This window comes from Diadema setosum, chromosome 14, assembly GCF_964275005.1.
Source record: "Diadema setosum chromosome 14, eeDiaSeto1, whole genome shotgun sequence".
Taxonomy (NCBI): Eukaryota; Metazoa; Echinodermata; class Echinoidea; order Diadematoida; family Diadematidae; genus Diadema; species Diadema setosum.
The window spans coordinates 25,067,130-25,211,308 of record NC_092698.1 but is presented as its reverse complement, the minus strand read 5'-3'; the positions used below and the strand labels follow the sequence as shown (position 1 = coordinate 25,211,308).

At 38.9% G+C, this 144,179-nt stretch overlaps 2 protein-coding genes across 4 annotated transcripts; both read left to right on the top strand.

The window, feature by feature from the left end:
* The first annotated feature begins 10,085 nt into the window (after positions 1-10,085).
* On the top strand, positions 10,086-14,267 carry LOC140238241 (uncharacterized). Its single transcript, XM_072318176.1, has one exon. The coding sequence runs from the start codon at positions 10,086-10,088 to the stop codon at positions 14,265-14,267; it is 4,182 nt and encodes a 1,393-aa protein (XP_072174277.1).
* A 37,830-nt stretch (positions 14,268-52,097) lies between these two features.
* LOC140237719 (proline-serine-threonine phosphatase-interacting protein 1-like) lies at positions 52,098-143,119 on the top strand. 3 transcript variants are annotated; one of them, XM_072317645.1, is made up of 13 exons: positions 52,098-52,231; positions 78,390-78,490; positions 86,467-86,541; positions 88,647-88,851; positions 97,997-98,095; positions 102,265-102,310; positions 114,449-114,528; positions 119,251-119,349; positions 120,233-120,329; positions 123,575-123,772; positions 125,503-125,541; positions 128,724-128,818; positions 142,887-143,119. In XM_072317645.1, exons 1-13 carry the CDS (start codon positions 52,205-52,207, stop codon positions 143,049-143,051), a joined length of 1,326 nt encoding a protein of 441 aa, XP_072173746.1. In that variant the 5' UTR covers positions 52,098-52,204; the 3' UTR covers positions 143,052-143,119. The 3 variants fall into 3 exon arrangements, with proteins under 3 accessions (XP_072173746.1, XP_072173747.1, XP_072173748.1); XM_072317646.1 differs by lacking the exon at positions 125,503-125,541; XM_072317647.1 differs by lacking the exon at positions 128,724-128,818 and having other exon boundaries at positions 142,887-143,066.
* The last annotated feature ends 1,060 nt before the right edge of the window (positions 143,120-144,179 follow it).

Below are 144,179 nucleotides of genomic sequence, written 5' to 3'. Positions count from 1 at the left end.
ACACAAGGTGATAATGCATTACGAATTGATCGGTTTTTGGCACCTAAATGAAAGAAAAAAAAGTTTGTGAAAGACAGAGTGAAAAGAAATCTGCTGACTCAACAACAACAAAAACAAAAAGAGAATCAGACGTGACCAGATGAAGTAAAAAAAAACAAAAAAAAAACAAAAAAAAAACAAAAAAAAAACCCCTGCTGAAATCAATAGATTTGGCCTTGTTTGTTAAAGGGACTAATCAATGTAAATAAATGTTGACTTGTATGGATACTCCTACAAAGGCTAACCCATTATCCGTTTTCTTTCTTTATGATATTCCAGACATGGTTTTGTCGCTGCGAGCTTTGCGTTGAATACGAAAATGATGAACAGAGAAAAATGGACTGTGTGCGTTGGCCTTAGTGGAAGTGACCACGTTATCGGTCAGGTGGCCATGTTAAAGCTTATGGACCATAAAATGTTGGAAAAACAATAAACAGAAACCTGCATTCGTACAGGCTGGCCTGTTTATTCGGTCACTTTCATTGACAGATCTCATCCATTCATTGAGACTTCATTGTTCCTTCACGTGACATTCAAACTTGGAAAAAGTGCAATTTGCCATTGTCTTTAAAGTTCATGTGCTCAGGCATGCATGACATTTGTCAACATAATTGGGTATCAATGGACAGAGGAAGAGTTCTTCTTTCCTTACAACTAACACTGTGCTCTCCACAGCCGACAAGTAGCCCTCCAAAGTTGGGTTTTATTTATACGCATTGTATGATAAGCATCTTATTTTTCACAATTATATGAAGCTTTTTTTAATGTGTAAGTTCGTCGGCGGGCACTGTGGACATTCGGAATAAGGCATTGAGAACAACATGACTGTCTGCTCAGTCCGCATATCCAGTCTGCATGACAGTAAATTAAAATTGACAAGGTTCTTGACCCGCGGAAAAGATATACTTGGGTAGAATCCTGGAATCGTAACATTCCCTGACCCTATATATTACACGCACGTATCACATGGCAGTTCTGTAATGATGCCAGAACTCTTTTGAGGAGAAAATTTATACACAGACAAAAATACCTGAACAAAAAACAACGGGGCGCCATTGTAACGTGTAAGACAAATTCAAATGTAAACAAGTTATCATGGTTAAAAAGCCGTTTCAGAAATATAACATACCTGTGAAATGAACAGGATTAACACCTATTAAATGCAAAAGGGATGGGCGGGTGTTCAATGCATCAAAAAGATTTGATACGCGCGCGCACGCACACACACACACACACACACACACACACACACACACACACACAATCTGTTCTTTCATTCTCTACAAAGAAATGCTCAAAGGGATCACGAATCCATGCCTTGCACGTGACCGGAAAGCAGGACGCTCAGCCTGGCATGATATTGCTTCTAAGCGGGGACTTCAGCCCCGTTTTGTGGCACAAGGGGCATGTACACCAGGCGCTCAGCCGTAACAGTCCCTGGATTCGTAATGGCGCTGTCTCTGATTTCAGCTTGCGCATCGTAGCGAAAGAAAAGAAAAAAAAAAAAGCATAGGCAAGTGTTCGTACCTACAGATCTTTTTTTTTTTTCCTCTCTCTCTTTCACTGTCTTTTTTTTTTTGGGGGGGGGGGAGGGACTCGGTGGCGAACTTCCATCATTGAGCGATGTTTTCCTGACACCTTTCCCTGCCACATATCAACTTTCCTACGTGATGCTTCTCATTCTCCCGTTTTTGTTTTGTTTTGTTTTATTTTTTTCATTTTGAGACGACGAGAAATATACACCTATAGTTGCTGTTGGGCATGCTGCATGTCACGTGACACCACGCGGTCCTCAGCAAGGATTCGTCTGTTCATAGTCCCATTTAGTTTTCTCTTAGTGTTCAACAGTCGTGACAGTAATCACTGTGAGCATCTTGTAGCATGCTGACGATGCTACAATGTCAATTCTGTGTGTTTGCGTGTGTTTTCTCTTTTATCACACTAATAAGATTAATCATGACCAATTGACGGATTTATTTGCAGTAAGTTGATCAGTCACAGTTTATACAAACTGCCATTTCTGCTCATAGCAACAACAACAAAAAAAAAAAGGAAGTGAACGGTAACTTTGTGTGAATGTCAGTTTAAGATTATCTAAAAAATGAATCTTGAAAATCCCATGACTCTGTTCATTGTCCAAAGCACTGGTTTTTAGTGGACCCCTCATTTTGTTTTTCCTTTAGATAGATTATGCGACAAGTTTGGTTTGAAACAATATTGACATCGGGATAAATGCTTTCAATTTCTATTTAAACATATTTATTTTTCACTTTTCCTTGTGTACTCGAGATTATTGCAATTCTGTTATATTATGTTTTGTTTAATACATCTATAGTATGCTTTCAGAAAAATAAAAAATAAATCTAAATCAAAAAAAAAATCGAAGTTGACTTTGAGATGCTTTAATGTTCCCCACTGACTATGGTGTTGCAGAAATGATAATTTTGAAAGGAAACACCACTCAGGTTCTCCGATTTCAGTTATGTACACGCGTTATATCCCGTGAATTTCTAATGCGCATATTCATGACCTCAGTCTTATATGACGTCTTCAAACACGAACATAAGTTGCCCATCTCTGTTCCCCTTCCGAATTGCTTCCCACCCTTTGTTTCTATTTTGATCATCCTTCATTTTTTCTTTTCTTTTCTTTTTTCTATGGACTGGTCGATTTTTGAGAATGTTACGCGAAACCTGAGTGCCTTCGAGCAATTGTATAAGCTCGTGTCTCTGATAACTGAAACGTATTCTCCGAGGGCAGTCTCGGTAGGACTCGAACTGCCATCATTTACAAGTCCAAGTGAAGCGAAATACATAAAAGCAAACGTGCAATTCAGTTATTCACTTCCGCTGCTCTTTGGCATTGTTGACTTTGGGTATTCTATAGTCCATTCCTATCCATAATTACCCCCCCCCCCTTCCCCATTACGTGGCACTCATGACTTCATGTACTCAACTTTGGCTAAAGTCACCCTAATAAAACGTAAACATACACATATCAGTAGCAGCTCCTCCCCCTTAAAAAATGACGATAAAAAATCGGGGGTGGAAAGTAGTTGGAAAGCTTTAAAGCCTTATTTACTATAGAGGCGCAAGTCTATTTTCCTCTGAGGCCACATTTTTCGCCCAGAAGAGATTTTCGTAAATCTGAGCTTGATGTTAAAGTCTTCTGATTTTAAGGTGTTCTCAAAACAGGGACTTTGCGGCAGGAGTTGTGCTTCGAGAGCAAAGCAGTTGCTACAATCAGCGCAAGAAGGAAAAATTTCAAGTCGTTCTAGTCTGACCAATTTCAGATTAGCTTTGGCCAAGGATTTGACATTTCTCAATCTCTTCTATTTCTATATCAGTTTATCAGAGGGCAGTGTAATGATGTATGTGTGGATGTTAATTACAATGAAGCCGCGTTTTTAATAGACCGACCATAAAATCAGTTTTTGTGAAAAAAGTTTCTCTTTATTCATGAATTGTTCATTTGCATTTCATTTCATTTTATTTCATACTTTTCGCATATTCAAAAAATGTAAAATTATTACAAAGTAAACAATTAATATGTACAACCAGATGAAAATCCATATTCGGACAGCACAATGAAGTAAATTCAAATTTTTTACATGAAATAAATACCTAAAAGCCACATGTGAATAGATATACGCATTTATTAATACACCCCGCTAACTGCACATGCATACACGCAATACATACATATATATATATATATACATACTTATATATATATATATATATATATATATATATATACATAACTATACAAAAAAATGATTTTCGAAATATTGATGTAAATTGAAATAACAGTAAATAAATTGTGAGGAATGTGGAAGGAAGTTGCAAATAATGCAAAGCTCGTACAATAAGCAAGTTCCTGTGTAAAAAAAAAAAAAAAAAAAAAAAAAAAAAAAAAAACGGAGAAACTTCCACGCTTTTATTATTTTTATAATAATGCGTTTAAAACAATGAAATGAAACAATATTTGCTTATGTAAATAGCTATCCTTTAAAAAATCTAAGTAAAAAAACGACAAATTCTTCATACAGAAGAAAGAAGAGGGAGGGTTCCGAATGAAGCCAAGAGAGAGAGAGAGAGAGAGAAAAAAAAGAAATTACACACGCACACACACACGCACACACAGAGACAAGAATACAGATACAGGAAATTCATAAATAAATCACAAAGAATGCTTTGTCACATTTATTTATTTATTCATTTCGATATTCTTTTAGCAGGGTAGCCCTTTCAGTTGGTTAACTGCTCTACCAAGGGGCCTTGCTCACATCATGTATACAGATAAAAACGTCTTGAACATCAAAACAAAGTACAAACAATAAAATAACTTATACTACAAATCAACCACTACTCCAAAACTAAAATACAAACGAACTCAAACATTAATACGATTACTAAGTTGATAACGTACAAGCAGGACTGCTCGCTTGAGGTGTTTAATCCCAATGATTTTCGGTTTCAGTGTTAATTTGTGAGATGTAACTGAGGCAAGAAGATGGTTGCTTGCTCGTCTTATCTTGCAACTACACGCTTGTTCTCGGATTACGAAATCATGGTTCTTATGAATCACTGTTGTTTTTTTTTCTTTTTTTTTTCTTTTTTTGTTTCAACCGAACGGAGGTTTGAAAACCGATCAAGATCAGGGTTGGATATTCGGACAAGGCGCAGCATATTGGTGAAATACCCTGCAGTGTTGCAGGAAATTAAAACACTCTCAAGCTGAAACTAAAATCCCCTAAAAATATTTTCCTCCTTGACCTACTGCAATAATAACTTTTGTGATCTTACAGGTTGTCGGTTTCCTTCAGCAGGCTGACCTTTGTTGTTGTGGTTGTTGTTGATTTAAAAAAAAATGCCACAAATCTTGACTTCTTGTTCTACATCTTGTTTGATCTAAAGCGGATTTATGAGCTCACTTCAGCTTACCTGTATAATTTTGGCAACCAAATGACAACTCTCTGAAATGTTGAATCGCAGAGGTAAACACTTGTAAATATTTCTTGACAACATTTCACGCATGAAACCAGCGTTTTTGGTTTTTTTTTTAATGTTAAGAGAACGTAATGTGAGAGGAAACAGATGATATCGTGCAGAAAGTGGCATACAGTGATAAATTTTGATAACGTAATTTTTACTACATTCTTCGGCAAAAGTATTCCCCGTACACCACGTGTGCCATGCTACCATGCAAGTATTATATACTTTGACGTAAAGAAGCTGGTATCAATAATGATGCAGTTTTACTTTATTTTTTCTTTTATCTACAAAATTAGTTGGATGATTACTTGAAAACAGATCGTTTTTTTTTTATAGTGAGCAGTATCATTCACGGTGGTTTTCAATGGTCTATTCTTTTTCATCCTTTAGTAGATATTGGTATGTTTCCCATATTTTCATGGAGCTTTTCTTGATTCCAGCTAAACACTCGTTGGATCTCGATAATATGTCGTATATTCATGGGTCTCCATCCAAAGTCCCCCCCCCCCCCCCTTCACACGAAGACACGCCAGCGGGGCCTGTCACGAGCCGCCTTCCAGAAAATAACGGCTAGCAGGCAGCGTTTGGGCGGGAACAAGCTTCGCCCTTTTTTCTGTATCGTTAAACACAATTCCATCCCCGTGGCAGTAAACATTAATTTCAGGCATCTCCCTCCGCCGCAGTGCTTGTAAAAATTTAATCATCTTCGGTGCTGATGGTGCATTTAGGGCTAACAGCTTGGCGCCGAGGAGCGAAAAACGAGGCGGGCGCTGTTCCAGTGAGGGGACTCGGGTTTTTGTTTGTTTTTGTTTGGTTGAATTCATTTCATATTTCTTTTATAATTATTAGTAAATTCATTTCTCTTTCTTGCAGAGAATACTGTGCGTACGCATGCATGAATGTCCCATTTATGTTCAGATGACATAAACTTGCTGTCGACCGAAAACATTATGGTGCAGTTGTTGTGTCATCTCCCCTCTTGGCCAGCGATAAGTACTGCAAAGAAAATACATTCATTTCAATGCATTGGATTAAACATTTTGAAGGGTAAATATTATGCGAGCAATAATGTCGTTGATGCAACGCAAACCAAACTAAGAATATCAAATCTCTTGCATGAGATTATGAGAAAGTTATATATTGAAAGCTTTTGACATTCAGAAAGGGACGGGTGTCCGAATCTAAATGGAAACAGATTTTGTGAAGGTGCAAGTGCACAGAATGTATTACTCTATGGACACCATCACTGTGATGAAATGAAATTAGTATACTATGTATTTGTATAGCTGAGGGTAAAACAAACAAAAATGTTGCGTAACTTTTAGGTGGCAGCATTGTGTACAGAGCTATATATCATCAGGAAGAAAGGGATGTAAGCCAAAAAGACGTTGGTTTCTTCATGCAGTCTTACAATCAGCATCATTATGAACATTTGAGTGTGTCTTTGCTATTATAAACAAACATTGACATAGTTTTGCTATATACACTAACATTTATTTCAAATTATATACAGATTAAAGAAAATTGACAAATGTGGTGATGTCAGCAATCCTTCGTACTTTATTTTTTTTTTCATCGCTAATTTAGTACATGTACATTCATACACAACATACTGTGTAATGTAGGCAGTACACAATGCACCTATTTTAATTCCTGTAGGCCTTTATACGATTGATGTACACACCCAACAGACAGACACTTACACGATGTCTTTTATCTCTCTCTCCTCTCTTAAAGCCACTTTTTATCATTTCTATCATTAAAAAAAAAAACATTTTTAGTGCTTCAAAATAATTCTTAAATGTACGTCAAGGATGGAAACAACCAACATAAAAATATTACTGAGTAAAATCAATGTTGATTATTGTTAAATTAAATGTGAACAATAGTTCTGCTAGAATTGTTTCTAAAATTAAACATCTATAAGATTATGGTTAATTGAGAAAATCACTGATATCTATATATCTTCTTATATTTGCGGTTTTTTTTTGCCAAATGTGTATATTAAATGGGTTAGTCAAATACCGGTTAGTGATTGGCTAAACACAGTCACGTGATGGAGGAACATTCGTTATGTTCGCCCATGGGAGAACATTCTTTGTAATGTTCTCCCATGGAAAAACATTCTCATGTAACAAATGACAGACGACAACTGGCGCGCACAGTGAATTTGGCTCTGCGCGAGCGATCGAGTGCGTTGTCAAATGGTTGTGCTGGTGGTTGACGTTGACGTATTTGACTATAACCCATATAATATAACAGGTGATGACTTTTGTTGTCGGGAACATGTACCAACGTTCCACCCTCAGAGTTTGAAATGCTACTTCGGGAGGCAATAAGTCCCTCGACTTCGTCTCGGGACTTATAACCTCCCTCAATAGCATTTCAAACCCTTCGGGTGGAACATTCGGTACATATGTTCCCTCCCCCGCCAGTCATCATCTATATAATATGGTAGGATGTTTTGTGATACAACTGAACTATACGAATATCGAGTATTTTTTTATTCACTACTCCTAATGGTAAACAGTGTCTTTAAGCTATGTAAAAATATGTACACGTACAAAGCAGAATCATAAACTTCTGATATATTGGTCCTATTCATATCATGGGCAAAACAATTTATCTTTCAAAGTGTATAAAATATTGGAAATGCTTTTTGATGGAAGTGTTTACCAATCTATGTGGAGAGAAAAAGAAAAATTTATCCTGGAATCCAAGCAGGCATAAGTAGTTTGTGAGTCACATGCAACATTACCCAGTCGTGAATGGGTCAAAGATATGTTGAATGTCTGCCCTTAGATAAACACACCCAAAATGTCTTTTACTATATTTGAAAATTCACAACCCACAACTTGACGAATGTTTAAACAACGCCTCCGTTTTGATGAATGTTTGACTGACCGACAACAAAAGGATTTTTTTTTTCAGGTGTAGATGCTGTAACCGTCACTTACCAATTACCTAATAGAAGATATTTGAATATACTGCGGAAATGAGATTAAGTGATATCTTTGAATTGCAGTCATTAGATAACGAATATCAATACTTATTCAAATGTCCATTTTTTTTTTCAAAGGAAAGTTATTCATTTTCAGGTATATTTTGTCAGAAGACATAAGACTTACAAAATGGATCAGCTCTCTAACTCCAGCGGTCATGAAACTCGAGTAAATCTTGTTACTCTTTGTCATGAAATAAGAAAGCATTTTAGGTAGCACGCATATCGCCTATTTTCTGGAAAAAAAATTTGAATTAATCTAATTCTTTTTTAAGTGATGTTGTTATTTGAGCTCTCCTTTCAGTAATGCAAATGAACTAAAGTGCGCTTTACATAGTCATAGTAAATGTCCCTATTATTCTACTGGCGCTATCGATTTTCTGCCTTCGTACATGTTGCTTCAGGTCTGCTTCATTTGCTTCACTGTATACTTGGTTGGTTAACAGTTTATTTGGTATTGGGTGGATTATGGTCGAATTTTATAATAATGTAAATAATAATCATGTTATACACTTAATGTACAGGAGTTTTGGTCATCCCTAATACCAGACACGGGTTTAGTATAAATTGTCATTGTCTATAAATGTATTACACACACACACACTTACACACACACACATACACACACACACACATACACACACGCATGGATATAATCAAAATCATGTGCGTGTGTGTGTATGTGTGTGTCTGTCTGTCTGTCTGTTTGGGTGTTTTTCTTGTACGTATTTGCATTGTGAAAGAACGATGATCCCAGTATTATTGGCAGAGTGCATTTAATTGTCATCCTGCCTTTCCTTGTCACAAGAGCGTTGCCCACGGAAGAATACCATAAACTACGACACAATGCACGGTGACTCCCTTGAATACTTTTCAACTAAATCAATTTAATTTTGTAATTTATCTTGTCAATCAGAAAACAAAGCAAGTGAAAAAAACAAAAAATAACAAAACAAGTATTTCCGAATATCGGAGGTTTCTTACACTACTGAAGCCCGCACACACTACAAAAGCTATACAATTATCCCAGCCCAAAACCCAGTAATTAATTGGCAAAATACTTCAAACCGCGCGCGGAACGTTCCTGCAGTACAGCTGGGGTAGAGCTCTACGACGGCTGAGTGCGAGGTCGGCGAGGTTGGCGAGGTTGGCGAGGTCGTCGTGGACGCGGTGCGTCCGGCGAGATGCAGTACTCTGCAGAGTCCCCCTGTGAGGGTACCAGTCCAACGTCCCGGACGTCACTGACCCCGCTTCCCATAAGGCCGGTGTGACGCACTCCGGTAGACGCCGTGGTTGGACTGGTACCCTCACAGGGGGACTCTGCAGAGTAGTGCATCTCGCCGGACGCACCGCGTCCACGACGACCTCGCCAACCTCGCCAACGTCGCCGACCTCGCACTCAGCCGTCGTAGGGCTCTACCCCAGCTGTACTACAGGAACGTTCCGCGCGCGGTTTGAAGTATTGTGCTAATTAATTACTGGGTTTTGGGCTGGGTTAACTGTATAGCTTTTGTAGTGTGTGCGGGCTTCAGTAGTGTAAGAGACCTCCGATATTTGGAAATACTTGTTTTGTCTTTTTTGTCTTTTTCACTTGCTTTGTTTTCTGATTGACAAGATAAATTACAAAATTAAATTGATTTAGGGGAAAAGTATTCAAGAGAGTCACCGTGCATTGTGTCGTAGTTCATGGTATTCTTCCGTGGGCAACGCCCTTGTGACATTAAATGGCGACCACGAAGGGACTCGTGTTAAATTCATTAATGTTGTAGAAGTGTACAAGAAGGCGTTGTATAAGAAGGAATTTTGGTAGTGAGGTTGCTAGGCTTGGTTAACAGGTTATTTCCTTTTGTGTGCATGTAATTTTTCATGTAGTTGTGCAATTATTTCATTAGCCAGATCTAGGTATTTTTTTGTCTTAGGTAAACAATCGTTGCTGACAACTATAAGTGAGTCTGTATAGGTCAACGTGTTGGACCGGCGCCGTGACACAGTTGGAAGTCGGGGTAAGTTTACGCTTGGTTAATGTTTTGGGTCTGAATGATCTCGCAATGGAGATCGAAAAATTGCACCGTATTGGGGAGTCCTTAGGCCTGAGCGGGAGCGAGCTGAGGGAGTTCATACAAGAAGAACAGACTAGGGCAAGAGAGGTGAGAGTGGAAGAACGAGATAGAGTAAAGAGAGAGTTGGAGCTGACTGAACTTAATTTGCAGTTAGAGCGAGAAAGGCAGCGTGGCGAACGAGATACAGGAGCATCGCGAGCCCACGTTAGGCCCCCGAAACTGCCCACTTTCGAGGAAGGGAAGGATAATTTAGACACCTATCTCAATCGGTTTGAAAGATATGCCACGGCAAATGAATGGCCGCCCGCCACCTGGGCTACTAACTTAAGTGCGCTGCTAAGCGGGAAAGCGCTAGATACGTATGCGCGACTTAGTGAAGAGGAAGCAGTTGATTATGAGGCATTGAAAGAAGCCCTACTGAAGCGCTATGATCTAACTAGCGAGGGGTTTAGAAGGAAACTAAGGGCGGCAAAACCAGAGTCAGGCGAGACTGCCTCGCAGTTTGTTCATAGGATGCGGGGATATATTGACAAATGGTTGACTCTAGGAGGATTTCAAAAGAGTTACGATGACGTAGTTGAGATTATGCTCATCGAGCAGTTCCACAGGAGTTGCTCGAAAGAACTCTCCATGTTTGTTAGGGAACATAAGCCTACCACTCTGAAGGAACTAGCAAGGGTGGCGGACAGGTTCCTTGAAGCCCACTCGGGGTGGAACCAGCCACAAGGGGGGAAGACCCCAGTGAGGGAGAAGTCACTGGCTCCCAACCCTAACTCTAACATCCGTCCCAAGACTTTTAACACAGGTTCACGCCCGCCAAGTGCGCCGAGAACAGGACCAGAGAGTGCGAACCGCCTAGGATGCCGCATTTGTGGGAGAATCGGGCACTTCGCACGAGACTGCAACCGGAGGAACAGGCCCACGGAGAAACTGGGCGCGGGCGTCGTAAAGGAGGAACGTCACCAAGAGAGGAGTCGGGACCGGCGGACGGACACAATGACGTCAGACGACCAGCCACCGTCGAGCCAGGGACCGGGTGAGTTACGTTCCGACGTAACAGTGCGAGTCCCACGGCGAGGCGACGGGCAGGTCAGTAATCCTACAGGTAGTCGAAATGAGTATGGATGTTTACTGATCGACTCTTGTTTTTCTTGTGATAAGGGTAGACAGATGAGGGACGAGAGAGACGATCTCCCTCTGATGAGTGCAGCATGTGGCGCCCAGCCAATTCGAGCGATGCCAGTAGCAGAAGGACGCGTGAATGGAGCCTCAGTGAGAGTCCTCCGTGACAGTGGGTGTTCGACCGCAGTCATCCGATCAGAACTGGTCAGGCCGGAGCAGATGACAGATGAATGGCGCACCTGCGTTCTCATTGATGGTACAACTCGCAGATTTCCAGTGGCAAGAGTAAGTGTTGATACACCTTACTTTGTTGGGACTTTGGATGTAATGTGTATGAATAACCCAGTGTACCCCTTGATTCTGGGGAACGTGCCAGGTGTGCGTAATCCAGCAGACCCGGATGAGGAATGGATGCCGGTAGAGCTGCTGGAAGCTGTTGAGACGAGGCAGCAACGGAGGGAGGCTGCCAGGCCACTGAGGGCACTTAAGGTACCGGGCCAGGTCGCCACCGTGACTCCAGACGAGTTCAGACAGGAACAAGAGACTGACCCCACTCTCGACATCATACGACGACACGTGACGTCGGGTGAGGTAAAGGAGAGTAGAAATGGGAATACGTCTAAGTTCAAGGTAAAGAATGGTCTCATGTACCGAGAATTTCATTGCATTTCACGTGGTGCAAATGACATTAGTGACCAGTTGATCGTGCCGGAAAAATTTCGGAGACAAATTTTGAAATTGGCACATGAATCTATCATGGGAGGCCATCTTGGCGCAAATAAGACAGCTGATAAGATTCTTATCAATTTCTTTTGGCCAGGCCTACAGGCCGATGTACAGAGATTTTGCAGGTCCTGCGACGCCTGTCAACGTGCGATACCCAAGGGGCGAGTCACCAAAGTTCCGCTTGGTTCCACGCCAGTCATCGATGAGCCGTTTCATCGGGTCGCAGTGGACCTAGTTGGCCCCATCAAGCCAGCCACGACGCGAGGACATCGCTATATTTTGACGTTGGTGGACTACGCGACGCGTTATCCGGAGGCCGTCCCGTTACGCAACATCGACACACCGACGGTTGCCGAAGCGTTGCTGAGCATCTACTCGCGGGTAGGCTTTCCCAAGGAGATGCTAACCGACAGAGGCGCACAGTTTACATCAGACATCATGCGTGAGGTGAGCAGGTTACTGTCCATACGCCATGTGACGACCACTCCATACCACCCGCAGTGTAATGGATTGGTAGAAAGGTTTAACGGGACGCTCAAGCAAATGCTTAACAAAATGTGTGAGGAGCGCCCAACCGACTGGGACAGATACATCGACCCATTGTTGTTCGCGTATCGCGAAACCCCACAGGACAGCACCGGCTTTGCTCCGTTCGAGCTGCTTTATGGCCGAGTTGTGAGGGGACCTCTCATGCTCGTGAAGGAGCTGTGGACAGAGGAGAACACTGAACCAGAGACGAAATCGACGTACCAGTTTGTGTTGGATTTGAAAGAGAAGATGGAAAAAACATGCGACATTGCACGCAACGAGCTACTCAAGTCCCACGAGAGATACCGACAGAACTACAACCGAAAGGCCAGACAGCGTTCATTCAAGGTGGGTGATGAGGTTCTGGTGCTGCTTCCCACTGATCACAATAAGCTACTAATGCACTGGAAGGGGCCATTTCGAGTAGTTGGGACAGTGGGGAAACTAGATTATCGCGTGGATCTCGGGAGTAGGGTCACGACTTTCCACGCGAACCTACTGAGAAAGTACATCCGCAGGGAGGAACAGCAGGAGGTTGGTGCACCCTTTGAAGTCGCCTCTACTTCAGTGGTGGAGGATGAGGACGTCAACGACGACGACGACGAGGAAAGGCGGAAGATTTCGAACAGGATGAGCAACGAGAATCTGCTCCACATCCCTGCAGTGAAACGGACACAGAGCGTGGATGACGTCAACATTGACCTCACTCTAACCGAGGAGCAACATCATCAAGCACGGGAACTCCTACAGGTGTTCGACGACGTACTGACTGATGTGCCAGGTATAACTCGTGCAGGTCACCACGACATTCAACTTACACACAATGAGCCTATTCGGAGTAAACCATACCCGTTACCACACTCGATGCGACAGGTAGTGAAAGACGAAGTACAGGAGATGATGACTCTCGGAGTCATCGAGCATTCGACATCTCCGTACGCATCACCAATCGTGCTCGTCAAGAAAAAGGACGGGACTAACAGGTTTTGTTGTGACTTCAGAAAGCTGAATGCTGCCACCATCATCGATTCGGAACCGATCCCAGATCAGGAAGAAATTTTTGCCAAGCTTGCCGGAGATCGATACTTCACGAAGATCGATCTAACTAAGGGGTATTGGCAGGTGCCACTCACGGAGCGAGCCAAACCTCTGACTGCCTTCATCACTCCAGACGGCCTATATCAGTTCATGACTATGCCGTTCGGTTTGGTGAATGCCCCCGCGACGTTCAGCCGGGTGATGAGGACCGTGCTACGAGGATTGCCGCACGTCGACAACTTCATTGACGACATCCTCATTCACACTCCGACTTGGGAAGGACACGTGGAAGCTGTCACCTCTGTACTACTGCGGCTGAGAGCTGCCAATCTGAAGGCGAAGCCATCCAAGTGCTTGGTGGGATATGCCGAGCTCGAGTTCCTAGGTCATCGACTAAGCAGAGGAATGGTGCAGCCAAACCACGACAAGATTGCAGAGATCCAGAATGCCAAGCAGCCCACAACAAAGAAGCAACTCAGATCGTTTCTCGGTTTGGCGGGCTACTACCGCAAATTTGTGCCCAACTACGCAGCGATTGCGGTACCGTTGACAGACCTCACAAAGAAAGGTGAACCCAATCAGATACGATGGGGAGAAGCCCAAGAGAGGGCGTTCATGACGTTGAAGGCAAAGCTATCATATCAGCCCATCCTCCGTCTGCCTGACGTCAGCCGAACGTTCATCCTGCGCACGGAGAGAAAGGGCGTACTCAACAATCGAGAAAGAATGCCTCGCAGTAGTATGGGCCATTCTTAAGTTTGAGACCTACCTGTATGGTAAGGAATTTGTGTTGGAGGTCGACCACCATCCCCTGTTGGCCATACGACGATCGAAGGTCGCGAATGCCAGAATACTCCGCTGGGCTCTGGCACTCCAACCGTATAGATTCCGGATCGAAGCTATCAAAGGTAGAGATAACGTAGGAGCAGACTATTTGAGTCGCGTGACGTGAATTAGGAGGGAGAAAAGCGTCCTAGGAGGGTGATAAATTTCCTCGCAGTATGGTGTAAGTCAGGTAAAGTTATTAATGTTATTAGTTAGCATATATGTTGGCGCAGCCGCGCGAATCAGGCAATTTGCTCGCATCTAATTTTTGTGTATACGTTCACGTTTCCGTGCAGTTGGAAACGAACCCCCAATACCATAATATATATGTATGTGCATATAATAACAATTAACCTTGTTTTTGTCAGAATTGTGGCACCAGGGAAGTTAGTGCACATCCGTCCGTTTCCAGCTCAGTTCCCTGCAGAATTATACGCGCAGGCATAATTTTGGTGGGGATTTGGTTATTAGAAAATTTTTGGTAAAAATTATCTTAAAGAGGGGGTGAAATGTCACTCGTGTTTTGACTCCACGGGATTGGTATTTTGTTTGTGCGAGCAGCACACCTGTGTCGAGCAGGCTGGAATGGCTTGCACCGGGGAAGCAGTAGGTGCGAGGTAAAATGCTAAGGCACTGATTTAAATGTTATTGGGTTGCTAGGATATGGGAGAATTTGGTCTGGGGATTGGACGAAATTTTGGCGCTGTAAGCTGACCGAGGTGTTGTGGAAGGTCCAAACACTAAATCTGGGCAGTCTACATCAGATAATTTGAAAAGAGTGGTGGAGCTAGTAGCGCTCTTCCGTGTGGACGGGGCAGAGCTGTGCACGAGAGAGAGAGAGGGAGAGAGACATAGAGAGGAGCCGAGGACTTCCCACTGGCAAGCAATTCAGGCTGGCAGGCTAGTCTCATCACAAGGCTTCCCACTGTGCACCCCCGGACCAACACGAACAAGCTTCAATATATCCCCGCACAGGAGACGCCAGTTCCGGACGCATCTGACGTGAAAGGTGACGCCGCCGGACCGGCAGCCCATGTCTCCGCTGGTATATGACCTCCGAACGCCACATCAACGTCCCGGACGTCACTGACCCCGCTTCCCATAAGGCCGGTGTGACGCACTCCGGTAGACGCCGTGGTTGGACTGGTACCCTCACAGGGGGACTCTGCAGAGTAGTGCATCTCGCCGGACGCACCGCGTCCACGACGACCTCGCCAACCTCGCCAACCTCGCCAACCTCGCCGACCTCGCACTCAGCCGTCGTAGAGCTCTACCCCAGCTGTACTGCAGGAACGTTCCGCGCGCGGTTTGAAGTATTTTGCCAATTAATTACTGGGTTTTGGGCTGGGATAATTGTATAGCTTTTGTAGTGTGTGCGGGCTTCAGTAGTGTAAGAAACCTCCGATATTCGGAAATACTTGTTTTGTTATTTTTTGTTTTTTTCACTTGCTTTGTTTTCTGATTGACAAGATAAATTACAAAATTAAATTGATTTAGTTGAAAAGTATTCAAGGGAGTCACCGTGCATTGTGTCGTAGTTTATGGTATTCTTCCGTGGGCAACGCCCTTGTGACATGCGTGTGTGTGTATGTGTGTGTGTGTCTGTCTGTCTGTTTGGGTGTTTTTCTTGTACGTATTTGCATTGTGAAAGAACGATGATCCCTGTATTATTGGCAGAGTGCATTTAATTGTCATCCTGCCTTTCCTTACCAATAAAGAATGCATCACGCTTTTACATGATGGCGTGTTTTCCTCGAATTCAGTAATGACATAGAGTGCAGAATGTGTGGCCTTGTGTACAGTACAGTTACTGTTGTCCACTCATCACGAAATTCATTAAACTAAACAAGGATCATTGGGTACGCATTCATGCAAGCAGTAAACGAGAAAATTTGCATCGATAGCACATTCTGTAGTTAGTCAGTCCATCGGCCACCAGAAAGACGTGTCGGCATTCGCAAAGTAGACATCAATGGCGATAATGAGGTTATTGCCATTAGTGTGTACCTTTTGCCATGAATGTGTAGTACATGGCAACGTGACTAGGCAAGGATATCAAATTAAGGTCATTGCACCTCTAGAGAGAGAGAGAGAGAGAGAGGGGACATTCACATCTTGGTATATGGATTGGTATATAACTTTCTTTTATGATCTCATCAGCTGGTACCCACTTGTCTCAGAGATTATTGTCTCGTCGTTGTGTCGTCTCGGAGGTTCGTCAATTTGATATAATAAAAAAAAAAAAAAAGTTCGTCAAACCAAAAACGAAATAAGGTTCGTAATTACGAAATTTCGTTAACACGTACTTCTGTTTTATTTTTTGGGATTATTTAAGAGTCTACAAACAACCAGAATTAAGTAAGATGATCATTAATGAGTATAGAGTTTGCTGTTCACTCGCACTATTCTTGAAATGCTGTATTCTAATAGTCGGTAATGAAAGTCCTTTGCATGTTTTTCCTGTCAACGAGCATATGAGTTGAGCGTTGATAATAGCATCACGTTTACGACATTGCCAGCATGGTGCATTGATATACCGCAGAGCGCGAATCAGACGCTTCAGAGATATGTCTTTGTCATTCATTTATAAGGATCTATTTTGACAAGTTAACCATTTCAGTTGAAAAAAAAAAATGATTGACAAATCCTTCCTGCACAAGGACGTCAGGAATACATAGGGCTACAAAGTTTTATACAAAATACTGTAATATTGTATAATTATTTCAAACTGATTACAAAATTATGATAAGGATTACAATAAATATATTGGTATTTATATCTCACGTTTAATTCGTATTCTTTTTCTATTTAAAGTTCTGTTCTTTACAGCGTACTTTCTTGGATTTCTATGTGGCCCTAAAAAGAGTCTATGGTTATACCCACTCCCTATGTTTCGGTAAGCATGTTCTTACCATTTCAACAGAACGTCTTTGATAGCTATATACAAATTCTTTTTCGCTGGTAATATATTATACAAAATTTTGAAATATTAAATTTCGTTTGTTTGTTTTCTTTACAGTAAAATGATTTTTTTTAATGTTATAGTCTATAGAATAATTCAATTATGACATCATGTAAAGAGCTTTTCAGATTTCTTATTTCTGTTCTTAAGACTTTTTTTTTCATATGATCTACTACAGTGCACTCCCGATATAACGAACACGGTTAAAACGAAATTCCGGGTCCAACGAAGTAAAAATTTAGATCGCAACACTATCCGCTCTGTGTTCTTTTATTGTTTATTGGTTCGGTTATAACGAAATTTCGATATAACGAATGAAAACTGCCGGTCCCTAAGACTTCGTTATAACGGGAGTCCACTGTACTATATTTGAGTACATGACACCGTACAGTTGCCCTTCCGTGATTTTGGACTAGCCTGAAAATAATAATATATAATTAAAAAAAAAACATTGTTTGCGTTTGTTTCCGACTTCTCAGTTGAGCAAACATTTCTTTTGTGGTTTAAAATTGCCCGTTTTGAAAATATCTTTGAAAAATCAATTTAACTTTGACACTACCCCTCATTTTTTCATTATGCATATATATTGAATTTCATATTGTAGTTCATGGATGTACCATCAGTTGATATTTCAAACAATCTTATCTATCTTTAACAAGGCTTCTGGTATTTCAATGTAAGTTGATTCTTACATATCAGTTTCATATTCCGAATATCAAAATTTGAGTTTAATAGTAATTCTAATCCACCAAAAGGGTTATACCAATGAAAACACGTTTACTCCACATTCCTTTTGTTGCATATATAGGTCTCAGTCGAAAGCCGAGTTTAAATTGAGGTTCAATCATGTTCGTACCTCCTTTCTCAAACTGTTTGGACATTATAATTTGTTTCAATTCCATTCGTAAACAAGGGGATGATTCAAAGGCGAGAGATGGAACCTGGGCCGGGAAAGGGAGGGTGGGGGGGGGGGGGGAGGGGTTACAAGCTGGTGCAACCATTCTGATCTCATATCAGTTTATGTAAATCTATCAAAACTCCTTACGCTGTCAAGTTGACTGTTGTAATTTATGTTTTCCGATCACATCTCGGAAATCTAAGTCACACACACACACACACACGCACACACACACACACACACACACAGGTCTGTGCCCAACTTATGAGTATGAAACAAAAAAGTTTAAAAGTAACCTGTAATGTACAAACATACAGGTCAGTTTCGCGTCTTTTCATGACATTGTGGCGCTGTATAAAACGTGCGTTGTTATGACCATCGTGGCAGTGTTTAGATGCTGGCGTAACGCCTTTGAGGATCGCATCAGTTAAGCTCCTCGCTCTGACGCGCATCTCATGATTTAGAGCCGCCATCGGGGTAATATCCTTATCTATACGATATCCCGTAAAACCCTGCCATGTTATTTCATCCGCCATTCCCTCCACTTCTCCGCCGTGACGCGTCATTCAGTGCAAGAACAGAATTCACCTTCGGGTTTCATATCGAGTGATTTGTGACAGCGATGAAGAATTTTACAGCATGAATGGTCAAGCTACTCATTGCTACTGTGTGCAGTCGCAAGATTTACAGCAGTCCTCAAACCATGGCGTAATATCCTTGGGTGCAGTTGTCAATTTCTTTGTGCCGGAGGAGGGGGTGTAGGCCATACTTATGGTTTCCTTACCAAGAATATTGTCCAGGAAGTTCATTTACACTAACTTCAGTAAACAAGCATATTCTGTAAGTTATCATAGACATCATTTTCATCACTGACCTGTTATGGCTGCGAACAAAGTACACTTTTCAGGGAAAAGATAGTGACAACAACAATTGTTACTCATGATGTGTAAAACTTCTTTGGTAACGGCCTGCCGTGCTAACTTATTATTGCACGATGTCTTATGCAGCTCAATTATTTTAAGTTTGGGCGTTACAGCTGGCCAAGCCGTTCTGTGAAAATGTGTTTATTGTATACGTGACATTGGTGGAACAGAACTCAGATGCTTGCCGGGATTTGTATCTGACAAATATCTAAGTTCTACAGACACAAGAAAGACACGAGTCAACAGATTATTACTTTTCCTCTCCTGCACACATATTTTTTTTTTCTCGATTCGAGTGTTAAGAAGGAGAGGGGGTGGGGGGGGGGAGAAATGCTTAGGTTAGAACAGTCTTCCATTTGGATCTGATCACATGTACTCACACCATCTAAACACCTACTCCCTCTAAAGACGTATACTTTTTATTACTACAACATACCATACAATCAACGACAGATTCCAAATACTCCATATCTTACTTCAGTCAGAATGTGAAAGATGTTGTTAGGTAGGTTTATTTCATTTTTTGTTTGTTTGTTTGTTTGTTTGTTTGATGTCAGTTTAGAGGTCCTTATACGGAACTGCGTTTTTCTATTTCGGTCGTCCAGAAGGTTTTGCTCAGATGTACTAGAGCAAATGTCCCTGCCGAATGTAATAAACGAGTAATAAATGAATAAGTGCCTAACTAAATAAATACATGAATGAATGAATGAATGAATAGATAGGTAGATAAATAAATGAATAAATGAATAAATAAATAAATAAACAAGAACTAAATAAACAAACATGAAATGAAGCTCTGTCCTCGCTCCAGGAGTCTGTTTTATAGTGGATGGAATTCCCATCTTTGACCACAACTTTAAAGTGCAGATCAGGCTCTAAGTCTCGATATTAAAGGAGGTTTCGCACAATCTGCCTGCCTCTGCAAATACATCTTTCGAAACCACAGTGCGATATATAGGGCCCGGACGAGTCCATTTTCTTCCCAGGTGTGAGCAACCCCAAACACACCCAACCAGCTACAGCTGTAGTTAAAAATCCGAGCAGCGCATGAGTTTGTCCTATGACGTCCCCACGCTTTACTACAGGTAGAGTAGATGAAATTTATATTCCTCTCCGCCTTTCTCTGCAACACATTTCCAATTCCCCAAGACGGATTGACTCGTTTCACGCTGACAAATCAATCAATCAATCTTCAAGTGAGAAATGCTTGCGAAACCCCATTTTCCTGAGCGACGAGAAATAATGACACTAAGTGTTTCACATTAGAGACAGGAGGAGTTGCCATGGAGAGGGAAGGTATAGGCCTCACTATGCATTAATGTAGAGTCAATCTAGTATGTGGATATTCACCAAGTCTGAAATATGCCGTGACTACACGGAATGCATTTTTTTTTCTTTTTTTTTTACAATCTGAGGATTTTTTTTTTCAGTTCTGGGCTGTTCAGTTTTGTGTCAGCATCCCATTTTAATGTAGTAGGACAAAATTTGACAAAGTGTTGCGTCAATACACAATACGACTTTTCACATGCAATCACAGGAAAACATGTAATGTAAATGGATATCTAAAGCAATGTCATATTGGAGGTACGCTAGCAAAGCAAACGCTTTAAACCAAAAATGGGAGGAAAAATGAGAGAAAAACATTTGGATCTTCGAATACCTATAGTTCTTAGAACGTTTCGTTAATCCGAAAACGAAATAAGGTTCGCTATTCCGAAGGTTCGTTATTCCGTGGGTTCTTTAATCCGAAAATGTAAAAGCGTCGTTTATTCCAAATGTTCGTCAATCAAAAAACGAAATAAGGTCATTTATTTCCGAGTGGTCGTTAATATACGCACCTTTTTATCGTTTCGGATCAACAAACCCTCAGAATAACGTCAACTATGGAATTACAGATAGAGCGAATATTTCTATAGACATTGGAGACGAGTTGAAAAAAAATCTGAAGGGTAAAACGGGAGGAGAGTGTGACTCATGGATGGTATTCCTTCAATCCTTACAGCTAAGAAATATTCCTCGTCTTTCCCTTTTCTTCTTGTAAGAGAGAGAGAGAAAAAAAATCCCGAATTTCTGTAGGTTGGGGAAGCACTTAAATAGCTTAATGAGAATTGTGTCTGTTCTCGAGTAACAAACCGCACTAAGATGGATAGGGGAGGATAACAGGAATAACAAACTGATTCAATAGTTTCACAAGATCTTCCTGACTGTCAATCATTCAAGGGACAAATAATACTTGCGGTCATCTCTACACACACACACACACACACACACACACACACACACACACACACACACACAACAAACAAGCAAATGCACACAAATGCACACGCACACACACAAACCACAAACACACCAGATAAAAGATTTTACTAATGTCTTTAATGGAGGAATTCACTTCGATCCAATTACAATATAGTGTATGGCCTACACGAGAGAAGACACACAGGAGAAGACAACAGGACTTACACTGTATACAAAAACTGATGTTTGCATATCATCGACCCCGTTTCTAACAGAAATTTGAACGAGACTCGCCGTGCTTTATGCATTACTAAGAGGCACCGACGGAACATTTCTCCTTAGCTCATCGCTGGAGATTGCGCATGTCGTTACAATCCAACCGGCAAAAATAATGTATGAGTTTGACAAATGTTTAAAGTGCTTATGAAAAGGAGGTCTGGTATTTCATGTTCGGACGCAACATGCCAGGCACGGACATTTCAACTAACAAGGGGACACATTGTCTTGCATGGAACAGTTACTAAAGTGTCACAGGGATTACAATCATGGTGAAGTCCAACTCCCACGTTCTGGTTTCAGTTACAGTTCGTTATTTCGAAGTTCGTTATTCCGAAAGCTCGTTAATGAAAAAGTGTAATAAGGTTCATTATTCCTAGATTGAAATAAAGTTATTTATTACTGAGGTTCGTCAATCCGAAAATGAAATGAAGTTCATGGTTCCGAGTTTCGTAAATCCGAAAATGAAATAAGGTTTGTTAATCTAAACACTTGTGGCGTTATTCCGAAAGTTTATTTGTCCGAAAATGAAATAAGGTTTGTTATTTTAAAGGTTCGTTGATAATAATAATAATAATAATAAAAAAGATTTGTAATTCAAAGGGTTCGTTCGTATGCACGTTCATTCTATTTTCGGATTTCGAAACTTCGGATCAACAAACCCTATTTCATTTTCGGATAAACGAACCATCGGAATAACGCCACAAATGTTCGAATTATCGATCCCTATTTCATTTTCAGATTAGTTAGCATCTAGGTTAAGTGAATTTGTGTGTTTCAGAATAAGGAACCTTCGAAATAACAAACCTCATTTCATTTTCGGATTAGCGAACCTTCGGAATAACGCACATCACTCGCTGTTTCAATTCTATGTGTAATGTTACAACGCTTTTAAGGTACATAAGGGCTTGCTGAATCAGTACCCCGTCGCACGCATTTTTGACAATTTAACCATCACTATGCTCCTTGGTATATGCAGCTGATGCATACAGAGTAAACCATTATTTTGGCTCTTCGAAATCGCTTTCCCCGCTGTTCCTCTCTTGGGTATAGCTATTCCTACCATGATCAGCATAACAAGTGTCGTTAATCACTGGATGTTAAAGCATTCACCTAATTCACGACACAGTGAGATAATGGCATTTCAACCGCCCCCTCCGTGCTTTGAAGTACATTCGGAGGCGCATGGCACTATATGCCTCCTCATTGAACCTCCTCCCCGCGAGTTCTGTCATCTGGGCATCACAACGTTGCCATGACGTCGCATCTTCTGATGCCATTCGGCGGGCACCCTCCCCACTTTTCTAGTTAATCAGATCAGTGGAATTAGCTTAGAGCCTAATGAATGATTTCGGGAGCATGTGGAAGTGATGATTAGGGTACTTACATTTGTACCGTGGTTTCTTCTTCTTGTTTATTTTTTCTCAGTCTTCAACATCATACTATCCTCTGTGACACGTTCGAATATGTTTACGGGGACAGGGGATATACCTGAGAGAAATGTATCCGAACAAGAATAGTGACGAAAACGACGGAGATAGGAAGGATGAAGACACTTTGCCCAGATGTGCTCCAGATATCTCTTTTCTCTCTCTCTCTCTCTCTCTCTCTCTCTCTCTTTTTTTTTTTCTTTTTGTCGGTTCCATCCTGACTGAATTTTCAGTCATACATGCACTTTGCGGGTCATCGGCGACAGTGGATAAGTAAGGTAAACGACAACTGCAAAACGTCTTGAAGTTAAGTCATTATGAGCCAACCAGGCGCGGTAGAGTATACAGCGAGAGAAAAACAGCCGTATTTTCAGATATGCATATTTCGGGAAGATGAAAGAGAGTGTGGAAGCCACCTTCCACGGAATTGTCGTTACCACGTATTTTTCTCCTTGAGCTGGTGAGATTACATTTGGCAATGTTGGCTGCGGAATCGACTATGAAAACAAGCGCAAACGCACACGCACGTGCTGGCGCTTGTCAACAAAATTCATTCATACCAGTGTTTACTACATACCCTCCCCCCCCCCCCCCAGTCGGTGTATGGGGATTGTACTTATGCATGTCACTTTCATAAAGTTCAAAATTCGGATTTGATAAAAAAAATATGACAAAGAAATAAACATATTGCTCCTACTTGAGTTGTTTATGCGTGTGTGGGGGTGAGGGTTTGGGGAAGGCGATATCGCTTTGGTCAAGCTTCTTTAATTGTTGCAGAGTCAGAACGCTTTAGAGTATGATAAAGGCAATTGATATAAAATAGGTCAAAAACAAGTAAACAATTATAATCATTTGAAACGAAAGTGTAGATTGTGAGGAACGTATATACATTATCGCGTGCAGCCATCTTTGACAAAGGACATTTTATGGGAAAATATCAGCGTTGTCAAATGCTTGTATAAAATACATGCCTGGCATAAATTGATTTTAGACATGATGAATAATGCGCATTGAATTTTCGGATTTTAGAATTTGCTCATTATAACGCTGAAATCTACCTCCATATTTCAAGAAGAAAGAAAAAAAAAAGGGACGACGTCTTCACTTCATGAATAAATGAATTGGCCACGAGCGAAACTCACGTACACACCCTCACGCTCACACACACACACACACACAAAAAAAAAAACACACACACCCACCCCCCCACAACACACAACTGTATTAATGTCTACACTCTCCGTAAAGAAGTAGAACTTTAAGACGGTAATCATCGTCGACAAGTTTAAATTACAATGAGATAAAAACTTCACCATGTCTTAGTAATTTTTTTTTCTTGTTGTTACAGAATAATAGTAAGAGATTGAAGAAAAGGAGGAGCAAAAAAGGAGCAAGAAAAATGGGGGAGGATGTACCAATAATAAGAATGATGTAAGTACTCACCTTTTAAAGCGAATGTTTCCCCCTCCGACTCAAATTTGAACAACAACAAAAAAAAATCTTGTTGGGGTATAAATTGTTGTGTTGACAGGCCGCAAGTTGAGGCGCACTGTGGCAAAAGGAGGATCACAGAAGTCGACTGTATAAGTCCCATATAAAGCCAGCATCATCTTGCCCAGCACACAACACGTTTGATTCAACACCTCCTTATACTAGACCGTATATAAAAGCCGCTGTGAAATAGGGTTTTAATTCTACAGCGCCTGGGTGGACAACAACACACACATCAAAAAAAAACAAAAAAAACAAAAACAAAACAGAGATATTGAGACTGCTGTTTGAAGAGGACGATTTTTGCGGTAACATGAGCGACAGAGAGAAAGAGAAAGAGAGAAGGAGGGAGGTATAGAGGTGGTAGAGGAAGAGAAAGAGAAGGAGGTATGAGGGAGAATTTCAGATGTCCAACTAATGAGATCGATCTTGACACGAAAGCCCAGCTTTGACCCTGGTCTTCTCTTTACCGCCTTTTTGGTGCGACCCGCGCGGGCTGATAATTTGACTTCTTCAAGACACGAGGACAATCGACGCTCGGCTAAGACGAGAATAGCCGAGCCGCGGTATGGTATCGACTCCTCCGTTCAGCTGCGTCGTCTTTTGAGAGGACGACCCGTCGACTGTGTGATGCGAGACTCACCTGCGTGGCCTTGGCCAGGTTGACACATACTCTCTGCGTTATCGTCATCATCAAAGCACCTTTTCTTTCGATTTGCTATATTTCCATATACTACTTTCTCTCCTACAGCTGACAAAAGCTGGTAGGCCTAGATAGTCGATAGATATTTGAAGAGGCTCTTTGCTTTGTATACAAAGAAAAATTTGGGGCAGAAATGGTAAGATCTACAGAACTACTAATGAATAATTTGTGCCACTTACACCGTAAAGAAAATGGTTTGAGAAAATCGGCTTATGAAATGAAGATGCAGTCAAAGGTAGAACAACGCATTTTTGAAGCATCATGCATTTGAACTAAAAGGGTCATTCTTCACGAAAATAGGAAGTTTACATTTTCAAATCATTCCTAGATTGACACTATATATAATTGTCATGAAATCGTCATGAAAACAAGTTTTGTACTTTGGGAACAATGTGAGTTTGTTTTCCCAGATGCTTCTCATCTCACACTTGGGTTTGATTATCTTTTTCCTTACTATTTCACAACATTCGGAGAACAAAATTTAGAATTGAGACTTTCTCACTTATGATTTATCGTGGGACGTCAATAAACAAACGGGAGTTATGTCAAATAAGTTTCTGTAAAACCTGCTTTTTCAGTTTCCCGTTCTTTTTTTTTTCAATACTGTTATTCTTTCATCCCCCACCTTCTCTATCTCTCTTCTATCACTTTCGGGCAATATCAGTTTTGGCATTTTCCTTCAGATACTTTGAAAGCTCAGTAAGGAAATGCTATGAATGCCACGAAATTAATTGCGACATTTTGATATAAACGCTCTCTGTAATTGGTAATGAGTACCAGAAACTAAATCGACGATCGGTGATAAATTCCTTTACGTGCACACATGCAGGCTTAAATAGAAATAGCAAACCAACAACCGAAGAAGAAATGCTTTCTTGTAAATGCCACTCATTCACCGCATATTCAGTTTTTTTTTTCACTTCTGAATCTTTTGCGATGTTTTACAAGGGAATAAATTTGCTTAAAGAAAAAAAAAGAAGATGATGATTGGCGAAGAGAGCACAGCGTCACAACCGCTCGATTCATCCAGCGATTTGTGACTACAGTATTTCCATCACTGAAAGCAAAACGTGGCAGCATGGATACGAACGTTGATAAGGAGGGCAGGCGCCTTTAAAGCGGTACAAGGGTCTCGTATCATCTGGCAGCTCTGAGCTGGTGTTTGCTGGTTAGTTGTTGGGTATATACGTAACCTAGACGGGGCAATATTAGCTCCGTGAAAACACGTCAAGTGAAAGCTCGATTTCGTCCCTCTTAATCCAGACTTTTTGGGTCTCTGCCCCCCCCCCCCCCCGTCATCTTCGATGAGCAATGCATAAAGTGTGGATATTTCCTGTCAGAGTGAAGTTTAAACCCGCTCTGTATTTACGAGGTAATGATGTGGTCCATATCCTTTTGCGTGAGAACCACCAGATTATTGTAGACTATGTTTTCTTTTTTTCTTTTTAATTCCGTGTCACTTTGGAGGTTCACGTGGCACAATGTCACTCACGGATTTCGAGTTTATGAGAAAGTTTTCATAAATTGTTTTTATGAACGAAAGCTATTGCAAGTCAGCAAAGTTATCCTACATGTCTGTGCGTGCTATTCTGTGTTTACATCGGGTCTAGGGCAATTACCCCCTGGGCGAATACCCCGGGCCCTTCCCCTGACCCTAACCCTAACCCTAATCCTAATCCTGAACCTAATCCTAAACCAAACTCTATACCCTAAACCTAACCCTAACCCTAATCTTTACTCTAACCTTATCACTAACCAGTATCTAGCCGGGGGGAGGGGGGGGGGGGTTATTGCTCTCGGGGGTAATTGCCCTGATACGGTTTACATCATGTGTAAGCAATCATTTCATTTTCCTTTAACTGTCTATCCAACACAGCAAGAATAACCATGGTGTAATTCCATCATTCATGTGGATACAGTTCCCCCTCCCCCTCCCCAAGTTAGACAGAGTGTTCACCTGATCAAGGTAATCAATGTCGAAAATACACATGTCGTTACTTTTGATGATTTGCAGACTATCTTTGTTTCTTTACAGCTGTCTGATTCGCCGAAATGTTGCCATAGCAGTTATTTCCACATTTCCTATTTCGATGAAAATACTTTTGCCCGTGGATGATTTAATCTCCTTTTAATATCAGATTTTTTCTCTCCTTTTTTGTTAACCACTTTCTAAACAAATAACTGTATAAACAGACGTCTTTTCTACTTTTTTCTCTGTCTCCTTTGTTTCAGCCTTTATATTACAATATTTTCAACCACAATATAACATAATATAATATAATATAGTATGATATAATGTAATATATGATATACTATAATATAATATAATATAATATAATATAATATGATATAATATAATATAATATAATATAATACAATGTAATATATTATAATATCATACAATATAACATAATAATATTTGTCTGACCGCTTTATTCATCCTTCATGGGACGGCCTAAGGACTTCAACACGCGTACTGGATAAAATCGTAACTATCGTCTTCAGATAGTATGTAATTTTGTCATCGCCGTGAGTCGGTCGGGTACTTTAAGTAGGTTTCAAGTTTCAAAAATCTACGTGGGTATAATATCAGACTTGGAGCAGAAGAAGAGAAAACTGACCTCCTTAATTGTGGTCAGGAAATAACTAAAAGAGAGAGAAATTTCTATTCCATTGTCACTGTCTTCGCAAGGCTCAACTAGAATAACTTCCTGTCTAAATAACTTAAAGGTCACACATCACTTCGGGATAAGTAACCTAAACTCTTGTTTATGTTCTCTCTTTTTTTTTAACATCAGTCGCACCCCACTGTTTTAACGCCTTCCTCATTACGCGGAGCCCTATTCCGCTGTCTTCATAATGAGTAACCAATCAGGCGGACTGACTTAAGGCCAGCATCGGACCCGGATGTTGGGAGTTTTTGTCTTCCCTCCTCCCCATCCGACTCCCGCAGCAATGACGGACGAGAATTGAGAATGAGTGACAAGTTGACACTGTATAATTCAATGTGTGTGTGTGTGTATGTATGTATGTGTGTGTGTGTGTGTGTGTGTGTATTTGTCGGAGGAGAGGGAGTAATTGAGGGAAGTGCGTTTGACGATACAGCCAGCTTGACAGACAGACATAAATTACCTTTGATAATCCATATCTTATTTTTCTCTTATTAATACCATTTTTTCTCCTTATTCCCTAACAGTGGTCGGAACTGTATGCGAAAAGCGCTGCTTGTGCTGGGACTTTAGAAGGGATATAGCATTGCTTTTCAATCACTGTTATACATAAGGCGTCCGAATGACTTCTCTTATAATCTTTTTCTTTATACACTCAGTAATATCAAAGGCCACAAAGTCATTACGTATATGAACGAAAATGTTAAATCCAAAGTCTTCTATCGCCTGACTCCATTACATGTTATCTTCCGCTGATGTGAAGAGATTGGAAAAATGAATAAATTCTGTAACTCTTATCAAAATGTGTTTCACGGACATTAAGTCAAATCATCTTTCTTATTTTTCACCTCTATACGTCTTTGAGCTAGTGAATATTCTTATGACACTGTGCATATATACCGTTAGGTATTTTGCTTTATAATATTCGGGTGATATTCGTTTATATTCCGAATGTTCGTTAATCTGAAATTGAAAAAAAAAAAGGGTTTGCTATTTGAAGGTTCTTATTCCGAAACACACGAATTCCCTACGCTTAGATGTTTACTAGTGTAATTCGAAAATGATATGGGGTTCGTTCATCCGAAAATAAAATAAGGTTCGTCGATCTGTAGTCTGTAGCTTAGCTTTTAACGGAACTACTCCTACCATGCATTCTGTTCCTCTAAGCTACGTAAAATATACGTATCTGATTAAAACAAAAGAGTTTTGGGAGTTTTACCAAGATAGTATGGTATTCCACTGTACGCATTTATAACTTTACAATCTAGAGCTCTTAACACATGAACTTATGATTCCTATGAAATGGGTAAATCATATTTTTTTTTTTTGGGGGGGGGGGTGGTCAATTTCAGATACATAGAGAGATTATATTTACTACTTAGCAATTCAACGAAAACAGAATCTTCACTTGAAGTCGGATGGTCCAATGTAAAAGTCGGAAGACGGAAATGCATGACTTATCACGTCGGGGTCAATATTAAATGAATCTTACAATCGGCTATACGTTAAGAGTAATGCGAAGTCTGCTCGCATTCTGTTTGATAATTCCGAATCAGAATCTCTGCGCTAGATTCAGCTGTGTATGATGTGTTTCTATGCATCATTAGTCGATTATAATATTTACTATCGTATTGATCCAACGATGACGAGTCTCCACATTGATCAGCCTAGATGTGCTAGATACGACGTGCGATGAAGGCGAAACATTTCAAAATTTATGCCTACTGGCATATGATGAAGCAGCAATAATGTTCCATTTTTTTTTGGGGGGGGGGGTGGGGCGGTGAGGGACTTTGCTCGGTAGGTCTACAGGTGAAAAGTATTGTCGTCATTGCCACAACGAATGCTGATTAGAAGTGCTGTCTTACTTTGATGCATTCGAGTGGAAGTATGTTGATCGATGCATTCTTAATGGTCATGCGCGGTGTACAATGCGCATATTGTCAACTACTATTATACATGCACACGAATGTGTGTGTGTGTGTGTGTGTTTGAGAGAATATATATATATATATATATATATATATATATATATATATATATATATATATATGGTGGAAAACGTTTTATGTCTACGGTATTTAGCTCTAAGGCATCAACGCACATCTTCGAGAGATAAATATTAAGCGCTTATTTCAATAAATGTAACTATGATGTGTGTTTCCTTTTATGTTGGAGCACCACATTTCTTTTTCGCATCACCAAAATTTCAAATTTAAAGATTTTAGCAACGGCCAGAAAGGGGCAACAAGAGAAAAAAAAAATAGTGTCGAGCCCTTCATCATGTGTATGCAATTATACTCTCAGCTCCTTCTATCTTTTCTGTTGTGGTATAGCTGGCGTGAGTAATTTGCTTCCTGAATCTCAGCTTAATTTACGTTCTTCCATGCACAGTATCCTCAATCCAAGAAACCTTAACCCAGTCAGCTTTCCAAACAAATCTCTTTCAATTTCACTGGAGATATTAGAAATAAACGCTGCTTTTAGATCCACCGAAAATAAGCAACCAAATCGAAAACATAGAATAATATCTAACAGTCAAAATCCGTTGATGACACTATTTATCAATTTTGACAAAGGTTACTCCAACTTTCACACTTCAGGGTACGGTATAGTGAAAAGGCAACCGGAACTAAACGGGATTAAAATATAAAAGCTTATGCCGGTTTAAATCTGACACATTAAGGAAAGGAGGTGCTTAGAAGAGTTGTCATCTTCCCTTCTACAACAAAATCAAGAGTTGAATACATGGCCGGCGCCACGTTTTCAAAAGGGGGGGGGGGACTTCCGGGTTTCATCAGCTAACAAGCCTCCCCCCCCCCAAAAAAAAAACACAAAACAAAACAAAACAAAATAAAACAAAAAACAAAAAGGTCTTCAGTGCATCTTTCTCATTCCACCAAAAAAAAAAAAAACGAAAACAAAAACAAAAACAAAAACAAAACAAAAACAATTATTCCTATGTATGGTGCAAAAAAAAGTAGGGGCCCTCCAACCCCTCCCCCGGTTCCGCCGGCCCTGGAATACAAGGATTTGAGATGAGAGATGCAAAGGCCGTTTCGCGATAGACGAAACGTTATCGTCAAGTTAGTGTCTGGCGAGCACACTTTTCAACATTTCAAACGCTACTTGGGCATAAGATGTGTCTTCGCTGGCAGTGGATTCATGTTACCGATGCACTGTGCACGTGTGAACAGATGAGTACTGGATGAAACCAAATCTAAATCGAGCCAATTAGCCTACCGTCTTTTGCTACACTACTCTGGCTGAAATTTCCCATTAGGCATTAGGTGATCTTATCGTCAGCAGACAAAAAAAAAAAGAAGAAATCGAATGGCGACTAATTTCATTTTCAGATTGGTGCGTCGTTTGCAGGTCTTTAAAATTCCTCCACCGATTATTAATATTGCTCCCGTCTAGGGAAATGATAGTTATTCGGTTGAGTTGAGGAGTCAAAAGTATAGGGTTTCTTTCTCTGGTTTTGTTTAAATTCGTTTTTCTTCTGAAGCTTTGTTTCGAAACAACTTATGACGTCATGTACCTGTAAACATTATTTCTAGTCTCTCTCAAGGATATGATTATATATATATATATATATATATATATATATATATATATATATATATATATGTGTGTGTGTGTGTGTGTGTGTGTGTGTGTGCGTGTGTGTGTGTGTGTGTGTGTGTGTGTGTGTGTGTGTGTGTGTGTGTGTGTGTGTGTGTGTGTGTTCATTCATGTTTTTCCCCGCGGGGACTGCAATGGGAGATAAATATTTTACCCAGAAACATACACATTGACAAAAATCACATTCGTTCATTGCCTATATAGAAATCTAACGAGCCTTTCCTACACACACGCCTACATGTAAATCTTTTTCACTGTGCATTTGTGTATAGAAATGAATGCACGCTCCGGGTTTTATTGTCTCCGTATAGAGTCTGAGGTGTCTCGTTGCAAAGTCATCGATTAAAACCATACTTTCAATTACGTCATTCTGCCTTCTTGCTACTTGATCGAGGTGTCTGGTGTTGAAAAACCACAGGCGTTTATAGGGCGACGACATTCGCAGCTCTCCCCTCACTACTGCTTTCAGCTGTCACCTGCCAGTGCCTGTAAAGTTTGAAAAGAGCTAATAAACTTACTAAACTCACATAGCCTTCACACTTTCTTTGGCATGTACATGTATGATGTATCGTAAGTCGCAAAGGCAAGGAAATATCCCTGTGGAAAACTCGGCAGCATTTAGTTTACTATCACATCTGTAAACTTAGGAAGAAACCTACAGCTAAACTGAGGCATAAGTTTACTCTCCACACGTGACGACTGTAACTATAATGTAGGAGGCTGGCATTGGATTGCATTCTTTTAGCCCTTTTTATAGCCCTAATCCAAGAAGTGCTTAGACTTCCTGATCTCTTGGCATAGTTATGGAAACCTTTCGCAAAGTGAAAATTACACCAACAAAGAATTAAAAAGTCCGCTGTTATTTCACAACCTTTCAACAACAAAAACACAGATGGGCATTCGAGGGAATCAGGTCTACTATTTGACATTCACAAGCTGAGAGTGTTTGTGAATATATATGTATATATATATATATATATATATATATATATATATATATATAATCTATAATATATATATATATAATTTATATATATATATATATATATATATATATATATATATATATATAGAGAGAGAGAGAGAGAGAGAGAGAGAGAGAGAGAGAGAGAGAGAGAGAGGGAGATATAGATATATATATCCATCACCTTGTGAACAGTGAAAATCTTAACACTAGAAACCTACATCTCCTTATTTGTCCTTGCGAGTGACAATTTGGCACGTTTTTGTAGTCAACAGAAACAATATCGCAAATATATCATTATAATCCTGAATATTCCGGATTCTGCACATTGCCTTTTACGATTATCATATATTGTACTAATGTGGAAAAGCATTCTTATATTATCATTATCATTATTATTATTATTTTGGTATATGCTAGTGCGTGTCATCAGGACTTCAGGAATAAGAAATTTGATATGAGCCACTCTATGATTAGAATTATCACCTGACTATCACCAGCTTGAGGTCCAGGAAGAAATAAAGAGACTTTTAGTGGCGTAATGAAATACATACGTACAAGGGCATCAAGATCATTCAGTAGATGATAGCTTTAAACAAAGTCGGAGAGTCCACAGTAACGGGGACAGCCGTGAGGTTGGTGTATGACTAGAAAAGGCTATAATCTTTCACGAGGGTTCGTTATGGGATACGAGGGGTGGTTTTCATTGGCCCTTTAACCCCTAGCTGCCTGCCTTCGAGAGGCGGCTAAGATGTCGTCCAGGCTTTTGCCGGAGCAGGTGAAAATTAAACTCTTGTTTTTTTCGAGCAGGTGATGTAATAACAGAGTCTTGAGAGCAATTCGGCGGCAATAAAAGGGCAAGGTTTTGGGCGCGAAAGGTGCAAGCATCGAGTCGGGCGTCATGCCAGCCGATGCCGATCCAGGTTTATGAGGCATTGAGATTTATTGAAAAGGGGGTTAGAGGTGGAAAGAGAGATGAATTAAAGCTGGTAATGTGGTGATTTCAGGACTGCAAACGATCATGATAAGATGGCATATAGCGTTTTTCTTTTTATTCTCGCGAGTTACGAGTATAATGTCACAGTGCTGTAAGATGTTTGATAATCCATTATGATTTTTTCTTTCTTTCTCTGTCTCGGGGGGGGGGGGTGGGAGTTACAGTAGCGAGTGCATCGAAAGTAATGCAATATACAAATTATCAAGAGAAATATTTAAAAAAGTATGTTATCAAATGCTAAAAGATCCCTCACCACACCATGGTTGCCTGGCGTATATAAGATGTCTTATGATTCTCCTTAAAAAAAAAACAAAATGTCAAGGAAAGATATCCGAAGCAATGAAAATGTAAAGCTATTTACGTTGTGCCACTCTAAAAATTTGTTGACAAACGAATGATACGATCGTGACAATTTCAATATCACCAAGGCAAAGGGCTGTTATAGAGAAGGGCTATTTGAACAATGGTGTGTATCTGATATTGCCAATGTCTTTACGATGTGTTGTAATTTGGAACGCCCATTTTTTCTTCTTTTTGTTTTCTTCTCCGAAGTCGCCTGCGGACATGAGCTCGACAGGGTCGTCACTCTTGCTCATGGGCGTCACGACTGATGCTCTGCACTGCATCTCTTCTCTTTCTCTCTCTCTCTCTAGCATAGTAATATCTCTGCACTCCCATCATGGGTAAGTGTGCGCAAGTAGCTACATACATACACACACACATGCACACACACACGCACACACACACACACATACACACATTTTTATAATCATTATATGCTTATTCTGTATAGTGTAATATGATATGATATAAATAACATCATGCGATATAATATGGTTTAATATAATGTTACATTATATTATATTATATTATATTATATTATATTATATATTATATTATATCATATTATATTATATTATATTATATTATATTATATTATATTATATCATATTATATTATATTATATTACATTATATTGTATTATATTATATTATATCATATCATATCATATCATATTATATTATATTATATTATATCACATTATATTATATTATACTATATCATATTATATTATATTATGTTATATTACATTAGAGTATAGTATGATACAGTTTATTATATCATAAAATAACATCATACCGTTTTTTTCTTTTAAGGTATGCTTAATATGGAGACCACCTGCACTTTCTATACCTCATACTGCGTCATATGAAAGTTTTATGTTCAAACGTCATTAGAAATGAAATGTATATGGCTACATAGATAGACGTACTCATGACTTGAATATAATATAAGTGTATGCATAAATATTAAAACACATATCCCTCTCCATCTCTAGACGACTATGATACTCTGAGTACTCTTTGACTCTCACCCAGCCAATGCACCGCCACTTCCTTAGTTCTTGCACAGTGACAAAGATGGATGAATGGGGATGGAACGTTTATAATTCTCTCCTCTCGACCAGGGATGCCGACAAAAGAAGACGATGCCATGCACAGTGTGGAAACTCACTGGGGATTACCTCCATGTTCTGATTTTCATGCATACTGCAGAGAAGAAAGGGTAAGAGAATATAAAAAAAAAAAAAATCAATGAATGGAGTTCCCGGGAGATGGCGGGGTCAGGGTGTCGACAATTAATTTGTGGGCTAATGGAAATGAAGCACGATCCCATAAGCATGACGCAGAACATTACAGATGGCTATTGACTTTTTGAGGTCGACTTTAAGGGGCGAATACCCACAATTCTCACAGAGAAGTCCGGTATCTATGGTAAAGCTTTCCGCTGAATCGTGTGTTCTCCTTCAAAGGGTAGATATAAGCAAACATAACTTATCAGAGTCTAGCAATCATGGTCATGGTTGTCGTCATTTTCGTCATAGACATCTTGGAATGAAAATTTGATCTTAAGTTCAGTAAGATGATCTAGTAGTGTCGTGTTGACACAATTATGATAACGTCTAATAGACTGTGTTACGCAGGGTGTCTTGTTTCTTTTATTATTTATTACTATGTATTTATCACGTAATTTGATTTTATCTTATTTGATGTATTGGTTTTTGTATTATCATTGTACATACACGTGCATATTATATACATACATTGTTTGTGCCATACACATACATAAACATTTTTTTTTTCTACATTACCTTAACACAATGTATTTGTAATGTAATTGTACGGCAACGACAATGTAACAAAGATAGAGTATATACCACTGTCATGATCCTCTTCTTGTCAAAATTGTTTTGCTGATGAAATGGAAGCAAATGCATACTTTTTTTTTCAATGTTTCTATTGGGTATAACGCAGCAAAAAAAAAATACATTGCGTAAAAGAACTATATGAATCAAGCATACTATAAATTCATACGATGAAACATATCAACAAACTTTGAATCCATACTCCTAGAATATGACAGTGTGAGCTCTTCTCAAATTGGTTCGGAAAGGGGCGTGGCATGTGTACGTGTGAGTGACGGGGTGAGGGGGAGAGTCGTATCGATTGCCATTCCCCCGCCCATTCTCGGTCCGCTCTCAGCCCGGTGGAGGTAGAGTGCGCAATCGATCTACTTCTCACCGCCTGTCCCCCTCTCGTCAAGCTTTCGTCCTTTGCACTATTTTCGTTTTGTTTTATTCCTGCTTTTTGTCTGTTTACCAATGGTAAATGAAAAAAGAAGAGGACGAAATGATAAAACCTCCTACTCTAGACAGCACAAATAAGATGGATCAAAACGGTATAGTTAAAGAGAATAACCCAAAGAGATTTTCGTGTACAATCTCGTTGGAATATACATCCATCAAATGCATGCTGACTTGTGTTGATCTATGATACTCTCAAAGTCACATACGTTGCCAAATGAATGTCTAGATACGTGTCATACATAATGAAGATAATTTCCTGTTATTTTTCTTCAGACTACTTGGATACCGTATTACGGCCACGAAATATCTTCACCAAGATTCTGTCATTGACATCATCTGTCAATCATTGCTAGAGAAATAATGTGATGAACAATAGACATTCATGATTGGAATGCACTTTTCCTTATTGCGTTTAGACTGCGCATAATTTGCATGTTTTCATGTTTGTGACTAAGAAAAGAAATTACTGCTTGTTGTTAAAGCCAAAACACAGTTCTCGTGTGCTTACAGAGGTGTCGCTTTTGCTCTAATCTGTAGGGCCTATGTAATGTATAATTAAAGACATTTGTGAAAGAACGTCATGATAACACGATTACCATTGGGTATGATGAAAATGCGAAATGTTAACCAAAACGGTTCACCGGAATTACTACAGTTTCTGAGCGTACCCGATCGTGGTTGCTACAAAATGTTTTACTTTCGATAACATCGATTACAATATATCGGGTCATAGCGGTATCCATCGCTCGCGAAAGTGAATTGCACGCAGTTTGTTCTGAATGTGATTCCTAGTATGGACACAAGTCGATCATCACGTATTGTACACCTCCACTTCTGAACGGGGGAGGGCGCTTACGAAATAAAAGTTGGTATTATTTCACGCTATAATCTCAAAATAGTACAAGATAACTCGATATCCTGGCAAATTGCGCCGGTCAGACAAGTTTCTTGTTAGATCTTCCCGATACATAGCACGCAAATTCCAACAATGGTGGAGGATTGGAAGATGAATATTAAGATCCTGCCAATCGAGTACCATGGTTTAGCTTTAAAGCCACATGTCTGTGACTGGCAAGCAAGTTAAAAAAGTATCCCATTTTCGTCAAAGAATAATGACAATAAAGAGCAGGTACTAGCATTTATACGAACATCCTATCTTTGAATAAAGGCAGAAATCATGGCAACAAATAAAAAGGAGTTTGACTTTTTTAGGTCCTGTCAGAGTGATTGACTCGGTCATGCTGTTTTTCGTGTGTAATGCACAAATCTAAAAACATATCTGTCATCAAAATGTCATGTTTAACAACTTTGGTTTATGTCTTTCATGGGTTTTAACCCGGAAAATCACTGAAACCGTCATTCTATGGTTTGATCTTGCATTTTTTAATGATTTTTTTTTATTAAAAAAATCATTCGTTGCTGGTGCTTCATGAGATAGAATAAAAATTTGTGCTTTATATTGTATAACCTATGTTTCTGTCATATGCCGTTGTTTATCTCCATTGTTAAATAAGATGATCAAAAGCATCTAAATTGCTAAAAACTGTACGTGATCCTTAGACTAGCATTAATACTTTCATTAATACTGTCAAAGCGGCGAATACATGTATGTGTAATTTATTTGTTCTGTGGGTCCTATTACATTAAAAAAAAAGGAATGCAAGCAAAAATAAGTAAGAAAATATGACATAAGCCAGGTATCAGCCAATCTGAATTGAGTCTTTGAAGACTTATATTTTCTGACTTGAGTTTGATCTCAACTTTGACATGCAACACGGTCCTGTTCATGTGCAGATCTAATGAATTTAATCAGGTCCATCTGGGGCCCGTTTCATAAAACTTGTCATCAGTGACAAATTGTTATAGATGTGACAAACTACTGAAATCTTTGCATCTGATTGGCTGAGAGCAAATTTGTCATAGAAAATAATGTGGCAGTTGTCACTGATGACAAGTTTTATGAAACGGGCCCCTGATCCTTCTCCAACATATAGGGAGAGCGCAGCGAAGTTCAGAGTTCCCAACTCAATGAAGACGACAAGATGATACTACTGTAGGACCTCGATTATCCGGCCATCGATTCTCCGGATTTTCTGTTATCCGGACGTAGACGGGCTGATTTATATTTCTTTCATGTATTTTCATTGCCAAATCTCACTCAAAATAACCATTATCGTGCGAATACACGACGGGACATAGTCCTATCATCGCAGCTTTTAAGCAACTTACAACTTTTTAGGTCAGTTCCTGAGACGTTGTCAATGACTGGTGCCGCGCTTGTCACTGGTACTGGGTGCACAGCAGTGGTTACAGTACAATGCAGCGGCAGTATTCGACGAGTTGCAATGTCGATCTCATTGTCCGTATCCACTTATGAAGTAGGGAACATGACAATGCCATGCAGATAATCATCATATTATACCCCGTTTACAGTGCGAGGCTCGGCCGCGGCTCGGCCGCGGCCGAACCCACCTTCATTTCAGTGTAAACGCGCAAAAGGCCAAATGCGAGGCCAAAATTGGCCTCGCAAATGGCCACGCTCTGGAGGTGGTCTCGGCCGCGGCCGAGCCGCGGCCGAGCCCGGCCGTTTCTCAGCGTAAACGCAAACTGGACCAAATGCGCGGCCAATTTTAGTCTGGCTTCCAAACCCTCTGCCTGTACTACTCGCTATTCAGGGTATTAACCCCTAAACGTCGAAAACTAGTATAGTTTAAGATAATTTTGTCCTGCAAAGGATTTTTTCCTTCGGCAAAGGCCTTTGCCCTAACGGCGACTTCGTCGCCACAGAATTCAGTTGGCAAAGGGTCTGAAAACCAGACAATACCAAATTGCGTTTGTTTACAAGCAGAGCGCCACTACGACAAAATATTGAAAGGTTTGAATTAAAAGCGCGGCCGAGCCCAGCAGTGTAAACGGACAAAATTGCGAGGCTCGGCCGCGCAATTGAGGCCGGACTCGGCCGCGGCCGAGCCGCGGCCGAGCCCGGCCCCGCACTGTAAACGGGGTCTTAGTGCATTGGTAATAATATACCCTAGCATGATATGCTGGAAAGTATTTGAGCATATCTCTCTTATCCGGCCAGATCGATTATTCGGACGCCTGCCGGTCGCGACGTGGCCGGATAATCGAGGTCCTACTGTATTTGCAAGAAAACCGGCCAGAGACTTGATCGGTCAGCAAAGACCGATCGTCGACGAGATAAGCTCTGTGGACAGTCATTCAGAACTATACGAACGAACGCGTGATTGTTAGTTTATAAAACAGCAGCATTACAGAATGAACGTTTGGACGCCAAAAGCAATCATAAGTCCCCAATATCTGGGCAAGGTGTTATTTACATCCTGCTGCTTGTATCAAAGATTTCTTGTCGTGAGGGAAAAGTCTGATGGGATTTCCAAGATGTGCTACATCTCACTGCCTGGGGGCGCATCAACTCAGCTGCTACTTTAATGCTCGATAATGGATTTTTGCTCGTCTGAATTAGCCTTATAAAGCCATACGATAAAGATGAAAAATAATAAAAGCAATCTTACAACTATAGCTGGCTACCCTGGACCAAAATAAGAATTGAAAATAAAAGCTAGGGAAGAGTTTTTAAGTACTATATGCAAGGGCGGATTGCACAAAGAAAATGATTATCTTCTAGAAATAGAGCGGTTCATAGATATACGTTGTTGAGGCTTTTACAGTGACAGTGCGTGACAGGTGGACAAATTCCTTTTCTTTGTCCCTCTCCATAAATGTATGTGGATGTGTATGTGTATGTATGCGTGCTTGTACACTTACTATAAGACTGCAGTGCGTACCGTGAAATACAAGTATACATCAACACATTTGAAATGTGACTTACTATAATTGATATTATGTAAACTGAATTTCTTCACAAGGTTAATTGACAGGAAGACTCATTCCAGGATGATAATATTGAGCGTAGGATAATTCGAATCTACGTAATAACTCTTGCTTCTCGAACATGCTGTTTGAATACAATAAGTGTCGTCAGTAAAAACTTCCTGGAACACAGATAAATGTCTTACATTGAGACAATTAAACAAACCTAGGGTTGTTGAAAAAAATACATGACAAATCAAATTAGATTTTATATAAATTCCTTGCATTATATACATTCGCAAATAAATAATGCTTAAATCTATTAAAATATTGAGCGAGATTTATAATAATTAAGAGATCACGTTCTTTGACACTAGAGATAGATATGTGCATGTTTGTTTGTTTGTTGTTGTTTCTTCAGGCTCCCTTTCAAGTAACCTGCTTATAGGACAGCAACTCCACCATTTTCTCATAATATGGAAATAAATGTATCTCTGACTATTTTTTTAATATTCCTTTGTATTTGTTCAAATACTGTAAAAATTATCGTAATTATTATAGACCTGTTGTTAATTTATCAGGCAGACATTTGTTCAAATACATGTACTGTCAATTCATGTTTTATTTTCAGAGAAAATGCAGAAATAAAGTCAAACTTCACTGAAATGAACTGATGCAATCGAATTGAATTGAAACATGTACCGGACGAATACTCAAGCAATTGCCATACAGACTTATCAAAGCTGCTAGATTATAACACTCTACTGGACAGAAATAGCATCTCCCATGAGTTGAGTGTCTGTTCGTGGCCTCTTGTGCCAAGGTGAATGAACCGCAGACATTTTGGTTTGTCTTCCACGCTATATGACATGAATATATGTTGGATCACAAACTGAATGACAAATGAGTGAGAGAATCTAGGGATGATGGCATATTACAATATTTCGTGAGCGTAGGCTACTTACTTACAGGAAATGTAAAGCTCTGTGACAAGAATGTGGCGGAAGAGAAAGATTACTCCCTAACTCTCATTACTTTTTTATTAGTGTGATTTGCCGTGATTTTTTTTTTTTTTTTTTTTTTACTGTACCTTGGGAGTTGATCATTTTTGGCTAAATTTGTGCCTGATGCCAGAAAAACCGTCAACGATCAAAATTTTACATGACGAATTCGATTTCATGAGTATCTACATGACATGAATAACAAAATCCAGAGCTGTAACCCTTCTGCGTTATTCATTGCATCACTGATATGTTCTGTTGTACATTGTAAAGGCAATGAAGAAACTGTATTGCTGTACATTCTAAAGGTAATGAAGAAACTTGCCTTGTTAGCACTTAATGTTTATGTATATCCATTTATATGTATGGTACCAACAATGTATATGATATATGTGTATGTATCTGCATAAGCAATGATATAATGCAGGAACCAATAAATCAAATCAAATCAAATCAAATCAAATCACATGCGTTGACATTTTGGGCTTACAGCCAAGTAAATTTTTTTTTAAGTGCAAAATTTTGTTATATTAATTAGTTTTAGTTATATTAGTATATACGTTAGTTTTAGTTATATTAATATAAACGTATATGCAAGGCTCGACATTAACCTTTTGCATATTTGCATTTTTTTTTTGTGGGGGGGGGGGGGTGGGTGGTCCGACAATGAACTTTGGTGGCCCGAAAAATAAGAAAAGCATGAATTAGAATGCGATAACTTGATAAAACGTCAAAATAACGGTTTACGACAAACCATAATTATATAAAAATGCGTCTGAAGATGCGTCAAATATCACGCACAATAATTGTAACTGTGACTAAGAAGTTAGGAAGTTATATTTAAAGAGCTCTGAAATGCCACGTTTTTCCTAACTAAGTCTAACAAATTTAGTACTAAATGGAAGCATGAACACGAATCCATGGCACCACATATTCATGGAGTTATCTAACATAGGCTATACCAACTTCTATTGTTAATTAGATAAGATATAGAGGAAATATAGATGGTGTACATCTTATGACGCGGTATTGAATCGTACCTGTTTCGTATATAAGCTCGTTATGTATGTAATTTTACCACTTTTTAAATATAGATAAAAAACTGTGTCATACATCCTTTGTAATTCAGCCTCGAGGTGCAATGAATGATTTTATTGGAAGAAATGAAAATACCCTTAAAAAAAGAGTTTGTAAATTAGACTGAGTTCAGCCGTGAAGACTATTTTGCTACACTGTTCGCTGCAGCAGCTATTGGTGGAATTTCACCTAGCTGCTTTAATGCATGCATGCAGACATAAAGCACTTCGCTGCGAGTTATAAATTCTCCCCTTTTCTGGATGAGGAAAAGGCAAAACGGATGTATACACTTGCAAAATTTCGGGTTATTCTCCTCTTTTCTTGATGAGAAAAGTACATAAAAAGGAGAGAAAGAGGGGGAGGGAGCGAGGAAGAGAGTCGTGCAAGGCGTAATGTTAAAGTTCAACTCAAACAAAAATAAAAGTTTGATTGAGTTTAATAGTTTCATTTACATCAGACATCAGACATCTGACATGAAACGTCAAAGTTCTGGAATCATTCACAGATTTCCATACTTAAAATAAACTACTTTCATAAAGGCAGGATACAAATCTAATGATACACTGGCGTCATTGCCCCTAGCAATACTCCTATTGATCTGCAAAAAAAAAAAAAGAAGAATATATATATATATATATATATATATATATATATATATATATATATATTCTGTATATTTTCTCTCTCAAAATGATGACAATTGGAAAAGTCCCACTAATTAAATTGTCGTTGAGTTACAATGGATACGAAAATAATCATGACTTTAAAGAAGAAATTTCTGTAGATCATGAATCAATAACGAATGAATAGTACATTGTGAAGCTATGATTTCATACACTTGGCATTATGTAGGCCTATAATAGTTACTACTGATTTGATACATCTATGGAAAGCTTCCAAAGTCCATCTTGAATGTAATTTTCCACGTTCAATTGCAATAAAGCTTAAAATTTACCTTCTTTTATGCTATTTGATCACGGCATGAGTGTCTATGTGTGTGTGTGTGTAGGGGGGGGGGGGGTATTACGGCATATTGGATAGGATTCTTGACTCTCATTCGGAGGTTCCGAGCTCGAATCCCGTCAGTTTTTCGTCACTTCTTTTTTTTTTTCTTAACCCAACATGTTTCTTTCAACCCAGGTGAATAAATAGTTACCTGGCAACTCTAGGGTATTATAACGATAATAATTATGGCATGCTGGGTCCTCTGTAGTAGAGCAGTGGCAACACTGAAGAGGCTACACAGGGAAATGATAAAGAGACCATGCTTTTATACGGTATATCTCTCTTCTGTATAAAGCAATAAACCATCCCGTAACGAAGAAAGAACCGTGGCCTCGTCCTCATTCGATCATCTTTCTCTCTCCTCATCATCCGGCTCATCTTCCTCCTCCGGCTACTTTTGACCTCTCCCTCCTCCCCCTCATTCTCCTCCTGTGCTTCCTCCCTTTCCTCCCATCCTCGCTCTCACCCCCCCCCCCCCCCACCTCCAGTAATCTTCCTTTCCTTCGCCTCCTCCTCCGGCTCCTCCTCTCCCTTGTCCCCTCCTCCTCCCCTCCTCCTCTTCCTCATCCCCTCCTACTTCCCTTCTCCTCCTCTCATCCCCTCCTCTTACTCCCCTTCCTTCTTCCCTCTTCCTTTCCCCTCCTCCTTCTCTCTTTCTTTCCCCTCCTCCCTCCTCCTCTCCTCCTCTCCCTCTCCTCTCCCTCATCCCTCCTCTTCCCCTTCTCCTCCTCCGTCTCCCTTCTCTTACTCCCCTCCTCATCCCCTCCTTCTCCTTCTCCTCCCCTCCTCCTCTCCTCCCCTCCTCCTCCCCTTCCCCTCCTCCTCTCTCCCTCTCCTCTCCTCTCCCTCATCCCCTCCTCCCTTCTCCTCCTTCTCCTCCTTCTCCCCTCCTCCTCCTCCTCCTCCTCTTCCACATCCCCTCCTCCTTCTCTCTTTCTTTCCCCTCCTCCCTCCTCTTCTATTTCCTCCCCTCTTCCTCCCCTTCCCCTCCTCCTCTCCTCCTCTCCCTCCTCCTCTCCCTCATCCCCTCCTCTTCCCCTTCTCCTCCTCAGTCTCCCTTCTCTTACTCCCCCTCTTCATCCCCTCCTTCTCCTTCTCCTCCCCTCCTCTTCTCCTTCCCTCCTCCTCCTCTCCCTTATCCCCTCATCTTCCCCTTCTCCTTCTCTGCCTCCCCTTCTCCTACTTCCCCCTCCTCCCCTCCTCCTCTCCTCCTCCTTTCATCCTTCTCCCCTCCTCCTCCTCCTCTCCGTCATCCTCTCCTCTCCCCTTCTCCTCCTCCGTCTGCCTTCCTCCTGCTCCCCCTACTCCACCACTCCTCCCCTCCTCTTACTCCCCCTCCCCTCCTCCTCCCCTCCCTCCTCCTCATCTCTCTTCTCCTGACATCCATAATGAGCAAGCCTTTCCATCTTGCCCGTCCACCACCTCCTATATACTCGCGGAAGAGAGAACCTCCTCCTCCTCTTCCTTCATTCCACATCCAGTCTCCACATATCCATCATTGTGTACAAAATAAAAACCGAAACATACAGCAACGTCATTCTTGAGGAAGATATCATTAGCTATCTGACTTTCAATGCCCTTCTTATAGTGTTCTAGGATAGCAGGTTCACGTCATCTTTTCAAAGCGAACTGAACTAGTTTATTCTACAGTGATTGGGAGATAATGTTGAATGTAAGTTTCTGGAAATGATCATGATGCATTTCAAATACTAATTTTCTTGAATATCGTTTTAATTCAAGTGAGAGACTGGGACTTTTAATTGTTTTAACATCGAATACTTGTACGTGAACACGTGACCGAGGTAAGCTTCGCATAAAATATGCCTAAAAAAGCAAAACAACAATTCCTCCACAGGTTCGTTGTAAAGAATATGAAAGAAAGTGCGTACTAACCAACCTATATTATACGAGCATCATTTCAGTTTTGGTAACCATGGTGACCGTTCGTACCCACTTATTCATTTCTTTTTGTGTGTTCTTTTTAAAAACCGTCTTGGCATCACTCTTCAGTGGTCAATTCGTCCACATTCTTCATAAAAACCAATTCTAAATGACAACATCAGAGAGCATCTTCAGCGAGGAAGCTCTCTCTTTGTGTGTGTGTGTGTGTGTGTGTGTGTGTGTGTGTTACGTGTGTAAACGGTAATGCATGCAAAAATTGCAGGGATAGACAATGTCCACTATGCATGCAAGTTAAGACTATGTGATGAATGCATTCAAGACATCGAATAATGATAATGTTAATTCATCTATAAAATTCAAGATTCCACGAAATAAGTCAGCCATTATGATTTCAGTTTGTGTCAACTGATTGCAAAGAAAAGCAAGGAATCTGTGTATTTTCTATAACTATTCATACCTTTATATGCGATGTTTTGAATGGAATACAATGACAGGAGTTGTGATGAGAACCACTCCGTGCGTAGGTCCTATACATTTTTTTTCAGATTACACGTAATTTAATATGACCGCTATCCGTTTGTCTATATGCTATTGCATGGTTGAAACACCACTTTGCAAGCCCTGTTCATGTCCTTATCATCTTTCTCAAAACAGTGCACTATTTTGAATGCTCCCTCTCTCCCTTTGGTAGGTTGTACGACATTGGAAAAGTAGTTGCAGTGATGTCATATCAACAGGAATTGTGCGAGGAAGAAGAGGAGGACTGCAATCAACAAAAACTGAATGAAACCAAACAGATTGTCATGATTGAGATAACATTTAACATTCAAGCCAAGCTTTTAATGTGTCTGATTTATAAGTATGAAATATGTTACATCATTATGTAGTATAATTTACAGTATCTAAATATAAAATGATGTTCATTAAATTTTGAAGCTCGATCTAAATTCCAAAATTTATTGCATACATGTCGTACAAACACTTGGACAGATATCAGTACTTCTGAAGTACAAATTGATGTATGACGCTTTTGGAGTGGCGATGGATTGTTGGTGTTGTTCATGCTTGTTGGTATTTCAGTATGATGACCGATAAAAAGTTCACTCAAGTCAAATAGAATCGATCACCCCGTAGACCAGTTGTCTGGGTCACTCATATAGTTCACGCGCTACGTTGGCAGTTGGAGCATCAGCTGCAACTGGCAACCGTGAAGAGACAAGCTGCATCGCTGGTTACGCTCAGCTGTCACTATAGCAAATGGTAGATTCGGCGCTCAATCGAAGTGGTCAGGAAAACATAACGGAGCTATGATACGTGTAGCCTGACGGCTAATTTCTCCATTTGCTCAAATTGAAAATGTTAATTGACACAATTAGATGAGGTGCCCAGCGGTTGCGCATATCGCGCGGGGGGAAAATCGATGGGAGCGCGCTGCATGGCTGGAATGAAATAAGTCAGCCAAAGAGTTCATTTTCAATCTTGTCGAAAAGGTCTCTGTTTTGGGGCTGCGTATCTCTCCGTACCTGATGTCATTGTGAATGTTGCTTCTGAATGTGATTCAGCTGTAACTGTGAACATCTTCTCAATTTACAAAATGCTTAAAATATCAATTAAATTACTCTTTTGCCAGTAAGTCTTACAAAACGGTTTTGTAAGAAACATTCTTGAGAACAAATAATATTTTGTTTTTAGAGTTTCGTATCAGGATGTTATGATTATACTCATAATTACACCAGCTCGATACATTGAAAAGATGAAAAAAAAGAATACATTGATTGAGCACTGATAGAGGTGACTCCCATATTTCCATGCGTAAGCTGACTAGACAGCAGATAATAATGATAATGATCTGGTTAAGTTTCGGACTCTTTTAATCTTGATATGATAATTAGGATGGGTAGCTATTTCGGAGAGCCGAAGATGGGTATCTATTTACTAGATTAGCGATGACTATAAGATTAAATGTTACGAGCATTAAGGAAATTCATTCAAATTTGTGAAGGAGCCTAGCGTCTTTTCGTTGTATCAAGTAAACTGGTCGCACTTTCTACACAAATGTAAATATCTTTTTAAAATGATTGTTATTAAGCAAGTCACTTGTTACAATAATTACATCTTGAAGGCAGTTGCAAACATACTGTTATATCTCGAGCAAATAATATGAGGCAGATTATTTTACATATTTTCATTCTGAACAGGAAAGGTGAACTCGGTGATATTTAACGCGCACACACACACACACACACACACACACAGAAATACACACAAAGCAACAAAGCAAAGCGAACAAGAGAGGAGTGCTACAAATTCTTCAGTGTCTGAAAGTGGTGTAAGCACAACCAGTCAAAAGCCCTATACGTACGTAAATACAAGCGCATAAAAATAATATACAGAAACGACAGGCTGGCACATTTTATTTTGTTTTGTTTTGTTTTGTCTCCTTCGTGACAACTCGTACATTTTATATTTTCCATAGGATAGGAAAATTTTTGTTGTTGAAGACGACAGGAAACTTTCTTTCCAACACTTCCCTTTCGGCGAATCATCATCAATATATCACGAAACAAGTCTAGTGGTTTAGACTAATCAACGCTGTAAGAAGTAGTTATAAAGTCGGGCGCCCTCTCTCTTTCTATACTCTATTCCGCGGACGGTTTCGGCTGGTGCTCCAACCCTACGTGAAAACAACATGACAACTTTTTGCCTAAATCCTGTATATAGTTGATGGTGACGGAACCGTTGGGTGTGGAAGACCTGGGGTTGCCTTTGGTTTAGTTTATATCTTTTTATGTACTTTTTTCAGTTCCAGTTTTAGTTTCAGTTGTTGTATCTGTCCACTTGTTTTTTACAGATGAAATCATTACGAAAAAAAATCAGCAACATTGTTCTTATTAAAATATATAAGATAAGTGCACTTAAAGCGTACTTAAAAAAAGAATATTATCAAAAACATTACGCGTATACCACAGCACATTTCATATTTTAAAATACGGGTGGAGGAGACCATCATCAATAAGCAGTTCACTTGACTGGGATAACGACCTCAGGGCTGTTTTGTGAATTCATTAAGAATTCACTCATAACTATGTACACTTGTAGCTGTACAATACTTGTCAAGTTCAAAGGAAGCTCTTTTTTTTTTCTTCATTATAGCCCAAGCACATATATCTTACCCCTTTTCTCCGTTTTAACTGGTTAGTTTCTTGAACTTTAATAGGCAGTCTATATAAATGTCACTACAGTTCATTGAATGAATAGAACTGGTCCCTCTAACGTTTTATGATAGCCATGTATACCGTTCAAGAATGCATTCCTCGTTATTTTTAGCTGTTACGTCAAATAATGAAAAAATTAAAAAGTGTTTGCATAGATGTACCCGTGCACACGTCAAATAAGGGGGAAAAAAGAGTGTTTGTATAGATGTATCCGTGCACAGGCTAATGTTTGGCCATCAACTTTTTGAAAGGAAAAAAGTGGATTTAAGTCATTAATAACTGTTAACCTGAAATGAAATGAAATTAAGTGAAATTCAACGGAAAATTCGACTTCTTCCTGTGATTTTGATGTCCGTCTTTGTGGTGATGGGACAGTCGGGTTCTCTATTTTTTTTAATTCTCTCTCTCCATTGTGTAATATATTTCTCATACTATATGACATAACATTGGTGTCCGATTACAAGAGTGACAATTATTGTTAATTCATTATTACCTAGATAATCGACATAACAGATTGTAGACTGCATGCTATGCCTGATGGCTAAATGATGCATTGCAACTCAACTGTAAGTTTATAGCTCCACAACCAATCAAATAATAATTATGAAATCAGTTCATTGATAACTGATACGAATGCTACTCATGTTGCCTCTTGTATAATTAAGTACACATTGGAAATAATCTTTATTATTCCGTATTAACTTTCCAATCCAATAATATGGAACTCGACATCCGCTGAAAGAGCACGTGGCTTGAAATAGACTGATTCTGTGATATCTATTTAGATTTAATGCATGATTTGTTCACAAAAGTTGCCCTGAACAATTAAAAAGCTTGCTAGAGGTTTGCCCAACCTAGCAATTTCTTAGTCTTAATTTCCTATATGAACGTATATTATGTGGGAGAAAGCAGGTGAGTTAAAGGCTTCGTTACTATAGCAATCATAGGCTAGCTGTGTAGGAAAAGAAACATTCACATTGTAATGATTACAGAAAGGGTGTATTCACTGTTCCGTAACCGGCTCAACCCCTGATTCAGTGAACAATAATTCTATTTTGCATAGTGCATGGCATTAATGGCCTATAAGCACAAGGGGAGTATTACTTAGTATCAACGGATCAATCAGTATCAATGCGGATTATAAACTTCATGACAACGCAGCTCACTTCTTCTTCTTGTTCTTTTTTGTTCATCTTAATTCATCTTATAATTATTATTTTTCTCCTTTATTGTTATTGCTTTTCTCCTCTCCTGTTCTTGTTCATCATCATCATCATCATCTTCCTCTTCTTCTTCTTCTTCTTCTTCTTCTTCTTCTCCTCCCCCTCCTCCTCCTCCTTCTTCTTCCTCTTCTTCTGCAAAGGTATCCAGAGGGGGAAAAGATAGTAAACTGGAGCCTGGTTGTCATGGATACCGTAGCATTCTTCTCTGCAGCCTCTCTCGTTGAGGGCGGATCCGTCAGGAGGAGGCGCCCCGGGCCCGCGTCGCCTTTAATTTTGTTTTGTTTGTTTTTTTTTAATAAGTGAAATAAAAAGAAAAAAAAAATGAAAGGGGCTCGTAAGGCCCACCTTTATTTTATCATTTTTTTAAAATCCGTCCATGTAAGCCGATTGTAGTAGATGGCACCAGAAAAGAAAATTGCGCTCAAGCCCATCCCCCCTTTTTTTTCTTGTCAGCTTATGAAACTCGGAAATAGCACCAGAAATATAAACTGCTTTGCGCCCCCTTTACGGAATTCCTGGATCCGCCCCTGGTGATAATGAGAAGGGGGTCGACCCACTCGGGAATGATCTTAAAGCAGCTGATGAGGTACTCGCAGACAGTCTGCTCGAAAGTATAGGCATATCTCGTTTGTAACAGCGATGACTTTTGATTTTTTTTTAGTTTCCAATTAATGGGGCATGATGACAAACTTCAATGAAAAACGACAAATGAGCAGCATAAATTGGTGTGTGGTCACTATAACTGTTTGCTTTGAACTTTGAACTTTGCAATTTCTAACTATAAATGTGTCTGTAAAACCATTATAATGCAACCCTCTATCCATTTGCCGACGAGTGACAGTGTTCAGGCAATGGCTTTCTCCACAGCACTATCATTACCCAGATAGATACATATCAGCCACCAGAAAAAAAAAAAAAGGGGGGGGGGGCTAAAATAGTCAAAGAAAACACTGCATTGACTTCATTCTCTCTACATCGGTGAGATTGTGGTAAATTTCATTTTACCGAGAAAACGGACGCGTAATAATAATCATGACATTATTTTGAAAGGATCGGGGAATCTGGGGGAACGAGCAACAGTTACATACGAGGAACAGTGAAAGCTAAAATGAACTATAAAGAGAAAGCAAACCGCCGGAACAATGGGTCGTGAAAAACGAAAGGAGGATGTAAGACCATGCACATGCGGATAATATTTTATTTACCCTCTCTCAACCACCCCTCAAAAGTAAACTTAAAGCTCTTCAATCAACTCCCGACAATAACGACAGATATCTCCCTGTAGGCCTAATCGTCATGATATTGGAGGAGAATATCTTAACCAATGGCAATACATAATTAGGACCTAATGTCACTAAAGGCCGCGCAGTAACGTGTTATGCGTATTATCTCCCACTTTATAGAGAACGTACAGTAGTTATGATCTTCATTCTTTTCCACCAATTCATTATAGGCTACCTGAAATCCAATTTGCACGTCACAATATTTAAAGTGAAAAGTATACCCTTCTTGTGCAAGAGTTAATTGGTAGTTAGAGCTGAAATTGACTAGCTGCTAATGCACAGGGATTAAATGACATCTTCAGGGGAAATTAAGTTTGTAATGTACAGGCCTATTGTAAGAAGAAGCCGTTGGCAATAGAGAAATGACATTAAGGGAACTTTCAGTTCTCCTTACAAGCCTATATACTGTATTACAAGTAGGAACCCGATCATCGATACCTAAAATCTTAGTGCTCGCAGATCTTAGAAAGTTCCTGCAAGTAATCGCTTCAGTTTTTTTTTTTCACTTGTGCAAATAAGTCAACCTACAATTCAACAACGTTCACATCAAACTATAATGAATAAGAGCGCTTAAAGGGTACTTAAAGAAGTAAATAGACTTGTATTATACGAGTATAAGGATTTTTTTTTTTTTTTTTTAAACAAGAGGATGAAAATCTTGGCCAGTGATGAAGGAAAAGGCAAGGTAGTATTATGCTTTGTCTTGGCGTTGCAGACGTGACTCATTTACCGATAGAAATTCTGGTGCCTATATACCGCAAGTCATCTGCAGAAATATGCTAAGACCATAGTTGAGTCTCATACAGCTACAAAAGAAAAGAAAAGAAAAAAAGAATAAGAAAAGAATAAAAAGAAAAGAAAAGAAAAGAAAAGAAGAAGAAGAAGAAGAAGAAGAAGAAGAAGAAGAAGAAGTAAAGAAAAGCTGAAATTAAAACACAGGAGTGGGAGAGAAAGGGGGAGCCCAGGGGATAAAACGGAGGAGCCCGGCGGAGGAGAAACAAAATAAAGCAAACAAAAATTCGCCTTAAATCCCTGTCAATAGACGGAGCTACGGCCATCTTTGGTCCAAATAAGAAAATTAATGAGGTAAGCCTCTAGTATGATTTTCCACAACCCCCTCCCCCCCCCCCCCCAACCCCACCCCAGTGTTTTATTCGATAGATCGTGAACATCTAACATTTTTCTTGACTTGACTTCCGGTTCCAGCGCTGAAGCGACGGCTCTGCAGACTCCGCTATTCTACTGAACGCCCTTTCGGTAACCCTTCATGTCAGATCAACCAAAGCAGTAGAGAGAGAGAGAGAGAGAAAAAAAAAACAACAACAACAAAAGAAAAGCAAGAACTCCAAACGAAGTTCCTGGTGCAAGTTACTTCCGTGTTTGTGATCGACATTACATTCAACTAGTCTGGCTCGAAGTCGTATTGCATTGCTCGGTTGGAAGCTCTGTACTTGGGCTCTGTCGTGTGACACCCAATTTTATTTGCACGTGGAGTAACTGGACATCATGACAAAGTTCTTGGATAATTTTTGGGTAAGATTTCTGCTCGATATTTGGTACTTTTCGCCGGTTTTTTTTTTTTTTTTTCGTGGTCATGTTCTGTCTGAATGCACACGAGACGCAGAGCGCCGGGCAGATGACGAGACCAACCCGTCGCTCTCCGAGCATGCAATCCGCTGCCACGGTCGGTGAGCGGGGCAGAGCGAGCAGGCAGCAAGGCAGGTTGTAATAAAAGCCGTACCGGTACCTCGACCGAGATCTGACGCATTCAGTGTACAAAACGCAGGTGCTATTGTTATAGTGTGGCACGCAACGCGTATCAAATTGATTACAAACGAGGAGAAAAACCTATGTTCTAATATCCCAGATAAGAAGCAGTTTTGGCAGTTTTATCATAGTCCCGTAACCATCGTAAATACAGTGAATAAAAATCATCTGTATCAAGTTCTTAAGCCATGAAACCTGTCATAGCTAGTGTAGTGGACTACTTTGATACTGAATGATACACAATAATTAGCTGCAGCCAGCCAATCTAGCTATTCTCATGCATTGATTGAACATTGCAATTTGGATCGCCATTGGCCTAGCTATTTACCATTTGTTTTTGTTATTTTCTGACGCCACAACCTGCCCGAGTAAATGAGCTGGTAATGATGATACCAGTCTTAGCGACTGTAACAAAGCTTCAGCACTATTAAAAAACAGAAGTAAGGGGGGGGGGGGGGGAGGGAACTACCAGAGAATAGTATGGCCATGTCATGTGACAAGAGGATAATCTAAGAACAGTTTACAAACTAGCTTGCATTACTGGTGCATTGCCAAGTCATCCAACAACTCTGCAAGTACAGGCGTAGACTACATACAGATCTTCTCCTTGTTATAATTCAAAGTACTGGTACACCATTTGGAGTGACTGTAGGAATTGTATTCAACCAGACAGCCTGCGAATTAGACTTGGGGAACCAAGCAAATTTGATTTAGGAAAAAAAAAAGAAAAAAGGAAAAGATATCCCAGCCTACTATAAAACCAAAGACAGAGATATTTATTATGGGATAGCAACTAAAATTGTTTGTCAATTGATTCATATTTCAATGTACTGTAATCCAAATGCCTACATTAGAAAAAAAAAAAGAAAAGAAAAAGAATCTCTACATTCATTCCAGGGGCCATGGACGGGATTTTGGCTAGAAAAAAAGAAGAGAAGAAAAATAAATGCCCTGAGATTCTTCTTGTTGGGGGGGGGGGGGAGGGGTAGCTAAGATTTACTCAAGCATAGTACAAGTATGAGCTGCACTCCTCACCCCTCCCCCACGCCTAGCTCCCCCACACTTAGAAATTAAAAATAAAAAATACAATTTTGAAGTCCCTTCTATGTGATCATCCAGTTGAATTCTCTCCTGTCGAAGTTCATATGGTAATCTTACCTGCCAAAATATTGAAAATCCTTCATAAAATCTATAAAATTTGCGGATCACTACCAAAATTTAATCATCTGTGTCTTGTATCACTATCAACTTTTCCTGTAAGTTTCATCCAAATCTGTTCACAACTTCTTTGAGTAATTCTGCAAACAGACGGACAAACCGAGGGCGACAATAAAATGTATATATATCCACCTTGGGGGAGGTTTTTTTTTTTTCTTCGCTTTCCAGCTCATTTAACTGGGAAAGTGGCACCAAAAATATTTTTGTGCCCCCCCCCCCCCCTTCATGTTTAATACCTGATTCACACAGCGCTGGTGTTAATTTTGTGAAGTAACAGATACATTGTATCATTATATATTTGTGTGTGTGTGTGTGTGTGTGTGTATTTTAGTGCAGTGAAACTTTTGCATTCACTGTTTTGTACATGTGTTTGATATTTCTCAAGTCAACTTGACTACAGAGTGGATTTTCCCCATTAACACCAGTATGAGTAGTTGTAACGACATAATAGCCCTTAGCTGGTATGATGCTCTTGTGATATATTGACTGCAAGTCCTATTGCAAAGTAGGTCAGTTGCTGGTTGTGATACCACTGACACGTTGATGCTTGACAAAGTTTGAAGTGGTCGTTTGTTCACAGGTTCCAACATACTGAGGGTGGGGGGGGGGGGGAGGCAGATGCTTGAGACAGTTCCGCTTTGTTTTGACTATGTAGGCAGCAGTGGTCATTTTAAATAGAGATGTGTGTTAGTACTATTGCACTTCTAGAGACAATTACAGTTTATCAAACCAGAAAAAGATGAGTCTATGATGGTCAAATATCATCAGGATGTTTACCAACTGAGGATTTGATATTTAAAGTTCTGTATAGTGTGGCCCTTTAAGGTTTTATAATTCCCATAGAGTAGGGGGACTTGCTAGATTCTTGTATGCAATGTGTCAAGTACATTTATCAATAGGCAGGGACTTTCATGAATAAATGATGCTGATATTTGTATTCATTATGATAACTATTACTACTTCTACTACAGTTGTACTTACTAGACCACTACTACTACTGTGACTACTGCTGCTGTTACTATATACTGAGTACATTGTACTACTAAACAACTACTACATTGCTGCTACTACTACTACTACTACTACTACTACTACTACTACTACTACTACTCTACTGCTACTAAATACTAGATCATACTACACTAGTACTACTACTTCTACTACTACTGCTACTACTACTACTACTTTACTACTACTACTTCTTAACTACTAATACCTACTACAGGGGTGGATCCAGGAATTCCGGAAAGGGGAGGCGCCATTACAAAATTAAGGGGGGGGGGTGCACATACCCCCATTTTTTCATTTTCTTTTGTTAAAAAAAAAAGAAAAAAGATGGGGTGCGCGCCTGGTGCACCATAGCCTTTAAACAAGGCGACTCGCTCTGCGTGCCCCCGTATAGCGCGTTTACCCCACAAACCTGTTGGCCGGCAAGCGGAGCGAGCCGCCTTTATCCACTCGTTCAGGGATGTGTACTTTTGTCGTTGTTGTTGCTTTATATTCTTTGACAAATTTGCGTACAAATTTGACGCAGAAAATACACACGGCACACTACGGCACACACGGCACACTACTTAATATTAACGAGGCTTGCCTTGGTGCAGTGTGTATTTTCTGCGTACACATCCCTGAACGAGTGGATAAAGGCAGCTTGCTCCGCTCGCCGGCCAACAGGTTTGTGGGGTAAACGCGCTATACGCGGGCACGCAGAGCGAGTCGCCTTGTTTAAAGGCTAGGTGCACCACTGTATTAGCTATCCGAATATATACAGCGTACATGTACTAACTGTTGCTACTATAGCTACAATCACTGGTACTGGGTACATTTGTTCACCATCATTAACCATTACTACACGTAACTCTTTCAATTGTGATTTTATGGTTGTTCTTATCTTTGAGCAATGATAATTTATGTGTATGCTCATTGAATGTGATAGAGGCAATTGTAAGTCAATGCAGTGTAATGGAGTTATCAAATTTTAGTTTGCTCAATGAAATGCAGTTGTACTTAAGCATTAAGAGAGATACTATCAACAACCCTCATCCCCTCCCCTCTTCTCCTCCTCATCGACTACTTAGCTTATGGGTGAGTCACTTGATCGCCTGACAATAGATACGTTCAGACGTTGATCCCTACCCTGAAGAGTACATGTAGTTATACTCGAGGATAGGCTCTGTCTCCTTACGACCCGCGTTCACACGACAAAGCTTCCTTGAGGATAGACTCACTGCCCCCATATCTATGCTTTCAAATGTCTACAGTCTCCTATCAAGAAGTTCTGTCCACACGATTCTAAACTATGCGTGGGGACCCCTCCCCCCCCCATCCCACCCTGTGGATAGCAACGAGTGTGTCTACACGATGCCTAGTTACAAGCCTATCCTCGAGGTTAGGCATCACTGTTTAAACATAACTAGTAATGTGAACGTTTGACCAAAAGATTGGTCTGTATCGGGTCATTGGGGATATGTTCCGCGGATACTGAGACTGCAATTGGCTTCATGGATCCCCTCGGAGGAGAGCGATAACGTCAAAAAAATATTTAAGACTCCTCCGGACAGACGGATCTTTCTGTGTATGTGAACATCTGACTACTATAGTATTTCTGACCTGTTTCCATAAGTATGTTGCATTCATGCAGTATATATCAAGCCCTTCCAGTAGTTTCTACTTCGAAAGCAATTGATTGTGCCTTTTTTTTAGTTCTTGGAATTTATCAGTATTAACCTGTTCCATACTGGAACCTGGTGACCTGCATATTAAGTCTACATGGGCATTTCCGAATTCAGTATAGAATGGGTTAAACTACACCTACCATTCATTAGAGCTAATTGGTACAGTAAATGTCATTATCATTGCCAAACGTACCATTTTTGTTTGTGCCCATACATGAACCTGCAGTAATTATAAGCGCCCTTACACAATGGATTACACTTTTGCCAATTGGCAAATGAAGCATGCCATTTGGCGAACAGACCACATAGAGTGGCTGACATACAATCACAAAATGTTGGGGGTGTTATTACCGCCACAGTATCACAAAGTCTGGAGTATTTACAGAGTACTTAGCGATGATAAATTACAAAATACCAGCACATTATGTCTTTTCCACACTGTTTCCAATGAGAGTTGAAAAGGGAGTTAAAGGAGAGAGAGTATTAGAAAAATTAAGAAAGAGGAAAAGAGAAGGAAGAAGATCAACAAAACAAAAAATATAGATAATGGAAAATTTGTCTAATCCCCCTATATCCCAGGATGGTACAACTGTATACTTCACTGCATGTTATTTCGATTTTGTGATGTTTTCAATACCTAATGTTCCTAAAAACAAGAGAAAACAAAGAAAAAACCCTCAAGCTTATGACATTCAATCAATTTTCAATGGCTGGTGGTCTAACAGACATACTGGCATACATTGTACCTACAATAGGCCCAGGCACTCAAATTTATTGTTTTATGGATCACAAAGCCAAAATTTATTTCACTGACTGAGCACTGTTCACTCAATTGCCATAAAAAAAAGGAAAAAAAAAAAAAAGAAGAGAAGAGAAAGAAAACAGAAAAAAGAAGCTCAGTGGGCTCCAAGTAAAACATTTTAAATCTGTGAACTTTGCATTGGTAAACAATAACTACCGCATTACCCTAGGCATTCTACCCTGGACTTAGTGCAGTTACACGTAGTAGAGCCCTGAGCGTGAGTTTAAAAAATAAAAATCAAACATTCATCGGCATGCCATTCATACACACAGTGCAAGGCAATTTCAAGAAAATCAAATCCTAATATCAATTAATGTATATTGAGTGAAAGCAGCAATATTAGGCTAATGCATCAGAGTGAAGGTTTGAAGAAAATAGGACAATTGATTCAACAGTTATGAAATTATTGTTCAATTTTTGGTGCCATCATTGCTAGATAAGAAGACTAACAGTTCCTGATGTCATTTTGGACAACAGTATAAAGAAAATGTAAGGAAAATTCCACAACATCTAATTTTTTTATGAAGAGTACACATTCCATTGACTTGTTACTGACATGTTAATGGTAATATTATTCCACCTACTTTCTGTCAGGTGCTCATTTATTATGCTAAAAAGTGAAGCTATATTGAATGTTCGTGAGGAAAGATACTTTTGTTACAATATGTTGTCATCAATAATGAAGTCATGAAATGTAGCAGTCTGCTTTTCTGTGGATGATGCCACCGAAACTTTAAAAATTCAGATTTTTTTAATCGATTGCCCCATTTTTCTCAAACTTTCATTGACTAATGGGTTCTACTAGGTATTCTGCTTTCATTTAAATCCACATATTTTGGTTGTGGTTTCCTTTGATATTGAGGGTTTTCAGCAAAATTCAAGATGAACTGATTTTTGCATCATGATACAAACTGCAAAAATTGATTTCCCCCCCCCCCCTGTACACACACAAGAATTGTTGGGTTTTGCATGGCATTTTAAACAGTCCATGCTTCATTTTTTTTTTCTTGTGTGTATTGAATATGAATAGATCATTTGAGGGGAAAATAGCTTGATGACTTATTTACTTTGGGATGTTGTGGAACCCTAATGAATAGGTCATTTAAAACCATTTAAGCTATTAATTTAGACAGAAGAGGACAGAAGGGACATGTGAGATCCATTTTCTGACACTGCTAATTGACCGTTTCCCCACAGCATGGGTGAACCTTAAAGACAAGCTGTTCACCGATGTCAGCTACTGTATTAAAGGCCACGTAAAGTTCTAGCGATGTATTCTGAATAGATATATATCGAGCAAAGCTGTTCAGATTGTCAGTTGCAGAGGATAAAGGAAAGAGAGAAGGGAAAAGGGGAGGGAAGAAGAGGGGAGGGGGTAGGAGAGGAAGGAGAGAGGAGAGGAAGGAAAGAAAGGAGAGGGAAAGAGGGAAGGAATAGAGGGAAGTGAAGGAGTTGCAGAAGGAAAGAATGAGGGAAGGGGAAAGGGAAGAGGCTGCAGGAGGAGGAGGGGGACGGGGAGGTTAAGAGTAGAGAGCTGACGAAAGGGGCAATTGAGAGGGGTGGATGGAGGGGCGGGGAGGGGGAGAGGGAGGGGAATGGGAGTTGCCAAGCGATGACAATGCCCACCATGACACAGCCCTCCGATACCTGTACATGTGGCCCTAACTGAGATGCATGACGATGATTCTGGTGATGCATATTTTCAGCGACCACCACGGCGGCTGACGGCAATGATCATATCCTGATCTCGGCGCCTGAACCACGGGGTGCTAAAAATAGTACTTGACGGAATGCTAGAATTAGATGCTTTGATCAGAACATAATTGGATCATACTTAACAGATCTGAAGGACCTAAAATTAACTCAGGATCCCCCCTGAGTCCTTGTTCTTTAATCGGTATTATTGCCGGAAAGTAGTCGGCCTTTTTTTAGCAGCCTGCCAATTTCCCCCAAAAAAGAAGAAATGTTGAAGATGACATGTACATCTCAGTGGCATGTGTCAGAATTTAGGCAAAATTGAAGTAGACCCATTGTATATCAGGTGAGAAGAAGGTGTCAGCATGCCATGAAGCTAATGCTGCTAATGATTATGCTAGCAATAGAAAATTGAAAGAGATCTTGAAGGAGAATGACAATTCTCCCTATTGCATATAAATGTATACATTTTGTTGCTAGTGGTCTGGTACGTTCGCTGGCCATACGCTACATACAAATAAATGAGGTGATCTCATGCACCCATGTGCAACACCTGGAGGTCAAGCAGGGTCACACATTCAGTGTTCACTCATGCACTTCGGGACTGTAATGCAGAGACACCTTGCAGCAGGCACAGGCAGAGAGTACAAATTTGTATATGCGGTAATCGCATCTCTTTATTTTTTCCCTTTTCGTCATGTAAAAACATTGTCACTTTACAATAGAAACTTTTTAATTCAATTTCAGAGATTATAACTTGATATTTATTTTCCCAACATACAGTAATTGCTGAGAAAATCTACAAAACTATAAAAGCGTGAAGATAGAGGTAGTGCTCCAAGTTTTTTCCTGTATGATCAAATAGAGCTCGCGCTGTGCACCAGCACAGCGTTGTAGACACATAGGGTGCGTTCGAGCGCTCTCCTAAAGTGAACTGTACTGTACCGTACCGCGCCAGGGGAGCGTTCGAACGCTCCTAAAGTGTACCGTACCGTACTGTACCGAGCCAAAAGTGGACCACTTCCCGATGTGCTCCAAAAGCGTACCAAAGCGTACCAAAAGTTCGTTGTAAAGCATGCGCGTATTATGCGCATACGTCACAATGCAAAAACATCATTCTCTTTGTTCGGGACAGCTGTAAGTAGGTCAAGCGCAAGGTGAATGACCTTCTTGCTACAAACAAGCGTGACCTTTTCTAAAAATAACTCGAGAGGTACGCTTTCTCAACAGAGCATTCGAACGCTCCCAAACTAGCACAGTATGGTACGGTACGCTTTAGTTCAGTTCGCTTTGGTTCGCTTTAGAGCGCTCGAACGCACCCATAGTTATGAAAATGAAATAGCACCACTGCTCTTTGAGTTTTTACAGTTATAGAATGCGATAGGGAGAATTTGGTCCTGTTCACCCAGAATATCCTCAATAGGCAGGGTAAACACAGAGGGCCTTGTCGTTTTTGCGATACTCACGTTCACACACAGTACCTTTGATAATAACTGCCCTGAACGATGGGAAATATTATTCCTGTAACCATAAGCTTCTTAACTTGTCACGTATCAGCAATAATAAGACTTTCTTTATCAACAAGCATCACATGGAGATATATATCTTTTTAACAGCTGTGCAATTATGATCCCCTCCCCCAATGTATGCATATTGTGTGTTCCCAAGGGAATTTGGTTCTTTGTTGAGAAGCAGACTGTAGTTACTGCCGCGAGCATGACCAATTGTGGCCAGTTGATAGAATGTACCGGGGTAATGTATGTTGTTTCTCGTCTTACATGATTGTAATGTACAGTTACATCTGCACGTATCTGTGCGGCTGGCTTGTACTCGAGCATTTCAAGTTGTTCATTCACCGTGACATGATCAGTAGTAACAGGGATCAGACTTAACTATGAGCTCATGGATAGCTGCAATCACATGAATAGATTTAACCACAATGGGGGGGGGGGGGGAGGACCCTTTTTAGCGAGCTGTCCATGACTAACCACAGGACATCTTGATGTTATAAGAGCATTGAGTTTGTTCCAAGAAAACTTGGGGTTGGTAAACTGCGCAAGCATTTGCAATAGTCTCAACAGGTACGTTGATTATCATCCATGCCTAATAGTGACCATTGAGGACAGGCTGATTTTCGCTACAACACGCATTTCCCATAGACATTTGCCCGAGTATACTCAGGACTCGTCCTCAATGGGTTAAAGATACATAATGCATAAAACTTCACTCATTTACTTACAGACTCCAACCCCAAGCAGTCTCTCAAACGGGATATTCTCCTGCCTGCATGGACCCCCTAGCAAACTGGAGACTGTGATTGCATTAATGTGTAGACCCTACATAAGCACATTGTGCACATGACATGTGTCAAACTAGTTGTGCGACATCCCTAGCGGCCAGGGTCCAGGGCTCGCTTTTAATGCTAAAAGGGCCCTGGAAGCTGAAGAGTTGTAGATGCTATCTAGTGCAATCCTGTTGGCTGTAGCCTTATTTAAGATTGATATTCATACACATGACTAAAGTTGGGTGGAAGACCGCTCAATTTAAAATTGAAACACTCAGCGACAGTAGGTGGGTCTTCATCCGCTCGAGCTTGAAGAATAGCATGCTTAAAGAACAGGTTCACCTTCATAAACATAAGGATTGAGAGAATGCAGCAATATTAGTAGAACACATCAGTAAAAGTTTGAGGAAAATTAGACAATCAATGCAAAAGTTATGAATTTTTAAAACTTTTGTGTTGGAACTGCTGGATGAGGAGACTACTACAGCTTGTGATGTCATATGTGTACAACAGTATAAAGAAAATGTAAAGAAAATTCAACATATTTTCACTTTTTTTTTTGCATAAAAAAAGAGCACTTGATTTGCCACTTTCTAAAGGCAGGGGGGATAATATTGCCCATAACATATGTCAGTAACAAGTCAAGGGAATTTGTACTTTTTTCAAAAGATGAAATTTTGTGAAATTCTCTTTATATTTTCCTTATATTGTTGTACTCATGTGACATCATACGCTGCAGTAGTCTTCTCATCCAGCGGTGACTGCACAAAAACTTCAAAAATGTTTAAATTTTTAAACGGATTGTCTGATTTTCCTTAAACTTTCAATGATGTATTCTACTAATATTGCTACATTCTGTCAATCCTTATGTTTATGAAGGTGAACTTGCCCGATAAGGGGAATCAGAGAAATAAGCTCGAAGTCAGCTGAAATGTGCAATCCAGTCTTCACCAGAAAATTAGAAGGCTGTTTTCTGATCGGGCTAATTCTTTGGATCAGAAATAGTGGGCTATATTCTTCAAGCTCGAGCTGATGAAGACCCACCTAGTGGAGGATTCAAACTCGATGACCTCAAGGCGAGATATCTCATAATGTGGGAGAGTTGGAGTCTCTGTATTAAGTCCTGAGGCAATTTTGCTCCAGAAATGATCAATATGTCCTCATGTCGAAATGTAGAATAACTATGATGGTGATATGGTCATATTTATGCAGGAAAGCCTCTTCAGTTTTACCAGTTTTCCCAAGTTGTTAGTGCCATTATTAGTCCATTAACCTAGGATATAGAATCTCATGAATGGCAACTTGCGTGAAGCTACTTGCGTGTGGCCATTTCATGAAGTGTATTTAAGTTTCCTGACAATGAATCTCATTGGGCATTAGTGTGTGGTGTAGCACACAAAAATTCTGGTACAACCACCAAAGCACCCAGACTGAGGGTGCAAAGTTTGCCAGAAGCACACAGTCGAGCTACTGTTTGCCTTGCAATGCAGGAACCATTTCTATTTCCTCGAAAAGAAACCAACATAAATCGCACATTTCCCTCTGACTTGGTGTAGTCTGTCGTAAATGGCCTTTCCTTTTCCCGCTCTCAGGTTGTGAGGCTTCAGGATGCATTTGTAGCCTTCAATAATAGACTGTCTGAAATTTTATCCATCCTTCACCCAGTTTTCTAAACCCAATTAATCCCTTTGTTTGTAGTCTACAGGAAAACACTTCCTCTGTTTTGACCATGCTATAGAAAAAACATGTACAGTGTACCTCATATCCATGCATAGGCGCCGGAAGTGGGGGGGCAGGGGGGCGGCCGCCCCCCCAATCCAAAAAGTGGGGGGGCAAAACGCATTTTTGCCCCCCCAAAAAGCCCCCCTCCAAAAAAAAATGAATAAATAAACAAATAAATAAAAATAGATAAAATAAGAAAGATATGTACATAAATGAATAAACGCGAAAAAACATAGCTACAAACGGCAGTTTTTGGACTGTAAAATGTCAAAATTTCCAAGCTCGCTCGCTCCGCTCGCTCGCATTCAATCGCTATGCCATTCTCCTGATGTTGCTGCCAGTAATTGCCAGCAGTTGCGCCTGGGCCGCCCCCCCCCCCCTTAATTTCCAAAGCGAAAAAACAAATATAGCTACAAACGGCAGTTTGGGGACTGTAAAATGTCAAAATTAATCGTCAAATTTATTCGTTATGCCATTTTCCTAACGTTGCAGCCAGTAATTGCCAGCAGTTGAGGCCGGTGTGCCTCCCCCTTAATTTCCAAAGCGAAAAACATAGCTACAACGGCAGTTTTTGGACTGTAGAATGTCAAAATTTTCAAGCTCGCTCGCTTCGCTTGCTCGCATTGAATCATTATGCCATTCTCCTAATGTTGCTGCCAGTAATTGCCGGCATTTGCGCCCGATGCGCCCCCATTAATTTCCAAAGCGAAAGATATAGCTACAAACGCCAGTTTTGGGACTGTAGAATGTCAAAATTTTCAAGCTCTCTCGCTTCGCTCGCTCGCATTGAATGGTTATGCCATTCTCCTAATGTTGCTGCCAGTAATTGCCAGCAGTTGCGCCCGATGCGCCCCCATTAATTTCTAAAGCGAAAGTTATAGCTACAAACGCCAGTTTTGGGACTGTAGAATGTCAAAATTTTCAAGCTCGCTCGCTTCGCTCGCTCGCATTGAATGGTTATGCCATTCTCCTAATGTTGCCGCCAGTAATTGCCAGCAGTTGCGCCCGATACCCCCCCCCCTTAATTTCCAAAGCGAAAGATATAGCTACAAACGGCAGTTTTGGGACTGTAAAATGTCAAAATTTTCAAGCTCTCTCGCTCCGCTCGCTCGCATTTTATTGTTATGCAATTCTCCTGATGTTGCTGACAGTATGTAAGTTGTGGTTTCACACCGTCATTCCATAATCCATGTAAGGAAAACTTACAATGTTCCTCAATGACTGCGTTGTTGAATGTATCACATTCTGTAATGTATTGTAGTCCCATTATTGCGCACGCACACACGCACAAGCATACACACCGTCAAAATTACTTTTCCACAAGGTGCCCACCCCCAATGTTTCGACCCATCATACGCCACTTTATATGCATACACACACACACACACACACACACACACATATATATATATATATATATATATATATATATAGATGTGTGTGTGTGTGTGTGTGTGTGTATATGTGTGTGTGTGTATATGTGTATATTGTGTAACATATGTATGGTCTATAGTGAGCCCCCTCCAATATTTGCCCCCCCAATCCAAAACTGCTTCCGGCGCGCCTGTATCCATGTATGTATTGTAACAAGTTGTGCCTTTTTTGAGATGTACGTCTTTAATGCTGTGGCAGTCATCCGCAAACTTCTTTCTGTTTTGCTGTGTTTTTGTGATGTAAAGTCTGCATTCTTTTATTTTCCTTTCTTTGAGACCATTTTGTATCTCCTTTAAACCATAATGATGACAAAAGTGATAGCAAAAATTATGTTCTTCAATTATGATTTGTGATCAAACATCTGTGTAATGTAAGTGAAGGAATACTCACACCAGAAATTTATGTAGGTTGTCATGGCAAGATGACAACTTTGATGTATTATTTGGCATTCTTACAAATGTAGCTCACCAGAGTCAATGGCTCCAATGAGTCCATAGTGCATTTCCAATTTTTTTTTAATGTTTTCCGCTTCTTCTCCAAAACCGCATGTGGATTTTCACCAAAGTTGGCAGTTAGCATCCCTTGGGTATAGGATCTTAACTTTGTTCAAATGGGCACCATGTCCTCCCCCACAAATCTTCTTCTCTTACACTCTAACCCGTTGAGGACATGCTGATTTTGCTACAACATGTATTTTCCATAGACACCTGCCCAAGTATACTCAGTGGCTCCAGGGCAATGTCCTAGACATCTCTAGACAAGATAACATCTTATTTGCCTGGATAAGTTGCAGCAACCTTTTCTCAGTCATGGAGATGTCTCGACTATGTCTCCGATAGGTTACCAGTGGGTGTCTGCAAAGTCGTGGAGACTTCTTGGAGACCTCGCGGACGAAATTAGTCTCTGCGACTTGGCTGCGACTATTGACGGAGATGTCACAGAGATGTTGCGGAGATGTCTCCAAGACCAGCTCTGGAGACTTGAAAAAGTCTCCAAAATAATCAGACATATTTGATTCTCTTGTGAGTTCCTGGAGACCAGGCTAGTCTCCAGGAGTGATCAAGGAGATGTTTCCCAGACCAGTGAGACTCAAATCACCACCAGGTTGCCAGGTAGTCTCCAAGCCAGTGAGATATCCACTCAAGTTTTTGCTTTTTTGAAAGTAGATTGGTGACAGTAGTACTCCATTTAGAGTCCCCCAAAACACAGCAAGACCTTTGGAGGTCATGTTGTGCTTACCTCAGATACCTGGGACTCTAAAGGACACTGCACAAAGCAGTCCTGAGGGAGTCTGGAGTGAGTCTGAGGAAAATGTGGTGCTAGATAGCCAGTAGCATGAGTCTGAGGTAACCTCCGGGAGAGGTTGTGCCATGCTTACTGCAGACAGTGGGACTCTCAATTGTCACAATGTTAACATGCCACACACTTCCAGTGACCTGCGTTGTCCATGGTACAAGTAAACATACAATTTGTGTTATATGCTCAAGAGAAACTGCCCACTTCTCTTGAGGAGGAACTTGCATTCACTGGCTTTCATAGAAGCATATATGCCAACTTTGTGCTAGACGACTAGGAACTCTTAAATGAGGGTATCTTTCACCCTCTGCTAGGTTGCCTAAATTCTACTACTTGTTTACATCTGGCATGTTCTCCAGAGGTTCTCCAGGTAAAGAAGTCTTAAGTATAGTATCTTCTGTTTTTTCCTTTTTTCAAGTTCATTGTAAATGGCTGATTGACTCCTGTACTCCCCCTCCCCCCCCCCCCCAAAAAAAGAAGGTTATGTGGCCTGTGAAATGTATACTAGTAAATGGTGTCTTTTCTATCAGACAGTATCTGAACATTACAGTATGCATTTCAAAGCCAACTTTTCTTTATTGTTTCATCCACTATGCCAAAGAAAGCAGCTGGTAAAAAGAGGTTTCAGGCAGGTCTACTGTAAGTTTAGAGAATCTCTTTTATGCATTCTTCCAAAAAAAAATGTTTATCATAAATATATGATTCCATTTAATCATAAATTGGTAAAATATTCCAGCGAAGATGTATGGTAGATTTTAACTCCAATTTTGCATGATTCAGGTGAAGTCAACAATACTGAATTTGAACTGATTTCCCAGTTTGTGCAATTCGGTATGTGTATTCAGGGGTCGGCTATATTTTATATGCATTTATGTTTTTTTGCTTTTGTTCAGACCGGACACAGTCGTTCAGACTTCCTTAGACTTCCTTTTCTGTCAGGTGACTTCCGCCTTGGTTTTGCCCTATGCACATTATTTGCATGGGTTCATTCCCTTCATACTAGCTAAACAGAAGCCAGGGCCTGGAACCGTCTAAAGGGATTTACCATGATCATGAGAGTGTGGAGGTGTTGACGGAACACAGGGTCAGTAACAAAAATAAATATGGCTCTTTTCATCCATGACTCATCCACCGCACATTTTTTCTCTTTTTTTCCTCAGTGGGAGGATGGTCCTTTTCAATAGGATTGCAGCCTTGAGTTCTTGGCTCTACTTTTCCCCCAATGTTCCCTAATGTTGCAGGAATAGAACATTACAGAAAGTTGATGTTTTCATCCTCTTGTTGATCTATGCACAGCATAATATAGAGCCATTCAGAATTCGGTCCTTAGAATTAAAGTGAGTGAAGAAAACATTGATACTTAGGTCTCTTCATTTGGTGCATTCACCCAATTAAAGGACAAGTCCACCTTCATATACAAAGGGATTGAGAGAATGCAGCAATATTAGTAGAACACATCAGTGAAAGTTTGAGGAAAATTGGACAATCCGTTCAAAAGTTGCGAATATTTTAAGTATCTGCGCAGTCACTGCTGGAAGAGAAGACTACTACAGTGCATGATGTCACATGCGTACAACTATATAAGGAAAATAGAATTTCACAAAACTTTACTTTTTGAATAAAGTGCATATTTCTTCGACTTGCTACTGACGTATGTTAAGGGTAATATTATTCCCCCTGCCTTCTAAAAGAGGGAAGTCCAGTGTTCTTTTGTTATGCGAGAAAAATTGAAATATGTTGAATTTTCTTTATTCTTTCTTTATATCGTTGTACTCATGTGACATCACAAGCTATAGTAGTCTTTTCATCCAGCCGTGACTGAGCAGAAACTTCAAAAATTCATAACTTTTGAACAGATTTTCCGATTTTGCTCAAACTCTCACTGATGGGTTCTACTAATATTGCTGCATTTACTCAACCCACATGTCTAGATGAAGGTGAACTTGTCCTTTAAGATGAGATTTTAGGGCAACTACAGTATGAAAAGTACAATGTATAGATACCTGACACAATCTTGTGGTGCATTCTTGAATATATTATAGGCCTCCATTTGCAACAGGATTGGGGTTCAAATAAGCATGGGTGTTAAGTGGTTCCAGGCTGGGAGAGGGCAGGGTCAGGGGCAGAAAGTGTAGTGCATGTGATGGGGTCAATGGTACAACACCCCCATTTTGAAGAAAAGAATATTCTAGGGCGAACCTCTGGAATTCATGTATTTTATTGTGTTTATTATTGTTATATATATATATATATATATATATATATATATATATATATATATATAATATATATATATTTTTTTGTTTTTGTTTTTGTTTTTGTTTGTTTTGTTTTGTTTTGTTTTTGTTTGTTTGTTTTTTTTTGGGGGGGGGGGGTGTTTGGGTGTTATTCTATACATTGTAAGAGCCAAAAGTACATATGTACATTTGTATGTGTGCGGGGGAGAGGGGCAGCCCAACCCCCCTTCTGTGGCCTCTGGGTCTTGAGCAGAAAAAGTGCATATTACAGCAAGGGAGGTTGGAGCAAGAATACTACTGCCCCACCTCCCTTGTTTAAACTGACCATTCCTGCAATGGATATATCGTGATGATTAAAGAAGAAATCCACTTCAAAATTTTATCAACTTCGGAACAAGGAGCAAAAAAGCATTCCCTACAGAACAGTGCAAAAATCGTAAAAGAAATAAAGAAGTTATGACTTTCTGAAATGTCATGTTTTTGGAAAACACTTCTTGACCAGTCGTTATGAGTATTCAAATCAGCAAGTTGATGATGTCATAGTATGTAAATAAATAAATATTTTCCCCCAAAATGTGAAATTTCAAAATGTTATGTTTCCCCTATTTCTTGTCCTATTTTTGTCATTCTTGATACGTTGTGTAAGGAATCTTTTTTTTTTCCTCAAGCTTTTGCAGTTTATATATTTTTATTGTTGGGTGGATTTCCTCTTTGATTGCCAAGTGCAGCTGCCCAGATGTGTCTTCGGTCAAGGGCAGCTGCAATTGTGTCTTTGATAGTATTGTCTGTCAGTCTGACAGGAGATGTTAGAGGCCATAAAGTTGCAGTGGAATGAAATTGTTCATCTTGATAGCACTTGTCAAATCTCCCTTGTTTAGTCTTAAAACAGAAAAAAACTTTTCTATCACCACTTCGATCATCGTCACATTTGCTTGCATGAGAATTCATTTCTGTAAGTCAGTGACATCAGCTGACATCTTGTGAAAGTAGAAAACACTTTTATTTCAATGTGTGTGCTTGCAAACCACATTCTGATGCTTTAGAAACTTTGTCAGGTTATATCCATGAAGAGAGATAGAGAGTGTGTGAGAGAAGGCATTCAGGATCATGACAGATGTAGTATCACGGGTAAATATCAACTTAAAATCCAAAAAATTCTTCAATTTGAAGACTTACCATTTAAGTTAAAGTCTTGAAAACAGGCTTCGGGCAACGTTTGGTTCTGCCAATAGTCCCTTTCTGTTCGAATTGATGACTGAATGTGACTCTGTCGAGAGGACCTTGGGAGAGCTATACACTGATTACTACGGCCAGCGCATACGCACACATCACATGCGAACAAATTTCAAATCCATGAACGGATAAGATGTTTGTGTGCGCATGCACTGGCCGTCAATTCAGCGTAGCTCTCCCAAGGTCCTCTCGACCGAGTCACAGTCAGTCATCAATTCAAACGGAAAGGGACTATTGGCAAAACCAAACGTTGCCCGAAGCCTGTTTTCAATACTTCAACTTAACTGGTAAGTCTTCAAATTGAAGAAATTTTTGGATTTTAAGTTGATATTTACCCGCGATACTAAATCTGTCATGATCCTGTAAGCTACAATGCGAAGCCCCATTTAGCTATGCGTATGGGGCTGCTGGTCACAGTTATCATGCAATAATGGTTTCATACAATACGTGTACTACCTTGCTGCCATACGGCGGCGGCTCCGGTACGAAACCATTATTGCATGATTACTAAGACATGAGAGCACTTTGGGGCGAGTAAGTCTCACAGTGTTACAGTGTAGTTGTATGAAAGGTACTTTAACCTGAAACACAAACTAAGACAAGGAAATTCAGGGAAACTTTTGAGGTAATACCAAAACTTTATATTATCTTTAATGAGCTGAAACTACAGTTATTATATTCTCAACTCAGAGATCCCCATTCTTGAAGTACTACTTTCCAACTACTTGTAAGATTTGTTCATTTATAATAGTAACCCTTGCAATAATATAAAAAATTCAATTTATTGGTTGATTAATGTCATATATGGTAACTACAATTAGAGTACACTCTTGTAGTATACTGTAAAAGTGGATATTTTCGCGCGACTTATTTTTTGCGCTTGGCCGGGTAAGAAGAGTTTCGCATGTTTTTAATTCCGCGGAATCAAGACATCACGCACAGGAACATATGGCTAGCAAAAATATTTGCGTGCTTCTGTTTTCGCGGTAGTTTCTGGTTGTGCAAAATGCATGAAAATTTCAACACCGCAAAAATTTCCACTTTTACAGTACGGTACCATTATCTGTATGTGTGGTGCAGCTTTTGAGCAGCACGCTTACCACACTTCATGATTGTTCAAGTGAAAAGAATGTTATTAAATGTACACATTTTATTCTTCTTTTTTTTTTTGGGGGGGGGTCTTATAGCATAGAAAGAGAAGTCTCCTCTTGCTGTTCTTTATATCCCCCTTCAAGCAATAGGCTCTTGATGAACACTGTCTGAATGAGGAAATCGTCATGAAAGTGAAGCTTTATGGAAGTAAAGAGTTGTCAAACGCACTTGACATGCCACTTGAGCTAAATGGGGATAAATTCTTCTTTCTGGACTCGCAAGTAGCATGTGGAGGGAGGAATTAATTGATAACAACAGAACTGTCGTTTGTCTTTGCTGACTGGTTAATGAAATTGAAATTTCGAGGTTCATTATTCTAAAGGTTCTTTGATCTAAAAATAAAATAAGGTTTGTTATTCAGAGGGTTCATTAATCCACCGAATACATGCATTATACATGTATAGGTCTATAATGATACACACTTAACGGAGACACTTCAGGGTGTTAATGGGTATCTTTGACCCCGTTTACAGTGCTGGGCTGGGCCGAGCCGCGGCTGAGCCCGGCAATTCTGTCCGTTTACAGTCCCGGGCTTGGCCCGGGCTTTTAATTCAAACCTTTCAATATTTTGTTGTAGTGGCACTCTGCTTGTAAACAAACACTGTTATTGGGAGGGTGCCAGTCGCAATGTGGCATAGTCTGGTTTCTCGACCCTTTGCCAACTGGACTCCGCGGCGACGAACCACCCCATGACGAAGTCGCCGCCTCTGCAGGACAAAACCACCATAAACTATACTAGTTTTCGACGTTTAGGGCATTAATATCCTGAATGGCGAAATAGTATGGGCAGAGGGTCTGGAAGCCAGACTAAATTTGGTACGCATTTGGCCCAGTTTGTGTTTACAGTGAGAAAAGGCCGGGTTCGGCTGAGCCGCGGCCGAGACTACCTCCAGAGCTTGGCCAAATGCGCGGCTGATTTTGTTACTGCATTTGGCCTTTTGCATGTTTACACTGTAAACGGGTCATTGTCCATGTTTTCTTTCTGCACTTACCGGTAAGGAAAAGATCAGGATCTTCATGAAGATCCACGTTTCTAACTGAAAACATCCTGGTTATTATGGGGAGGGTGAATACAACCCTTCGTATCTTCTCATGTGACTGACCTAATGACAGTGGTGTTATTCTTTTCAGGCGAAAACAAGCTAATGTACTGTCTTTTTTTTTTCTTACATTTTTCCCCACAGGTGAAGTCTCATTTTATTGCTCTGGTATTGTAGGTATCCTCTAGGTATGATGTCAATATTGGTCTCATATGACATAGCTTGAAGTTTGACTCCAGCAAGGTGGAAATGATTATCGGTTTTGAATGTGAGCGGATACTTTTGCCAACAGCACACTAATGCTCTTATCAGGTTTTTTTTTTCTTCTGATGTTATGGAATGCTTGTTTGTTTATGCTGTTAAGTTTCAGTCTGTTGGAAGACAGGAAAGGACGGAAGGATGGATCATATTAATTACAAATTAGGCCAACGTCAGATAGTGTAGGAAATTGTGAATATTAGTGGTTAAAGGGCACATCAGAGATCAAACATCACTCTGCAAGCCAAAATCATTATTAAAGTAGACCAGAGTTGGCCTTGATCAGGAATGTTGAGTTTTACATGATCAGCAGCGACAAAAAATGTCAATACATTCATAGCTAAACAACAAACCTTATTTCTTTTTCAGGCTATCAAACCTTTGGAATAATGCCACAAATGTTCATATTGCCTTATTTCAGTTTTGGATAAACGAATATCTAGGTATAGAAAATTTGTTGTGTTTTACAATAACGAACCCTTAGAACAGTGAACATCACCACATCATCTGCTGGGTACCCTGCAGTATGACATGAAATGTCATCTTGGGTCCCATACCTATAAAGAAAGTGGATCATCTTGAGCCCCATCACATTGTCATACTTGCACCAAAGAGACCAAAATAAAGTGATGAAAAATTCATCAATGATAAAGCAGTACCAGCTTAAGAAGAACTATTTTTAATTACAGCATGTAGATGTAAATGAGGAGGGTGAATTTCTCTGCAGAGTGCATCATGTTTGAATGCTGGACATGTTTCTTTTGTATTCAGAGGGATTATTCATTCATTTTATTTTATTTATTATTATTATTTTTTGGCCATAGATTCAGAAAACTTCAGTTTGTAAGGGCTCGGTCGCACAACCCAAAAGTCGCGTAAGCGCATGAATCACGCATGAAATTTGGTTGTGCGTGCTTGTCCATCGAGAATTTTCACTGATTTGCATGATGAAAATCACTGATGAATTGCGCAAGAACTATGGAAAGATCAAGCAAAAATCACTAACAAACCACGCATTTTCAGCACATAGGCATGCAAGGGCCCCAAATAGGGCGAATATGTGGTTGTGCGCGATGACTGAGGTCCACGGAAAACCATGCATAATCTGCGCATTATCACTAATGAACTGTGTATGAATCGCGCATGATTCGTGCATGAATGTGATAGCGGCAACATTTTCACGAACAATCACTGATATTCCACGCATATTTTGTGCATTGTCCACGTAAGAAGTATGCAAACTATGCAAAAAAAAAAATAAAACAGCGCAATACTGTGTAAACTCTTACGCGAAGCTGAGTTATGAGCTGCTCAAAAACCTGGAATTGTGTAAAGCGCCGATCCAACGAAGGACATACAGGTTCCACGTCGGACAAACTCATGAAATGTGCAAATTGCACGGTGGTCATGTTTCGCGTGAGGCTCGAATGTCTTGCGTGATTCATGCGTTTGCGCGACTTCTGGGCTATGTGACCGGCCCTTAAGGAGTGAGACCATTGTATGAGTGGAATCATTGTATGACCATTGTATGAGTGGAACCCCCCCCCCAAAAAAAAAAAAAAAAAAAAAAATTAAATAGATAAATAAATAAAAAATAGGCAAAAATAGTATTTAAACTGAAGTTCAAGAAGTTGTTTGTTTTTTTCAGCAGACACTGAATTTTATGATTTTGTTTTCTTTGTACTTACTTTTTTTTTTCAAGTTCAACTAGATAGATAACTATTTTTGTAGATGTGAGACCAGGATAGCAGAATCAGATTATATCATATAATAGATTTATTATTATTAGATTATCCATTTTGAGGAAGGGACATTTCCCCTACACCAAGCAATACTTCCAAGTTTTGAACTCTTCTGAAAATGAAGCTGCAGAAACTTTGAGGATGAATGACTCAAACCAGATTGGTGAAATATGTTACATCTTGATTGAAGAAACAGTGTGTTTAACCAAGGTTTTCAATGCTTATTTTTGCTTTTTGAAAAGGATATTCCCTCAAAATATTGCAGGGAATGTAATTGAAATTGTGAACAGTTCCTTTTTTTTTCATTCCAACCATTAATTCCAACTATTAATTCCTCCCCATTTAAAAAAATGAGAAAAAATTAAAAAAAAAAACTTATTTTACAAACGATTGGGCAATCATTTCACGTCACATTTTCTCATAGCTGAACATCCCTAGATGACCCTTGAGGATGCAGAAAACAGCACCTATGATGTAGTTCTGCTGTGCGTGATTGATTCCATTGAGGTGGGGTTGTGGATTAGGATTAGTGCTTGGCCATACTGCTAATCCCATTGACAATGTTTTGACAAAGTGCCTTGCTAGAGAAGGTCACAGCTCTGAATTTATAGAAGCACAATGAATAGAAAAGCAGCTTGAGTTTGCCTTCATTTCAGGCTTTGCTTGATTTTTATTTGGGGGGGGGGGGGTGAATGGGATTAGTATGTGTCTTATTATGTGGGGTGTACAGGTTAAAATGGGGGAAAGGGGCAAAGAGCAGTACATAGGTACAGTGTAGGCCTACATAGTATGTGCATGCGTGTTTGAGTACAGTCTGGTACGCTGATACACCACATGGTGGCCTGCAGGCTACTTTATCGAAGAAGAAGAAGAAGAAATAAAGAGTGGTTTGTTCTCTGTGGTATGGATGTGCCCTGAAGTCAAACATCTCAGCCTCACTGAAGTTGATAATGCACCAACTTCATTGCTGCTTTCTGTAAGACGAGGAATGTTCACGTGCATTTTAATTTCACGAATTTCACAAGAGCCAAGATTTGCGAAATTAAAATGCATGTGAAAGCTCTTGTCTACACTATATATACGCATTGAATGTTACAGGCAACTCGCAAAAATTTCATGCAGCGAAAACGGTCGTCGGCTCCAATTCGCAAAAATTTCATGCCGCGAAAATATCGTGTTTTACAGTAACCCGTTGAAGATGAGTCCCGAGAATACTCAGGCAGGTGTCTATGGGAAGTGCGTGTTATTGCAATATCAGCTCGTCCTCAGTGGGCTAATAAGCAGGTGTGATTTTGACCTTTTTTAGACTGTATGTTAAATAATTGACTATCATATTCCTGAAAAATGTCTCAAAAGTTAATGAACTACAATGTAGGTGGATACTTGTGAGTCCTGAGTATACTCGGGCATGTGTCTGTGGGAAATACGTGTTGTAGCAAAGTCAGTCTGTCCTCAACGGGTGTAGTTAAAACCAGTGCTTCAGTTTGACCAAAACTGGACATCCAAGAACTATTGAAAAGCCTTTGCATGAGTAAGAATTGTGATGATACTTTAGTCACGAAACATGGCCAATGTTCATTTGTGTTCTGCGTTCTGTAAAGAACATGGTATTTAATACTGTGACAACCAGAAAAGATCCATGCCTTGACATGAATAGACAAGATGGAACATTTCTATTCAATATGACTTGTGATGGGAATTCATTATTTTTTTTTTCAGTCCATTTCACTTAAAACTAAAATATATGAATTTGACATAGTGTTTAGCAAAATGAAAACAAAAAAGTTTGGCTGTTATGTGTGTGTGTGTGTGTGTGTGTGTGTGAGAGAGAGAGAGAGCGAGAGAGTGAGAGAGGGAAGGAGGAAAAAGAGTAGGCAGTCTAAGATTTATCGTCTGCAAAAGCTCCCCTGATGTTTGCAAACTAATGCTTCGAAACCGAAAAAGGAAGCCTACAAGAGCATGAAGCTTAAAGAGTGGAGCAGAGGTTCTGTTCAATGTTGCAGCAATTAATAATTGCAGGCATCCATTACAAATGGGTATCATTCGATGGCTACAGCTTTCTAGTTCTGCGTGCCATCGAGAAACACTCTTTTGTTCAAATTAATGGTTCTTGTGCAGAGTCGTTTTTATGGCAACTCATTGACAAATTTGCCCTTGACCAATTAGTGTTTATTTACACCAGTGAAGGACTATTTGTCAATCAGCTAGTCTTTTGTTGTTTTGAATGGTGAAGGCCTATAAGCAGATACAGACAGATACGTGTATGTGTGTGTTGTAAAGGTAGCTTTTTCCCCCATGCACAGCTTACTTGTGATGTTTATTTGTTGACTGCGGAAGGCAGCATAGTCGCTGTTGAGATGAATACTGTATACAATGTATGCCCAATATTTCGCGAGGTTTTCATTTTCGCGACTTTCGCGAGTCAGGTGCTATTCACGAAATTAAAGACACGCAATGAAATTGACTCTGATTCGGATGTGGATGTGACGTACACATGTACATTTCTCCGTTCAGTACAGGACTCCATGATCGCGAATTTAACCACTTGCGAAATTGTCGTGAATTCCCAATTCGCGAAAATTTTGACTCGTGAAATATATGGCATACAGTATTTAAAGGAAACCCAATCCAAAAGAGCAATGTGGATTGAGTGAAAGCAGCAATATTAGTTGAACACATCAGTTAAAAGTTTGAGGAAAATTGGACAATCTACCGGTATGCAAAAGTTATGAATTTTTAAAGTTTTGGTGTTGGAACTGTGATATGATCCTGTGATATGATATAGAATGAGTGGTAATTCCCAATTAATGGGAAAATTATTATGGTTGTTTAATAGTGGCATGTGATAAACAAACATTAGTTGAATTGTGGGTTATTCATGTCTGTTTTATGAAAGTGATTATGATATCAAGATGGACTGTTGGTCCACTTCAGCCTTGTGTTTGTACCCAGACACTTATTGCTTGAATTTGTTGTGCTTTTTCATCAGCATTGAGTTAAATCCTCCAAACCTTCAATCCTCAGTAAGTTGCCAGGGCTCCACACTAACTTTTATTTTTGGTGGCCCAAATGCAAATATCCGACCTTTTTTGGTGGCCCGATCAGGCCACCAAATTCTTCATTTCTGACATTTTGGTGGCCCGACGTGCGTTTTTGGTGGCCCCGGGCCACCGGACCACCGTTAGTGTTGAGCCCTGAGTAAGCCATCCCACTCAGTTGTAACAATGTGGCTCAGTTCAGGGAGGTGAGACGACCGCCTCTCTGCTCAGTGTCAGAGGAAGGCCATGGTGACTTGATAGTGGGATTTACACTGATAATGCAAATTAGATGGATTCACACTGATGCAAATTAGTGGGATGCAAATCTTGAGATTTTTTTTCTTTGTGCCTGTGTAGACATGAAAATCCCACTAAATAGTGCAATGAACAGTTCAATCCAAATCCTGAGAAATCTTGCAATTATCTTTAAATTATTGCAATATTTGCCACAGCGGCATGTCATGTGTGTGAATGCTGGAACAAAAGAGAATTTTTGCCCTGTCTTGCAATATTACATGTATGTGCAGAATTGAACAGCTCACAAACACAAGGGCAAGGGTCACCGTTTAAAGCCTACAATGTACGTGTAGTTTGGTCAGATTTCAGACATGTGTAGTTTGATCGACAAATTAGCGTGATTGGCAATTAGTGGGATATTTCTGTCCATTTGAACTTGTGCAAAAAAAAAAAACCTAAAGATTTTGATCACAACTATTATCCCACTATTTTGTCTGTGTGAATGTGACTATAATTTAGGACTAAGGGGATTATGTTCATCTCTATTCATTGCCGATTACGTTTTAGACATCTGTGTCCATCAGTGAAGAAAGCACTCTCAGCGGATGTGGCAATCATTGAACAAAGTGCATTAATGGTTAAAGAGTGAAAGCTCAAAAGATGTCTGTCCTTTGCTAGTTTGAGTGAGATATCAGAGTGATGCATGCCCTGCTATATCTCAGAGGATTATTGGGAATCTTACAATTGCATTGTCACTGAGATCAGAAGAGCTCGAAATCCTCAGCATGAATGTATGATGTTAGCTTGATGTTATGATCTGATGCACAAGATGATTGATTAATAAGTAGACATATACAGTTTGCCAATCATTTGCTAATCTTTGTGTAAATTTATTAAATTATCACCATATCTGATAAGATAATAGATTTGCAATCCAAAATAATACAGGGCCGGAGGAGCGTTTTCAAAAGTGTGGGGGGGGGGGGGCACTTCCGGGTTTCGTGAGCTAACCAGGAAATTAAAAAAAAAGGCCTTCAGCGCAACTTCTGAAACCACTTCCGCGTTTCTTCAGCTGACAAGCAAAAAAAAAAAAGAAAGTTTTCCGCGCTCATCTTTCTCTGTTCACTTTCGAGTTTTTTCAGCTGGCAAATCAAAGTGGAGAACGGCGCTATAGAAATTGTATGTATTATTATTATTATTACAAGCAAGGAAAAACAGGGTCTTCACTGCAAAAGCATAACCTTACTGCGCTCACACTTCACGGTCTCTATCTATTTCTTTCTAGTGCCAGTGACGCACTTCTGGGGTACAAAAAGTGGGGGGGGGGGGGCACCCAAAGAGGTGGCACCTTCCTTTGTATGGTGCAAAAAAAAAAAGTGGGGGGGGGGGAGGCCCAAGTATCCCCCTCCCCCGACAACATGGCAGCTACATGGCAGCTACACGGCAGCCACATGGCAGCCACACGGACCATCCCGGATTGCTCTGCCAACACGACAATCCCCGGATGACGCCGGATGATGCCGGATGACACCGGATGTTTTTGACCTCCAAAAGTTGCCGTGTTGGCCTCCCGGATGTCCCCAGATCTACACGGACATACACGGATGTCCAAGGATGTCCAAGGCATCAACAAGGATCTCTCCCCGGATCACCCCGGATCTGGTCTGGGGTGATCCGGGATGTCTGTGTGACTGGGGCATTATAGTAACAATAACCAAAGCTTAATTTCTCTAGGTATTCTAATATTGTGTCAAATCCTGAACATTAAGAATAATTAAGTGAATGTAAAAAATTGTTCTTTTCACTCATTCACCTGGTTCTGATAGTGTTCATTTTTATATTTTTTATCCTCCGTCAACAGGATACAGACTTTAACAGTACTGGTGGATACGAGGTCCTCATAAAGCGAATGAAAGATGGCAGAGAAATGTGCAAAGCGCTTGAAGAATTACTCAAACAGAGGTAAGTGTGGCAACATAACACTACAGTTCGACCTCAATTATCCGGCCTCCTTTTATCCGGAAATCTCTATTATCCGGATGCGTTAATGCAGTGAAGGACTTTTTTTTTCCATCCAAAAATTGAGAAAAAACAGTGACTTTCATGGATCTATTTCACAAATTTCATAAGATGTGCATGATAGGTTTCTCAATATCTAATGAGGTAAAACATGTATGATTTTCACATAAAGATATACTTTATTTTTGTGAAGAAGGGACTACAATTTTGCGCAGGCTAGCATAGATTACACCACCGTTGTGGGGTACACTACCTGCCTAGCTGCCAGTGCACTTGGACAGCAGCTATTTACATTGTGTCTCCCATATCCGGCCAATTCGCTATCCAGATGAGCGCCGGTCCCGACATGGCCGGATAATCGAGGTCGAACTGTATATGTGACCGTGCACCACAAAACGAACAAAAAGTCGCACACAGTGATTTTGTGTGAGGACTTAAAATTGAAATTAAAAAGTGAAAAAGTGAAAAGTGAAAACTTAAAAGTGAAATTGACCAATCTTGAGTTTTTCATATTTTCTGAAAGATCAAGTCTTTTTCTATATCATATTAAAGTTTAGTATCATAAAAGAAACAGGAACTTGTGTTTTCATCAGTTTTTCTCGAACACTTTTGGTGGAATAGTGTGATTAGTTGTTTCTCGTAGAACCCTCTTCCCATTTCTCAAAAGCCCTGTCCATACACTTCACTTTTAACTCCAATAACTTTGGAGAGAATAATGCTACTGCATTGAAAGTTGGGATTAATCATGTACAGAATGTGCTAATGAATAATGAAGCATGCTCAATTTCAGCTTAATCTGATAATCCCTTTATTGTTGTTGCTCTGGTGGTCAACATCCTGTTTTTTGTTCAATTCATCCCACAGCTAGCATAGCTTGGTAAAGATTAAGCGCTTGAATACACCCTGTACATCAGAGCCTGTTTTCTCAGTTCACACTTTCCAGAGTGTGTCCTTTCTTTCCAATATGTAGATAGGTTAGGAGAGTCCATTTGAATTGAGTTATACATCATTTTAAAGCTTAGAGTCTGCTCTTTCAGAATCCAGTCTTAACTAAAAATCCATTTCTGGCGACTTTTTGTTTGTTTTGTGATGCAGGGTCACATCTTTAAAGCAGTTCATGTGCTTGGAGTTTATTGTGTGCTAATTCGCCCTTCAGTGAAATCTTCTGTTCTCTCTCACTCTCTTGCTCTTTTAAAGGAAACCCAAACCCTTGCATAAATGTGGATTGGGTTAAAGTAGCAATATTAGTAGAACACATCAGTGAAAGTTCCAAGAAAATCGGACAGTCGATTCAAAAGTTATGAATTTCTAAATGTTTCAGTGCTGTCATTGCCCTATAAGGAGACTTCTGCAGTTCATGATGTCATTCATCAATGTGATGAAAATATAAAGAAAATGCATCATTTTTTCAACTTTTCTAGGAGAATGAAGGAGCACTTGACTTACTTCTTTCAGAAAGCATGGGAGATGATATAACCCATGTCATATCAAATCAGTAACAACTCGATGGAATACACTGTGTACTTTGCATGAAAAGTGAAATTAGTGGCATTCTCCTTATTTTTTCTTTATATTTTTAATATTGTCCAGAATGAAGTCATAAAGTGTTGTAGTCTTCTTATCCAGCAATGATGGCGCCGGAACTCTAAAAATTAAAATAATGGACTACTTTTTCTCAAACTTTTACTGATGTGTTCTACCAATATTGTACTGCTTTCACTCAATCCACATTTACATCTTGTAGTGGGGTTGTGGTTTCCTGTGATTATTGCAGATCTGAGTATTAATCCTTTGAAGAGAAATTTACTCCAAACATGGATTCCCTGGATGCAACAATATTTTGTAGAACATGTCGGCAAAGTTTGCTGAAAATCTCGAAAAGTGGTCAAAAGTTTTGGTTAAATCTACAGTATGTCCTGCCATCGCTAGGTATTATGGTTACAACAATATGAAATGTCACAATGGTTCAGTGATAATGTGTACCATATGAAGGGAATTTCACATGATATTACTTTTCTTTCTAAACGAAAACTGTACATTCCCTAAATTTTTGCTGATATGTGCGATGGGTGATATTATTTTCCCTGCCTTCTGAAGGAGGTAAGTACGTATAGCTAGTAAGTGTTCTTTCATAATGCCAGAAAATGAAAGTGCTGGTAGGGTTTGTGGAGTTCTCTTGATACTTTCTTTTTTTATTCCATTACTTTGCTATAAAATTGTTGTAGCCTCTTTTCAGGCAAAAACAGCACATTTGTACAGACTTAACCATGTCTGTGAAAATTCAATTTTCACAGTACAATTTGCAAAATTTTCTTCAAACTTCAATACTGTTTTCTTCCGATATGTTTGCATTCATTTAATCCAGATACCTACTGTACTAGAGGTTTGAAAACCTTTCAAAGGCATGGAATCTTCATTGTTCAGGATAACTGATACATTTGTATAATTCAAAACTGACGTGCAATGCAGGAAAGAGTAGCTTGCACTTTTGTAGAAGAAAATAAATCAATTAGATAAATGATTAAGGGGGTTTCACATTGAAAAAAAAAATTGAATCACAAAGATGTTCTGATTGTCTTTAGAGTTACAGAGCATTCAGCACAGAGTCTCCTCATGAACTGAGCACTTTTAAACTGGGGATGACATTGGATATGACAGCTGTACATGTGTCACAAACTGTGTATCCTATCAATCAAACATGGAATTCCTGTCCATGCCTAGAGATGATATCCATGCACTATCTGCAATGAAGCTACTCTCAAATTTATCTCATGTGAATCGGCTTTGGAAGATGCACGCAAACCCCCACAAGCTGTGATGAACAAATACTTTCTCCAGAGCTGAAACTGAAACCACTGTAGCTGAATTGTGCTTTGTGTCTTTTTTTTTTTAATGGACATGACCACTTTCTCTTATCCAGCACATTGTATTGTCATATTTTTCCCCATAACACGACACATTTTGTGTGCATTATTAATCATGGCTTCTTTCTGATTCTCAGTTACTCCCCGAGTGTTTTCCCCACTAAGTTTCCGTGTGCACTCATGATCAGTCGGTTCTTGCTAGTATCACACTATGGAGAACTTAGCACTTAAGCTATGTTCTCTACCAACATTCTCAAGTTTCCATCACACTAGACTTTTAACAGAATCCACCACTTTTCTATAGAAGCATGTTTATGCAGTGAGTTAAATCATCAATGCCAGGCTGGTGTATGTAATGTTAATCATACAACAGGGTATATTTTCTCTGCCAGTGCTATGTAAAGGGCTTTTTACACTACTTGTAAATTTTTGCTTAGTCCCGTACCAACGGTGGGGATAAGGGTGGGCTAGCCCCACCGATAGTCCCGTACTATCTGGCCCTGCAAAAATAGCAGGGTTAGCACCGCAATTGCAGTGCTATCCCCGCAATTGCGGTACCAAGCAAGCAAGTGTAAACAGAACGAAAAAATAATCCGGGGCTAAGCGACGGAGGCGAAGTCCGACCCCCACTGACCAATCAGAAACGAGGAAATCAAGTGCTGCCGGTGCGTGCGTGTACGTGTACAGTGCACAGCGTAATCATAAATATTCATGTGGTTTGGAAAGTACCGGACTAAGAAATACGAGTGTAAAAAGGTCAATTTTCTCCTTAGCCCCGGACAAGATCTTAGTATGGGACTAATTGGCGAGTGTAAAAAACTGAAAATATTGGTACAGGACTAACGATAGTCCTGGGTCAGAGAAAGTACGGGGTTAAGAAACACAAGTGTAAAAAGGGCTTAAGTGGTGGCACTTGGTAAAGTAGACAAGGATGCAGCAATCTGACTAGAAGGTCCCAATTTCTAATCCCACCACATTTTGTGCTTTCAATTGAGACCCCTACTGAATATTCATTGTTTTTATACCCCCGCCAAACGAAGTTTGAAGGGGGTATATAGGAATCAGCGGACGGTCGGGCGGTCGGTCGGGCGGTCGGTCGGGCGGTCGGTCCGTTGCAAATCTTGCGTCGCGAACTACTTCCTCAGTTTTCAACCGATTCCCATAAAACTTGGCACAGATGTGTGCCTTGGGTTGTAGATGTGCAAGACGTATTTTTTGACAGTACCCAAAAGTACGTTGCCATGGTAACGGCATATTATGGGCAAAAATGGGTACAAATCTTGCGTCGCGAACTACTTCCTCAGTTTTTAACCGATTCCCATAAAACTTGGCACAGATGTGTGCCTTGGGTTGTAGATGTGCAAGACGTATTTTTTGACAGTACCCAAAAGTACGTTGCCATGGTAACGGCATATTATGGGCAAAAATGGGTACAAATCTTGCGTCGCGAACTACTTCCTCAGTTTTCAACCGATTCCCATAAAACTTGGCACAGATGTGTGCCTTGGGTTGTAGATGTGCAAGACGTATTTTTTGACAGTACCCAAAAGTACGTTGCCATGGTAACGGCATATTATGGGCAAAAATGGGTACAAATCTTGCGTCGCGAACTCCTCCCACAGTTTTTGATCAATTTTTATGAAATTAGGTACAGATGTTCATCTGAATATGTTAATGTGCAAGACACATATTTCCACAGTGGCAAAAAGTGAGTTGCCATGGAAACGGCATGTTATTGGTAAAATATAGGGCAAAATGCTTCATGGCAAAACTGCTTCATCAGTGTTCTTCCAATTCTCATGGAATTCATATTGAATGTTTGTCTTAGGATATAGGTCAGCATGACACATTTCTTGACAGTGACAAAAAGTATGTTGCCATGGTAACAGCTCACATGTTATGAGCCAAAATGATGGAAAATTTTGTGTTGCAAACTACTTCCTCAGTTTTTGCCCAATTTCCATGAAACTTGGTACAGATGTGTGCCTTTGGTTGTAGATGTGCAAGACGCATTTTTCGACAGTACCCGAAAGTACGTTGCCATGGTAACGGCATGTTAATGGCAGAAGATCAAGGAAAGATCTTGCGGATTTAACTATTTCTTCAGTTTTTTGACCAAAGCTTATCAAATGTTGTTTTGACCAAAGCTTATCAAATGTTGTTTGGCGGGGGTATAACCAGTCGCTGTAGCGACATTTCTAGTTTTCCTAGAAATTTATGAGACAAGTACAGTTGTAACTGCACAAACTGTATTTACAGTATAAACAGGATTTTAATATGATGTATGCAACATTTAGGTTTATATGACAGATCTAAAATGAAAGAATGTGCTGTTCTATAGGCTTGAAGAGATTGTGTATTGCATGTATTGATTTTAAGTCTTTTGAAGTCTTTTGTGCCTAATTGTTTATATCTTAATGTATTGTATCATTTTAACACAAATGTTCGGTGAGAGATCTGTATGACAAGAAATGATAGATTGATTGGAAAATATTACATTGTAGTTTACAGTCACCTATCATTTGTCAATGTGGTTTGATAGGGCCCGAAGAACCTATCAAACCAGTTTTATTGAAGAAAAAGTTTACTGTAAAAGTGGATATTTTCGCATGACTAACTTTTAACGCTCGGCCGTGTAAGAAGAGTGTCATAGGTTTTTAATTCCGCGGAATCAAGACATCAACTACTGGAACATATGGCAAGCAAAAATATTCATGTGCTTTTATGTTTGCACTAGTTTCTGGTTGCATGAAATGCACAAAAAATTCAACACTGCGAAAATTTCCACTTTTACAGTACTTGGCATTACATGCTATTTACCCACATCATCACAGGAGTGCCAAGTGCACGTTTGTTATAAAGGGGAATTATGGCGGAGTTCCACTATAGGTATTTTCTCATACTTGTATGCTTTCAATAGGCCCGTTCACACACAAGGGAAAAAGTGCGATTTAAAAATCGATTTTCTTATCGCGATCAAAATTTCGAAATTTTTTCCAGTGTGAACAGAAAAATCTCACTAATTACCGCGATCCTTATCGCGATCCAACTCGCACTATTAGTGCGATTTTTCAGAATAATCGCGATTATTTTGCCAAGCGTCGTGTGTGTGAGCGCGATCGAGATTCGGAAATCGGTATTTTTAATCCCATCGTTCGTAGCGCGTGCGAAACTCTATTGGGACTGCGGGGTCAGTCTTCGGTCATGCAAGATTCGCGCATGCGCAGTTTGGCCACTGATCGTTCTTTCCTTGCTGCGAAGTGCGATTTTTCCCTGTGTATAAACGGTCGAAAAAAAAAAATCGAAATTTGGATCGCGATTGAAATTTCGATTTTCGTTGTTTGTGAACGGGCCTACTGTCTAGTACGCCTTCTGATATCAGCTGCAACAGCCTGCAGTGTCAAAACAGAACAACAAAATGCAAAGAATGTAAAGAGAGTCTTGCTCTCTCATGGTATATAGTGAATAAATTGAAAATGTGTTTGTGACAAGAAAAAAAAGAAGAAGAAAGTGATACTGTATACGCTATATATTTCGCGTGGGTTTTATTTTCGCGAATTTCGCAAGTCGGGAGCTATTCGCGAAATTAACAACACGCGAAAATATTACCTTCCAAAATGAATCCTTTGCCTTGATGATACGAACATTTCAGTACTAGTATACCATGTCACGGCATACCGAACAGACCATACTGGCTAAGCTTGTTTACGCATGTCCACGTCTACTTACGAATACTGTAGAGAGCCAATCCATTATCGCAAGGGGACCACTCGTCAGAAATCTAGCACGATGGACTTAACCACTTCAAAAATGTTGAATTCTAACTTACTAGTTCGCAGAGTTTGGCAAGTCTTTTTCATGCAGTGTATAACTAGTATCATTCTTATTTGCTAGTAAGTTGAAAATTCACACTTTCTTTGCCACTTTATATTTTCTCTGGTCCCCCAATCGCGAATTTAACCACTCGCAAAAATGTGTGACAGCGGCAATTCGCGAAAATTTATGTACGCGAAAATTATAGCGTATACAGTAGTTTGAAGCATTGGCAAAATGTATAGAAGCACAGAATGGTTGTCATTGATTCAGTAGACCAGTTCGTAATTCCACTTTGTGCATGAGCAGAAAAAGGTCATAAATTTGTACCAACAGGCATTTGGGTTTGTTAATTCACTGAGATAAGCATAACTTTCTGTGATGTGATGATTATTCATGTGATCCTTCTCTAAATGGTGCTTGCCAGCACATCCACCTGACAGCAAGCCTGGTATTTGGCAATATCAAAAGAAAAAGGTTATGATTGCGTTCAATACAAAACAGTGAAATAGATGCTTGCTAACGTGTCAACTAGGGGGTGTTTCATCAACGTTTGTCAGCGCTGACAATTACCATCATAACAGTCAGTGACCAGAGCATCTCATCCAATCAAAACCAAGGATTTTGCTGAAATTGTCAGCGCTGACAGACGTTGATGAAACACCCCCCTAATGGACTATTCTTGTCACCTGTTCTAAATGCAAGTTCATTCTTTGTTTGAACACAAATTCCATAAAATGTTACATCGAGCAAGCTTATGCATTATGCAGCTTTGAAAACAAGTGAAGTGCCTAACCAACTGAGAAAAAAAAAGAAAGGTCACTCGTACCACTAGGCGTTTTCACATCAGCCTGATAAAAATCCAAGCTCGAGATATTTTTCGCGATCGCAAATTAGCGCGCTATTTAATTTCCTATTCACATCACCCTGAACATTATCAAATAGCACGCTAGTTCGCATTAATTATCGTGCTATTTCGGAAATTTCCCGAGTTGGACTCGAGAAATTTTCTTGATCAATTATCGCGCTAATTTGTATTCACATTATCAAATAGCGTGCTATTTCTTGATCGGGTTAATTTCCCAAGTCAGAAAATAGCGCGCTATTTCAAAACATTGGGCTGATGTGAAAACGCCTACTGTGCACATGAGCTAATTACGCACTGGCTTATTCTGTGGAATATTGACAATGGAAGGGATCATGTTTTATACCAGTATGCTCTCCTTTTACCCCCTTTGGCAGGGCCAGAGCAGAAGACACATTTGGGAGGAGTCTGCAGAGGATAGCCAAAAATGCTACGGGAACGGAAGAAATTGGGTGAGTGCATGCTGCTGTTAGGCCCATTCACACATGGGAATTTCCGGTTTTTGGATTGCATTGTAAAGTAACAAATCAAGATTATCAGCTGCAGTCCACATGTGGCCAAAAAACTAATTTGACTGCAAGCGAAACTGCTATATATTTGTGTAATGGTATACTTTCCTCATTTTTTTTTTTTTTTTTGTGGAAGTCAATTGGAATAATCAATAAGAACAGATTATTAAAAAACTCCAAACTTGTATACAATCTGGAAATATTAGACATATTTGAAGCAGGAACTTAATATTTGGTGACTTTGTAAGTCATTTGTGGTGACAGAGCCAACCAGGCCACACATTAGTGGGTGAAATCAGTTTGTGGCGACAGGCCACACTAGGTGCAATCTTGTTGGACTGGAAACTGATACAAGGGTTTCATCTTTCATGTCCATGGCAATTTGTATGCTTCATGACAAGTTTCTAACAATCAGCATTTAATTACAAGAGTGTGAAGGCAGGCATGGAAGAGGGGTCTTCAGTCAGTCCCTCTCACAGAGTTTTGTGTCGGTAGTCTTTGTGATAAAATGGCCCTGCTGTGTACTGTATATCATGTCATCAGCATTCTCACTTATCATGGCCACTTTGTTAGGCAGTCATCGTAGCAGTTTCATGAGAGGAAAAGTTTGTCAGACATACATGTACATTTTGTTCTGAAGGATGGAGAGTAGGCCCTATAGTCCTATCCAACTAGCTCATGGAAATTTTACAAGCAGTTCAGAACAGTTATGAGAATTAAGGACTTTGAACATTAAAAATGAGCTTATAGTTTGCTGCCAGCATTTAACTAGTTCTAGATGTTCATGCTTTTGTTGTGAATGAAATGTGGTACAATGCATTTATGATATTGTACAAATACTAAAATATGGAAAATGGATTAATAAAATGAGTTAAATTCAAGTTTAATGTGCTGTTTTAAATGAATTTATAAACTGACATCAAATGAGGAGAGTGGTGTAGCATTTCATGAATACATTGTCATTGCCTCTTCCAATCTTTATGTATGAGGTGAAAATGCTCAAATATTAGAACATTTGATTACTTTCTATGATTTTTGATGTTCAACTTTGACAAAACGTCTGTCCTTTTGTTTGATGTTGTCTGTTTATCAACGTCAACTTTAGAATGATACTCAATTGCACTTCAACTCGGTGTCAATTTGCCTTAGAAGTGTTAAAAAAAAAAAACCCAGTGTACCCATAGCATCCAGCGTAGCCAATTCATGTGCCCAGAAATGGCAGAAAAAGCACACCTATTCAAGTCCCATCTTTGTGTTTCTTTGTGCCAGATGATAATCCTCCCAATCTTTTGTGTCATGTGACCTTGTTCTGAGAAAATTTAAACATGACCTCTTTTTTTCCTCTCAAACAAGGAAAAATTCCCGCCTGACAAGGTGAAAGCTGTTTGGAATTACAGCATGTAAAGAAATGTGCCAACAAGCTGACATTGTAGATGTAAACTCTGATGAATCAGGATAGTTTGACTGCCATTAAGATATCAAATGTGGTATATCCTGTGAAAATCTTAGAATACCCACTCTTCTCATTGGACTGTGACATGAGCTCCTAAAAGGGAATCCCCCTCTCCCCTCTCAAGAAAGAGGGGAAAAAACACAAAAAATCAAGAACAACAGTAAAGTACATGTATTATATATTCTGTTGATTCAGGGAATACAGCAAGGGGTAGTGAAAACTTAGTGGAAGTAATGTACATGTAGGCATGTACATTATATCGCTTATAGTTCGTTTTTCCTGTGGTCAATGCTAATCTGAAAGTTGATCTCAATAAAGTGTGACTACTCTGTCAAAATCCAAGCAAAATATTTTCAAAAGTAGAGTGCAGTCTACAGGAGGCAGAGGTGAATACTGCAAGAAATCTGTAGGAGTTAACAGAAAGATTTTAACGGAAAATTTTAAAGCTTACAAGTGTATGGAAGTAAACCTAGATGAAATTTGCAGTGAAGAGTTAAATGCCCAAGCTAGCCCAGTACATCCATGCTTAAGCAACCTAATTTCTATGATCTTTCTCACTTCCTGTCTTTGACATTAATCCCCCATGATGCTTCAGTGGCCTGCGAGGGGCATGGGATGAGCTTGTTACCCGGACAGAGCAGATGGGCACCTCACACGTCCAGCTGGGGGCCAAAATGGTGGAGGAGGCCAAGAAGATCGAGGACTTCCGTGAGGCCCAGAAGGAGAAGAGGAGAAAGCCAGAGGAGTCGACGAAGAAGACGCAGGCCGTCAAGAGGGACTGGTTCAACAAGGTTATACAGGTGGGTCAACAGACTATTTCTATAATAATCTACAGTTCGACCTCGATTATCCGGCCCTGTCGGGACCGGTGCTCATCCGGATAAGCGAATTGGCTGGATATGGGAGACACAATGTTAATGTATATAGCTGCCATCCAAGCTGCTGTCCCAGTGCATTGGCAGCTAGGCATGTAGCGTACCCCACAATGGTGGTGTAATCTATGCTGGCCTGCGCAAAATTGTAGTCCCTTACTTTTACGATGATAATGTGATGTGAATTTTGTGTGATTTGTCGGGAATATTGTAGGTAAATCTTGTGAGTTCTGTAGAAATTTCAATTGAGTTTAATGTCACTGTTTTTTCTCAATTTTTGGATGAAAAAAAAAAGTCCTTCATTGCTTGAACGCGTTTGGATAATAGAGATTTCCGGAAAAAAGGAGGCCAGATAATCGAGGTCGAACTGTATTACGATTGATGGATACAGTGTACTTCTTTTCCTGCAGCCTAGTAATGAAGTAACAGTAAATTCTTTCACCTGCTCCTTCCCATTCTATTCCGTAGGCAGGAATTCACTATAGTTGAATGGTTGTTGCTGCTGTTGGTACAATGTAGGACAAGTCTCTGGCAAGCTGTGTGGTTTTTAACCGGTTGAGGATGGACTGATGTTGCTACAACACACATTTCCCATAGACACCTGCCCGGGTATACTCGGGACTTGTCCTCAACGGACAACTTTTGTGAATACTGCATGCATTGACAGAACCAGTCTATTCAATCAACAGATTCTCATTTATTTCATAGGGGCTGTTTGGGAGGGGAAAGACTGATGATTCTGGCAGATAAGGGAGACCTCTGGATGATTGTCAGACATACACATTTGAACATTATAAATTGGTTATACGGAGTACAGAATCACAAAATTTATAGTGGTTGGGATATTAAGGAATAAGAATGTATTTAAAATGCATAATAAATGACATTGAACAGGGATGATGACAAAGCAGCAGCTGAGTGAATTATTTTGCCATGTGTGAATGAGGGGAGATAAAATAAATTTTCACATTGCGATGTAATGAGGATAGTAATTGTCTCATCCCAAAGGGCACTTCTGCCAGGTTGGGGCTTGAATCTCACATGCATGCATGGAAGCCTGTGGTCTGATTCATGTGGTCCTTAAAACCGCTCAGCCATGACAGTTTCTGTTGAATTACATTGATGATTAAAAGCTCTCTGAGAGCACAGACCTCTGCCAAGCAGCTCATTTCCACCCATGCCATACATGCATGCTGAAAATTGTCCATTTTCCCAAAATGGAAGCCTTTTGTTTAACCAGTTGAGGACGAGTCCAGAGTATTCTCAGGCAGGTGTCTATGGGAAATGCGTGTTGTAGCAAAATAATTCCGTCTTCAGTGGGTTAAGTCATTAGCCTCCAGCTGTACATCTCACATGTGCAGAGCTAGAGCATATATGCTTTAAAAGTGCACAGATGAATACCTCAAACACACAAAGATTGAAATCCCAGTTTCATTGACCCCATCTGCCAAAAGATCAAAATCCTTCAAATATTCATAAGAATTCCCGGATCACTACGAAAATTAATATCATCTGTTCCTCTTGTCATTGTCAACGTTTGCTGTAAGTTTCATCCAAATCTGTTCACAACTTTCGAGTTGTTTTGTACACAGACAAACAAAAAACAAACAAACAAACAAACAATGAGTAGCCTATCTTGCAAATCTGAGAAGAAACGGACACCATGTCATTACGTAAAGTCACTTTCCCTTCACGTACATTAATTTGTCCCATATGCAGTAAAACCTATCCATTTATAGTTGCACATCTTCGTATCAATACTTTACACAGTTTTTTATTTTCTTTGAAAATGTGAAAGCTACGTGTACACTAGAAGGAAGTCACCCAATGTATCACTTTACCAGGAAGTTTCCCATTAATTGTCATCTTCTGGTTCTTCTTGACTACAGGAAGAGAGTTTGATATTAAAAGATACAGTGTGCTTTCTTTTTCTTTAACTTTTACAGTATTTCAGTTTTGATGAAATTGATCTTTATGGCATTGCTGATAGGATTCTTGAAAATTGATAACTTGGAAACAAGTGACTTCAGAGAGAAAAATTATTAGATGGTCGTTGAGCTCTAGCCAAGAAACACATTGGGAAAGTTCAGCAGCGTACCAAATTCCAAAACAAAATTTCAGAAAATATCTCATCATCTTGAATATGGTATTCCACAAAACACTCTATGGATACATGTGTATTAATGTTTGAAGGTATTTGTTTCAAGGCAGTGTGAAAACTATTGTAAATCCACCAAAATCATAAAATAGTTGTATAACCAAACAACAATGTAGTAAATTACACGAATAGCCCACTGTATCATATTTTTTTTTTTTGTGACAACATTAAACAAATATATTACAATGGCATTGAGAAATTTTCCCCTGTCACATTCAAGATTTTGCAAAATCTGCCAATTTGCTACAGTATGTCTGTGATACATTTCCCACAGACATGATTACTATTTTCATTTTTATTTTTTTTACATTGATCTTTACAATACTGAATTGCAATGAATCCTCACGATAGCTTTATGATTTTGGTCATTTTCTCATGGTTGTGTTTGTACGTGAATGGCCGATGTAGACGTTGATGAGGTTTTATGTCTCCTCCCAAAGACCACTACTCCCTTTGGGATTTGAGAAGAGAACGTGTGACAGTAACCCTTTGTGTGCATTGAGTGATGGCTGGCACAGAACTCCCCATAGTCTTGTGCACACTGTCAAAAATTCCTGGCACAGAAGGGGTTAACATATTGCAGGAACATCTTATTTTCACATGCAGGAAGTGAGGGACACTCCCCCTGACTGTGACAAAACTAACACTTATCCTTCCCTAAATCCTGCCACATCTGCGACAAGCAAATATCGTAACGAGTAGATATCCTCTTTGCCCCCAATAGGTGACAAAACTGATCCCCCTCCCCCCCACTATCACACTATCTTGAGCTGGTGTTAAAAGATCAAGAGGGGTGTCTCGTAGATGGTCGTTGTCCCTGGAAACGGTGGGAGGATCAGGGGAGAAATAGACGGACGGCAGACGACAGTTTGGACGACAGATGACATACTGTCAGGACCCAGTGCGCTATCTTGGGATCCTGGCAACAAAAGCGCAATAATTATGGCAGGGCCGTTGTGGTGAACAGAACTAGCACGACAGGATTAGTTTGGGTAGTAAAAAATAGAAGACTAGTTTAATCAGGGCAAAGGATCTCTAATATGTGCACTTCCACACCATTTTAAGTTTGCTGTACTAAATGGTGTAAATTCATGTGAATGTAATGATTGAAGTTTCATGATAAACTGTCAGATAGTCATTCAAAATTTTCAACATTGAAACCCTTTTCTTCCAGTGTGAAAAAAAAGTTTTCTCATTTGTTATGTTTGATAGCTGTACAATAATTGAATTCAATCTATAACTAGTGTAGTATTCTTATCATTTTCCCTGTACAGTACTGTATACATGTACATGATGTTAGTCCTGCTCTGCTTTTTTTTTTTTTTTTTTTTTTTTTTTGGGGGGGGGGTTCTATTTTGGTTTTGTTTTTTATTGTTTGTATGTACGGTATTGTTAGGCATGCCCAGATACAAACTGCTTTTTGATGCCATGCCTCCTTCAGAAATGTGCAGAAATTGTCATTGTGTACAGATTTTCATTGTAATGATTTGGTATTGAAGGAATTTCTCTGAATTAGAAAAATTTTCATTAAAGTCAGACATTGACTATGAAATTTTCATTTGAATTTTAAAGTTCAACATTTTTTTTGGTATTGAATACACACAAATTGGAAGAGGTGCTGACCTCACCTTCCAACTCTCCTATTGGTATGTACACTGAAATTTGATTGAAATTATGTTTTGTTGTTGCTGTTGTTGTTGATCATATGTCAACTGCAACCTCTTTCTACCTGGAGGTCATTAATTGCTAGGTCATTACAAGACTACAATGATATGCTGCATCTTATTCTGGTTTCTTGTCAGAAAAGGAAATTTAGTCAATACTTGTGTACATTTAATGGGAAACATTGTCACCTCTGCCAATAGTTGCATGAGCACTGATTTTAATATATAATTAAAACGTGAGAAACAATAAAACTCCCCTAGCTTTCTTTGATATGTTTATAGGTAAGATTCTGTTGAAACCTCTACCCATATGATTGTCTGATTTTATTGTGTTTATCAAAGCGTACTAGAACTTTTAACCCGAGTGTGCTCATATGACTTTCACTCATACGTTGTATGCCTGATTTAATTTCTGATTTAACAGTCATGCGCATGTGCCCATTCATGATGTTTTTTTTCTTTAACTTTGGCAGACTATTTTCGCTGTCTTCACTTTTTAACTTAAAAAAAAAAAATAAGTTTTACATCCTATAGAATGTCAACAGGTCACTTAAAAGTAGTTAATACCACCATTCCACAGAGATTTCTTCGTATCAGTCCCTCGTCATCAGAAGCAAATTTTGTTTGTACTTCCCTCCGCTCACCGAAGTGTATTGAATTACAGTCTGTTGAATTACAGTCTGACTTGCATTTGGTCAACTATCAGGTCAGTGTCAGACATTGCTCGCGTGATCTTCATCGGACGATCATGCCTCGTCGGATCACGCCCGACGCGTCTGACACTGACCTGATAGTCGACCAGCACAAGTCGGATTCATCAGACCAGCCATCCGATATGGGTGGTCAGAAGCAACGAACTTTGCTTCTGTTGAATGACCGATGAGAAAACATCTCTGTGGAATGGGCACTTACAATATGTATTTATAGAGGGCTTCATTTTTGTGTAGATTTGTAAGGACACAAATAAAGAGAGAAAAAAATGTTTGATTTGTTATAGTCATTTTGACAGCCAGTTTGTGAAGGCTGCCAGCATGACTCTTATGTTTGAAGCACTTTAAGGACTATTTCTCTCCTTTGGAGTGGTCTCTATGGGAGTGTTACAGAGCCATAGTGCTTCAGGGCCCAAGGGCAGTGGTGCAGACTGGTGCAGTGAACACAAATTAGTATCAAAGATAGGGTGTCAATATCAACACCACTTCCAGAATGGAGCAGAATATAGTCTGCACTTGTACACGTGGTATGGCAAAGCTCTGCTTTAAGATTAGTAATGTACCTGGTATTTTGAAAAAAAATGACTGAAATTCTCTATTTAGTGCTTGATCAGTTTTCACCTACTCTGAATCTTATGGACTTGTCCACTTATTCTTATCCTACCCCCATCCCCAAAGCAACCAACAAATCTAAACCAAATACAGCAAGTTTAGAAACCCTTTCAAACTCGGTATAAAGACATCCATATCAGCACATTCTTACACTCATACACTTGTGTACAATTTGCATTTATAACAATGATGATATGAATATACCATACAAATTGTTGAATACACCTATTGCTGTTTGGTTTTTCATCTTTTGTTCTTGACATTTTCAATAGGACTTCCTCCTAATGTATTTCTGGACATGTCACATCAAGTGTTGGTGAAGTTCTCAAAAGCAAAGTATGTTATACTAAACTTCTCTTTTGTGAGATGGTTTCACAAGAGTATAAAAGTGATGCGTTCTTATTACATTAGATTGTTTGGGAAGTGGACTTGCTTCACTAGCAGTATTGTGCAAATCGATACAATTCTGTTGGTAAAAAATCTCATGAGCAGTGCCAAATGCAAGATTTATCCTGCTTGTAGGGTGAGACAAAAGAGGTTCATGAGAGTCCTGGTAGGACCTACCCCTATTCCAGTCTGCTTTTGAAGTGGAATTTGAGAACGCCAGCATTGATCAAAAATAGCCATGGCATCAGAGCTGCAGTCAAATTTCCTTGTTGCAGTGACACCTACTTGTCATCTTGCCCCTTTGATAAGTGCGTAAAATAGTCCTTATACTCAATGTTTACCAACATTTCTACAATCAGTTTGCATATTGTTAGCTGCCTGAAAAGAAACATGATTAGGGTCCTATGCTTTCATTAATCTTCTGTGAATGCTAGGGTGCATTTATCAATTGACTTCTGGCTCAGAATTGAGGTTTCTAAACAACTTTTGAGGAGTTTTTGGCAGTTGATAAATGCAAAGCTCTTTCAATTAAGGGGCTAGAAATGCATTCTGAATTGGAGAAAAAAAAGTGCTATCGCAAACTTGTTTGAGCCAGAAATGCATCTATAGCTCGGACCTGCCCGTTCCAACCACTGCCAACTGTACGCATCTCCGCTCCTCAGGTCAAACCGCGCAGTGAAGCTATGCAGTGACAAGGCCTCCCAATTGATTCACGACAGAGTTGATAAATGCAACAATGCAAGAAATGTGATCCGAAAGGTTTTTGCAAACACGTTTTATATTGAAACGCTGTGTCAAACATGGGAAAGTTGATAAATGCAGCCCAAGATTAATGGCGTCTGTTAACACATAGAGAGAAAGGCATTCTGTAACTTTGTGTATAGCAGTGCTATTTTTTTTTTAACATCTCACTTTAATATGTTTTTAAATGCAGGAAGGGTATAAAGGGATGAATCTTAGAGCTTTTCATATGTGACAGTAAGAACGAATATTCCAGGCTCGTTTACGAATCCGTCGTGCCTCGATCAAAGAAACTTGATGACTGCCTTTCGAGTTATCAGATTTCGTTTTTTTTTTTTTTTTTTTTTTTTTTAGTTATATCTGTCTTTTCTTCTTCTCTCATTATACTGTAACTGGAAGACTTGTGTGCAAGTACAGGAAATCATGTGAAAGCAAATCACTAAGACAGTTTTGATCAAAGCTGAACAAACAGTAAGTGAAAGTCATTGTTGAGGGGGAGTATGAATCATGAAACAGAGCTTTCTATATCTATGGGCTTCTCAAATTGCAGTAAATGACCTGACATATGATTCAAGCTCCTGTTTTTCAGTGCTTGCTATTTTCCCCAGCGTGCCATGCAAGGATTTTATAGTTAGATAGTTTTTACTCTCTTGAAAAAAAAGAAAATGTACTGTGAACATTCATGACATTAAACTTTCGCAAACTGGAGTCGACGGCCACATTGCGCCATGAAACTTTCACGAATTGTCAACCACAGTGGTGTACATCAGCATTGTACTGGCATTCAATGCATTGCATTGTGTGCATTTGATACTTTTGCAAGTTTTGGTTCCTTGCCAAGTTCGTGAAAGTTTCTTGCACGCATACATTTCTTGTCTCACAGTACACAGTCAAACCTGCCCTGTAGCAACCACTTGCCCAAAGCAACCGTGTGGAAATCCACCACTGGGAAAACAAGTACAGGGGTAGTTCAGAACCATGTACGTAAAGCAACAACCTGTCAAAAGTGACCATAAAGTGTGACCGTTAAGTGTGCTCAATGACCGCTCACTTCTTTAGGAAGCGTCAGTCACCTCAACAGTCTCCATCACTTTAAATCTATATTTTTGGGGGTTGTTTCTAGGAAAGTATTTATGAGAAGAAGAAGAAGAAAAAAGCCCGTAGTCTTTTTGGGGTAGTCAACCCCTATGGCCATTGTCAGTGCCTTATAACTCCCTTCCATGGTTATTTAACCCCAACAGCCCTTTTCAGGGCTAGCTAACCTGAGACCCTTGTCAGGACTGAAATGACACAGTATGAGAAGCATTCATGTCAACACATACAAAAAAAGCAAACAAAAAGCAAATAATAAACATACAGTCGACACGACTGGTAGTCTAACACAGAAATCTATGTCAAATACGGTATTTAATTCTTGCTTGGAAGTGCTTTGGATGTAAATGTACTATAATGATATTTATAAAGAAAAGTACAAAAGGTACAGCCGTCATTAAATATTGTGTTTAGTTTTTTGTGTGCGTTCATGTAAGCGACTTTACATGGGTGTAGACATAGTTCATATTAGGATGAGCATGTCATCACACAAAGCATTAAAAATGCCTATTTACCTATGGCTATCGCATTGAACCTGTCTACAACAACCACCTGGGGCCCTATTCTGAGAGCTTATTAAGTGTCTGATTAGCACTTAATTACCGAATTGGTATTCTGAGAGCATGATTAAGTAGGGGGTATATTAACTACCATAGCAACAAGCGTTTTGGCGGGAAGGACCTACGCGTTTTCGCGTATCAATGCGCGTGCACCTCTGAGAGGACTTAATCACAGACTTAATTACGAATCGGTATTCTGAGGGTGTAATTAAGTATGAAAGTTAATGAAAAACTTAATGATACCAAAGAGTGTCATTAACTACTCCGATATCACGCATTACATCGTGTTTTCTCTGCCACAACGATGCTTACCGTCTTCGGTAACCGAGGAGCGGTTGAATCTTGTTATCATGGTATCCGTAGAATTCAGAGAAAAAAAGAAATATAGCCGATCTTCGAAGAATTTTGTCATTTTATTTGAGCAAAGAGGTTGAGACCTTCGCGTGCGTAGGTGAGGGGTTGTAATCAAATACCGGAGTGTGCGCACGGAGCTCTTGGGCTGTAATTACAGGGGCGTGGAGGAGCGCGCATTGAGGGCATATTTGCGCGTGTAATCATCATTTTGGCTTCTAACAACTCGTCTGATTGGATGGAATAACAATTAGATGGGAGGGACCTAACATAATTACAGGGGACTTAATCATACCTTAATTACATCCTCAGAATACCGATTTTGCCCATGATTAAGGGCCTATTAACTTCACGACTTAATCACGAAGTTAATTACAGACTTAATTACGACCTCAAAATACCATCCCTGTGTATTACAACCACATTTCATTTTTCCGTCGTTGGTTTGACTGTCTGTATCTCCTCCCTCTAGTCAAAGCTGATGAGAATGAACGCACGGTGTAAAGGCAAACATGTCTCATGGTGAAAATGTGTCAATGGGTTAATACACCCATGAAGCAAAGTCAAAGGCAGCTAGTTTTATGCTACCCGCTGAGGAAGGGCTGATTTTGCTACAACACGCATTTCCCGCAGACACCTGCCCGAATATACTCGGGGACTCGTCCTAAACAGTTAAAACTTTGTTCACCCCTCTCCCCTCTCCACCTCCCCTCTCCTCACTCTTCATCTTACCCTCACCCCCTCTCTCTCTTATTTGTTTTTTTTTTTTCATTTGTTCTTTCTTGTTTTCTGTCCCAGGCCAAAAAGACATATGAGAACCGGTGCAAGGATCATGACCAGGCAGATGACCACTACATGAAGCAGAGACTGGTGGTGGCACCCAAGGAAGCAGACAAGGTATATGTACAACCATATCCACAAATGCTCTTAAAACACATCACCATATTGGAAACACAGCAATAGCCTTGACCTTATCATGACCAACTATTTCCCCTTTAAAATTTATTTACATATTCCTTCTGTTATTTTGCTGTTTCTGTATTATCGGTTTTCATAAATATGGATGGGACTATAAAGATTCCTACTTTTATACATATATATATACTTTTTTTTTTTTTTTGCTGTTGTTTTTGGTCAGAAAGGGTTGGACTCTATGACCCCGTTTACAGTGAGTGAAAAGGCCGGGCTCGGCCGCAGCCAAGCCCGGCCTTCATTTTTGTGTAAACGCGCAAAAGGCGAAATCCGGGGCCAAAATTGGCCGCGCATTTGGCCACGCTCTGGAGGTGGTCTTGCGGCCGCGGCCGAGCCTGGCCTTTTCTCAGTGTAAACGCAAACTGGGCCAAATGTGGTACCAAATTTAGTATGCCTTCCAGACCCTTTACCCGTACTATTTCGCTATTCAGGATATTAACCTCCTGAATGTCAAAAACTAGTATAGTTTAAGGTGGTTTTGTCCTGCAAAGGATTCTTCCTTCGGCAAAGGCCTTTGCTGAACAGCGACTTTGTCGCCATGGAATCCAGTTGTCAAAGGGTCTGGAAACCAGACTATACCAAATTACATTTGTTTACAAGCAGAGCGCCACTACGACAAAATATTGAAAGGTTTGAATTAAAAGCCCGGGCCGAGCCCGGCACTGTAAACGGACAGAATTGCGGGGCTCAGCCCCGCAATTTAGGCCGGGCTCGGCCCAGCCCCGCACTGTAAACGGGGTCTAAGACTAGAGACTGAACCTCCAGAAGTTAATGCAACAACAAAATCACCATAGCAACCCCAAGCTACAATAGCCATGTAGATGATCATGATACTGTGAATTAATGTTATGTGATGTTCCTCATTAACTAGCTTTAGTCAGGAAGTAATACATTTGCCACCCATCTCTAAATACACATTTTCTGCATGAATTGCAGCTCAATCGTTTCCGCAGGGAATCATATTCCTAATCAAAGCTAATACAGCATAGATCAATTCCTCAGATGAATTCAAGAAAGAGTTGACTTTTTTTTTTGGATTTTGGTTTATCTAAACTGATGAAAATATTAGTGTAGGCTTGTAACAAATGAGTGCACACAGCAACTATGTTGTAATGCCCAAATGGATGTGTCAAGTGGATGTCTGATATTTTAGTGTCAAAACTTTTGAAGTGATCTGTTCCTTTTTTTTTCAGTTAAATGATATTTAAAACACTAAAATTTTGGTTTATCTAAATTGATGAAAAGATTGGTATAGGCTTGTAACAAACGAGGGCACACAGCAACTACAATATGTATGTTGTAATTCCCAAATAAATGTGTCAAATGAATGTCTGATATCTAAGTGTCAACATTTTTGAAGTGATGTGTTCCTTTTTTAAGTTGAATGACAGTTAAAATATTGTAATGCTTGAGGTGGAAATGCCTTCATAATAAAAGTATTTATCAAGGCAAGGCCAGGAGATTGATCAGTTTAGAGAGTATTCAATCAGTAAAGTTTCATTTGAAAAACGGAATGCTGTTGGAGGTGAATTCTCTATCCGAGAGTGAGTATGAACGTTAGTTTGGGAGATCCGTTGGTTAGGAGCGTGCTGAGTGCACGTGCGATGTTGGTGGCATCACCGTCATGTGAGTCGGTTGCCTCTCTTGGCACCCCTCATCATCACAAGGTGAATCAGTTTATTAAACAGATTCCACTTTAAGCATTCCCGTCTCCATGGGCAACAAACAGGAAGGGGGGAAATCCAGCATACCAGTGTCTTAATTCTGACTGGAGGTTGGGTGATAATAGACCTTGTAATTCGGATTGTGATAAGAGTATCTTATGAGTGGAGGAAACTCCTAATCAAAAAGAAAAAAAAAATGTTCCTTTCCTTGTTATTCTCTCATGAAAGTTGTCTGAGATGTGTGCAAATCCAGTTTGGAAAATGGTCTCAAAGTGAAAGATTTTGAAGAGTGAACTCATCACTTCTTACTCGCATAACTTCTTTCCAACCAGATTTCTGCACTGTCACTCACCAATTTATTGGAATGTTTGGATACTTGATAGACTGTATATGCCATACATTTTAGAAAGCCTAATTTTCTGGGAATTGGGACTTCCTGACTATTTCGCAAGTGGTTAGATTCGCACAATAGGTGCACCAGGACTTGAGATTACTATAATACCGTATTATCAAACTTCTTGTTTATATGAGAAGTTTGTTCGCAAAAACCGATAAGTCCATTTTTGAAGATTTTGAAGTACGGACTCTGTGAGTCATAAAGTACAAAATAATTCCTTTTATATGATATATTGGTCACTACATATAAAGGTATATTTTTGAAGTTATGGTCAAAAGAAGCAAAAATTTTCTTATTATTCTCCTTATTTTTCTTGGCCTTAATCACAAGTATCTCCATTCGGCAAATATGGACTTATCGGTTTTTGCAAACAAACACTTCATATACACGTACTGTGTACTGTGAACCAATACATATACAGGCGCAGTGGAGCACCCCAATTATCTCGCGGAAATCCATCGGCAGCCGAGCCTCATTTGCATAAAGTAAACAACATGTACTCGCGTAGTTGAGAAAAAGTAAACAACTTCTCAAGCTAATAACAATTTAAGGAAACCTATTTTCGGATTAAAATTGAGTTAGTTTGAATTTGAAAACATGTCCGAATATGCACATATAACATATTAAAGGATTTGACAATGATAAAATGTGAAATCTTAGCGAAGACCTGGCGAGCAAAATTACCAAAAATATGCCTCGAAAATCATCCTAAAATTCACGAAGTGTGATTGCGGAACCAAAGCACCATTCGAACAAAGTACACCGAAATTTATTTATCTGCTTGCATTTTAAATGTCATACCGTAATATTCCCGGCCATGGTTGTGTCGGAAAAAAACAGAAGGTAATGTCAAAAATGACACGAACGCAAAGCGTACAGGTCAGTCCCATGTATATATAATCGTGTGACTGTAGCATTGCATGTCACAGCACACACAACGCTTTGCTGCATGCAGCGTGCGCGGCAGCAGCTCAGCAGTCACCGCCGTGCGACACTCAGCAAAATTGACTGCGTCACACATGCAAACCAACAATGAGCACGAAATCCTGAATCTCACGTACCACGCATGCCCAATATTACGGGAAAAGAAATGACGTCATTTTCAATTGTTCCGCTGACTACAATTTTCTATTCCAAACCCTGTAGAAACAAGTTGATTTCTCAAAAAGTACAGGTGGAACCAAGCGAAAACTTTCACCATATATGGATTGAGGCCTGATAAACTTATGTTGTCAATTTCGGACACACTGGAGCCCGGCCATAGTCCAGTCAGAAAAAAACAGAGAGCATGTTTTGCGAGAGGTGATTTTCAAAACGCTTTAATATCTCAAGTTCTAGTGCAGCAAATTTCATAATTTTTTCATCAAAAGGAAGGTTTTTAAGAACTTAGATAGTGTGGTAAGTTTGAGTTTACTAGCGGCACGCATAGCGGCACAAGGAGAAGGTAAAGATTTGACTTTTTCACGCACACAGTTTCGGGCAGCCGTGGATGCCCGTTGGAAATTCAAATAGAACGGGGCGATAATGAGATGCAAATTGGGGTGCTCCACCGCGCCTGTATACTCTGTAGGCCCCTTACATAATGAATGTTGCATTCATTATCAGAATCAGAGTTGACATTTTTTGCATGTTGTTAAATTCAGGAATAGCACCCCTGCCAAATAAATGACATACAGTATTATGTACAGTGGTTATATAGGGTGTATACATGGACTTGTATCATGTATCTGTTTCATCTGTCTGTCTGTTGGTATCTATGTTTGTTGTTTTTTGTATGTATGTATGATTGCTTTTTTGTATGTTTGTTTACTTTTAAAATATATGTAGATATGTGTTCAACCAGCTGTCATAATAGCATAAAATATCTTGTATACTGCCAGTTGTAAACATGGAGCCCCAGCCAGACTCATAAAATACACAGTAGTAGCATGATTGGAGATAAAGGGATTTTACCTTTAATGTCTCAGCATCCTGCAAATATATTATTATGTTCTTCATTGTGCATCTTTGTTATCTATGTTTTATCATTGCAGCTTCAAGCAAAGAAGGAAAGATGTGGCACTGCACTTGAATCAGCAGGTAAGTTTCCTGTTAAGCCAGTTTGTTTGCTTACTTTAATTCATTCATTCGACCTTGAATCCTTTATTGAATGTCAGATCTGCCTGTCAACATGTAATACAATTAAGTTGGAACAAATTCCAACCTTTTGTGGAGGACAGTTCTGATTGTGTAAATGTCAGTGATGTTCACACAAACATTTTTTTTTTCTTTGTGGCATTTGTTCATTTACTGAGCTTCAACATCAGTTGTAGTGGTTACCTAGGGTAGGATGAAAATCCCACAGTGAACTCTGAACTGAAGTCCATGGGACTCTGCTTAACTCTTCCAGTTCTGTTGGCAACATGTTCAGACACAATGTTAATGGGATGTAATAGGCCAGCAGTCATGAGAAGGTTAATGAAACATTCTGCTTGCCTTATGATAGCTGATGAGGAGGGGTCATGACTGTGGTCAATTTTTATGTGCTGCAGTGTAGTAGTATGATACTAAACCTTTTGTGAAACACTGACTTTCACCTCTGTTACTTTCTTCTTCTTTTTTTTCAGGGGGGGGGGGAACAGGGACATAACCATTTTGAGATATGAGTATTCTCTTTCAAAGAAGAGAATTTGATATACAATTTAAAGACCACATTTGTAGATAGTAATGATATAGGGCAGCCACAGCATTGGATTGTAACTTTAACAAAGTGTACATCTGATATATTCTGCAATTGAACTCTCTTTGTATGATGTCAGTATGAAGTGCATTTTGTTTATCACTTCCTGTCACTTTATACTGTGTAGATAAGTGGTTCCTCCACTTTTTCATAGAGCAATAGGAAATAAAATAATCAAATGGAACAGGAAAATCCAACACATTCATCCCAGGCATATTTTGTGTTTTCCAAGCATCTCCCGGAAGCACCTGGTCGTAGAGCACGGTAATCATGTTGTAAAGGATATTTCAATAATCAGGTGAAAATTCACCTGCAATGTATGTAGCATCCAGCCAACTGCCCACATGTATCCCTCATGATCTGCTTCTCCCAAATCAGCTCACTATTAATGTCTCTATTTTTGGATGTTTACTCGACTTTGTCTGCCCAGGGAGTGCCAATTCTACAGCAGTACCCTGCTGCCTCTCCCCCTCCGTATAACATTATTCAGCCACCCCTCAGGCATGTAACATACCATTGTTTTCGTAGCATGCCCGTACAAAGAAGTCAGAGTTTAGGTAATATGGGTAAACATTTCATTATGATTTCCTGTTTGGTACCCTTTGTACATTATATGGTGTGCTCAAGTGATGTTGAGTATTGGCTGGCTGATCTTCAAGGCAAAGAGCCCAGAATAAAGACTGTCATGCAATTAAAGGGGTGGGTCACTGCACTACTACGGCATGCCACATCCCCAAGCCTGGCGTGTAGAGTACATGGGCTTCAAAGTTGTTCACACAAGTAAGACTGCTTTCCAATACTTGGTCACAACATCCTTTAAATGATCGAAATGAAATTGATATTGGAGATCCTAAATCATAATTGTGCTGTTTTGGTATTTTGGTAATTTATGAAATGTCATTGTGACCATATCAAATGCTTCTTTATGTGTCTTCCAAGAAAGCCAGTTTATGGGAAAGGTTTCACTGGCAGCCTCCTCAAAATATTACCATTATGTTGATTTTTACGTGCTGAGGTAGAACTTAACCAGAAATATGAGTAGACTGACATTGCTTATTTTAAGGGATGGTATAGTTTTGGTTGAGACTTGGCTTTAGGTTTCTAACTTTTTTGGGGGTAAATTAATGAGAAACCTCATTTGAAACATGAAAACACTTGTAATTTTAAGAGGAATTCAATGTTTATTTGATGAAAATTGGTTTTGAAATATCTGAAATATCCATAACAGGCAATACTAATAAAAGTTGGGACCCACCTTTCATTAGGATCTCTTTATTTTACTCTGTTTGTGGATATCTCAGCCATTTCAAAACTGATTTTTCATCAAATAGCTTTGAATTTCTTTCAGAATGATATGCTTTGTAACATTTCTTAAGTGGTTTCTTTAATAGTATCTCACAAAAAGTTAAAGGCTGAATCCTCACTTCAACCAATACTATACCATCCCTTTAACCTGCTTCCTTGAGGTTGAGAGGAAAGCTACAAGCAAAACCAATAACAAGAGAATGGAGAATATGATCAATGCCCCATGTTTTATCACTGTGATGTTCCTGGTGCGTGGGAGTCCCAAGTGTGTACTACATGGGGTGCGTACTACATGGGGTGCGTACTACATGGGGTGCGTACTACATGGGGTGCGTACTACGTGGGGTGCGTTTATCAACTCACTTCTGGTATAGAATGAAGGTTTCCAAACATCTTTCAGGGAGATTTGGGCAGATGTAAACACAAAGCTGTATTTGATTATGGGGTTAGGTTTTATGCCTTTCTGAAATGCTGAAGAAAGTGCGATCTCAAAAGTGTTTCAGTCAGAAACGCATTTTGGTGGAGATTATAAATGCAAAGTCGTTTTGAAACATGCTTTATAGCTCAGACCTACCAATGCCAACTACAAGATCTCTGCTCTTTGGGTCAAGCAGTGCAATAGAGCTGTGCAGTGACAAGGCATTTCTTTCAACTCTCGATAGAGTACTCCTAGATAAATGCGATGACTGAAGAAACGCGATCCAAAATGCCTTTGCAAATGCATTTGGATAGTGGGTATTGAAACATATTTCAAACATGGGAAAGATGATAAAAGCAGCCGTGGAGAAATAATGTAGAATAAATGCAATCAGTATTAACACAAAACAAGTAATAAAATCACCATTAATGATAATATGAAAATTTCATAATTGAAGTACTATGACATGATTAGTGCTCAATGCAGTTTTGATTGATGCTGTAGTAATTCTCAAAGATGCCATTGAAGTACAGTACTTCTGTGCTGCAGGGTAATTTGCTTCCCTGGTATAACAATTTTAGAGACGTTTGTTTTCTTCCAAGTTGGTTTGTGTTTATGATGACACATTTATCAATAGTAAACAGAGAAAATACATGGTATTTGCTTTGCTGTGCTCACTATGTGTGTGATAGCTGCAACTTCCCTACTTTCCAGGGTACTACAGTAAATCAAGCAAATATTTCCTCATCTGTCTTGCAAACACTCAATGCCTGTGTGCTCTTGGTTTCACCTCATTTGATGCAGTAGCATTTCAGATCTATGCTTCCTAGAAATTATATCATGGACACCTCCCATCCCCATCTAAAGTGCATTGCCCCTTCATGATCATATTAACTCTCATGTAAAGAATAGACAGAATATGCAGGAGCTGGGGAATAAAATTCTCATAAAGTTAGAAAGTTAAAGAAGTTTAGAGTTTGCCAATGTTTCCACAGGTTAAAGAGACTACAGTTCTAGTTGAGGCGAGGATTTAGGTTTTAATGTTTTGCGAGATATTCAGAAACCACTCTATGAGATGTCAAAGAGCATGCAATTCTTAGGGGAATCAAAAGTTTATTTGATGAAAATCGGTTTTGAAATGGCTGAGATATCCAAAAACAAGGTGAAACAAAGAGATCCTAATTAAAGACGTGGCCTGTCGCCTTTTATTATTATCACTTTTTTTTGATATCTCAGCCATTTGAAAACCAATTTTCATCAAATAAACATTGAATCCTTTTTAAAATGACATGCTCTTGCATATTTCATAAGAGGTTTCTCATTATCTTACTGAGGAATGTTATAAACCTGAATCCTCACCTCAACCAGTACTGTACAGTCCCTTTAACATTGATATCCATTGTTAAATGCAACAAGGGGTCTTGATCTCCATACACACCTGCATAAAAAACAAAGAAAAACAAAACAGAACCAAAAAAAAATTGAAAAGGGTCTATTTCTGGACATATGGTGCAGTCAGTGTTTGTTGTTTGTTTCTTAAAGACTTTTGTAGTTTATGTTTTTCTTTCAATCGCTATTTAGGTGTCATAGATTTCACAAAATACAATTTCGACAATCAACAAAGTGAAATTTATGAGAATAACTTGGGAATCATTTCTAATCGTGACCCTGCATCACAAAACCAACAAAAAGTTGCCAGACATGGATTTTTAGTTAAGGGCAGATTCTGAAAGAGCAGCCTCTAAGCTTTAAAATGATGTATAACTCAATTCAAATGGACTCTCCTAACCTATCTAAATATTGGAAAGAAAGTGCACACTCTTGAAAAACGTAAACTGAGAAAGAGGCTCTGAAGTACGGGGTCTATTCAAGTACATCTTACCAAACTGTGGTGGCTGTGTGATAAATGGGACAAAAACACATGATGTAAACCACCGTAGCAACAGCAATGAAGTTATCAGATTAAGCTAAAATTCAGCATGCTCTCTTAACACATTTTGTTCATGATTAATGCCAACTTTCAAGGCGATAGCACTATCCTCTCAAAAGTTATTAGGGTTATTAAAAGGAAACTGTTTCAAAATTGTCATTTTCCAACCAGTGTAAGAAAGATTTACTCACAATGCCAATTTGGGTGTTGCTCTTGGTACCATAATAAAAAAAAAACAAACAAACAAACAAAAAACACCATTTAGGGTATGTGCCGCCCCTGATGAAGAAATTTTGGGTTATGCTTTTACAAGTGTGACACCCTGTCGAGATGAAAATTTGATGTGCCATGACATGACATGTAGGGTCCATTTTTGAGGTGTTCAGATGAGGATGGGTAGTGCATATATGTGAGAGATGACCCGTCCCTTGCCTCCTTGAAAATCATGTAGCAAAGTAGAAATTAAAGTGGTGTCATTTACCCCACCTCTCTGTCGTTGCATTTCACATCACAAATTATGAAAACCATATTAAGATGTGTGCAGCACAGAATGTTCAAATTACTGATAGAATTCAAGGGGAAATGGAGTTTTGTCATTCCTTAGATTGTTCGTGCCCAGTTGATGTGCACAGTCACCATGCTGAATCACTGTAGCTTCTAATAACTGCTGTACAGTCATTGTAACAAGTGTTATTGAGAGAAAGCCAGACACTGTACTTGAGTTATGTTTTTTTTAAAATTCTGTTTTAGCTGGTTACTCATACTTATTAGACTTCTGACTGTTTCAAAACCATCTTGAAACTGCTAGATTTGTTCCTCTGTAGGAGAGATGGCGATACTTCAGGCGATTGTTGTATCTCGAAAGTAAATTTTCATATTAAGTGAGTACAGTGGTGTGAGATCTTACAAGAGATCATTCAACTGGGTAATTAACCCGTTGAAGACGAGTCCCGAGTATACTCGGGCAGGTGTCTATGGGAAATGTGTGTTGTAGCAAGTTGAGTAGAGCGATCTCTTCTTTTGCCTTGTGCAAAATCTTTTTTTCATGTCACAAACAAAGACCTTTTCAGGACTTGCTTTGTACATCACCCCAGATATCAAAGGGACTGTATTATGGGGAGACTATAGGTATTGCGAAATTTGGCAGTTGGATTCAATTTGGGAATCCACGTAGCGCTTCAGAAAATGCTGCTCACAACAGGCTCTTGCAAGCAAAATGGACTGTCATGCAGTAACAGACTTCTTCCAGGATTTGTACAGTTAAGGCTTCAGACTGTGCACATATTTTGCTGATGAGCAGTTCTGTTAATTCCAGCAGACCTCATGTGCTGTTTGTGATTTTCGAATGTACCACGGTGGGCAGCCAATTATGGTTAATTCAATCAAAGAATCTCAATGTCCGCCAAATGGTTCCCTTTATTGGATGTGGTCCAGGCCAGTGACTGATAATGTGGAAACTGATGAGCCAGTGTGGGAGTTTGTTAGTGTACATGGTCTGTGACATACATGTAGTGTGCAGTACAATCCCAACTTGATGGAAGATATTTACAGACTATAACCACAGGTTGCTAATGCGCTTTTTAGCATAATGTCATATGATGAGCAGTTGACCAACCATGTACATGTATAGTGGGAATCATTCAAGGTGTTGTATAAAGATTGACATAGATTTTGTAGATATTTGACCTATAAATAGACTTATATTAATGACAAATAAAGGGTGCAATCTTGATTAGCACGTTTACTATAGTAAGGGCCCAGTTAAACTGATTGTATGTTGAACTTTTGATATATTTTTGTTATGGCGTGCACCAATTATCATGTGTAATATTTCCTTTTGTCTGCAAGTGAAAGTTGCAAGAGATCAAATGACCAAAACAAAACATTTGGTGATTTGGAAGGGAGGAATGTGGAAAGTATCCAGCATTTTCTTTCATAACAAATGTCAGACTTCTCTGTCATAATGTGGGTTTTACCCTTCCACAGGTCTTGCCAAACTATTTTCTTTTTAGTTTCTTTCAATTTTAAAAACATTTTGTGAGAGCCCAGTCCAAAATTTAGCTGTAATTTCATAGTTAGACACACCCACTCAAGTGAAACATTAGGTAATTTCTAGGTTCGTGATGATGAGCTGGCATAACTTCAAGTTAAATCTAAGTTTGTTCTACCTCTAGACTTTAACCCATTGAGGAAGAGCTGATTTTGACACAAAACGCATTTCCCATAGACACCTGCGTGAGTATACTCGGGACTTGTCCATAACAGGTTAATGACAGTCGAAATCTCTGAGAGCTTCAAGTTCGGGACTATGTTACTCACATTGTTTACGAGCTTGAAGTCATCATCATGGACACTTCTAACCACAAGATTGCTGTGTTACATAAGCACCCCCCCCCCCCTTCCCTCCCAGTCATAGTTGGCTGGCATGTTTGACTACTGCTGTCATCACACTTGTGGTTAAGATATGTACACCTGTGACCATACGCACCTAGAAAATATTGAGTGGATAACTTATAGTTAGCTACCACTTCTTTTACTATCAGTAGTTGGCAGCTGCATCTACTTTACATGTTGAAATTTCACGCCAATGCTTACTATACATGGACGGGGTTGTTGCATGAGATTTACTACTTTTCTGGATTTTATCACTCAGTTGTGCTTGGTGATGCTTATGAAATCGATGGGTCCTCTCATTGATGATGTTTAGGATGTGAAAGAGCTTTAATTTGGTTTCACCTAAAGTCATCGCTGTTAAAGGTGCCTGTATACTGATAAACATTGCTATTAAATGTAACAGTACCCACATACAGGTCATTATGATATGATATGGGTTCAAGCCCTGTTTTAACAGACCTTACTGCAGCAATATCGCAACAATGTCCAGAGCATAAAATTCCTCACTTCAGACAATAAAACAGGAGATTACAAAAGCAAAAGGTAAAGTTACTGCTACAACGTCTGAGCAACATTTTGCGGGGACCGGCCATTTTGAACAGGCAGGGTTAAAAAAAAAAAAGATTACCTAGACCCTGCCTAGACATTGTCATGGTACCATAACTCTAGTTTGAAAGGCTCTGTTAAAATGGGGCTTAAGATGAGTACTACATATGCTATATACTTTGTGATAATTTTCATGAATTTTACAAGTGGAATGATATGACATTGAGAACATGCAAAAATGTTGCCTCTGCCGACGCCATATAATGTACATTTTCACCAAGGGGGGGGGGGGGGGAGGAATTGCTAAGTTTTCTCTTGAAAAAAGAGATTTATAACACTTATTTCTTTACCTCATCTCTGTGTTTCTCAATCACCTCTTTAAACCTCATTAAATCTGCTTCTGCAAGTCATGGTTCGTAGAGTATTGTGCTGGTAAAGAATAGGGAATATGGTGTGTAGGGTACATACATCATTTTAATAGTAAAGGAAGGTCAGTAGACAAATGCCACTATGCCAGTCTGGTATTTTTTGTCGCATTTGGGGAAATCCCCTCTGTCAGCCCAACTTCAGAGATACTGCACATGGTGTGTGTTTCTATCAATTTGACATGCCAGTGTGTCTCAGTCTTTGTTTGTTTGTTTGTGTGTGTATGTGTGCTTGGTATCACATTATATGCCCACAAATAACACTTTGAACACAATTTTCTTTCATTTCTTGGCGATCTTTCAAGGTTTTCTAATTTGTTTGTTTGGTAGGTTTTTGTGGCTTTACTCCTCTCAACTGTCACCATTTAAGTGATGGGAGATAATGCTCTTTTTTTGTGTGTGTGTGTGTGTGTGTGTGTTTTGTTTTTATCTGTACATATTGTTGGGGGTGCCTGGTACAAGAAGTGCTTTTTAGTGCCACCTCCCTTTAATGTACATAAATTGTCATTGTACTTAACCCATTGAGGACCAGTCCCAGTATACTCGGGCAAGTGTCTATGGGAAATGCGTGTTGTAGAAAAATCAAACCTTCCCCGATGAGTTAAATTGTCATTGTAATAGTTTGGTATCGAAGGAAGTAACTATGAATTTGATTTTTATTTGGAATCTGAATTTCTGAGTTTGAATTTGATATGCCATGATGGATTTAAAACTTATCAAGAAACGGGGTTTGATGCGTTTTAGATCACAGATCCATATTGCTTTATGACATCACGTCATGACATTTTTTTTTCCAAGGTGCAGCACGAATTAACAAATTACAATAGCAGGCCCTAGAATGTATGTTCAGAGAATGGAGTTGAGTCAACATTTCTATGGTGTCTCTCCAATAGGAGAATAGCAGTTTGTTTCATGCGTTATTTTGAAGCACCTGAAAGAATGTCATGACAGGACTCATCAAAATTGGATCAAAATTTTACCGAGTTTTCTTTCCCCCCCCCCCCCCCCCCACACAAACTGGCCATATACAAAGATAGATTTAAATTATATTAACCCATATCGGGCCAACGCACTTGTGTAAACAAACACCGCAGTGGCCCAGCACCGTTTGCGCCGACAGGCAGACAACTCTCCAAACAATCGCTCTTCAGTAGCAAACAATTAACAAAACATAGACAACTTATATGTCATTTGAAAGAGGATAAAATTCCCTTTAAAGTGGTATATGACATGCTGCCATTCAATGCATAGTGCAGTCATAGTACTCAGCAGAAGTGAAGTATAGTAATCCAAAAGTTACAAAATCAATTTGTCTGTTTGCTTTCATTCATGGATTAAAAATAGCAAATGTTGTAATTTTACACAGCCAGTACTGGAAATGAAATGATGAGAGTGTCAGCTTTCTGGAAATATAAACATCATGACAATTGATTCAATAATTGCAGGTTTATGTTTATGACGATGAAGCCATTGCAAGTGCATGGGAAATCGAAAGTATAATGTGTGCATCCTATAATGAAGCGAAACTTGTCACGATAGATACAGCTTTTCAGTTTCGACTGAATTATACAATTATTGTACATATATGTGGATTTACATGTAGGACTATTATCACAGTCGAATCATCGCCCTGCAAGTGTCCAAACCTCCTCAAAAACTGCGGCAGAAAATCCAAAATCGAGCACTCTGTACAGCTGTAGATAGCACCCACTGACGCTTCGTGGTTATTCGCATTATTCCATGTAAACACACATTTTTTTGGATGATTTTTACGATATTGTAGGTATTCGAATGACAAAACCTTCTTGAATTATCGCAGACAGTGTAGCAAAGCATTCTGGGATATGTTGTCAAAGGTTAGAAGGTGAAAGAACTTTGGAATGACATCGTTTATGTGTCATTTCATTCACTACGGGATATTCCGTATATGACCTCTGCGGCATTCGGACGAACTACAGAATATCCTGTAGTTGGCCTGATATGGGTTAAGATTGTAAGCTGAGTAGGTTTTTGTCTAGTCGTGTTACTATCTGGTTCTATGTCCTAGGCTTCCAGCTGCAGTTTAAAACATAGGAAAAGGGAAATGCATTATACGTACATTGTACATGTACTCCCACTTTCTTTCTCTCACTGTTATTGTTTTTATGTGGTATTGCCTAGCAACAGACGGAAGGAAGAAGACAATAAGTGCTTTAACTGTTCATTAGTCTGTGGTTGTCAGCAAAAGTGGAAAGATTTTCATTAGAAGAATGATGGTTGACATTATACACATTGTGGATTATGCACATTATTTGGAAGGATTTCAAAAATGAAGATGGACTGATTTTTGTGTCAAGATGCAGACCAGGATGATTAGAATTTTTGTGTCCACACATGAGATGTCATGTTTTTTATAATCATTCTCAAAATCTGTCTCCAAAAACCATTGTGTGTGTGTGTGTGTGTGTGTGTGTGTGTGTGTGTGTGGGTGGGTGTGTGAATAGGCAATATCCATTGAATAGGAGCTCTAGGCCCTTTTTGCTTGTCAAGTATGCACAGTCTTAAGATTGCCCTGATTGTTTTAACCGGTTGAGGATAAGTCCCGAGTATACTCGGGCAAGTGTCTATGGGAACTGCATGTTGAAGCAAAATCTAATCATCCTCAACGGGCTAACTGAATAGCTCTTCTCTGTCATGAGGAGCCAAGATTCACAAAATTAGTCGCATGCAAAAGTTCTTGTCTATACTAATTATTGAATGCCAGTGGCAATTCATGAAAATAATGTGCTGCAAAATTGACTGTCGGCTTCAAGTAGGGGAAATGTCATGCCTTAAGTATTTATGATTTTACAGTAGGTTGTGATCAGCCGTCAATTAAAGGTAGGGAATCCCATTTGCATGCCTTAAATGAAGAGTTGTGTAAACACAGTGGTATGTTGAAGAGAGTATCATTTTAGAAACTCCCATAAAGTATTGAAAGTGGAAGGTAACATTTAGTACATTTTTATTGACCGTTAGATTTTGAATTGAATTTTTTTCGGGGCTCACCGTAAACTCCAGTACATTACTAGGCTACCTTTGCAGACCCATGCACTGCATGTGTGTCCATCATGTATATTTTGTGAATAAAGTTCATCAAAACTTACAAACATTTCTATATACATTCTTGCCACACACTCTATATGTTATTACATCAGCTCTTATACTTTTAGATTTGTGTTTATAGATAAAAAAAATACAGAAGACTGCAACAAAAAGGCTTAAGTGTGGCTGACACACAGAACTACTGAGTAGTTGAGTTTTGTGCATTATTCAAATTGTAGATAACTGTTGACTTCCAAATTTCTAAGCAGTGGCCTAAACAAGTCCCCTGAGGTTCATATTTAATGTTTTGCTGCATTTTGGGAGTTCTGTAAAAGGTATCCCCTACCTTTGTGTAATGGGAACCTGAGCACATTTGGAACATCAGAAGTCCTCCTCACCACCCCCCCCCCCCCCCCATGTAGTGTCAGTAAGATTGAATTTCACTCCTTCAATGCATCATGGCTTTAGTTTTAAAATCTTGATGGGACATTTTTATGGGCAATCAGTGACTGTGTTTTGCTTTCATGGTAGACTTGGTTGACACCTTAAAGCACAAAAGAGAAATACTTGAAACTTTACTAGAGTGTAGTCACATTTCATATTCATATTGAGAGTTTTGCAATGTCAGCTGCATTTCTTCTCTTTTTGAAAATATTCTGTCTAAATTATGAATTCTATACTCTTCATTGGACAGTGTTTCTTAATGCACCACGAAGATCGAAGTGAGATTGCATACATGAATGTGATGATTGCATGTTTGCAGTACATTATGTATGTTTCAAGTGATGTGTTTCTATAGTTACTAAACCTTGTGATTGATCTGTATTTTTTTCCACTCACGACGATGTTTTGTCAGTAATGAAAGTTTAAAAATTGTTGACGTACGAGAGTGAGATAATTCTTGTGCAAATATCCTTTACACATCAGTGTAAATATTATGCTTTCTTCAGGAAATGCGTGCAATATTTAAAGTTACGTTACATGTGCACAATTAGGGCAATTAGGGGAAAAATCATCAGTGCATCACTACTCTGTTGGTGGTTCCTTGTGAAGCTCCAATCTGGTTTCCCATTTCACAAAGCTGAGCCATTAATTTACCAGCAAAAGCAATTATGCTTTAATACTACATGTGGACAATTTAGAAGTGCGCAGAAGGGAAGTGCATAAAAAAGGGGGCTGGTAATGATCGACTGGCTTCAATGAACAGTCTGTGTGCCTAATTGCTCTGACTTTAATGATTATTTTCTGTGACAACATGCAGTAACTGACAACTCTGGCTTGTTTAGTTGATAGCAAACCAGTGTTTGATAAGCTTTATTTGAAAGTCCAGGTGGAATGGTGTTCCTTCAGTCCCACATGCATGTTTATCTGTGGTGATCGATGGTCTTGTCTCTCTGATTTGCTACTCCACGTACAGACGCACAGTACCAAGCATCCGTCAAGAGTCTGGATGAAGCGAGAAGAGAGTGGGAAAAACAGATGGAAGAACTGTGTGTGGTAAGGACTATAGCCACAATGTGGGAAGTCTGTTATCTAAAGGGGAATTCTGGACCAGATAAATGTTGATATGTGACCCGCTACAACAAAAGGATCCGAAAGTCGGGGAAGGACAATTTTCTGAAAATGGCATGACATTATTCCCTCACTCTTCTACTTTAATTTCATATATAGCACAACTCATAAAAGTACTCGGTTGCGGATATATCGATGATTTTATTAGCGCATGTCAAGAAGTTGAGGAAATCAGAGTGTCGAGAAAAACGCCTTCAAAGTTTTCCTTCCGACGCTATCATGATCAAGGGGAGGCGAGACAGTTTTCACCGCTTGACAATAGAAGGCATGCTCCTATAGCGACCTCCGCGATGTTCATTCAAGCTTATCGCCAGTGGTCTACGCATGACCAATCAGTAATAAAGATGCCACGCACTGACCAATAAGATCACTTCCTCGTTGCCAGGGGCAGAGTCTAGCTGCGGCACTAAATCCAAATCTTTGGACTCGTTTCTGTTACGTTGAAAGTCAGAAAATCATGGCCCAGAAAGACGCTGATTTCTTGCCTTTCCTTTGATCATTCAGCTTCAAAATTTTGTCAGATGATAGACAAAACATTGGGCTACAAAATTATGCCAAAAACAGAAATCCGATTGTTTTGACCGATTTTGATGTGACTTCAAACTCGATTTTCTCGGCTCAGCCGTTAGCGACTTTAGGATCCTTTTGTTGTAGTGGGTCACATATAGTGTGGTATTAAAGGGACTGTACAGTACTGGTTGAGGTGGGTATTCAGGTTTATAACATTAATATGTGAGATAAGGAGAAACCTCTTATGAAATATGAAAGAGCATGTAATTTTAAGAAGGATTCAACGTTTATTTGATGAAAATTGGCTTTCAAATGGCTAAGATATCCAAAAACGTGATAATAATAAAAGGCGACAGGCCACGCTTTTTATTAGGATCTCTTTGTTTCACATTGTTTTTGGATATCTCAGCCATTTCAAAACCGATTTTCATCAAATAAACTTTTGACACCCCTTAGAATTGCTTGCTCTTTGACATCTCATAGAGTGGTTTCTGAATATCTCGCAAAACATTAAAAGCTAAATCCTCACCTCAACCAGAACTGTACACACCCTTTAAAAGAAAGAGGAAAATTTTAGAAGCACACCAGTGAAAATTTGATCAAAATCATGTGAGAATTTAGGAAATTGTGTCATTGTGAAGTTTCACTAATTTTCACGAAACACTTCTTAGACAGTCAATATGAATATTATGCAAGTGAGTGGGTTGATGTTGTCCACTTCACTACTTACATATAATTTGCAGCAATACACAAATTTCATGGCATTTTCATTTTTTTTTTTTTTTTTGGTTCAAATGCAGTTATGCCCCTTTTTCAAATCCTGATATGTCTGACTGATCATCATATTATTTTGAAGTTATTCAGCCAGGAACAATATTATGTTTTTTACTTTTATAGCAGGAAAAATGATTTTGTCTTTTTTTTAAACACAATCAATGGAAAATAGTGAGAGAATAAGATAATCATTCAATGGACATATTAACTGTTTGAGGACTTAATGCAAAACTTAACAATACAGTGTACTTCACAGTTTCATGTCTTCCATAATGATGTCTGATTTTGATCAAATTTTCACTGTTGTGCTTAGAATTTACTCTTTCTTTCCATACTAACTGTAACTCATTTGGAATTCCCCTTCCAGTAGTGAGTTGTCTTGCTTGTGATTAGTATTATAGACATATATATCTATACTCTACTTGAATTATTTCTAGCTTTTTATGCATTTGCTATTAATAAAACTTTGTTTATTATTAATGCAGGGCTCGACACTAACTGTGGCCCGGTGGCCTGGGGCCACCAAAAATGAAAGTCGGGCCACCAAATTTCAGAAAAGGGCAGATGTGGTGGCCCGCCTCGGGCCACCAAAATTTTTTGAAAAGTATGTCAATAAATTCGTTACTTTTTGCGCCGGAAATTAGCACTTAAATTTCTTTAAAGGATGGATGGAAAGGACTGAATGAGTTCCTGAGAGTGAGTGTTGCGAGTTTGTTGAGGTTTATTTATGAGAAGATTATGTCTAACTTCCAGTTCTTACTATGATAAAACTTAAATATTTGACTCATTACAAAAAAAGGGCTTTTAATGTGTTTTATTGGGGGTTTTTTCGGGCCACCAAAATTTTCTCTCGGGTCACCAAACAAAAAAGTTAGTGTGGAGCCCTGATTAATGGCTCCTAGTAAAAATGAATTGCTGCTGAAATTTCTTTGTTATTAACTTGTTATCACAGGACATCATTTAACCCTAAAAAGACTGGGCTATTTTGGTAGCTCGAAAGACTGGGGGGGCCTAAAGGGCCCCCCCTTAAGATCTCGGCCGTGGATCGCGCGATCGCCGCGGAAATTTGCACAATGGTAGTGTGCGATGTAATCTACAAGATCGTATATTTGAATTTTACAAAATAGTCTTCTTTTATTCTATTTTGATTAATTATGCTAATTTATGCGAGAAATCAGACTCTTTGATCTAAATCAGTAAATAAAGCTCCAAAAGTGCTCATTTTTGGTCAAATTATTCTTTGTGGCATTCTTAGCAAATGTACTTGAAAAAAAAATCGGTATCAAAATTAATTTCTTATTTATTTTATTGTTTTATGAATTTCTTATGTATTTCTATGTTTTTTCGACCTTTTTGTTTTTGTTGTTTTTTTAGCAAAATTTGTGGCAGACACTTTTTGAAGCATAATACTCCTAAAACAATTTAATTTTAGCCATTGAGAATAAAAATAAGCATATTTATATGAACCACGTGAAAAAACTCAATTTGCATTGACTTAGTACACAAAATCACATTTTTGAGCCATTTTCGGCCTCACGTGCATGTACAAAAAGTTATGTAACTTCAGAACCGTACCCCTGGGCGTTACAAATTTGGCGTCAAAATGTGCGGGAAACTCAAAAGAAAAAAGTCATAGAGCATTGCGGCGAGAGCATTCCGTGTTGCAGAGTAATCGCGCGAAATGTCGAGGGGGGGGCCTTTTAGGCCCCCCCCCCCAGTCGTTTTAGGGTTAACACAAACAAATGGGATTAACTATCTTTGAGTGAGATTACACATATTCCCACCATTTCAGCAGTGTTTACATTGTTGGTCAGGTCATACAATGCTGATTTCTGTAGCCATATATATTAGTGACTCATACAGTTCAAGTGGCCACTACATGTTGTAAGGGGAAAACCCAGTCCACTGTGTTTAAATCAAAGAAAATGGGAAGGAAATAATTATAATTTGAAAAGAGGTTTTGGTAGCTGTTCAAATATATATTACATCCTCTCTGACCAAGTGTAGTTTTAGTAATCAGTACGTCATCTGCAAGGGAAGCTGATGGTTTAAAAAAATATTGATATGCAGTGCAAACAACATATGAAACTTGCTGTAAGTCTCATTCAATAAGCCAAAAGCCAACCTCCCCCCTCCCCCTTCAAAAAAAAAAATAAATAAATGAAAACTTCCTGAAGTCCACCTAATTATTTTGGACGGATTTCCTGTGTTCTTTAACACAGAAAAAGCTCAATGTCACATGTACTTTTCAACTGAAACCTTGGACAAGGTATTCATCCTTTGACTTTGCAGCACTGTAACCTTCACACAATTTATTTTATTTTGTTATTACTGTTTGTCTTCAAAAATGAAAATCAGTATTCGATCCACCATTATACTGACCAAAACTTGTGATGTGACTTCCTTTACCAAATGAAATGAAGGTGAATGACTTGCATCCTTCATAGCGCATCATTATGATGTTATAAACTTCATAGCATTAATAATGTTAATGGGAGCAGAGGGTAGTTGCAATGAAATATATCAAAAAGATGGATATGACGCTAACAGGGAAGTGTATACAAACCAGTGGGAGAATTGCGTGTTGATTTCATTATTAATAGCTTCGCTCAGTTTTACTTGTGTGGTTGTGACCAATGACACAATATCGTTGAACCATGCCAAACTATGATATTTGTATTACTGGTGATGACAAAAATCAGAGTGAAAATTCTATCGATCCATCTGTTGTGAATGACTGTAGGCCTAGTCTATTAGTCTATCTAGTCAGGTCAACTTCATCATGTTTGTGTCATTTTGTTACAAGCAGATATGCATAATACATACATAGTTATGTACAAATCCAAGCAGATATGCATGATACATACATAGTTATGTACAAATACAAGAAGAGGACTTATCGGTTTTTGCAAACAAACTCTTCAAATGAAGTCAAGGGTTGGATGATTATATTGGAATTGTATAGTGTTTTTTATGTTTTGAAGTGTGATAAGGATTATAGAGTTAAGGGGTGGGGATCAGGGGTTGAGTGATAATTTTTTAATGATTGTATTTGCTTTTGTGTGCCCTGACCCTCATGTAGTCTCCATTCATTTCATTTTCATTTTGTGTAACGTGTACAGTACAGTGTATCCTTTGTAATGTTCATTCTGGTTTTTGTTTCATGTTTGTGATGTTAATGATATGTATCCTATATTCTTTACCTGGTCGAATAAATAATAATAATAAAATATGCTTACATACATGCATACGCACATTTATACACATACATACATACATACATACATACATGCATACATAATCTACAGTATATGTATATCTGTGATAGTTTTTCTTTTTGTGTTCTTTGTTGTCATGGAAAAGGTTTTACAACAGATGGAAGAAGAGAGGATAAAATTCCTACGGAACTCCATGTGGGTGTCAGTCAACCTGGTTTCATTACATTGTGTCCAAGACGATGAGGTAAGAGGAAACTATACACCAGTAATACATGTATGTTGCTACAAAGCAAGGTTTTGTGAAATAGATGTGTGTTTGTCAAACGACTGCGACAGACTTTCATTCTCGGTGTTTAATGCCAATGATTTCATACAACTATACATAAAGGGATGGTACAGTATTGGTGGAGATGAGAATTGGGCTTTTTACTTTTTGTGAGATACCAAGAAAACACTTATGATATAGTACAGAGCATACCATTTTAAGAGGAATTCAAAATTTATTTGATGAAAATCGGGCTTGGAATGACTGAAACATCCAAAAACAAAGTAAAACAAAGTGATCGTAATAAAGTGTGGGTCCCACACTTTATTAGAATCGCTCTTTTTGGATATCTCAGCCATTTCAAAAACAATTTTCGTCAAATAGATGTTGAATTACTCATAGAATTACATGCTCTTTCATGTTTCACAAGAAGTTTCTCATTATCTCACCAAAAAATGTTAGAAACCTGAAATTAGGTCTCAACCAAAACTGTATGATCCAAAATGAGAACATAGTCTGTTTTAATTGGAGTAATTTGCCCAACTGCTTTATTTGGCTTTAGGTTCTTTCTACTTTCTTTCTAATACTTAGCAAAATGTAGCCACATTGTGAGAAAGTCCCATTTGTAAGTAACATTCATAAGTAAAGGCCCATTTATAAGTGACACTGTGACAGTCCCATGGCAAGGTCACTATATTTCACAATACAAAAAATACAAGGATCACCCCATACCCAGAGCCTCATCAGTGACAGTTTTGTGACAGTGAAATAACATTCACTTTATGGAGTAAAATGCCAATGGGTGAATGGCTCTAGACGAGGCCCTTATTCTCTCCCCATATAATTCCGTCTCATTTTTCAGCATTGCGAAGACACGCGGAAGTCTCTTGAGAAATGTTCAGAAGAGAACGACATCAAACTCTTTGTGGCCCAGAAGAAGACAGGAAACAGAAGACCAGGTGGGTGAAATAGTATACAAATAGTACGCATCATTGAGGACATTAGTAAAAATTACCCACCTGCTTTGTACCTTTATAACAGTCTACTGTGGTGATAGCCGATGGCATTTGGACAGTTTTGAAAGTACAAAGTGTGGGTAATTATTCTATTGCTTAACCCATTGACAACGGACTGATTTTGCTACAACACGCATTGGCCATAGACACCTGCCCGAGTATACTCGGGACTCATCTTCAATGGGTTAAACAAAGTGATATGCTCTATATGCTATGCTACATGTATGTTGTATATTATAGGGCCACTATGTTATTTGTATGATAAAATACCGGAACAAAATGATATGTTATATAAGTTGTGTTTTACATATATATATATATAATTTTTTAATAAAATGATGAAGCAATCTTTGGCATTGAAAGAATTTCAAATGTAGGTATCTTAAATTCCTTGGCAGCCATTTTGCGAGTAAATAAATTGATGAAACCTTGCTCGCTCACCATGGCAATGTGAAAGTGCTAATGACCTGTCATTTTACTTTACTAATGACCGGTCCAAAGCAGAATTATGTGTTAGGCAAAATAAATGCTTGGTCATTTGTACACTCTTGATCAGTCATTTGATTGGGATCTGCTCCATCTTGTTATAAAGACTTCTCATCAATTATGGAAAGTAGAGTATACCGAGACTAGGAAGTGATTATGTTACAGTCTTTTAATTATAGCTGGGGTTGGAACGAGGTACAAGCATAAACACTCGGGCCAGGTGAAGGTGTTTAGAACCAGTTGCCATGGCAATGATGAATGGCTTGGACATCACACTTTGGTGATCTGTTAACGCATTTTGATACTGGAGCAACCCAATGGATCCTGTAGACAGTCCTTAGAGTGTCAGAATCTGTTAGGAAATGATTTTATCACTGTCAAAGTGTTTGAACCAAAGAAAGGTATCTCCAGATATAGAGCAAATACTGGAGGATGCAGTCACGCTTCCAGTGTTGACTGATTTAAATCAGAGGTAAAAGTTGTGAAGATTGCTGCTAAAATAAAGAAAACAAACAGACACACAAATGGCTGTTTGAATTTTTGTTCAACAACTGCTCTCCAGTCTTTGCTGCTGTAAGATTTCACTTGGAAAAAAGAAAAACAAAGTAAAATACAGAGAATAGTGGCTAATCCTTTCAAAAGAGCAGTACTGTATTTTCATTCTTACAAGGTATTTTTAGGTTGTTGTGTCACAAGCACATGGATGCGCACACAAACACGCGTGTGAATCTGAACAGCTGGAGCTTCATTACTGGTTCTCTTCATGAAGGAAGAGTCTGAAAACAACAAAAAACTAGATGTTTTTGGCAGCAAAATGTCACCCTTTTTTGTGTCCTTTTTTTGTGTAAGTGAACAAGTGTCATTTCTGCAAAGCGTATGACCATGTGGAGTCAGTAATGTATTCTAAGTGACTACTTTTTCTAAAGCTGGAGTCACAGAAACTATGTATTTTTGCTATGTGTAAGAAAGGCTCATCGCAAAAAAGTGTGATGTTCGTGTAGAGGTCAATTACGGGGCAATATGTTATGAATATATACATACCTATTTTTGTTTTTGTTGTTGTTTCTGACATTTTGAACCTCAGCCGGTGGAATCTGTCTGGAGCAGGAGGGGGATGCAATCATTTGCACAAAATAGAAATCGTCTATTTTTGGTCTGTGTGCTGCAATTTTGAGGGGATGTATTCTTTTCCCCTTAGGGATGTGCAGAAACCTTCCTCTGCTATGATGTGATGAAGCTGGTGACGTTTTGAATCACACCTAAATTCATTGATGAGTTATTAGCAGATGCTTTCAGCAGCCGCCATGCTATTGATAGCCAGTGCTTTTACATGTATAAAGGAGTAACTAAAATCGCAAATGAGAATATCTCAGAACAGGCCAGCATGAATGTTCTGATCAATGTGGATCAAATAATCCTCAGCATGTATTTCATAATAATGAAATACAATTATAGAAATCAAAAGGGCTTACTTTCTTTGGGTCAATTGATTATGGAAAACTCAAAAGTTTATAGAACACCCAAGAGTACAAAGGACTTATTTCAACAATTGGTAACTAGAAAAAAAAAAAAAAAGAAGAAAAAAACTGAATGAACTTAAGGCAGGCTGTGCGTTTTGACATTGATAATGTCTTGAAAATTCATTATTTGTTTGAATTCAGGTATGGCTGAGATATCCAAAAGGAAAGAGGTGGGACCCACCTTTTATTAGTTTGTTGTGCTTTGTTTTTGGATACCTCGGCCATTTCAAAGCTGATTTCTATCAAATCAGCTCTGAAGTACTCTGAGAATTAAATGCGCTTTTATATTTCATAAGTGGTTTCTAATTATCTCGCAAAAAGTTAAGATTTGAATCCACCATCTCATGCAAAACTATATGCCATCCCTTTAAGCCATACCATTATCTTCATTCCATGGGAGGGAATAAGGAGCAATTCAGTAATTTTGAATAAGCCTGTCGGAAAAAGAAATTATTTAGGTACATTCTAAGGGGCCATTTTAAGATGCCTGTAAAGGAAGCCAAGTTACTATATTTGATTTGATTTGATTTGATTTGATTTATTTATTCTCCGTATGGCATTATTTACAATTTTTTCAACATAATCAAGCATAATATATATAAATATGATACTCATTATAGCTAGTTTTTACAATTTCACCAATTTTGATTACACATACATCTGTGACATAATTGCAGTACATGTTTTATGAATTACCATACAGAACGGTCGCCAATAATAAGCTATAAGCTTAACCCTTTGGCAACCGATGATACAATATGTTAATGCAATAAAAGAAGCGGGTCCAACATGATGCTCGTGGAAAAGGGGGATAATAGGAGAGACAGAAAGAGCAAGAAAGAGAGGGTGATAGAAACCTTCCGATACCAGGCTTGCCAGATCAAACTCACAATAAATACATACACGTGTATATGATTATAGATTACAGTAATGTATTCACATATTCACGCACAAATAGACATGATACAGTGTTGCTATTGTCAAATAAAGGTTACATCGAATTAAGAATAGAAGAGACAAGAACAACTAAGAAGTATATTACACAGTTCAGCGCCCTACCAGGGCGTATAGAGGAGTATAACTTGCCCGACATAACAAGAATAATAGACAGCAGAGACAAAGACGTATAAATGGGAGGAGTGCAAAATATAATGCTAAGAGTATGCTCTTTCTTACATGCAGCACCAATTGAGTACGAGAACTTCTACAACAACCAGAAAACGGCAGCAGCAGCACCTAACGGCAGAACAATGCCCTCACCGTCAGGGGACGCTCAGCGGCGGAGGGACCCACACACTGCCCTGCCCTCCATACCCGGCAACTCCCCAAATCCAGTGACCAATGGGAACAGGCGGTCGTTGCCACGGCAGCAAGACGGTGGTAAATTTTGGAGTTTGCGCATTTGGCTAGGGGAGGATTTTGAGGGCGGGGTGGACAAGTTTAAGCACTATCAGGTCAGAGGTCATTGCCAGTCCTAGTGACCATTATCAAAGTAATTATTTTGGATGGTAAACAAAACGTGATAAACAGTGGGCTTTCTTAGAGATTAAAAACAATATGCACCAAAAGTGACAAAGAACTAAAGGCAGAATCGCTGCAAAGTCACCATTTAAACCTGTTCATTTTAGAATTCTCCATAAAACTTCAAGGAGCCGGTATCCTAGAAGAGATGGAAACATGAGTGAACATTTTTTCCATGGTCTTATCTGTTGGACCATCTAACTGGACATATTGGTTGATATCTTTTGACCATCTATTTGGCAACAAATTTATCTGCTCACCATCTCTTGGGCCATGGTCCTACCCATTGACATAGATATACAGCTTCAGCAGCTTATACTAGTCATTCAAAAGATTGCAAAAGTAAAGCAGCAGTAAATTAAGAGACTAATGCACTAGCCTACAATAAATCCAGGAGGTTTATTGATCCAGCTGCCCAATGGCAGATGAAAAGAATGTTTTCAAGATTTTCTGTCATGTAAAAAAAAGAGAGGTCAAAAAGAGAAAATTTTGAATTGGCATTTGAATGGTTTCAGTAATGATCAAGAAAATCAATTGTAGCAGTTATTAAAGTCTGAATGGTAGATACATGTATCTATTTCTGTTAGTGTATTCTGAAATGTTGTGCACGATGTGTTCCACTTTGTTCACCATCATTAGAAAATATAGAAAGGCCAGAAGCTGCCGGCGGCTGCCTGTAGTGTACCGTCACATAGTGTACTGTTTCACCTTGTCTTTGCTACCACTCAAAGTATTTATGCCTCATGTCTCCAATAACACATGACAGTGTAACAACAAAATACCCACCCCCCCCCCCAGTACTCACACACACACACACACACACACACACACACACACCCTCGCACACAAACAGCTCTTTTTTGTCTTGCCATGGCAAAATTGCACACAGCCGTGATACTGACTTTGTCCTATTTACACAAAATCCACATTTCCGTGGTACAGGCACGCTGGATTATTCAGAAACACACTGCATCTGATAGTGAATGCACTTGTATTTCAAAGTCTTTTTGTGTGTTTTAGTGCATAGTTGGCTTTTGTTTCATTTCATTTTTCTTTGCACTATGTGTATAGAGGCCAGATTATTGTAATTCATGTCAGACAAGAAGATTGACGTTTCGTGTATTTCATGCCAAAAACAGAGACAGCTGACTGAGGCTCATTTCAATGTTTCTTCATATCAGCCAGTCTCTGGTACTAGTAATATCAAGTGACATTTACCTTGACATTAAGGCCCAAATTCACCAGGTAGTTTGAATCTTGTCCATGGATTACTGGTATGTACTTTTTGATCGCGTAAATGTGCACAAGTAGTGGCATGTGCCAACAGACAGCAGATACATTGTAGTTAATACACCAGTGGCATGTGCATGTTTGAGGTACTGTACATTGTACCTCTGTGTATTTGGCTGAATTTCTGTCATGGATTTGATTCAAACTACTTCTGTGAATTGAGATAAATATTATGTTCTGAGTGTTGGGAAGTAACAAAGTGGTCATAATCAGTGTGACTTTTCTTGGCATTTTTATTTAAAAAAAATGTTGTGTAACTTGCACTTAATTTGACGTGAACGTGTTGCACATTGTGACAGAACATTCACACCCACATCCGCTCGTACAGAGGAACTTTGGTGAGTATGGGAACTCGGCACCCAGGAATCATTTCCCCAAACAAAGCTGAAATACTTATTGCAAACATGGTTTTGATTGCCAGTGACATTAATACACCTTTGTACATCGTGACTGACATGTTCATGTTCAGATGGTACCACACGTTACACCCTCTTGCTTCAGTATCACCCTAACCACAGAATTCACTTCCCATTGTTTGCATTGTGTCCCTCCATATTGATGTTGTGGACTAACCAGCAAGGGTATAACAAGTAATCATATATAATTGTAACGAGTCTGAATCAAACTGATTTCTCGCTGAGACAAAATTTGCTGTGGTCATGTTTCCTTGCTGAGGAATTTCTGAATTTTTTTTTTTGGCACACCTGAATTTTTCTTTATAGACATTTTACTTTCCCTCTTTAGAAATTAAATGAAAAAATAGATCTTTGATTACATTGGGATGGCTCAGAGAAGGTACAATTGTTTGGTTTGGGATCATATAATTAAACCAAAACAATTGCATTAATTTGTTAATTTGCTAGGAAATGAAAAAAAAGAAAGATCTGCAATGTACATGATGACTGAATCAGTGGAAATCCTAACAAGCTTGATAATGGAATAAGGAAGTTCAAATATTTTCCAAATTTAGCAGTAACCAGAGAATGTCCTCAAATTTATAAATTGGGAAGTACTCTTGAATCCTTTGCTGGCCTGCACATAATCATGTGTTGCTGTTTTGCTAAACATATTCTTGTGATTAAGGTAATCTCATCTGGAATGCATATATCATGATTTTTTTTTTTTTAATTTCATATGACCAGCAAAAGACTGTACCATGTCCCTTTATCAGACTATAACCATCAGTTATTGGTTGAAACAAAAAGGAGGCAGAGCTGGATTTGTTTTATTCCTTACCTGATCACATTCCAGTTTTGACTGGTATGATTAAATGTTCAAAATATCTCGACAAATGGCGCTTTTGAAAAAAAAAAAAAAGTTTTGGTTTCCATGGAAATGGTGGTGGTACTTGGATGTGGACTGCTTGCCAGCAGCAAAACTATGTGCATTCACAGCATGGTCAATAAATGTAAAGTACTCCCTCTAGGTGCCATATTGTTACCCCTACCATGCTGTGCAACCCCATCATGCTGCATGAATGCAGGTGGTCAATGTTTTTCTCTGGATGGATTTAATTGTCTCTGTCAAGATTCAGGCATGGAAAATAAATGGAAAATGAATGCTCATTTATGTCGACAAGGGGCAATTTGTCAATCAGTCGCGATAAATGAATAGACAGTTGTTGAAATAAATGATTCTTGACATTTTGAAGTGACTGATCCCCACCCAAATATGTATGCCCATGATTTTCATAGTAACCCTATAGTTATTACTCAAAACACTGAATACAAGTAGTTGGTGTGCATTTATGTCAATTGAGGGCAATTAGTCACAATAAAAATTAACAGTTGGTTTCACAAAATTCAGTTGGCATTACTCTATACATTAAAAGCTCTGTGGAGGAATTAATTTTAGTTAACAGCCAGACATGGCAAGTCCAGAAAATCCAAGCAAGCAACTGTTACATATTTTTATTTTTTTTTTGATTCATTGCTTTGAATGTACAGTATATACTGGCATGCCATCCAAAGAAAACGTTCAAAGCTTTTTTGGCACATGTGAGTCGAAGCAAGCCAAATGCTATTGTTTACTGCTCTGTGTCTGTATTGATTACCGTGTGTTGTACGTCATCCACCGTCTGTCATTCGCATACGTGCAAAACTCTTTCACATTTTCATCTTCTTCTCCAAACTTGGAGGGTGGATTTTTGACGAAGCTTGGCAGGAATTGATGACCGATGAGGGGAGGGGACTATAGTTTGTACAAATGTTGGTGGGGCCCCCAGGGACCCACAGAGCGGGACCTGAATATCCCAATTAAGCAAATTTTCATGATTTTCTTTGGGAAATATTTTTAAAAAAATATTTTAGATAACTGGGGACTAGAATTTAATGAAGAGATGGAATCCTAAAGAGTACAGAGTAGGGTGCTACCATTTAGGAGTCACCTAGGATTGGGCCCAAATATGCAAAATAATATAATTTTCATAGTTTTGACATTTTTATCATCACTTATCGGTTGCTAGACATCTACAAAGCTTGGCAGGAATGATTAGTTGGGGGAGGGGGTCATATTTTGTATGAATGGTATACATATCTCCAAATTAGCTTAATTCATTGTTTTGACATTATCATCTTTTTGAAACCTGGGGAAGGGGGGAGACTTTGACAAAACTTGGCAGGAATCATAAATGGGGGGATTATAGTTTGTACAAATGTTAGTGGTATTCCCCGAGGGGCCCATATGGTGAGGCCCAAATACCTAAAAATAGGAGAGTGTTTCCAGAGCTAGAGCCTCTATCGATTTCAATATTGCAAGGTTTTTGAAATGGTTTGCCTCAGGTGGAGGGATATGATGTCAATGTGTTCTGTTCCAGCGAGCACTGTTACTGCGGGTCTCTTGCTTCCCATAGTAAATGAAATCTTGAAAATAAATGTATCTGTGATGATCTGCTGGCAAAAACATTAATAACATTGTTTTGATCCAATTTTATACCTCTTTTGTGAAAAAGTATGCATGAATATTTGATTGAATGTATTCATGAATGGTATATCTACACATTCACTAATATTTGTTCAAAATTGAGTTTAAACATAAAAATCCTTTTGCTACTGCAATGTAAAAAGGGCATATTTTAATAAATAACTTTTCATCAAATACTGTAACGTCAAACTGCTGTGATCTTTGCATTTGCCTTGTTATTTTAATTCCATTTTGACATCTATACTAATCACAGATAACAGAGATATAATCTGTGTTTAACAACAGTACCCTATATGATCTATGTGTGCAAGAAACATCTCATCCTTTTATTTCTTGTGGTTATTCTCTTTGTTTCCCTGGCTACAAAACCTTTTTTGTTTTTCATCAAGTCCTCATCAGTGCATGTGAGTTGTGGACTTCTCATTAGCCCCAAATGCTGTGTATTGTTCGATTCTAACCTTCATATATTTGTGTTTTTGTTTTGTTTGTTTTGTTTTGTTTTCTCTCTTTTTTTTCCTCCCTCCCCTAGATTTTTTGTAAATTAACCCACTCATTTCATTCTGATTTTTAATTATTTTGGCTTGTCTCATCCCGCTAGACCCACTTTACGCCGCCGTGGATTCACCTCCGCCCCAGTCCAGTGCGGGGTCTATGCAAACCTTAGTCCGGGCACGGTTTGACTATAAAGCCCAGGTAAAGGAGAGCTTCTCACTTTATTAATCATCTAGAAAGAAACTTGGTACAAAGGAAACACACACACACACACACACACAATTATATAAAATACATTAAGAAAACAAACAAATCCAAGTTTCAAGGCATAAAAATGTGAACGTATGGGCTTCTTACAAGTGTTTGACAAATTTGTCAGTCGCAATTAAAAAAGAAAACTCAATGCAAGAATTCAGTAATTTGAGTATGGACTTTTGTCATACTCAAGCAGCTTTTCTTTATTTCCCCTCTTGATAAAGATTCTTTATTCTGTATATTTCATATGTATCCTTCTGTTTCTCGAGCATTTTTATATCTGTAGATCTGTCTGTTCTTCCGGACATGTGTAGAAATATCTGGTGTATATACATGGTTTACAATATTACAGTTTCAAAAGTTTCAGCAGGTACGATTAGAATATATTGAGGCTGTCACAAAACATGTTGAAATTATGAAAACAACATACATTGTATAGTGAAAATGTCTGTGACCTCCTCATTCGCGAAAACATCTGTGCGCAAAAATAATAGCTCATTCAGTGTTGAAGTGCCCAATGATGTAGGCGTACAGTATTGTACAACCTTGAGATGGCAAGGAACTAAATCCAATTTAGTGGTTGATGTTCAATAACATCTGCTATTTACAACTCAGAGGAATGCTTGTTGCAGGGTACAGTACTTGTGTTCGCTGTGATCACGTAGTGAAACCTCCTACAAAACCACAGGGCTTTCTCTAGAAACCCCTATTCATCAGATACAATCTTTTGCATAGACAGAGACCTACATACATAATACATAACAATACAGAAAACGTTCAACAGCAGGTGCATGCTATTGAAGTTCATAGCAGGTTTGCATTAACATGAGAATACCTTTCTGCTAGACAGGCTTGGGTCTGCTCTGCGAGTTATCAGGTGTCAGTTCATCACCCACTAGTGCATTTAGGATCTCCCCCGCTGGTTATCTATGATGATGATAACCTGTGATTTGATTACGTAAGATTGTGGAGTGTTTGTGTCTCTATCCCCGCGTTCACATTGGTCCCCGCGACGCGGGGACAGCCACAAGAGATCTTATCTTTTTTACGACTGACCGTTCACATTTGGTATCTCATCTGTCCCCGAGCTGTGGGGGCATTTTGAGGCTTGGAGCGAGCTCTGCCACTTGAATCCAGGCATAGCGCATGCGCACATTTGATGACCACAGCTGGACGCTATCAATTGCACCCCAAGGTCACTCTCCCCTCCAAATCTTGTCCCCGTACCCGACTTGCTTCGCGGGGATGAGGGGACAAGTCCCAGCGAGCGTTCACATTATGGTTTTTGAGGAGAAAGTCCCACAGCTCGGGACTTTCCCCGCGTCGCGGGGACCAATGTGAACGCGGGGTATGTGTGTGGTGTGTATTTGTGTTTATATGTGTCTGTTTAGCTAGTAGAAAAAGGATTTGATAAAGACGTGCATTATAGGATTCTGTCACCTGCTGTCATATTTGTTGCAGTGTACTCTAACCTTCTCGCGACCACAAATCTCAATCTGCCATCGACATTTTGTGTGAAGAGTTTGCCGAAGGTACATGTTTTGAGAGAGACAGCATTTGATGCAAAGCACACTTGTAGCACCCAACAGGTAGACACATGTACAGTGTGCTTAATGGAGTTATAGCTGACAGGGAAAAGGGGGAAGGACTTTTCCTAGAGCTTTTTCTATTATATTTTGTTTCAAGGTTGGATTGGGGCAAAGGATGGGACTGCCAATATCCAGAGAGCAAGTCTCTTTGTAACACCACAATAAGTGTTGTGGCAGATCGAAATTATGTGAACATGAGAATCGTCCTTGGAGATATTACTTGTCTTGTCTTGCGGAAGATGCCCACAATCGATAGGTTGATTATCATGGCACTACACTTACTGTAAGATGAGTGAAATATATGGTGCATATTTTCAAATGTGTCAGAGAACATATGTATGATTTTTAATAGTGGGAATGTCCACAAAGAAAAATAACCAGGAAATGATGATAACATCTGATGATGATATGATGATAATATCTGTAGACAGTAGGAGTATATAGTGTTAAGTTTAACTTTAAGGTAAAGATGGCTTTCATTAGTTCATGAATGAAGTGACACATTTCTTTTTCTAAAGTTCTGTAGTATTCATTCATAATTTGTTGTATTGCAAAGATGCAGCTTACAAAGTATAATACAAAAGAGAGAAATGGTCAACTGGGAATCCTGTTGTTACATTTTCCAAGGACCCCTTCCCCACTGCAATTAATCAGTCACAAACACACACATGTGCACACATACGTGTGCACGTGTTCCACTTCATTTAAACTCGACAATTAGAGTGTGAGAATTTTGTACATGTACATCCATGTAGATGACTCCTTGCCAACATTGGTATTTGGCCTCACTGGAATTCCCGAGCTGACACCAGTGAAACAAACTCATTTGCTGTTTAAGATCTGTAATAAGTACCAGTACTATCAAAAAAGAAAAAAGAAAAAAAATGGATTGACTCATGAGGCTACCATCTTAATTCTAAAAGAAAATCTTTGAAATATGTAAAAACAGAAAAGTGAAACCTTTAGCAAAACTTGGCATTATTGATGAGCTGTATGGAAAAGCAGAATCATGCAGAAATTTGCCACTTTTAGAAATATCAAATTAGCAACTTTACCAAATAAGATTTATGGTGCTGTCACGGAAAGGCCATCACAATGAAATTGTTCGACCAGAACAGGACAAATAGAACGGTTGATTAGTAACACTGTTATCATTTAGCTTTATCTTACCTGTGTGGCGTATGTGCCTCCTTATTAATTGGACAGCTGTTCACATGTCCCTCAAAGTAAATACTTTGTATCTAACTCTTGGTTTCGGATACGCATGAGAACCATCGACTCACGGTCGGATGGATGCAGTTTTTCTATCGACAAATTTATTGTTCAGGAGCGGGAAAGGCACACACTGAGATGTTTTATCTCTTTGTGCGCCCGAGCACTTTGGCCTTAACTGGCTGTTGTTCTTTAATCAGCTTCCAACTAGTTTCTCCAAACTGGACCTGATAGTAGGTCAGCCAGTTACGTCTTTTGTATGTTTATTTGGTTTTGCATTCACACTTCAGTATTTACCTCAGAAGCATATGCAGGAAGTTATTATTTCAAATCGTGAAGTTGATTTCCAGTTTATCTTTCACTTTCATTATTGCTTTTAAAAGGATGCTATTAAAGATGCAAAGCACATTTTAAATGTCATTTATATGTCAATATGAGATTTTGTACTGTACAAGTAGTTTACATTTTGTTCTGTACAAGTAGTTTGCCATAACTTTACTTTTGCTAGCAGGTGTAGATCATAATTTTCAAGTAGAATTAGCTTGAGGTGTAAGTTTTCTTCAGTTTGTCTCCCTGTTCAAATGAAATTTGTAAGATCACGATTGCTGATGTGTGATTTAACAAGCATGTCTGGGGAAAAGGAGCCATGGGACTTGTTTGTTGAATTATAGATCAGCAGTTGCAATCGTACAAATTTCATCTGTAGAGGGAAACAAATTGAAGAAAATTCACACCTCAACCTACACCCCTCTGCCTGATAATCTCTTGCTTAAACTTAGCTCATTGCTTCTGAGACAAATTCACTGTCCTTTGCCATACTGACTTTAACTGTTTCTGACCACTGGGATTAGGATGGTGTACCCTGAACCAACAGAGAGTAGTCCAGGATGGACAGTCCATAAAAGTGGTTGGTCAGGAGCATTTAAGGGATGGACAGAGCACCTCGCCCGTGTCACACTTTTTTAACCCGTTGAGGACGAGTTCCCAGTATACTCCCGCATTTGTCTGGGAAATGTATGTTGTAGCAAAGTCAGTCAGTCCTCAATGGGTTAATTATGTCTTCTCCTCCCTGCTGATGTTTGTATTTCTGTCGCATGTTTAAAAAATAAAATCAAACTAAACATGCAAAATTATACTCAGTCATAGTTTAAAGGTAGGGGATACCTTTTACAGAACTCCCAAAATGCAGCAAAACATTAAATATGAACCTCGGGGGACTTCTTTAGGCCACTGCTTAGAAATTTGGAAGTCAACAGTTATCTACAATTTGAATAACGCACAAAACTCAACTAATCAGTAGTTCTGTGTGTCAGCCACACTTAAGCCTTTTTGTTGCAGTCTTCTGTATTTTTTTTTTTAATCTATAAACACAAATCTAAAAGTATAAGAGCTGATGTAATAACATATAGAGTGTGTGGCAAGAATGTATATAGAAATGTTTGTAAGTTTTGATGAACTTTATTCACAAAATGTATACATGATGGGCACACATGCAGTGCATGGGTCTCCAAAGGTAGCCTAGTAATGTACTGGAATTTACGGTGAGCCCCGAAAAAAATTCAATTCAAAACTTAACGGTCAATAAAAATGTACTAAATGTTACCTTCCACTTTCAATACTTTATGGGAGTTTCTAAAATGATACTCTCTTCAACATACCACCGTGTTTATACAACTCTTCATTTAAGGCATGCAAATGGGATTCCCTACCTTTAAGCCCAGTCTTTTTTCTTCAGGCCCAGGTTTTTATAAAGGGCTCACCCAATGAGCATTGTGCTATAACCATAAAGTTTGTGCTAGGTTTGATAAAGATATACTGAAGATGTTAATTTTTTTTTCCCCTCTTGGAACATGAAATCTGTTCTTTCGAGTTAAAGATTGATATATTGCAAAGCTAGTCATGATGCTGAAGGCTGTGTTTCAATAACAATGGAAATGACTGCATTGTCTTGGCCTACTTAAGAAATAACAATATTTGCTTTCAAGTGTGTAAGGTATCAAGATGAGATTTATGGTTCATGTGTTTGAGTCATAGTTTTGAATCATGCCTGAAGTGATGGGAAATTTATGCTCGGTGTGAAAAGTAGAAGGGGTATCAGTGGCATTCTTAATCTCTGTAGAAATATAAGCAATGCACACATGAATATGTGCAGATATCGAGCCTACTACCAGTAGATAGATTAATATACATGTGGATTGAGTGAATTCAGCAATTAGTATAACACATTAGTGAAATTTGAGGAAAATCAGACAAACTGTTTAAAAAGTTATGAATTTTTAAAGCATCATTGCCTCTTTCAGAAGGCAAGGGAAATGATAGTATGACTAACAAACATCAGTAACATGTCAGAGAATGTGTACTTTTTCCAGAAAATGACATTTTGTGGAATTCTCGCTATATTATCCTTACATCATTCTATGTATGTGACATCACAAACTGCAGTAGTCTTCTCATCCAGCAGTGACTGCACAGAAACTTTAATAATTCAGTATAATTATTGAAGGTATGTGATAATTTGGGAACCTGAATTTTTACTTCGTTGCATAAAAAAAATTACGTTATAACTGTGTTCATTATAATAATCAGGAGTGCACTGTGTTACAAAACTGTGAAATGTGTAGAGTATTACCGCAATGATAGTTATGTTTAGATGCATGATGTGCTCAGCATTTCGTCACATTTTGATATTTTTTCTCTTTTTTTTTTCAAACTCCTACACAAAACAATTCTCTCAGGAGTGAGTGCCATGAAGTAAAATCAAGTGTAGTAGAAATAGATGGCAAGGTAAGTCTATCTTATCATTACTAGAAGCAAATGTGTAGCCTGCATAGAGGTTTTGGCAGTATCTTCGTGTTTGTAGTTTGGAACATAGTGGTAATGTTAAGTTGTGCAGCTGCATTGTATGTAATGTGATTGTGCTCATCTGCCCACAGCGGTTTCCACTGGATGGCATTTTTGCATTTTTGCTTGTCAGTTGACCATTCATGCCCTTTTTTGTTTGTGTGTATACATCCAGAGTGTGAATTATGGTTTTCTTAAGTGTATACATCCAGAGTGTGAATTATGGTTTTCTTAAGTTAAGGACAAGTTCACCTTCATAGTCATGTGGGTTGAGTGAATGCAGCAATATTAGTAGAACACATCAGTGAGAGTTTGAACAAAATCGGACAATCCGTTAAAAAAAATATGAATTTTTGAAGTTTCTGCTCAGTCACGGCTGGATGAAAAGACTACTATAGCTTGTGATGTCACATGAGTACAACTATATAAAGAAAGAATAAAGAAAATTCAACATATTTCCATTTTTCTTGCATAACGAAAGAACACTCAACTTCTCTCTCTCAGAAGGCAGGGGGAATAATATTACCCTTAACATACGTCAGTTGCAAGTCAAAGAACTGTGCACTTTATTCAAAAAGTAAAGTTTTGTGAAATTCTCTTTTTATTTTCCTTATATAGTTGTACGCATGTGACATCTTACACTGTAGTAGTAGTAGTGACTGTGCAGATACTTAGAATATTCGTAACTTTTGAACGGATTGTCCAATTTTCCTCAAACTTGCACTGATGTGTTCTACTAATATTGCTACATTCTCTCAATCCTTATGTATATGAAGGTGAACTTGTCCTTTAAAACCACAAGGAAGAGGGAAATAGTTTACTGCTTCTTTCTCAATTATGGTTTTCCTAAAAGTGCAAGGAAGAAGGAAATATTCTACAACTTCTTTCTCAATTTCATGGAAAGCTGTTATCAAAAACAAAAAAGTGTCTGCAAGTAAAGTTTAGACTAGGAAATGGCTTACTAACCAAAAGGTAGATGACCTAATTAGTTTTGCTCACTGGCTACCATTTAAACTACAGGAACTCTACAAACTGTAGAAATTATCTTTCTTTTTTTTTCTTTTTTTTTGTCATGCCATTTTTCCTCAGTTTTCAACTCTGTATAATCAATGCAGTAGCATAAACTTTTGCCTATCTCAACAAATTAGAACTAAGTTATCAAAGTCGTATATACAAGATAAGAAGTTTCTTCTTCAAAATATGCTCATTTAGTGCCTAGAGTAGCAGGACTGCCAACCAGTACATTTTTTTTTTCTGTCCTTAAAAAAAGAAAATAAGAAAAATTAGTTTTTGAATAAAAAAAAAAAACAGTTTTTTTTTTGTTGTTGTTGTAGCCTTCATTGAACATTATAGTTTCCCATTTTTCATCTGAAATATGTTTTTGCTCCCAAAATATATATTTTTTTTATTGTACATTATCAAGTTTCATAGCTTGCAATGGTTGAGCAGCCCTGGTGAAGTTTGATTTGTAGAGTGCTAGTGTAGCATAGCATCAAATTGTATATTCACAACACAGTCTATGCACTCACTATTGCTGAACTAGAGAAAACTGCGCATTTTGTATTGAGCAGTGCATTTGGTTGACTGCGTGTTTGAATTGTGCAGAAGCAATGTTGTTCAGAAATTATGCGTAGAGAGCTCATAGTGCAATACGATGTATATCTCACTGCCTTTTAACTGAAAAAAAAAAATGTTTTTTTCCCCTCTGGTGATGAAGAACATAATGTAGTTGACAAGGGGGAACATTGATTTGCTTTGTTTTGTTTCTTTGTGAATTTCAGGATATGATCAGATGATAATATTAGTTTTGAGAAGCAGGTTTCAGTGTAACTTGAGCAGGGGAAACTGTGTGCTGTGGAAAAGGACAGGAAGATTCATTGTATGGAATGGATGGTATCTGCAAATAGGAAATAGCTATGAATATGAGACAAGTATGTCACCAGCCTGCCAGTGAGTATTTTAAAGATTGTGGTGGGAAAAAGTCAAGGGTTTCTGACTACAGAGCCTTTGAAAAATGATCTCTACAAGAGACTTCCATTTTCCTAATGGCGTTGATGAAATCGTCATATGAAAATAAAAGGTATCAGGGGCACTGCAGCAGCACAAGTAATAAAGACAGCTTCAGTCACATTACAGCGGCAGTGTGAGCAAAACCAAACAAGTAATAAAGAATACAGTAATACAGTTTCAAATTACGTTAATTTGTAGTAGTTCAAATTGTAGGCTACATAGTGCTGTGTAAGTGTTCATGATGATGATAGTTATAAAGTGACAAGCCTTAACATTATATTCCCATTAGATTTGACTTACGTGCATATTGACATACATGCTTGTACACACACACACAAAAAAAAATAAATAAATAGTTGCGATGAGTACAAAATAGGTCTCTCTAAATTGATGTGATGCAAGGTTCTGATTCTTGTGCTGTGATAGTCTGAGAATACTTTTCCACCCATTCACTGTCTCTTTTCTTGTGTTTGTCAGCTCACTAATTTCCTGCGTGGCTTTTAGGATTGTATTTGTCTTGTCCCCGTCTCATCCGTCCGTCACCTGTCACTCACATATGCACTGTTGCCATGGTGAAGGTTGGTCCGCCCTCATCTCATGCCTGCCAAAATGCTGCCTGGCGGCGGGAATGGCGCTCAGACGCATGTAGTCTCCTGTAGCACAGCTGTCTGTCTTTAGGACTTGGCAGTTTTTGGTCTTACGTGATTGCATTGTGCATGCATGAACCATCTTTTTTTTTTTGTTCCCCTCACTTTTCCAAAGACAGGATCAGGGTTGATATTCTGGAAAACTTTAGAGCTTAGTGCATCATGCATGTTCCATTACTTTATTGTTATTACTGTTTATTATTACTACTATTTCTACTACAACTATTTTTATTATTATCATTATTGATAATATCAATAATTATGATTATTGTTATTGTTATTGTTGTTATTATTGTTACTATTATTATTATTATTATTATTATTAGTAGTAGTAGTAGTAGTAGTAGTAGTAGTAGTAGTAGTAGTAGTAGTAGTAGTAGTAGTAGTTGGGTTGTAGTAGGAGTATCATTTTCATCATCATCATAATTTTTCTACTTAGTATCAAAAGCAGTAATCAAGAGTGTATCTATTAAAGGCAGATCGGTGTGAAGTGAGGTGTCCCGAGGGTGAGGTATGTCTGAAAATGGTAGCAAGGAAACAGTAATCTTCTTATTCCAGTGTCTCACACCTTTCAGTGGGGGGGGGGGGGGGGGGGGGGGGACTCTTTTGAGTGAAGTACCGTATAATTTCCAATTATTTGTGAAATTTGTTTTGAGAATGTTTTGTGTTTGTGCTTTTGTGACTGGGCTATTTATTATCAAAGGACACGAGATTACCAGATGCGGAACTGGATGATTTTATTTGTTCGGTTGATGTGTTGCATTTGCCCCTTCGTATTTTATGAAGTGATGTAACTCCCGAGGCACTCTGCTCGCATATATGTGCATCATGTGCATTTGTTTTTTGAAAACACACAAGCGCAAAAGTCATCTCTGAAAGTGGTACAGAAATACAGGACAGTTTTGTTTTGTTTTTGTTTTTGTTTTTTCATCGGCTAATGGTTAATTGACTTTACTGTGAGGCATGTCATCATGCAAGTTTTTGTTGTTATTTTTTTGTGAGCTGTCAAGGGAGAAAAACATTCAGTGTAAAATAGGTGTAAATAGTAAACAAATGGGCTCATTTTGAAGGCATTTATTAACATGCCCATTTTGAACATGAAGTTAGGGTGCTACCGCCATTGAATGCTCCATTTAGAGTCTGAAAACAAACTTGACAGACAAGCAAGCAAACAAATAAACAAACAAACAACAACAAAATACAAACATTGTGTGGGGCAAAAATTGGTGATTCAATTTGTGATTCAGTCATTTACCTGCCAAGGCACCTGGCTATAAATAAACTTGGAAAGCTTCACTTTTTTTTTATTGAGATGTACACATTTATGTGGCAAGCTGATATGATAAAGTTAGGTGCAACAGTGTATATAGTACTCTCCATGTGTTCTGGAAGAGATTGGTGGCAGCATATCAAATGCTCTTTGGATGTCCGAGATTACTAACATATTCAGAATTTCATTTGTATTTTCTTTTTTTAATTTTTTTTTTTAATGACTGTTCAAAGTCTTTTTTTTAATGGTATTGTCTAATTTTCTCCAACTTACATCCAGTGTTTCATCTGATACCTCTCTACAGTCACGTAATCTATATTAAAGTTGTACCTGAATGGGGAAACTTCCTTTTGGTACAGTTGTATATGGATGTGCTTTGTATCAGCTTGAGAATAAGAAAAGGTATAATCTAGGATTTGACAGCCTTTATTTCCTTACCTTTAATGAATTTGTTCATAGTTTTAAAAGTTAAATACTGTTCCACAAACATTGAGGAATTTCAACATATGATATGTTTATAAACCATGAAAGCCATCTGATAGTCCTGGAACGGTTTCATTTTCGTACCCTCTAATGGTAGTACCTTTGGTGTTACTATTAAATGTCAGTTTATAACTCAGTCATCATGCCAACTGTTAAATAGGCTGCTTCATCGACAACAGAATGGCCAAGACAAGTACAGCTGTAGCTGCAGTTATTCAGTTTATCACTATCACTTATGAAAGAGGTGACATACACTGGCCATTTTTTTTTCTATATGCTATTATTCCCCCATGACTATAAAGTGTTACTTTTGTGAATTAAATGTTGCCATGCCAACAGATGGGTAGTCCGAAGTCCTCTCCAAAGACAATGACACTGGGCCGCAGATTATTCTCTGCCCGACCAAGGGGGTGAGATGCTTAGCTCACCACACCACACACTAACATCACAAGGCGCTTTCCAATCACACACCACACTCCAAATTTTTCCACAGTAGATTTTTTTTTGATTTTTTTTATTTTTTTATATGCCACCGTGCAGTTCGGAATGGGTTGTGAGGAAGCCCATAGGAAAAATGTATGCACTTGTATAATTTTCATCTTGTGTTCGTCTGCACAAGTTTGCTTCTTTTTTATTTTTTAAGGACCGACCCAACCAACTGATTCATCAGCTCTGTGCTGCAATGTAATTCAGCACTCATGCTACACCTTTTCTACTTGGTTTTCACTGCTGAAAGTAGAAAAAACAGAACTTCTGCATTTATGGAAATAGTGGTCAGTTTACTAGTAATCATGAATTCATTCAATCTTCCATCCTAAATAGGTTGTGGCAAATTATCTTTCTCAATCTTTTTTTTTTTGCCATTAGAATTTGTTTTATCAATAGAAAATGATTGATTAGAAAAGTCAGAAAATATTGGACAAGTCTTGGACTAAACTTGAGGTAACCATCAATAAAGTGTACTTTGAGGTAACCATCAATAAAGTGTAAGTGCTTGAGCACTGACAAAACTCTGAATTACATAATGATGCTTGTGGAAGTGTGCCTAGTGTACAAGACTGCTGACAAAAGAGCTTGATTCTATGATTTGATTGATTTGCTGCAAACTGCAACTTCCACCTCCAGCCACTGTGAATAAGAGAGAGACGTGCTAGTTTCACTTAGAATTGCCTTGTCCGAAAATCTTTATCAACATTTTTACTTACTTTGTAGACATTATGTTCTCAACAAAATTCTTTCCATCCATGGAGCAGGATTTTGAGTATTGTGGAAATCACATAGGAAATAATAATTATTTTTTAATGTTATAAAACATATTTTTCTTTTTAAATCAAGGGTATTCTTGTGCATGTGACCCTGTAACCATGAAAGCCTATAGAGACCCCAGCATTGACATATTTTGAAATTGTCTGTACAACATTCTCTAGCAATTCTGAGTGATTCTGAGAGAATATTTACAGACTTGTGTATGTCACTTCCTTACAAATCTTTATCTATGTCATACATTGGTTGATGAGAAATATTTTCTTGTTTTAAGTAGAAGATGAATGTTGTGTTTCTGTTTTTGATAAGGAACTGTAGGCAAAGTAACTTGTGCACTATAATGCATGTGTTCATTTGTCTGTGTTTGTATTTTTATTTTATTTTTTTTATTTTGTGTCAGGACATTGGAAATCTGTCGTTGGAATCATGTTAGGCTTGCGCACAGCATCTCGAGGAAATAGACTTTAAGTTCATCATTCCAATATAGTAAATTCTTAATACTCTCAGGTGCTCATTCCCAACATGAGGGATGGTGGTGGGGCTTGGGAAAGATGGGTGGGAAAGGCTTCTCTTAACTTTAATGATCTTTTAGACATGAGGGGTATCACGAAGTGTGGTACTCCTTCAAGAGTAATATCAAAATGATGTTACACATAGGTGATCTTTTCTCTTGTGATCAATACCGTGATTGTGGCTGCATTGAGATAATGTTGTTGTTTTGTTTTTGGTTTGTTTTTTTGTTACAAAACAAATATCACCTTTTATTGTGATGTGTCTTCTCATCTCTCTTTTTTTTCTGCTGTCACTTTCTATTCTTTAGTTTTATTTTATGTCTGTCTTTTGAAGTATTTCAAAAGCATTTCTTGAAAGATCTTTTTTTTTTTCATTGTTTGTTTGCAGTGTTATGTTAATTTGAGTAACCATTCCAGTTCAGCTGCTTGGGGCCCTTTTTGTAGGATGCATGTTAAAGGGATGGTATAGTATTGGTTTTGGTGAGAATTCGGCTTTAAACTTTTTGCGAGATATTTAGAAACCACTTTATGAAATGTTAAGAAGCCTACAATTCTAAGGGGAATTGAAAGTTTATTTCATTAAAATCAGCTTTGAAATGGCTGAGATATCAAAAAATAAAGTAAAACAAAGGGAGCCTAATAAAAGGGTCCCACCTTTTATTAGGATTCCTTTGATTTAGATATCTCAGCCATTTCAGAACCAATTTTCATGAAAAAGGTTTCTCATTATCTGAAAAAGTAATCATCAAAAAAAGTTGGAAACCTCGAACCCCATCTCATCCGCAACTGTACCATCCCTTTAAGATCATTCTTCTTTCTTAGGTTCATGGTGAAGTGTATGTATATAGTGCACCGTGGTGACCTAGGATGTTTCAATGTTTTGTCAACATTCTTCTAAAATCTTATAAATCCTGGGAGATTAGAATATTCATGATGGTGTTTCAAGTGTGAGCGTAATGGATACATTTTGGATATTATTTGCCTTTGTGTTTTAAAAATATTCCTGTTAACCTGAAATATTCACAGATATTATTTATTGATGTTTTCCCTGTTCCCATGAAAGTGACATGAAAGTTATATTTTGTTTAAGTTAACACATTCTATGATTTCTCATTCATCAAAAATATTGCAATACTTCTGCATTATACATGTCTCAGTGTCACAGTGTTCTTTCTCTCCTTTTTTTTCGTTTCTTTCATTTTCTTTTGTGTAAAAATTTCATAACTTGTGTTATTATTATTTTGCTGCAGTATTATTGCATACCTAATGGCATGGTTTATGATACGGTTATTAAAGTGAGATGCCCCTTAATTTGCATGAGGAACATTTGATGCATCGTGTGATATGATAAATGGATATGGCAAAAATATTATTTGTTTTATGTTATCAGAACTCTCATGCATGAAACAGACTAGTCTGTCATAATTGATTTCAAGTTGAGTGAATATCTTTTTATCAATTATTGATGGAGATTGGTGATAGGATATTGATTGATGAAAGTTGACTTTCCAGCGTTAGTTTTCGCCAGAAGAGACAAATTTTTGTTAAGAATATCAAATAACAATTGTGACGTTCATATTAAAGTGGCAATGCCAGATTAACATCAGCCCCCTCTTGTTGGTAGGACATCAACACGTCATTCATTTCACCACATCCTGACAAAAAACCAATACTCAAGATGCTGCTGTAATGATAATTATATCTATTGTCTTATTTGGTATTCGTTTCTGTCTAATCTAATTCAAATTTTCTGCCTTGTCTTACCCTGATAAAATACAAGATGAATCAAAAAGGCTGCTTTCCCTTTTGCATTTCTGGGTATATTTCTGGACATTCCTCCTGCAGTCAGTGCAATCTAATGATTGAGAAAAAAAAATCTTGATCTCCCCAAGCACACAAGCTTAAGAAGAGGACATTGCAAAATGCTGACAATCTAGCATTCTTGGAGTTCACTGACATGGAAACAGTAATCAATGTTCCCTGCCCCTGCAATTCAAGTTTGATCAGTCCATTGTACATGTATGTACATAGCAGAAGTGCAGTTAGATTACTGCAACATGTTAAAACCAAAAACTAAACTAGATGTGAGTGACTTTAGGAAAAGGTGTCCATTTGAGGAGGAGAGATGGACAAAGAGATAACATTTTTTTTTATAACTTTCTTTCTTTCCTCTCTACTACCTTTCAGGGACCCTCCGAGCTAAGTCTTTCCACTGGTCAAATCCTGAAGATTCTTAATATGGACTCCATGGACTGGTGGACGGCTGAGCATGAGGGTCGCCGCGGGGTCATCCCCACACAGTTCATAGAGGTTCTCACAGTGAATGACTCGACGGAAATAACTTCAATTTGAGCTCCCTCCATTCTCAGCCCCAACCCCACTCCCTCGTCTTTCGCACTTGTCCAATTTCCCCCATCCCCCCCCCCCCCCCATCCTCCCCATCTCCACTATCAACTTCTTAAAGTGCTCATAGATAATTTGTGCACTGCAGGAGTTGGTTGGAAAGCTCCATCCAACTGCTGGATATTACAAGTCGAATCTGGACCCCTGCGACAACACACATGGCAATCAGCTGCAGTTCCTTAAATTCAATTTTGATATTAAAGTCAATTTAAAATGGCAAGCAATAATTGCTCTTTCATACTCAGTTTGCAATTTGATTGATAGGTCTTGTGTTATGAGACTCTGATATTGGTGATTGACTGTATAGGATGTATCACATTAGTTTTGTATTGAAAAATGTGATCTGCTATATATTTACTTTTTTTTTTGAGGGGGACAGTAGCCTTTACTTGCATACTGTTTGATACAGGGTTTTTTTTTTTTGACAAGAAGGCTTTCAAATGAGTATTTGTGTGACTTTGTGAAATAGTGACAAGAGTTTTAAATGTCACATTTCATTCAGTATTTTATGTTGTTGGTTTCTTCTTTTTTTTCCAAATTGTGTGTTCAAGCGATGGGAAGAAATTCTATGTTTATGCCATGAAATTTAGAGGAATGTTTTAGCTTATCGTCACCCACTAAGAAAAAACTTGTCCACAAAAGTGCAACAAAACAGGAAAGTACACAGAAATCATTCTTGGAGATATGGAATGCAATGAAAAAAAAAAACCAGAGGTTTGAGCTGTATCATTGTGGAATTCATGTTTGTCATAAATGTATGATTCACCTTTATTACAACACATACCTTTGCTACAGAATTCTTCAGTTTTTGTTCAGTTATACTTTGCATTTCTTTTTCTGTGGGCCCATCCTTTATATAATAACATCTTAACATTATTTTGTTTGTATTGATGTGCCATCTAAGTGCCAGACGTGAAACAAGTAGACTTGACTTCATCAAGGTTTCAGAGACAAGATAAATGTTTGATGATTTGAACAAATCCCAGCTGTTCCCCTCCTTTGTAAGAAGCATACTGTTCATTCCACCTATTATCTGATGGGGGAACACTCCAGCAAAGTTTGCACAAACAGTGGTAG

Bases quoted from the DNA above. Each gene is read 5' to 3' on its own strand.
- LOC140237719 (XM_072317645.1), top strand. From the start codon at position 52,205: ATGACAAAGTTCTTGGATAATTTTTGG. The intron at 119,350-120,232 runs GTAAGAGGAAAC...CTCATTTTTCAG, and splicing joins ATTGTGTCCAAGACGATGAG to CATTGCGAAGACACGCGGAA. The intron at 125,542-128,723 runs GTGAGTATGGGA...TCATCCCGCTAG, and splicing joins GCTCGTACAGAGGAACTTTG to ACCCACTTTACGCCGCCGTG.
- LOC140238241 (XM_072318176.1), top strand. From the start codon at position 10,086: ATGGAGATCGAAAAATTGCACCGTATTGGGGAGTCCTTAGGCCTGAGC.